This window comes from Vulpes vulpes, chromosome X (genome assembly GCF_048418805.1).
Source record: "Vulpes vulpes isolate BD-2025 chromosome X, VulVul3, whole genome shotgun sequence".
In the NCBI taxonomy this organism is placed as follows: Eukaryota; Metazoa; Chordata; class Mammalia; order Carnivora; family Canidae; genus Vulpes; species Vulpes vulpes.
This window is the reverse complement of record NC_132796.1, coordinates 80,594,244-80,738,422: the sequence shown is the minus strand read 5'-3', so window position 1 is coordinate 80,738,422 and position 144,179 is coordinate 80,594,244. Positions and strand designations below refer to the sequence as shown.

At 42.6% G+C, this 144,179-nt stretch overlaps 1 protein-coding gene across 1 annotated transcript; it reads left to right on the top strand.

Annotated features, from left to right (window-relative positions):
- Positions 1-23,048: 23,048 nt before the first annotated feature.
- On the top strand, positions 23,049-141,893 carry CHRDL1 (chordin like 1). The gene is given in 13 exon segments (XM_026014863.2): positions 23,049-23,303; positions 23,305-23,420; positions 26,926-27,074; positions 56,351-56,463; positions 59,073-59,166; positions 101,044-101,186; positions 102,883-102,976; positions 117,117-117,184; positions 124,326-124,494; positions 127,919-128,113; positions 134,061-134,228; positions 136,259-136,348; positions 139,483-141,893. Coding segments are annotated over 13 exon segments (1,566 nt in total). The 5' UTR covers positions 23,049-23,267; the 3' UTR covers positions 139,614-141,893.
- The last annotated feature ends 2,286 nt before the right edge of the window (positions 141,894-144,179 follow it).

The window sequence follows — 144,179 nt, the reverse complement described above, 5'->3', positions numbered from 1 at the left end:
ACACAAATCGCTGAGCCCCAACTACAGAGATTCTGATTTAATTGATCTGGGCATTGAGATTTTAAAAAGTAAAGCTCCCGCAGGTAATTGTAACGTATGACAAAGCTTGAGAGCCACTGCCTGTGGCTTGATACAATTGTCACAAACTAGTGAACACCTGATGGATGGGGGATGCTAAGAAATTTCTCTCTACCGGATCTTTCCTAATGGCATAAAAACATGTCATTAGTCCATCTTTAAACTGAAAGCCTCTTCTCGACTCCACTTCCCCCCCTATAGCTATGTCTCTGTCTTTTCCTTTTCTCCTTATAAGAAAACTCCTGGAAAGGCTTCTCTGTACTCTAAGTTGCCCACTTTCTTCTTCCTACTCCCTCTCGAACCCACTCTAAGCAAGTGTTGGCTTTCCACCACTTCTCCAAAATTGCTCTTATCAAGGTCACCAGTAACATCCACATGAGTAATCCAAGGATCAATTCTAAGTCCTCAACCCACCTGACCCATCAGCGTACATTTTCACGGCTGATCACTCACTTCCCCTTGAAATAGTTTCTTCACTTGGCTTCTAGGATGCTACACTCACTTCTTCATCCTCTTACCTCTATGGCCACTTGTTCTCGGTCTCCTTTGCTGATTTGTACTTGTCTGCCTATCTTCTAAATGTTGGAGTGTCCGGGGCTCAGTCCTAGTACCTCTTCTATCCACACTCAGTCCTTTAAAATCTCATTCAGTCTTAATACTAATGATATTATATTTAAGGAGGCATTTGAGGGTTTGTGTGTGTGGTTTTTTTTTTTTTTTTAGAGGGAAAGTGCCTGCATACATGCAAGCAGGGTGCGGGAGGGGCAGAGAGAGAGGAAGAGAGAGAATTTTAAACTGGCTTCATGCCCACCACAAAGCCCAACATGGGGGTCCATCCAGAAATCATGACCTGAGCTGAAGTCAAGAGTCAGACACTTAGCTGACTGAGCCACCCAGGCACCCCTAGATGTCTGTTAGGTATTTTAAACATTGACACGTCCAAAACTCAGCTCCTGATCTTCCTGCCCCAAACCTGCTTCTACTGCCATCTTTCCCATTTCAGTAAATGGCAACCTTTTACTCATATGCTAAGATCCGAAACCTTGGAGCTTTACCTTACATCTGGTCTATCAGAAAATTTTGTCGACTCTACCTTCAAAGTTTACTGACAATCTGGCCACTTCTTAGCACTCTGCCACCGTGGCCAAAGTGACCAGCGTTATCTTTCATGGATGATTACAGTAGGGCTTCTAGCTGATATTCTTGCTTCTGCCCTGGCCACCTTAAGTCTACTCTCAAGGTAGCAACTAGAGTGATCATATTAAAATGCAAATTAGATGACACTCCTCTGATCAAAATCCCTTAACAGTTCACCATCTCACTCGGTGTTAAAACCAACAACTCAACTGTGACCTTCAAAGTCCTATATGACCTTGCCCTGTTCCCTCTCTGACCCCCATCTCTTTATTACTCCCCTCCTCAGCCCACCCCTCCAGCCACATTGGTCTCTGCCATTTGCTGACCACACCAGGCACAGTCCCCACCTTAGGGCCTTTGAACTTGCTGTTCCTTCTGCTTGGAACACTTCTCTTCCAGACGTCCACATTGCTCACTTCCTTGGTCCCTTCAAATGTCACCTTCTCAGTGAGGTCATCCTATTCCAGAATTGCAAAGTCCACCCCCACCTTCATCATATACTCTCCCTACTTCCCTCTACTTGATCTAACATAATATATATTACAAGTTAACATGTTAGATATTTTGCTTATTTGTCTTGTTTATTGTCTTTCTTCCCAGTCCCCACTAAAATGTATACTTTGTAAGAGTGATTTTTGTCCTTTCTTTTCTAGTTGTTCCCCAGCTGATGTTCCCCAGAGCCTGCAACAGTGTTTGGCACATAGTTGGTGCCCAATAAATACTTGTGGAAAGGATGAATGAATGAGAGTAGAAGCTAAGTTCTTTATTAATAGCATGTATCATTCCTGGATGAACTATCAAGGCAGTTATCAAAGTGGTTAAAGGCATAGGTGCTGGAGTGTGATAGTCTGCATTTACAAGCTGTATGACTTTGAGCAAGTACTTAACTTGCCGGAGCTTCAGCTTCCTAGAGAGACACAGGCCCCTCAAGTGAGACACATCATTGAAGTGATCAGCTTATCTGCAAAATGGGTCAAAACAGGCTCTGCCTGATTCCATGTATATGAAGTATCTAAGATAGTCAAACTCACAGAAGCAGAGAGTAAAATAGTTGACAAGGGCAGAGGAGGAGGAATCAATGGGGGTAATGTTTCAGTAGTGCAAGATGACTAAGTTCTAGAAATCTGCTGTACAGCATCGTGCCTATAGTTAATAGTATTGCTACTATACACTTAAAAAAAATCTGTTAATGGGAATTGAATGGGGAAAACCAGAGAGGAAGACAAACCATGAGAGACTCTTAACTCTGGGAAATAAACTGAGGGTTGACAAAGGGGAGATGGGTAGGGGGATGGGGTAACTGGGTGACGGGCACTAAGGAGGGCACATGATGTGATGAGACTGGGTGTTATACACAACTGATGAATTATTGAAAACTACATCTGAAACAATTGATGTACTATATGTTGGAAAATTTAATTTAAATAAAAAAATAAAAATAAAAAAGAAGATAGATCTCATGTTAAGGGTTCTTGCCCAATGAATAAAATTTAAATTAAAAAACAAAGACAAAACTAAAAAAAAATTGAAGAGCCCCGTAACTGTGAAATAAATTGATTTCTTAATTAAAACTCCAATTATCACACACAAAACACAGGTTTTGCATGCATGAAGAAACTAAATACTCAAGGAGGTTCAAAACCATTAGGACCATGGGCCTTAACTTCGATGCCAAGTTGAATGAACATCTGTCCTAACTCGAAGTAGATATGCTGACAGAAGCCAATATGTGAAATAGTGAACAATGCAGGAACTTTACCCATGATCTGGATTCAAATCTTAGCTTCATCATTATATGACCTTGACTTAATGATGACTTAGCTCCTTTAAGACTTAATTTCCTCCTCCGTCAGATGGAGATAAATACAGCACTGGCTCATGAGGTTGTGAGGAGTACATGAGATAAAGCATACTTAGCTCAGCATGTGGCACATATTACTATTATAATTATCATTATTTCAAACACCATCATTCATTGATTTGGGCTTTCTAAATTATTTATTATTATTTTTATTTGTTTGTTAAGATTTTATTTACTTATTCATGAGACACACACAGAGGCAGAGACACAGGCAGAGGGAGAAGCAGGCTCCATGCAGGGAGCCCCATGTGAGACTCGAACACGGGACTCCAGGATCACACCCTGGGCCAAAGGCAGGCACTAAACCACTGAGCCACTCAGGGAACCCCTTTATTTGGGGTTTTAAGAAACTTTGAAGCCTAATAAATATTAGATGCTGCATAAATGTTTATTTAACATGTGAATGAATTAGAATCTGAACCAGGTTCATCTGCTTAGTAACCCATACCTACCGCCCAGCCCATCAGCGGATTGTTTTCTTTTACAATTATGGACTGCGATGAAGACCCCAAATGCATCTTTCAGGAGCATCAGGCAAGCGGTGATGATCATTTAATTAGCATTGTTAACATTTATACTTATGCTTCTGAAGCAGCTGGAAAATCAATGAAATCTTTAACATTTCAGGAAAAAAGATAAGACTGAGAAAGTGCAGAAGAGGATCAAATGGGCATTTTTTGGTAATTAGAATATTTTTGATTAAAATGAAATCTATGTGACATCAAATATATGTTGAGAATGGAAGAGGGGTCGCTGGAGTCCATTTTCAGCTGGAATTCCTAGTGTCTCCTCGATGTGTTAATATCCAACTGTATACAAATGCAAAAATTGATGTAAAATTGCTTCTGAGCCTGCCCTCATAATTGTCAAACAACTAATGAAAATGTCACTTCGAAGTCTGCTTGGTTACACAGTTGAAACATGTGGTTGGCTTAATTTTTCACTTCTCACCAGGTTCTTTGGGGGGCAAGCAGACAAAGCCCAAATTTACGGGCTTTTTTTTTTTCATTTTTTATCTGATATCATGAGTTTAAAAGTGGAAATATCTGAGCCCTAATAGGTCACAATCAATTTGTCATTGAAGCACAAAAAACACAGAAAGCGAGAGACATTCTGCAAGAAACCAAGAATGCCAAGCAAGCTTCAGCTTTGAGAATGGTTCTTTTTTTAAAAAATTATTCATTTATTCATGAAAAACACAGAGACAGAGAGAGAGGCAGAGACACAGGCAGAGACGGAAGCAGGCTCCATGCAAGGAGCCCGATGCGGGACTCCATCCTGGGCCTCCAGGACCATGCCCTGGGCGGAAGGCAAGCGCCAAACCTCTGAGCCACCCAGGGATTCCCTGAGAATGGTTCTTGATGGAAAATCAGTTGACTCTGGTTTTAACACAATCACATTCTTATTTTTATTAATAAGGGTACCTTGTATCTGAGTCACTTTTTGTCCACTTTTCCTCAAAGGACATTATCTCATTTGCTCCTCCAAATAACTCCTCAAGATGAATGGAGTAAGTAAAACTCCGTATTCATTTTAGAGATAAGAAAACAGAGGGAGAGAATTGGTTGGTGAATTCCAGGTCACATAGATGTTGAATGATCGTATATAGACTGGAACCCAAATTTCTCCCTGAGGGTCAAAAACTTTCATTATACCACAGCACTTCCTTCTGCCCTCACTGCTTTACACATTTTCCTGAACTCATGAGGTGAGCATCATGGAAAGAAAAAGTTCTGAAAAAACTGTCCAAAATTATTTGAATCTTTTAAAAGCCTCCTAAGGGGTTTCTGGGTAGCTCCATAGGTCAACCTTTAGCTCAGGTCATGATCTTGGGTTCTTGGGATGGAGCCCCACATCAGGCTCCCCGCTCAGCGGGGAGTCTGCTTCTCCCTCTTTGTCTGCTCTCCATTCATGCTCTCTCTCTCTCTCCCTCTCAAATAAATAAATAAAATCTTCTTTAAAAATCTCATTAAATTAAAATGTATTCTTCCCAGCCTTGCATCACCTTCTTTTCCATATTGTCATTTCCTCCAAAACTCATGATGCAACTGCAAAATCTAATAAGGAACTTGCTTTAGGCATTAAGGGCCTTTTCTCACATGTCTCTCTAATTTCATTGGTTCTTCTCATTTAAAGGATAATTCCCTAAATAAAATGTTATTTTCTGGATGGAAGCCTAGGACGGAATAAGGATGTGAGAAAAACGCGAAATCTGAATAAAGTGCATAATTTAGTTAATAGTAATGTACTAGGTGTTAATCTCTTCACTTTGAAAAGTGTGCTAAAGTTATGTGAGATGGTAACATTAGAGGTAACCGGGTGAAGGGTATACGGAAACTCTCTGTATTATTTTTCAACTTTTCTGTAAATATGAAACTTTTCCTAAATGAAAACTATGTTAAAATATAATTGCAAGGTACAGTAAATTTGAAATTCACCTTTAGTATATCTCACTTGGAAAGATATATATATATATATAATCAGTATATATTATATATATATAGATATAGATATAGATATAATTATCAGTACCATATATTTACTTTCCCCTTTACTCTATGTAACTCCCATGTTGGTGGGCAGTGGAGGAGGTGAATCAAGAAAAATATAGTCTCCAGAAATAATTTCAACCTTGATTTCTCCTTTGAAACATCTACCCAGCTTCCAGCAAATGCTTCTTGGAGTTGTAAGCACATGGCATCCATCTGAAGAATAAGCTTTGTATTGACATTGGAAGTTAAAGGAGTAGAAAGCTGCCCACTGACTCATGAAGATAAACAGTGAGTATCACATACCCTCCCACCTGCCAACAAACCGCATGATCTTTTCCCTAAATCAAAGTTCATAAGCCATACACCGATGGATTGAAAGGGGAGGCGATTCTCAAAGCAAACCCCATCTTTAAATAATTTTGTAAACCATATAAACCACCTTCCTTCTTCTTCCAAACACGCTTCACACCCAGAATCTCCAGTAAAATTCTCTATTTCCAGCATGTTGCCTCTAAGTGGCACTTGTCAGTATCATAAAAAGTACTGAGTTGTGACAAAGAAAGGGAAATATGTTAAGAAATCTAGATTGGAATTGCGTTGGCACTAATGGTGCTGTAACTTTAGCAGAGTCCATGTTCTTTAGTAAATGGTGAGATAATCTAAAACATGAGTAGAGGAATACCAATGGTAATGTTGATCCAGGAACCACATTCTTTCTTAAATTTTCCCCACCCCACCTATCCTGTCTTTCAAGCAAAACTATCAGGAGAAAGAAGAAGAGAAAAGAGGCTAAGTGCTATACCATGTTTTTACCATACAGACAATGCCCCTACAAAACAAGTCCTTTGAGATTCTCTTTTTTTTTTAAGATTTATTTATTAGATAGAGAGAGAGAGCATGCGAGCAGGAGAGAGGGGCAGAAGGACAGAGAGAAAGAATCCTCAAGCAGACTCCCCACTGAGCTCGAAGCCCAAACCGGGGCTCTATCCCAGGACCCTGAGATTGTCACTTGAGCCCAAATCAAGAGTTGGCCACTTAACTGACTGAGCCACCCAGGTACCCTTCTGTCTCTCTTTTTTTTAAGTGAAATTATAGGCATATATGTTTATTGTGATTACAGATATACTTAGATTTATTTCTATCACCCTTTTGGGGGACATTTTTTCTTTTCTTTTTTTAAAGTTTTTATTTAAATCCCAGTTAGTTAACATACAAGGTAATATTAGTTTCAGGTGTATGATTTAGTGATTCAACACTTGCATACAACATGTGGTGTTCATCGCGTCAAGTGCCCTCCTTTATCCCCATCACCTATGTAACCCATCCCCCCACCCCTCTAGTGACTATCAGTTCATTCTTTAGAGTTAAGAATCTGTTTCTTGGTCTCTCTCTCTCTCTTTCTCTCTCTCTCTCTCTTTTTCCCCCCTTTGCTCATATGTTTTGTTTCCTAAATGCCACACAGGAGTGAAATCATATGGTATTTGTCTTTCTCTGACTAACTTATTTCACTTAGCATTATATACTCTCTAACTCCATCCATGTCTTTGCAAATGGCAAGATTTCATTCTTTTTATGGCTGAGTAATATTCCATTGTATAGATATACCACATCTTCTTTTTGCATTCATCAGTTAATGGGCAGTTGGCCTGTCTCCATAATTTGGCTATTGTAGATAGTGCTGTTATAAATATTGGGGTGTGTATATCCCTTTTAATTAGTATTTTTGCAGTCTTTGGGTAAAAAGTAGTGCATTTACTAGGTCATAGGATAGTTTTCTATTTTTTTTTAAATTTTTTTTTATTTATTTATGATAGTCACACACAGAGAGAGAGAGAGAGGCAGAGACACAGGCAGAGGGAGAAGCAGGCTCCATGCACCGGGAGCCCGACGTGGGATTCGATCCCGGATCTCCAGGATCGCGCCCTGGGCCAAAGGCAGGCGCTAAACCGCTGCGCCACCCAGGGATCCCTAGTTTTCTATTTTTAACTTTTGGAGGAAACTCCATACTGTTTTCCACAGTGGGTGCACCTGTTTGAATTCAGTAGGGAGCCATCCCCATCCTCCCATCTCCCTTAGACTTCTTTTGATCTTTGAGCGACATGCTTAGGATCTGATTATTTAAAAGTCTTTGAGTTTATATCTGTGTAATTCTTTTTTAGAGAGAGAGAGACAGACAGAGAGTTTAAGCAGAGGGAGGGGAGGAAGGAGAGAGAGACTCCCAAGAAGGCTCCTTACCAGCACAGAGCCAAAGTGAGCTCAATCTCACAACCCTGAGATCACAACCTGAGCTGAAATCAAGAGTCAGACACTTAACCAATTGAGACACCCAGGTGCCCCTTTGAAGTTCTTGATATATTAACCAGTATGTGTTGTCCTTCTAAGCATTTCCTTTTATTCCTTTACCTTTCCCCCATTTAGGCTGATTCATTCAGAATCAGCATCCATTGCCTCAGAGTAGGGACATCAAGTATAAGTAACAGGAGAAAGAAAGAAAAGAGTTAATTGTTGGCTTTTAGAGTTCAAATACCCATCAGCGTGAGCCTGAATGAACAAGCTGTGATATCTTCACAGGGTAGAATACTGTACAGCCATCAAAATGAATGATCTAGAATTATACACAACAATGTTGATAAGGTCAGCAATATGATCCTTGGGGAAAAAATGAAGCCCTGACTTTCATAAGACATGATACCCCTTTAATAAAATTAAAAACAATCATGATTTTAACAATTAATTGTGTAGGATTTACTGATTCAATAAAGCAGTATAAAAAGAAAACAAGAGAATGATAACATGGGACTCAGGATAACAGTTACATCAGATAGGGAGGCAGGGGGAGGGAGGGGTATGATGGGGTGGAACACATGATTAGAGGTAGGTTACTGTAAAACTTCTAACTTTCTAGCTTGTGCTTTGGGTTGTTTTGAGTGTCTATCACAATTATTGGGGATAATAACTAGTTAAATCAAAGGGGGTCACATGTGGACCAATGATGAGGTTGTATCTCAAAACAAGGATTTTGATTAATCCATTTCTTCCAAATGGGGGAGTCAGCAAGGAAACTGGTAGTGAGTCAGCATAGGGAGCCCTGAGTGGAGGTTCTGTGTCTGAAACTTCACTTAAGAGGAGTCCTGAGAGCAGGAGGAACCATCGCCTTCCCAACTAGTTTAGGGAACCCAAGAGAAGACTGATCTTGTGGGTTTAAGAAGGACACAGAAATAAGTACCCACAGCCCAGAGGTATGTGAGATCAGAAGGAATGTCTACAGATGGGCCTGAGGCAGCCCCATTGAATTTCCTGCAGCTTCGAAGGGACAGACATAGAGGAAAATGCTGTGACCCATGAGCAGAAGGATCCTGGATGTCAAAAGAGAGCTGGACATGGAGTACCCTCATGCAGAGAAGGGACAATGCAACAGAGATATGCTTGAATCCACTGCCAAGGACCAGGCAGAAGGTATCATATGCAAGCAGACTCTGGTATCTCCCCCTACTAGACCCCCACTCACATCTCCCCAACTCCATTTGGAGCAAACTCTGGAAGTGCCTTAGAACTTAGATACAACTCAGGAGAAAGGGGAGGTACCCAAAATGGAGGACCAGAAGTGGTGAGGATTGAAAGTTTACCAAGGGCTTGAAGGAAGACTTGATATAGAAATTAGTTTTTTTTTGTGGAAGATATAAGAAAATTTCTTACACAACTGAGCCAGTAGCCTCACATAGGCAACCCCTGCATGTATATACATTGTCCAGTCAATCCCAATGGCTAACTGGGAATATGAGATATGGCAGCAAAGCATACAGATTTCCCTGGCCTTTGTGCCATAACAGACTGTGCAAACTTTGGCAAATCTCTGGGCTCCCACTTCATTTATATAAAATAAGGGTGTGGGTAGAACCTAGGTCAAGCTCTGACCTTGCCAGTAACTCACTGTGTGACCTTGGTCATGTCTTTTCCCTTCTCTGGATCTCTGGTTCCTCATTCGTAATACAAGGGAAATAGATGAAGTCTGCACCTTCCTTTTTAGCTCCAACTATCTATAACTGAACTTTCATGTGGTATTCTTTGGACTTTGAATATACTAGATGCAACTAATATTCTCTGCTTTCACAAACTATTAATGTGAAGGTAATTCTTACTTTCTTCTAAAAAATTTAGAGCCAAATTGGGTTTATAGAGGGTCATTTATCCAGATCTATAGCCTGCCACTCAGGTGGCCAGAAACAGTTGGGATATTAATATTCGACCATGAATAACCGGCAGGATTCCTCCACAGAGCTAAATATAGTCCATTATTTTAATTTTTCTAAATATTATTGGCTTGGCTGTCTCTGCTTGAGAACTGTTTCTAGGGTCATGAATACAATCAGATAGCCTTCTTCTCCTAAAGCAACCTCTAAAAAGGGAAGGTGGGTCTACTTATTTTTTAGGAGTCTGTGTATTATTTTGGCCCCCTGCCTATTTTATTTATTTGCCTGTGAAACACCACGAAGATGGGGAGGTGGATAGAATGAGACATGGTATGCACAGATCTGATGAGCTAGGTATCTGGAGATGGGGAGCCAGGGGATTCACTGTTAGGTGGATGGGGAAAAGGAAGAGAGGCAGTGGTGCATACCAAGCCATGTGTAGACACATGACCTACCATCTTGAATGCATGGATACACAGATGGGTGGGATAGTGAGGGGTTAAGAGCACAGGCCTTCAATTCAGCTAGACATGAACTTGAGTCTTGACTTACTAGCTGTGCAAGCTTCCTGACTCCTAAAAGATAGGATGATAGTAATAGTGCCTGCCTCAGACGGTAGTTCTGAGGCCAACATAAAAGAATGCATGTAATGAGTACCTAATAAATAATAGTGGCTTGATTATTTTAAAAAAGAATTTATTTACTTACTTACTTATATGAGAAAGAGAGAATTAGAGAGTGAGAGAACATGAGTGCGGGTGGGGGAGCAGCAGGCAGAGGGAGAAGCCAACTCACAGCTGAGCAAGGACCCAATGCAGGGCTCCATCCCAGGGTCCCAGGTTCACGACCTGAGCCGTACACAAATGCTTAGCCACTAAGCCACCAGGTGCCCCTGGTGGCCTGATTATTAAGAACAAACAGCAAGTCCACAGAATTACAAAATGAGAAGGGATCCTCAAGACCACTTACCTCAGCCCTTCGATTGTATAGATGAAGAAGCCAACACCCAGAGAAGTAAAGGAACTTGTCTGAGGGCACACAGCTGCCTAATGATAGTGACAGCACCCGGGACCATGGCCTGGCCTCCTAAAGTCTCTTTCTGAGATCTTTCAAATCACAGCATGGACTGATATAACTTGCCAGGATTGCGATGAGGCTCACTTCGCTCTTCTGGTCCAGGACAAAGGCCTGGGTAGATTCTAGTCCGTGGGAACCAGCTGGTCCGCAGGGAAGCTTGAGGACAAAAAAACGGGTCAAGAGCAGCTCCCTCAGCAGCCATGAGCAGCTGCTTCTGTGCCCCCTGGTGCTCGACCCCCGTGGGTCGGCTCTAGTACTAGACGCCTCACTCTCTCCCCAGAGGGTACTGCAGCAATGGAGTCACTTGTGGCTTCAGCACTACCTGGAGGAGTGAAAACAACCTGTGGTTTTTCTCCTGAGAAGTACGTGGTGCTTTGCCCCACCAATAAGTTCCTTCTCACCACCACCAGAAGAAGCAAGAGAGATACCATTTCATGATGTACACAGGGTGATATCCAAAGTAGTTAGTTTCTGGCCCAGCGTGGGCAGCTTGCCACGTGGAGAAGACGCCAGAAGACCCACAAGTGCTGGGCACTGAAAGCTTTCTGCTGTCCCAGCCATTAACCCTCTAGCTGTGAATTGTGTGGAGAGCCCCAGGGTCCCAGGGGAGGGGCAGGAGGTCTAGAGATTGCAGTTGACCCTTGAGGGATCCATGATCTAATGGTGGTACAACTGTACTGGAGCCAACTGCTAACTGTTAGCCTGAGTGTACTCAGGGAGGGCCTTTAGGCCTGTGGCTGACAGAGGGTACCAGCCAGAGCTGGGCCCAGCCCTCTTGAAGCTCATGTGTTAGAAAGTTGTGCCCATGCCAGGGTTCTAAGACAGCTGGGCAGAAGCGTGAAACCCCAATCTGGGAGCAAGTGAGCAGTTGACAGCAATGCATTCATTGTTCCCAAGTCTGAGAAGGCTCCTTGCGGCCACTACCTTGGCCTTCAAAGGCTTCAACTGGGGACACCTGGGTGGCTCAATGTTGAGTGTCCGCCTTTGGCTCAGATTGTGATCCTGGGGTCCTGGGTTAGAGTCCCACATTGGGCTCCCTGCAGGGCACCTGCTTCTCCCTCTGCCTATGTCTCTGCCTCTCTCTGTGTGTCTTTCATAAATAAAAAAAAAAAAGTCTTAAACCAAAAACAAAACAAAGGCTTCAACTGACGAAAGAGTCAGGAGCCTTTAGACACTGTGCTCTAATTTTGAGATGACCTATCTGCAAGGGATTGATCTAGCATTGTTCTGAAGAGAAGCTAAAGGAAAAGATGCTTGCTCTGTAGACACCTATATATATATACATATATATATATGATATATATGTTATGATATATATCTTATATATACTCCGATGAATTTGCCAGGTAGTCACTCTCTTTCTTATCTCCTGTGGTGAGGTGTTCCAGGAAGCTGCAGGAGCACTGGATCTCAAAGTGACTCTGCAAAGGCATATTGAGCCCATGGTTTTTGAAAAAAGTCGAACTTGTCAAATGGGCTGCCTGGAGATGATAATTAAATTAAATTAAATTAATCCCAAGAACTACTATTATAGGATTGGCTGATTACATAGGTAGCTAAGACCCACTAACTACCATTTTCCTTGCTGGACTAAAAAAAAAAAAAAAAAAAAAAAAAAACCACGGCAGTTTTTGTTATGTACGAAGAAGTAGTGAGAGCGGCACAGCCCTGTCCACAGAAGGAGCTCCTCTTTACGTGTAGTGTAAATCGAAGGCTAGGACAGAGGCCCCGAGTGTGCTCTGGCCTGATGGCCTCCCCCCTGAAAGCACCTTGCTGTGCTGTGCCACAATTAATCAAGCTTTCTAGGTTTTAGTTAATTTCAGGACCCCAATAAATTGGTTTGTACTGGCATTAGTCCAGCCCTGCTAATTTCACAGCCGTATGCTCGGAAACGTGTTGCAAGTTTGCACAGGACTTAGCAAGCAGGAAGCCAGAGCAAAAAGCATAAAAGAAACTCTTGTTTGGCTTAAGTTCCATTAATATTGGGGAAAGCTGCACTCTAAGTGACAGAAAACATGGTTGAACACATGGACTTTGTAGCTGGGAGTGGGTTTCTCTGTGTTCTTTATATCCTCCCCAACCCGTCGTGGATTTGAAAACATTAAAATTAAATAAACCCAAACCTTCGCTTGACATTTCTCTTTGTCTGATTGTTCTCAAGTTTTTGTCTCTGATTTCACAAGAGTTCCTTGAGGAATAATCACTGGAGCCCATAATCTAGTAAAAGGTTCATTTGGGTTTAGGCTTTTTATTTTTAAAGATATGATTCTTGAAGATTTTTTTTTCTGATTACAGGCGGCTTTTATGACTGAGAAGTTACCAGGGAAATTCAAAAGCAGCGAGAGCAGGGGTCCCTAAAGGAGAACAGACATTTGGGGCCCCATGTGTGAATTAGCTGCTATGGAGCATAACCCCAACTACCAAGTCTTTCAGGCTTTCAAGAGGCTCAACGATATCTCTGGCATTGCTGGCATTGGGTTCTAGAATGTCCTGCTGCCAGAGAAAAAAACACAGGTTGGAAGGGGCCAATAGGCTGAGTGGATAGGCACCTGGAATATGATTTGACCGGGACTGCTTGAACTTGAAGGAATCTGAGATCAGTTCTACTCTTCCATTTTACAGATGGGAAAACTGAGGCCCACAGGAGGCTGGGATACCACCCATCCAAGGCAGAGACAGGACTAGAGCCAAGAGTCCTAGTTCTCAGTTCAAGGATCAGTCCAGGTTCTGCTGCTGCTTCCCTTGTGTCAAGAACATTGTATTTTCTCCCCTATGAAAAGGGGGGAAAAGACATGGACACTTGGTTATTAGGCCAACGTGAGAGTGGCTGTTTAGATTTTCAGATTGTCTTGGCAAAGCTCTCTGGACGTGCCTATTCCTTGCTAGGTTTTAAAATCATCTAAACACAGAGAACACTGGAGATGAGTGTTCGACACTGTCTACATGATGCCTAAACAGACTGTTGATTCAGTTAAAAAATATTATTCAAGTTACTGGTTTGGCAAATACAATCAACTGGTGGACTGAATCTTTTACTTTTTAACTCCTTGAAAGGCAATATGGGGTAGCAGAAAAAGCCCTTGACTGGCTGTCAGAAAACCTGGCTTCCAGACCGAAGAGAGCCACTTACTCGCCAACCCCCCCGCCCCCCACCCCAGTCCCGGGCCTCAGTTTCTCCCTTTGTAAATTAATTGGATTTGGACTAAGTTCTCTCTAAGATGCCTTAGAATTTTTGTCTTCGAGGGGCCTTTATCTTTTTAAAAATATTTTGTTTATTTATTCATGAGAGATGCAGAGAGGGAGGCAGAGACATAGGCAGAAAGAGAAGCAGGTTCCCGGCAGGGAGCCTGATGCAGGACTCGATCCCGGCACCCCAGGATCACGACTTGAGCCAAAGACAAATGCTGAACCACTGAGCCACCCAGTCATCCCTCGAGGGTCCCATCGTATACAGACTTGGTTATTTTCCAGTATGGTATGGGAAAGGATGATGTCCCTGCCTGTGGTCTTTGCCATCTGTGTGAGGTCAGCAACCCTGTTTCCAGCATGAGCAGAGTTTTCTGGATGTAATTCACAGCCTATTTCCATTTCACTCCCAATATGGCTTCTAAATAAGCAGCTTACTGCTATCCCTGGTCCTCTCCCTTAGTGTCCTTCTAAAGAGAAAGGGGTCCAGGTATTCGGTTGACAGGAAGGAGTCAGCAGTACTGTCAAGAGGGCGTGTACTTTGTCATCTGAACTCATCAGACTAGAGCCAGCCCTTTGTCAGCCCACACTTCCTTCTCAGGTCACCCAGGACCAAACCCCTGTGGGATTTTTAAAAAGAGATGGCGGACAACGAAGTAGTGTTGACTTAATGATGGGTTCCATGTCAGGTGCTGAAGCCAACCCTTTCTGGTTGATTTCTGATGCTCAGCCTATGAACAAGATCTCCTGGCTTATGCCCCTGACCCTCCCCATTTACTTGCTGAAGGTTTTCTGAGTGGATTCAAGCCCATGGTGTTCTGGGGCCAGCTCCCACCAACTTGTGAGAGGCAATTTTGCACATCTCTTACTGATTCCACATTAAGTGACAACCATTAGGAGGTTGAAATTGGCCATGTTAGGAATATTTACATAACAGAAATTGGAAATTGCTACAAATCTGGATTCCCCCCACAAGGAGTCAATTGTTAGACAGTTATCACTATATGGCATGGTTCAAACTCAAATGCTTCCAGGAACCAGAAAGGTCACTTGAATGACTACAGCAGGCCTTCTGGTAATGAGGGGAACACAGTCAGGAGTGATGGGGACTATGACAATTGGTGACCACTCATGCTGTGTAAAAGTAGCAGCCAACTTCTGGCCTATGTTACTGGGCAGAGATGTCAGCCACACCTTGCCATCAATTCCAATTTTTATAAGAGGAACCAGAAATCAAGGTTTTTTTTTTGTGACATCTCTAAATGACAAAAATTAAAGATAGTTTGGAACCAATTCAAATTTCGAATAAAAAAAAATCCCTTTTTGATCCAGGCAAAACCTGCGGGCTGGCTCTCCTCGACCTTTGGGTTAACAGCTTGCCATTTTGGCTTTTGGGACCCTCTGTTTCTTGCTCTTATTCCCTGGGTTACAGCTCTGATGCTGAGTGGTTGGTGTCACAGCATAATAGAAAACAAACTTTCTTCCGCTCCTCGTGAACTGAAAGAATAAGAGGATTTTGGAGCCAAGAATATCCAGGTGGCTTCTTAGGATTCTACTCAGGCCCATGTCCTGTTTTCTAGTTTATGTGCCATGAAGCTGGAGAAAAGGATGTGAGGCCCAAATCTGCACCTAACGTTTTGATATTTTCCCGGCACCAGGAAAATACCTGGTGCTTGTGTGCGAGGAGAGCGTGACTTCCATCTTGGCATCAGCTTCTCTACTGTTGCACTTGAAGGCATGTTGGCACTCTACTCTCCAACTCACTCCCTGCTTAGAATAGGGTGGGAAATTGGGCTAATTATTGGTTTTCTCTTCCTGTTTTTTTTATCCCTACTCTCTTCTAAAGACAGGCAAACTGAAGCTTGAGTAGCTAATAAAGGACGTTCCTGAATGTGGAGTAACTTCTCACATTTGGACTAAGTAGATGGGAGTAGGGAGGGAAAAGTAAGGATGGAAACAACTAATGAGCACCTACTGTATGTCAGGCATCATGCCAGGCACTCCACATGCATCAGGATACTGAATCTCCACAGAAACATTGTTGTCCTCCCCTTTACATATAAAGAAACAGACTCAGAAAAGGTATATGGCTTGGTGGGATTCACATTCAGGTATGCTTGATTCTAAAGCTTTAGTTCTTTTGAGGATATCATGCCACCTCCCCGAGGAGAGCTAGATGCTGTGCTCAAGACAATGAGATAGTTACTTCTGTTAGTTCCCCTGAGAAATACTAGTGGATAGCTCTGCTACTTTGCTTGAGTAAAGACAGATACTCTGGGATGCACCCTGGTGGTTCTAGGAAATTGTGGGAACCTGGGAGGTCCTATAATAAGCTATATCTCAACCAAGGCGATCTAAAGCAATTAAATGCTCTATAGCGATAGAGCTTCTAGAAAGGCAGTTTCTATTCCACCATATGGCATTTTTCTATGTACAGTATAATGCTTAGACACATTATATCTTGTTTGTTTTAATGACATCCCTGGTTAACAAGTTGTACACACCTTTGTAAGACTACTCAGAAATGCAGTTAAACTATGTGAAACCAATCTCTGATCAGAAGTGGGTGTATGTTATGCTCTGTCCATTTGGCTCATTCATAATAATTGTGAGCACCCTACAATTTTGGATGAAGGGATGCACCTCCTTTCAGTTTTTGTATATTTACTACAATCCTGCACACTATGATGAACTTAACCTTGAGTTTTAAAATAAATATATTCCATGAAATTTTCAATAAGCCAAATCTTGCCTTTTTGATGGCCTTTATGATTAAACCTGGAAGTGTGCTCCTTGAGAGTGTTTCACTTCAAATTCTTCCACAAAAATCTTTAAATCACTTAAAAGGAAAATAATTTCCATAAAAACTCTGTCAGACGTAGTACAAAGCACAAACAAAAAAAATACCTTGGGTTCTTTTTGTTGGATACAAGCACAAGTGGAAAATGACAGCTTGACTAAAAAGAATATACCAAACCAAAGCAACATAACTGCTTCTATTAACTCAGTTTCTGAGATTATATAAGCTACTCTCTCTGTTTGCTTCCATAGTTTTCATAGAGTTCTAGGAAACAGAATTGTTTTTACTGGTGCTATCAGTCAGGATTGGCCAAGTTATGCTGCAAAAATAAGCAACCTCCAAATCCCAGAAGCTTAATTCATAAAGTTCCATTTATTACTCACTTCAGATAGCTAAAATGAGTCTGCTGCAGGCTGTATTCATCTTTGTCACTCAGAAACCCAGGCTTTAAACACATGTATTCAGGATTCCTATGGTGGTGGGAAGGGAATGGGGCAAATCATGCAGTGGTTCTTAAAGCTGCCACCCAGAAGTGACACATCACTTTTGTTAAGATTTCAACAGCCAGGGATGCCGGGTGGCTCAGCGGTTGAGCGCCTGCCTCTGGCCCAGGGCGTGATCCTGGGGTTCTGGGATAGAGTCCCACATCAGGCTCCCTGCAGGGAGTCTGCTTCACCCTCTGCCTGTGTCTCTGCCTCTCTCTCTGTGTCTCTCATGAATAAATAAATAAAATATTAAAAAAAAGATTTCAATGGCCAATGCAAATCAGATGGCCATTCTCAACCCCAAATAGGGAAGGGGGGGGTAAATTTCGACCACGAACCCGAAAGGAGAAAAGCTGGAACTCTCAGAAGAACCACACCAATGATCATGAATTCTGTATTCTAGCACTTTTTAGGAATGACAGGCGGGAAGAAAATATAATAAAGAGACAAAAATTTGGTAACAAACAAGAATACATGCAAGTAATAAAGAGGCTCATATTAAAATATAACTGAAAGGCCCTAAAAAGGCTTATAGAGTGAATTGTCAACTTTTAAATATTGAATCGAGGATCTGATTAATACATAGTCAAAGTCGGTCTGTTTTCCTGTATAAAGAAGCAAACCTATACCATAGTACACTCCTCATCAGTCTTTATGGGTCCTGCCATTTTTTGGAAAAGTAATCAAATAACCTGAGTTTTCCAAGTTCAGATAAGACCAGAAGCATTTGAAAGGCTGAAATTTATATTATCAGAACATTGTTCAGTAGGCTTCATTCTGAATACCTCTACTCTCACATTCATTTCTGCCATTTGTGACAACACAGAAAGACCTTGAGTGTACTAAGATAAGTGAAATAAGTCAGATAGAGAAAGACAAATACTCTATGATCTTACTTCTATGTGGAATCTTAAAAAAAAAAAAATCCAAACTCAGAAACAGGGAGTAGAATGGTGGTTGACAGGGATGAGGGGTGGGAGAAACGGGGAGATGTTGGCTAAAGGGTACAAACTTCCAGTTATAAGATGAACAAGTTATGGGCGTGTATTGTACAGCATGGTGACTAGTTAACAAAATTGTACGGTATACTTGAAAATTGCTAAAAGAGCAGCTCTTATATGTTCTTACCACATACCCAAATTGTAATTACATGAGGGGATGGATGTGTCAACTAACATTATGATAATCATTTCAAAATATATAAGTATAGCAAATTATCATGTTGCCTGCCTTAAACTTATACGGTATTATATGTCAATTATATCTCAATAAAGCTGGAAAAAATAAGATGAGTATGAGTTCTGCAATACACAGTATTGTGACACATGACAGTCAATTGGATCAATATATACTAGCAGCAAATACTGGAAACCAAAATCCAAAACACTATAATATTATGTTGTACACCTGAAAATAATGTGACATTGTGTGTCCCCTATACATAAATCAATAAATTTTTTAAAACCACAATAACATTTGCAATTGCTCCAAAGAAAATAAAATATGTAGGTGTGAACCTAACAAAACATGTACAGGATCTATATGCTGGAAACTGCAAGCACTGATGAATGAAATCAAGGAAGACCTAAGAAATGGAGAGACATACTCTGTTCAGGGACTGGAAAGATCAAACACATGAAAAGTTGTTAATTCTCCCCAAGTTCATTTATAAGTATAATGCAATTTTGATCCAAATACAGTCATGTTTTTTATAGACACAGATAAGCTTATTCTAAAATTTATACAGCAAGGTATGGGACCCAGAATAGCTAAAACAATCTTCACAAAAAATAAAATGGGACAAATCACTCTACCTGATATTAAAGCCTCTATGTGACTACGATAATTAAGACCATGTGTTGTTCGTGGAGCTCAGACACATGGATCAATGGAACAGAGTAGAGAAAGTAGAAATAGAGCTGCACAAATATGCCAAACTGATATTTGACTAAGGTGTAAAAACAATTCAATGGCAGGAATATATTTTCCAACAAATTATGCTGGCACAATTAGATATCCATAGGCAAAAAAGCGAACCTTGATCTAAATCTCAAACCTTGTGTAAAAATTAACACAAAATGGATCATAGATTTAAATGTAAAACTTAAAGAGTGGCTGGCTGGCTCAGTCAGAAAAGTATGTGACTCTTGATCTTGTGGTTGTGAGTTCCAGCCCCACGTTGAGTGTAGAGATTAAATGAATAAACTAAGTTACATTTTTTAATTGTAAAACTTAAAGCCAAAACACTTTTAGAAGAAAAATATAGGAGAAGATGTTTGAGATCTAGGGCTGGGCAAAGAGTTCTTAACATCAAAGGACGATTAACAAAAAGAAAAATTAAAAAACAAAACAAAACAAAAAGAAAAATTAATAAATTGACCCTCATCAAAATTAAAACCTTCTGTTCTATGAAAGCCCATGGGAAGAGGATGAGAAGAGAAACTACAGACAGGGAGAAAATATTTGCAAATCCCTTATGTGACAAAGGACTAGTATCTAGAATATATAAAAACTCTCAAAATTCAACTGTGAGAAAACATTCCAATGGAAAAAAAATGTGCAAAATACAATGAGGAAACAGTTCACTGAAGAGGATACACAGATGTCAAATAAATACATGAAAAGATGGGAGATATCATTAGATATTAGGGCAATGTAAAATATAACCACAATGAGCTATCCCTATACACCTATCTGAATGGATAAAATTAAAAATAATGGCAACCATTGGGCCTTTATCCCTGGGAAATGAAAAGTTATGTTCACTCAAAATCTGTAGACATATGTTCGCAGCAGCTTGATTTGTAACTGCCAAAATCTGGAATCAACCCAGTGTCTCGCAATTGATGAATGGTTGAACAAGCTGTGATACATCTGTACCACAGAATATTAATCAGCCATAAAAAGGGAATGAATTATTAATATATGCAACCACTTGGATGGGTCGCCAGAGAATTTTGATGAGTTAAAAAAAAAGCCAATCTCAAAAGGTTACATAGTGCATGATTCCATGTAAAACTCCTAAATGACAAGATTACAGAGTTGGAGAACAGTTTAGTGGTTGGCAGGGAGTTGGATGACAGGGAGAGAAGCTAGGTGGGACTGTGAAAGAGTAACACTGGGAATCTGTGGTGCTGGCATTGTTCAGTATTCTGACTGTGGTGGTGGCCACATGAAGCAATACATGTGATAAAATTTCATATAACTATATACACAGGCAAATGGATGCATGCAAAGCTGATAAAGTTGGAAGAAGGTGGATGAATTGTACCAATATTGTACTACAGCTAAGCATGATGTTACCATTGGGGATGAAGGGTATTCGGGATCCCTCTGAATTATTTCTTACAATTGTAAATCTACAATTATCTCCAAATAAAAAGTTTTAAGGAGTAAGTCATGATCTGTGCTCATTTGATAGGAAAAAATTAGGTATGGAGAAAATCCTCAGTTTAGTTTAAATAAGACCTGGTAGGAAGTATAGGTTTGGACTCACCCAAATTGGAGTTCCCAATTCAGAAATCCAGACAAAGTAATACAAGGACCACCAGCATTTCCAATAATCAAGAACCTTTCAGAAAATTCTGGCAGCTGCCTTATATAGTTTTCAAGTATGTAAGAGATGATAAGCAAAAACTGCCCAGTTGGTAAGAACCATTTGATCACTCTATATTGTTTTAAGCTTTTTAAAAAAAATTTTTAAGCTTTTAAGCCACTAGGTTTTGGGGATGTTTTATTATGTATTAATCAGAATATTACATCAAGCAACGGGGAGTGAGTGAGTGGTTGTAGCCAGATAGATGAGTTCTATTTTATTTTATTAAAGATTTTATTTATTTGACAGAGAGAGAGAACATGAGAGAGCACAAGCAGGGGGAGAGGCAGAGGTAGAGGGAGAAGCACGCTCCCCACTGAGCAGGCAGCCTAAGTGGAGCTCCATCTCAGGACCCTGGGATCATAACCTGAGTCAAAGGCAGACACTTAACCAACTGAACCACCGAGGTGCCCTCAAATAGATGTTTTAAATTTCAGTAAGTCTGCTGATTTTCAATGCTGGGATTATGTTTGTCTCAGGCTGTTTTTCCTGAGACCCATTTTCCTGAATACACAGTCTCTCATCAAGTTGGCAGTGATGATGGGTGTTGGGGAACGTAGATACAAAGGAAATCGAACAACCAGTCCTTGACTTGAAGAACTCACAGTCTTGTGAGACAAAACATCAGCACATTAAATGGCATGAGAAGTTATAAGGCAACAAATCAGCAAGTTCAAACTAATATACTACAGCCCAAAATTGAATGCATGTGGCAATGTATGGCTACTCAAACAGGGGGATGGAGCTAGACATTTTCAACCCTGAAGGCAACACTTTAGAAAGGGCCCCTTTTCCTTTGTTAACACTGAAATAAACATCTCCAGCAATGCAGGGGCTAGCTGAATGATATTAACACTTCCAAAGAAAGAAAAAGGAGGTAATTTCCAAAGACAGTTATTCTTGTTTTAATTTTCCTTTGTTCTGATATGTGATTTGGGGGCAAGCTACAATTTCCCTGAGCATCCATTTCCTCATCTCCAGGCTGGAGTAACAATCAGAGGGTGTGGGATGAAAGTCAGGAAACCTGAGTTGGAATCTCAAATATGTCATTTACCAGCTGCATGACCTTGGATACATCGTCTCCCTCCAGCCGGCTAATTTCCTCATCTATGACATGGAGATATTGAGCTTCATGGTTCAGAAGATCCCCACGGATTCTGACACTGGAGGCCACAGACAGTTCACAGTTGATCGTGAAGGGTTAAAAAGGAATGCTGATGTATATGAGAGTACTATGTAAGCTATAAAAATACATAGATGTTAGAAATATCAGTATGATCCAGTTCTATGAATAATAATAATAATAAAAAGCCCTGTAGTTCTCTTCCAAATTTAGGAGCTTAAAATATAAATGGTACTGTCAATGCAGCGCTTTTTTGGGGGCCCTTAGAGGATTCTGAGAATTCTTTGTAACTGCCACTCATCAAGTAAACACAACTTTGCAGTAGTCTGTCTCAGGCTCACCAAGGCATCTGCAGTGCTATTGTGATTTCAAGGCTGGGTCCTTGGCTCAACTGGAATCCTAGGGACTGCTACAACAGTGGTGGCTGTGGTGGGCTATTCCGAGAGTTTTCTTCAAAACCCTTGACAGTAAAGGCCCTTTTCAGGGAGCACGGGGACCTTCTTTGTGGGAGAAAGCAGATTTCTAAATCGTCCCCTCTCCCTACACACACACACACACACACACACACACACACACATCTCCACTCTGCTTTTAAGGACACCAACACTTTGCCACTTTTCTAGCCCGTAGTGTGGATTCGGGAAGCGCCCCGAAATGATAAGCAGTTTGCTGGGGCATAATCTGCGAGGCCAGCTCATCCTTCGTCCCGCACACCGGCTCAGGACCGGACCACGTGCACCAGAGGGGCCCTGTGCCGGAGGAGAGGGGTTGCGGGCTTCCAGACACGGAGGTCGGAGGGTGGCCGGGGTCTCCAGGGCCCGCGCGAGTGGTGGGGAGCTCCTGGGTGCATTCCAGCGCAGAGGGGGAGGAGGGGCCGGAGAAGAGGTGCGGTCCCTTTAAGACCCCAACGCTGGCTTAGCCAGAGGAGGGGGGTGCAGTGGGGGCGTTGCGTGATGGGAAAGTCGCCGGCTGAGCCTCACACTTTCTCCTGATTTCTTAACTTTTGGGCCTGGGGAGCAGGAATAAAGCGGCCGTGCCGGGGTGGGGACGGGGTGCGGACGGCGGCGGCTGCGTGCCCGCGGACTTCCCGCCTGCGCCCAGGCGGCCGGCCTCTCCGGCCAAGTGGGGAGCGAGCGGCGGGCGGCGGGCAGGCAGGTGGCCCCGGGCCGCCGCCGCGCCCGCGCCTTGGCTCTGCCTCCAGGAGCTCAGCGAGCCGCCGCTCCCTCGTGGTGTGAGGGCGGTGATGTTTTTCCTCCCACCCACTTCTGAGTCCCCCCTCCCCCCCTCGTGCGCACTCTAGCTCTCGCCACAACCTGCAAGCCCCAGACTTCGGAGGAGCGCCCCGGGGAGCTCGGAGCGCGTGCACGCGTGGAAGACGGAGCAGGCCAGTGGCCAGGTCAGTGAGCAGTGCCTGATGCCCGCTCCCCCTGCCTTCCTTTCCATGCTTTGCACAGGTGGGGTGACTTCTGTTGGCCCAAGCCGCCCCTGGACGGTCCTCCCGGGGTGCCCCAACTCGCTCTGGGGTCCAGTTGCTGGCGCCGGGCTGGAGGTGGGCTCTCCGGCTACGGACCCGCGCAGATTAGGGACCCCGGATTCGAACTCATCACTTGCCGCTCCTCGCTGGGCTTACTTATCTTCATGCTCTGGCGCCCAGGGGAAGCCACTTGGGTAGCCACCCATTGGGTTCCGCAGTCCTTTTAGTTACTGCCCGTGTCCGGAGCCTTTTTTTCTGGCTTGCTGAAGTGCCCTGGACCAGCGGGTGATTAATATGTGCTAAAGTTAATGAAACAGGGCGGTCGGGCGAGAGGCTTCTCTGTCCTCTGGGTATGTCTCATTTTCCGGCCCAGACCTCTGGGGTCAGAGCTTGAGACGCTAGGCTCAGGAAGCAAGGGAGTACTGCCAGAGCTTAGGGCCTGGAAAGCCTGCCTTCCAGACCCCCCCTGCTGGCCCTGCCACTAACTCTGTGAGAATGGGCAGTTGAGTTCTCCGGGCTCCAGGGTGCCCATTTTGAAGGTGGAGTTGTTGTGGGGCATAAAATGAAATGATGGATATAGCAAGGTGTTTTGCAAGCCAAATGCAAGGCATTGTTTGTCAATCATAAGCAGCAGTGAAGGCATTGACTCTGAGACACAGACACCCTGGGCTAGATAGGGTTGCATTTTTTGGTGGAAACCCACCACCAGTGAGCTGAGCTTTTCTTGTTGGGTGGTGGAGTGGGGAGAAGATTTCAGCAGACGGACGGGGGCCCGAGACCCCAGGGTCTTCTTGTTTGTCCCAGAGAGAATGCTACCCCAGGGGGCTGTACCACAGGAGACAGTGAATGTGAATTTACAAGGTCAGTCAGGCCTCTCAGGAAGATTAAAGAGACACTGTGGACCAAGAAGAACTGGCTGATGTGCCCATCCCTTAGCCTTCCTTTGGGAATGTCCCTTTGGTTCTCTTCTATCCAGGAGACCTCTTCTAAGAAGGTCTGGACTTCTGACAACTTGATGGCCCGGCAGTCCCAGCCCCGCAAGGAGCCTTTGGTCCCTTTGCTTGATGCAAATGAATTATGTGAATGCTTGTTTCATGGAGGTACCTTAATGGATTACACTTCTTTAGGTTCTGACATGTTTCTTGTTCTCTTGCAAAGCCCCTGCCTCCCCACACTCCTCCCCAGTGTTAGTTGCAGGATTTTGTTTTCTTACTTGCTTTCTTGTGGGGGAGGGGGCCTGGATCCCCCAAAACATGTCGGTGGCTATGTTTCTAAGTAAACTGTAGAAGAGTCAGTGCAAGTTCAATGGCACAACAGCCTGTGTGAAGCAGAGAGTTAATGCAGAAATAACTCCAGTTAACTGGGTCAAAGTATAATTTGAAAAATTAAGGACACTTTGGCTCTTTGCAAGTATAAGAGTCGGCATGTTTGCTGAGCAATGCTTGCTTAGGTTTATTGCTTTCTGCCCAACAAATGTCTTGAAGCACCTCCCTCCCCCAAAAGAAAAAGTTAAAGGGATCAAGAGAAATTGAACGGGGCGGGGTGGGGGGGGGAGTCCTAGGGAGAGAATTCTCCTCAGTTTATATTACTGCACGGAATACAAAGACAGGACTTCAGATCTTGTAAATCAAAAGTGAATATTTATAAAGCGATTCATTTTCTGATGTTCTCCGTCACAGCCTGGGAGGCCACACAGATGACAGGAACGCCAAAAGAGATTAATTGCTCTCTCGTCACCAACTTTTCTATTTGCTCATTACATTAGTTGGGACCCAAGAAAAGCAAAAAAATTCTGAGAGCCGTTTTCTTGCCAGCTTGAGTTATGAAGCAATGCTACTGTTCGCCAAATCGCCCAGCCATTGTACAAGAAAAACAACCCTGTTGGTTCTTGCTTGGGGAGACCCGCAAATTGCAGTTTGAGAACTACTCCCTGAGATCCATATGTGATTGTGATAAATTGGATTTCAGCAGTTAGAAAAATCTTTCTTGTTCGAAGGCTTGGGAGATAAGCTTATTAAATGAGGCTCAGAAAGAGCCTCACTGGGGTGGGAAGCTATGTTAAACTGTTCATGGAAATTATTTGCTTCAAGGGAACCTGGTCACCCTCAGAGGACAGAGACGTTCTGAGTGATTGAAGCTGGATCACAATCTTGGGAAGGAGGTAGAGAAGACACGCGGGTTCCGCAAATCAATCGTGGCATGTGATTCTGTATGATCAGTTTTTCTTTGGCTTTCCAGTTATCCAGACAAGTTAGAAACGTTCGAAGTAGGAGCTATGGCATCTGCATCGCGGCCCAAAGACAGTTCAGTTTTCCAGAATGATCATCTTGCATTTCTGCCAGATCTTTATTCTTAAGATTTAGGTTGGCTCCTCAGAAGATATCAATTCGAGGCACCTGGGAGCGTCTGCCTTCAGCTTAGGTTAGGGATCCTGGGATGCAGCTGTGAGTTGGGCTCCCTGCTCAGCCTGCTTCTTCATCTCCCCCTGCTTTTGCTCTCAAATAAATAAAATCATAAAAAGGGCAATCAGTGTGTTCTCTTCCCATCTGGGGTTAACCCCGAATTAAAACGATCATCTGTTGGAAGGGTGTTGCAGACTCTGAAGTCTATGGAAATGACCTGTGGCGGGACCTGAGCTATAGCAATCTTTCTATGTTCTAAGGCTCAACTAGAAATGCAAATATCAAACTTTTAAGAGTTGTCGCTGTTTTGATGGTCTTTGGCATGGTGGTGGAGTGTGAACACATTGTCTATTTAAATTTGCCTAATGTCTTTTAAAAATGGCCCACTGGAAATTTCCATTTCTCAGTAGATTTCATGTGAGAGCAGTATGTCTGAACCATCAAGGTGTTTAATTGTATCCATTTGCTAATAACATCCATCTTTTCCATCAAAAGTAACCAAACTGCGGATCTTTATAGATCTCATAGAAGACACAGGAGAAACATTGACCAATTTATGCCTCATCCCTGAAGGATAGCAGTAGTCTTGAAGCTGAGATGAGTTAACTTTTCATTTCAGGAAGTATTTGGGTCCCATGCCTATTATTTTTGTCTTGGTTGCCAAAGGAGCCGTTTTGCAAACCTATTTCCCTTTTCTCCCAAAGAAAATCTCTTGAGAAATCAATTCTAATTCTGTTAGAAAGGATGATTTCAATATTCATTTTTATTTTCCTACGACTTGCTTGTAAGGATTTTAGCCTTAGCAGTGGATAGGAATGCATGCTCATCTGCTTGAATTCCCCCCCCCCCAAACTTTGTAAGATAGGAGAGGCAAGTTCTCTTTCTTACACAGAAAAACAGGGCTTACACGTGCATAAATACTCCAGCATATTTTTCCCCCTGACAAGTTAAAAGCATAAGCATTGGTGATCTTCAGTCAGTTTCAGAGGACCTAAGTCTCTTTTTTTTGCTTTTTTTCCCAGCAGCTTGAATACACCGGGCCCTGAAAGTTTTGAGTGGCCTTTTACAGTGGCCAGGATGAGAAAAAAGTGGAAAATGGAAGGCATGAAATACATCTTCTCCTTGTTGCTGTTCTTTCTTTTCCTAGAAGGAAGCAAAACAGAGCAAGTGAAACGTAAGTATCTTGAGTTTGAAAAACAGGATACTTTCTTGTAATTTCTATGAAAATGTGGTTATAATCTGTAGGGATGGTGATTTAGCTCAAATGTGGCCATACCATTATTCTAGGAGGAGAAAGTCAATGTTACTGGTTTATGCACGAGTTGATAAAAGAATAAGAGCTTTGAATCGGGCCAACTCAATTTGGGGCTGTTTTTCTGAATATCATATAGTTTTCATCTCCTAGAACACATGACACATTAGCCTATTTTCCTTTTCCTGTTCTAAACTGTACAAATATCATTCCATTTTACGTAACTCTAGAAATATCTGACAGATGAGCTGGATTTTTTCCCAAATTTCAGACTCTTCAGCAAAGGTTTTTAGTTTATGAAAAAAAAACACAGAAAAGAAAAAAAAAGAAAAAGAAAAAGAAAAAGTCAAGCAGGCTCTGCCTATTCCCTTATGCCACAAAATAAAGAAGGAAAAAAAATCTTCACATGAACTGGATTCAGATGAGAAATCCTTTGAGGAAATTGAGATTCCAGGGACCGTGAACAAATTGGATGCCGTTTATTGAAAGAACGTCCCCGCAAAGCCAGGGAATATTTCTAGAAAGTCAGCGATCCGTGTGATGGGCTAACACATTGGAGAAAGCCGAGTGGCAGCAAGGCCAGGGGGGTGGGGGGGATAATTAAGCCTCCTGGCCGCCACATTTGGGGGATTTATGCGTAATCGTTGACATTGCTGCTCTGGTTAGGAGCTTTCTGCTGAAAGGACGAGCCTCACCTTCTTGGGGCCACTTGCAGCCCTCTCTGGGGGCGGACTCTTGCTCTAAACTGGAAGGAAAAGCGACAGCTCCAGTTCCCGTCTTTGGCTGCATCAAAAGAAGCTCAAAATGGAGCTGGTCCAAGAGGGGCATTCATTCTCTGCTCCACTGAACTTATTCATGAGGAGGAACTGGGAAAATCTTCTTGGTCGGAGCTGAAGCAGCATCTGAAGCCCATCACTTAAACATTTCTCTCCATTATCAACAGAAGTTGAATGTTGCAGGCATGAGGCTTGGCGGCAGGAAAATTGGTGCCGGATTCATACCACCATTAGGTGTCTTTCTGACCCGCAGTGCTTTTCATAGTAATCTCTGTCTTCTGCCTGGGAGAAGGGGTGCTCTTGATGGGGCTCCTATGAATGAGTGACCTATGGTGGTATCTAGAGCAATGGGAAGGAAATTTGGCAGGGCACAGTTATTGGCAAGGAAACCTACATCAGTCTCCCTTCCTCTTTCTCTCTCTTCCTCAAATTGACCTCCTTCTTCTATCAGGAAGCTCTTCTTTGAGAGGCTGTGATAGAAACATTGTCCATCCATTCTCAGCTCTGCTTACAAGCCAGCTGGGCCAAAGATCCTTGCTCTCTTCTGAAGAAACTTCCCTTATGACCTATTTCTGATGGCATCACGGGGAAGCTTGCAACTCTTAGAAGCCATCTCTTCTGGGAAGTCTTCCATATGTATGAAGAACTGAGGAATGCAGTCCATGCAACTTTGAGCTTAACCGACAAACCGAAGAAAAATAGGACTTCAAAAGCATTTACAGGCCCTAAGCTATCACTTTCTAAAGTGTCCTGCTACCTATGAATTTGTCCCAAGCCCTTTTGTTACTCAGTTGGTGTCAGAATAATTATATAGAAGGTGGCCTAGGGCCCCAGTTCTGTTCTAGTGGCTCAAGTTCACAGTCAGACGATGAGGCTAAGGGCATAATTATTCCCTGAATGAACAGCTCATTCCGGGCCACAAAGTGCCATTCTGTGTGGCCACGCCCAAGCTAACTGTCTCGAGGACATGTGCTAAGTTATCTCCACTAAAAGGGAAATCTCAAAGCATATGATGTCTGTATGTTGCCTTGATACACACACATACACACACACAATCATACACACACACAATGCATGCACGGAGATTGTACTGCAGCTCTAACAATGAGACATTAGAAGCAATGGAAATGTCAATCTAGTGGGGAATGGTTACATAAACGATCCATGTAATGTACTACTATGCTACCATTAAAAACATCACATATTACAAATTTGAGAGCCCTGCTAAATGCCGAATTAACTCCTTTTTAAATTTCTTGAATTTTATTTTTTAAAAGATTTTATTTATTTATTAATGAGAGACACAGAGAGAGAGAGGCAGAGACACAGGCAGAGAGAGGGAGAAGCAGGTTCCATACAGGGAGCCCAATGCGGGACTCGATCCCCGGACTCCAGGATCACGCCCTGAGCCGAAGGCAGACACCCAACCTTTGAGCCACCCAGGCGTCTTGTATTTCTTAAATTTTAAAATTAATAGTACTTGTGCAAAATGATCTGAGAGTATCTGGGCTTTATGAAGAATGTGTGTCCCTCAGCTATCAACACACTTTCCAAGGGTAGCCATGACTAATAATTTGCTATGTATTCTTCCAAACTCTTCTCTCTGTGTCATAAAAACACACATACATGTTTGTAGGGTTTTTCCTTTTCCAAAGATGGGGTATGATATGTAGTGTTCTGTAACCTTTTCTTCAGGTACGGTCTAGGACATCCTTCCGTGTCAGAACCTTGCCACATAATGGTGCCATATTCTTTCTCATGCTTGCGTGCTATCTGGTTGTATAAGCATGCCACGGTTTAATTAACCAGTCGCTAGTTGTATATACTGAGGTTGTTTCCCGGCTTTGCTCTCACAACTAAGGCATTGATGAACACCTTAGGGCACTTAGGCCAGTATTTGCGAGGAATTGTTTTGTCAGAGTGGCTGTTTGGTTTTCACCTTGGTAAAGTGCCATCAAATTGTCCTTCAAAAAAAGTTGACGTCAGGTCACACTTCCACTGTCTGTGTATGAGTGTCCTTTTTTAATTCCTTCACCAAAAATTACAATTAATCTTTGTATCTTGGGGCCCATTTAATAGGGGGAATTAGATTTCAGTTTTGCTGTGATACTTTTCCTATTACTAGAGAATCTTTGCATTTAGTTTTCCATCCAATCGTATTTCTTCAGTGAGCAACCTATTTTGCAGTTAGATTGCTTGACTTTAGTGGTTGGGAAAAACTTATTTATTAACATGTTGTTATTTCGAACCTTGTTTAGTGACTTTTGATATTTACTTTAAAAAAAATTTTTTTTTATTTATCCATTAATGAGAGATATGGAGAGAGGCAGAGGCCTAGGCAGAGTGAGAAGCCCAATGTGGGACTTGATCCCTGGACTCCAGGATCATGCCCTGAGCTAAAGGCAGGCATTCAACCACCGAGCCACCCAGGCATCCCAACCTTTGGTATTTAAAATACTATTTTTCCCCTCTGCCGTTTGCTTTAAACTTTAATTTGGATTTTCCCAAATGGAGGTTTTAAGTTTTTGTGTAGTCAGGACGGTTATGTATTTCCATTATGGCTTCTGAATCTCTTCTTATTCCTAGGGAGGTCTTTACCACTTACTCTATTATATTTTTTTTTACTACTGCTTCCATAATGTGGGGTTTTACCCGTAGTTCTCCATTCCATCTGAAATGTATAGCCATCTATGGTGTGCTATGGGGAGCTGACTTTTTTTTTTAATCTGTGGGTGGAAGGTTCATGACTTCTTTTTGCTCATCCTTGTGCTTCTGTTCATTCTGGAATTTCCACAGTTGGCAAGCATGACATTTAAAACATGGATAAAAATCTGCAATAACTCCAGGAAACATAAAAGTGTAAGGGCTGTAAACCCTCACATCTCTCCTTGCTGCCTGATGCCACTGTACACAAGGAAGCCAAGGCTTTTGACTCTTCGTGGGTTGGTTTAAGTATAAGCTTCTGTATCAATTCAGATGCTCTGCAGCCTGCTTGCGCCCTCCTGTCTAGGGCATCAGGGTGGAAGGAGGAGTTGTGCCTTTGGTTAAAGATGCTCACTCAAAAAAAAAAAAAAAGATGCTCACTCCATTGGTATAGAGGAGTCTAAAGAGGTCTGGAGAAAAGGCCATATTTGCAGAAAGCTGTTTCACCAGGAAAGGGAGGGCTGGATGCTGCCACTTGCTAGTGGCTAATTAGCTGTAGTTATGTTGCTCTCTCAGGAGACAAGATGGGTTCAGGAACCCAGAGAATCCTGATCGTTTATTGCAATGGATGACAGAGCCGTGTGCGGCTTATCGAAAAGTCTGTGTCCAGAATCAGCAAGGTTTGAGGTCTGCAGCCAGGGGGAAAAAGTCTTTCTGTAACTGCATTATGCTCTGTTGTTAAAGTTGCAGTCAAAGAGGCCAGGAAGCTCTTTTGAAGTTCAAAGGAGCGGAACATTCAGCGCATAATAACTCATGCAAATATGGGACAAACGAGTTGAAGAGTTTGCCTCTTTTGGCAGTTCTAACGTGGGTAATGAGCGATCAATCAAAGTGAGGTGGAAGAAGTGAGTTGTTGGGAATGTTCAGTGATGTATTTCCAAAGGACCAGCCTGTGCCAGGACTGGCAAAGTTTCTGGAGAGAGGGATTGTCCGTGTTATTTCATGGAGTCCGTTCCTGCTGTATAAGGTGACTTAGCTGGATCTTCCAAGGGACTAGAATCTCACTCATTTTTTCTCTTCAGGAGAAAAGCATCCAACATTCACATTTGGCCGAAAATGGGCCTTTTATATGAACCTACCCAGAGCTTCTCTGTTGTGAAAACCAACCAGAGAGGCTTGAGTTTTCCTCTTCCAGATTCTCGCTTGGAGATTTGAGGTGATTATCGGACAGTAGAAAGAAGCAAGCAAAAGAGTTAGATATCTTTGCCTCTTGGAGGCTCTTGTAGGTGGGAGCAGATGAAAGGGAAAACACCTTAACTTTGGATACCTTAACACTTTGCAAAGTACATTCTTAATTATTCTTTATGTTGGGAGTGCCACCAGGGTGGGGTGTAGAGGCTCTGGAGTCAGCTTAGATCCCAACCCCCAGCTCCATGGCTGGCTTGCTTGCTTGCTTGCTTTTTTTTTTTTTTATTTTTTTGCTCCATGGCTTTCTTATGGGCTTTGAGAATGTTACCTAAGTTCTCCAGCTTTAGTTTCCTTATCAGCACAAGTAGGGGAAATTATAGCTTGACAACCATGAACATGGTCACTAGCAAAATCATTGGTATTGTGTGTGCCAAGTGCCTTGCCACAGGGGCTGGCATGTAGTTAGCCTTAAATGAGCAGTAACCAGTAGAGGAACTCTCTTGCAAGCCAAATGATATTATGCTCTTAATTTTTCAGTAAGAGATTTGAAACCCAGTGAGGTCAAGTGCCTTGATAAAGACAGACAACAAGTCCGAGCCAGGACTAGAACTAAAACCCAGGTCTTCAAAATCAGTGTTGGGTTCACAACCTCACTTTGGTTCTAGCAGGTCTCTAGGGACAGCCAGTTCATTCTCTTGAATAGAAGCCCATTCCTTTGCTTATGGCAGCCCCTTAACACATAACAGATGATCCAAGTGTGTGAAGAGAGAACTTTGTGACCAGAATTCTTGATAGGCAGTATACTATGTGGGAATTATTATTATTATTTTATTTTATTATTTTATTTTATTTTGTTTTATTTTATTTTATTATTTTATATTTTACTATGTGGGAATTAAAAGGGACTGACACAAACGTTATTCAGGAACCTGAATAAGCTAAGCCAAAGCAAATTTGTGAGGAAGGGTAAAAATATGTGCCTTTATGTCCATGCTTCTTAGATTTCCCTGACTTCTCAGTAGGATTGGAATGTCCTCATAGTCTGATGGGAAGAAGTCTGTCCTGACTTTAAAGTCAGGAGACCTGGTCATTTCTGTTGCTTGCTATGTGGTATTGGTTGAGTCATTCAGGCTCTCTGAGCTAAGAATTTTCTACTTATAAGTGAGGGTTCTTGCTTTCTGGACAGCAGAGTAAAAGACACCAGAGTAGGCACTGAGGAAGTGGGGTAAGGGAAGTTGAGGCCCTGCCTTTATGTCCTTGCAGCATACCTGGACTTTTATCATTGTCACGAGGTTATTGCAAAGGGTATTACTCCCGTAAGCTTTATAGGCTGCCTGCTTCTAAAAAAGATTTAGATACAGGTTGTATGTGAAAGAATAGCTGCAAGCTAACAGTTTTAAAGATGACATAAAATAGAGCACATCTGAAGAAAGTAGAAAGTGTAGATGTTTTTAGCACCTGGTTTGGTGTGCTATGGTATTCACACTCTAAATTTGGCTTGTGCTTCCGAAAAGATAAAAAGAGGCAGTTTGGGTTGGCTGGCAAGAGGAAATGACAGTTTTATCTACAGGGACTAGTCCCTACCTCCCACCCACTCAGGCAGTATCAATCATGGGATGTTTGCATAAGGCACGTTTGAGTAGTACAAGGATACCATCAGTAACCTTGGTTTCAGAGAAGAAAGAATGGCCTTTCTTTATTGACTCTGTAAAGGAAGAAGGCAAGTAGTAAATCATAACTCAATAAAAGTCCTTCTGTAAGTGCTAAGGCAGTGTGGTCCAGATCCTTTTAACTTCAGAGGATCTCGACGTAGGCTAGGTTGTCAATTATCAGACACCCTAAGCAAGGGTTATATCAAAATTATTTTTTAATGATTTTAAAACATGCCCAGAAAGAAAGCTAAGTTGCCTCCAAAAGATAATAAAAAAAAATGAAATAGATGCTCGCTGTTAAACAATCAGAAGACAAAAATATAAGAAAACAAAAATCACTGGTAATCTCAGTGTGTAAGGAAAACCATAGCTAATTAGTATATATGCTTCTAGTCTTTTTTTTCATGCTCATTTATACATATTATCATACATACACATCATTTTACAGAAATGAAGCCCTGCTTCAGAATCAGCTTGGTTTATTAAGTCAATTCACAATCTATTCTCTGAAATGCACTTGCAATGGTGATAGATCCTATGTGGTTTGAAGTGAAAGCTGGATTTTCTCGATTATCTGTTGCAGGGCATGCAAAGTTGATCCCGTTGTGAAAAAAGATCAAGAGCACATCTTGAATTCTTGACCATAATGGATAGAAGGCAAGCCTCCTTTAGAGACTTGCGCTGCCACCAAGGTGCTGATAGGAAGGACAACTTGTTCGTCCAAACAAAAGCTTTTATTTTTACCCAAAGTTCTGTGCCAGATGACATGTAAGAGATGATTTTTAGCCAGAAAAATAATCAGGTCACATTTTACCAGTCTAGAAGCCTTTCTGTAAAAGATCTCCACATGGCCTCATCGTGAGGCCTGATAAGAATACCACCAACTCCCAGTTATCCATGCTAATGGCAGGGAAGGGCCTAGAAGAGCCCAGTAAGTTGAGATTTCATGGAAAATCTCAAGTTCTCATCTGAGCCAGTGGTGTGGCCTTGATCACTGTCAGACCTCTTCAAAATATGGACTCTCCTCTTCTCATTGAGTTTGCCCACCTGCTAGTAGAAAATTGAACTAGCCACAAGGCAGATAGTGGAAGGGCTATGATGGGTTTAGGTCGCTCAATATATATTAATTTGAATTAATTGGGGCCAAATGATCTAATAAGTAGGAGTAAGGTAAATAAGGCCAATACAGAGGAATAAGCTGCACGTACAGGACGGAGATTTTGGCTTTTTCCTAGCTTTTCTTTTTCACTAGCTTCCGTAAACCTGGAAATGAAGTCTTAAAGCCATGAGGAAACCTGATAGAGATTTCAATCCCAGAAACCCAATTGCCAGGGAAATAAGAGACTTTTACATCTTTAACGATGCTATGGTGTCTTGCCCTTCCTCTACTCTGCTTCAAGTTTGATGAATAACAGAAGTAGTTATGCTTTTATTTTTTTCTGCCTTATTATAGTCTATAGTAGTCTTTTAAAAAATAATTAAAAAGGAATTGGGTTACTTGATTTGTCCACTTGTGTAAGGAACAGCAAAGATTCATCGCTCATTTCACTGGCTGTATGTGTCATAATAAAATAAATATTATTGCAATACTTGCATGATGATGTGTCTACAGTTATAGCTCTTATCAAAAACTGTTCCTTGGGAACCCTGGGTGGCGCAGCGGTTTGGCGCCTGCCTTTGGCCCAGGGCGCGATCCTGGAGACCCAGGATCGAATCCCACGTCGGGCTCCCGGTGCATGGAGCCTGCTTCTCCCTCTGCCTGTGTCTCTGCCTCTCTCTCTCTCTGTGTGACTATCATAAATAAATAAAAATTAAAAAACAAACAAACAAAAAAACTGTTCCTAAGAATGTTTTCTTGCTTTTAGCCTGGCGATGAAGTTATCAACCTTACGACCTAGCTCTGGGTGCTAGACAGTAACAATTGGGCAAAATATTGATGGCATAGTGGCACATCTCTGTTGTTCACTTTTAATCATCATTATATCTGTTAACCGGGTCCCCTAAAGTAGCAGGGATTGCCACTGCTGATTTGGGCCAGCCACACCATTTGAAAATTAGCTATGATGATGCAGGTTGAAGGTCCATCTCAAATGTTAGTTGCAATTCCTTTGGGACCAAGTTCTACTCACAGATACCATTAATTAGTGGTAAGTCATGCATTCTCCAGCTGGTATCTGTCAGCTACTGGCAAGTGATAAGCTTACTTTTTCTTGCCTGTGTCGTGTAGAAGTTGGCGAGTCATCGTTGTTTTAATAAAATCAGCTCACATGTGCTTCTTGTCCAAAATGATACACTGGGATTTTAGGCGTGGTCGATTATGTGTGCAAGTCATTAAATTCTCCCATGGGCTAACGCCAAAATTTTGTAAAAGTTCAGACTTAGAAGCATGTGTTGAAATTGACTTGACCATAGTTTCTTAAAATTGATAATGGTTCAGCGCACTCATCGAGCAGTCGGCTAGGATTGTGCCAACTGCTCAATCCTAGACACCCATGGTAAAACATGTATTAAAGATTATAATGTTTACTCTCATTATGTGCTTTTAAAAAATCAGTGTTGGTAATTGTAGAAACTTTGTTTAGTAACTCCAGTGGCATTACTGTTCCACTTCCTGTCTGCCTCCACTTCCTGAATTTGCTCCTTTCAATAGTTTGTGGGTTTCTATCTGGGGCATAACTGGACAAATTGCTGAGATAATAGGACCAATGAAAATGATAACGCTAATTCAAAAAGATATACCCACCCCTATGTTTATCACAGCATTATTTACAATAGCCAAGATATGGAAGCAACCCAAGTGTAGATGAATGGATAAAGAAATGTGGGACACACACACAGACACACACAGTGGAATATTACTCATCCATAAAAAAAGAATGAAATCTTGCCAATTGCAACAACATAGTTGAACCTAGAGGGCATTATGCTAAGTGAAATAAATCAGACAAAGATAAATACCATGCCGTTTTACTCATATGTGGACTGTAAAGAACAAAAGCTTGGGTACTATTTTATAGTTTGTGCCTTTATCCCAGTGATAGATACAAAAAATGCATAATAAAGCCTGCCAGCTGTACTGTTTTATACAGTCTGATTATGACTTGACTTTACTGTGGCCAACACCTGATTCTTTAAAAGGTGATCAGAGCTTTTTCAAAGGTCTGGTGGAAGGTTAATTTGAAAAAACATCAGGCAAGAATGTGTAGAAGCCTTTTCCAATTTCTCAAAGTGGGTTACCTGTACCTGACAAGTATGTCGCTGGAAAGGCAGAATCTTCTAGTGGTTGCAGCCTTGGGTCTGAAGCCATACTACTTAGGTTTGAATCCCAGCTCCATGCCCTGACCAGTCACATTAACTTGGGTACATTACCAAATCTCTCTCTTCCTCAGATTCCTTGTCTGTAAAATGAGACTAATAATGGAACCTACCTTATGGAATCGTGGGAATTTAGTGAATTTGTCAATGTGAAACCCTTAGTGAGCCTGGCTTATAGGCAGGTGTTCAGCAAATACTAGTTGCTGTTTTTGCTCCTGCTGTTATGACCCTTCTCATCTGATTCTGTTGTTTAGGGCTGGGTTCCCTGGCTGCTTTTATATTTACCAGCTACCTCTTAGACTTTGAGCCACATTTAGAGCAGGAAAATTCAGATTGATTAGTTTTCACATGTTGTCCAACAACGCTATTCATTTTATTTAATTTCTTAAAGATTTTATTTATTTATTTGCGAGAGAAACAGAGAGAGAGGCAGAGACATAGGCAGAAGAAGCAAGCTCCCTGCAGGGATCCTGATGTGGGACTCAGTCCCAGGACTCCAGGATCACGACCTGAGCCAAAGGCAGACACTTAACCGCTGAGCCACCCAGGTGCCTCCCAGCAACACTCTTTAGAGACTGACTTTGGGGAAAGTGGAATCTGTTGACTGAAATAAGTTATTTTTGATAGATCTATGGATTTCATGAATATACGAGCTCTGGTATATTGAAAGGATCCATTTTAATAATAGTGCCTGTGAAATAACCCACCTTAAAGATATTTTGGAATTGAGATGGCAACTTGCTTATTATATAAAGGATACCCTCCTGTAGCACAAGTGAATACTGTTCCTTTGGAAACAGACTTTCCTGCAAGCTAAAACCTTTCAATAATTTGGATGTGAGTTTTAAAAATATGTATATACACTTGAAACCCACACTTTGATGGCTTGTCTTATTTTAGTGTTTCCCGAGTCTGTCATAGGCCTTGATCTTTTATTTATCCCTTTTTTTTTCTTTCATCTATTAAGGGGTAAATCACCCAACCATACAGACACATAGCAGATAGTGAAAGCTCATCCCCTTTCATATTTTAAATAGGTAGATTTAATGTCAACCTCTGAGGGAGCTAATTCAAGCAAGTACAATAATCTGGAATTAAATGCATAATGCACAAGGTTTCATCTTACTTTGCAATATGGATTTTTTTTCCGGACATCTGTGTCTCTGTGCCTTCCATCTCTACTTCTGTCTCTTGGCTGCAATATGGATTTAAATCAACAAACTAACTTGTAGCTTAGCTCCATTTATGTCTTAGTGGCTGCAGGCCCATACGAGTAGAACTATTTATGCTAAACTACTAATGTCCCTTGAATAACTCCCTTCATGGATTTGCTTCTAAGTGTATACCCATATTCTTTCTGAAGTGTCTAGATAAATTGTATATATGAAATGCAAATCACCTAGGTGTTTGAGAGTGAGATTATAAATTTACTGTAGACAAAGTCACTCGCCTCTCACCCACATGTGGGAGGTAGCAAAAGATGCCTCATTTAGATATTGTTTTGGGAAACTCATGATCACTTCTCATCAGTTGAAGATGCTGGAATTGTTAACATATTTAAAATACTTCCTACTCCATTCTAGAATATTGTGGACCAAGAGTCTTAATTTGTGTCTATACCAAGAAAATTGTATTTCTAAGACTTGGCTAAAAAGCATGCAAGTTCTGCCTAAAAAGTAATTTTGATTTTCTGAGTTCTTCCAGTTAATAAATGGTTTTGAGCAGGACAACTGGGTGGCTCAGTGGTTGAGTGTCTGCCTTTGGCTCAGGGTATCCAGGATAGAGTCCCACATTGGGCTTCCTGCGAGGAACCTGCTTTTCCGTCTGGCTATGTCTCTGCCTTCTCTCTGTGTCTCTCATGAATAAATAAATGAAATCTTTTAAAAATTCTCAAAATATAAATGGATTTGAGCACCTACCCTTAGCTCAGAAATGTAGATTAATATAACAATATTAATAATAATAGTAATATTACAAAAGGGGAAATAAAATACTTATTAAAAATGAATATATATTCAACTTCCTGATAAAGGAAAATACTGGTTCTGTTTTCCAGTACCAAATTGGCAGTTTCACTTTAATTTTGATTAAATTTTTAATGATGATTCTAGTATAGTTAACATATACAATATTATATTAGTTTCAGGTGTGTAATATAGTGATTCAACAAATCTGTACATTACTCAGTGCTCATCATGATAAGTATACTCTTTAATCCCCTTCATCCATTTCACCCATCCCCAAACACACCTCCCCTCTGGTAACCATCAGTTTGTTCTGTATAGTAAGTAAGGGTCTGTTTTTTTGTTCGACTCTCTCTTTTTTCCCTTTTGTTCATTTGTTTTGTTTCCTAAATTTCGCATACCAGTGAAATCACATGGTCTTTGTCTTTCTCTTACTTTGCTTAGCATTATACTCTCTAGCTCCATCCATGTTGTTACACATGGCAAAATTTCATTCTTTGTTCCTTCTGAATAATATTTCATTGTATATGTATACCACAAACTATTGGAACTAAACCAAGTAAAAATTGTCTGCACAGTGAAGGAAACAATCAACAAAACTAAAAGGCAGCCTACTGAATAGGGGAAGACATTGGCAAATGACATATCTGATAAAGGGTTAGTATTCAAAATATATAAAGAACTGATACAACTCAACAGCCAAAAAGCAAATAATCTAATTAAAAGTAGGCAGAAGACATGAACAGATATTTCTCCAGAGAAGACATCCAGATGTCCAGAAAATATATGAAATGATGCTCAACGTCATTTGTCAACAGGGAAATGCAAACCAAAACTACGATAGTACCTCATACCTGTGAGAATGACAAAAATCAAGAACACAAGGAAAAAGTATTGGCAAGAGTGTTAAGAAAAAGGAACCCTCACGTGTTGTTAGTGGAAATGCAAACTGGTGCAGCCACTTGTAGAAAACAATATGGAGGTTCCTCAAAAAAGTTAAAAATAGAACTACCCTATGATCCAGTAATCACACTGAGTATTTACCAAAAAAATATGAAAACACTAATTCAAAGGGATACATGCACTGCATGTTATTTCAGAATTATTTACAATAGCCAAATTATTGAGGCATCCCAAGTACCCAAATTGGCAGAGTTTTATTCAATTAAACCATCCAGTGTTGGGCATTCTCATGTACTGCAAGTGGGAAGGTAAATTAGTATAGCTTTTCTGGAAGGCAGTTTGACAGTACAGGTCAAGAACTTGAATACACTCAAAACCTTTGACTAATCTACTTCTAAGAATTTATATTAAGAAAATAACCAGTGGGATCCCTGGGTGGCGCAGCGGTTTGGCGCCTGCCTTTGGCCCAGGGCGCAATCCTGGAGACCCGGGATCGAATCCCACATCAGGCTCCCAGTGCATGGAGCCTGCTTCTCCCTCTGTCTGTGTCTCTGCCTCTCTCTCTCTCTCTCTCTCTCTCTCTCTCTGTGACTATCATAAATAAATAAAAATTAAAAAAAAAAAGAAAATAACCAGTGTTGCATATAGAACTTTATATTCTAAGATATTTATCATGGAGTTTGTTTTTTAAAAAGAGAATGAGGGGATCCCTGGGTGGCGCAGTGGTTTGGCGCCTGCCTTTGGCCCGGGGCGCGATCCTGGAGACCCGGGATCGAATCCCACGTCGGGCTCCCGGTGCATGGAGCCTGCTTCTCCCTCTGCCTGTGTCTCTGCCTCTCTCTCTCTCTCTCTCTCTCTGTGACTATCATAAAAATAAAAAAAATAAAAATAAAAAAATAAAAAGAGAATGAAACAACCTAATACCCCCAAATAGGGGATTCGTTAATAAATAAATCATGGTTCAATTATGTTGGTGTAGAGTCATGACACTAAGCAGGAAGTATAAGGGAATATTTAATGGCACAAAAATACTCATGTTAGTTTTAGAATATGGCTCACAAAAAATGCATTACTATATGCTGTTAATTTTGCGATAAAACCTTTTTACACAAAATGCACAGAAAATGAGCTTGTGGTTACTGGTCTGAAATGTAAAGGGCTTAGAAGTCATCATTCCCATTGTCACACAAAAAAAGCAGAAGGAACAACTTTTCATAAATCAATTACAACATTGACATCATAGGGCAAACTGCCCTGTTTTTTACTCTAAAATCTGAAAAGCCTGGTGAATGCAATCACCACTGCTGGATCCTAGTAGGAGGAAGGTGAAGGCTGATGTACTAGCTTGAGAGAAAAACTTTTTTGTGAGTTTCATCCAGGTTCTCAGGATGAAGACTGGAGAAGAATTCAGTGCTGCTCCAGACACAGGAGAGAAAAAGTAACCATTCTGAAATAAGCCCAAAGCTCTTAGTTCTCCTTAATTAATGCCTGCCCTCAAGGGAAATGATTTTACTAGAGTTTAACTGATTTGCATTTTGTTGGAGTCTAACCAGCTGGGGAGAAAGGAAATACCCAAGTCTACTAGCCTTCCTGTCTTATCTACACTAGTGGAGGAGAGCGGACATAATCAGCACTTTGGAGGTCACATCTCAGAAGCACAAACCCAGTAAAAGACTGAGAACTGATCATATGATTGTAGAATGTTTCTCCCTCCAACCCCTGCCACAATTTGCCACCACATCGATAGGCCCCTTGTACAGGAGATTATAGCTGAAAGAACTGCACACCTCAGACACTATTTAAGAAAGAGTATCTAGGGAAGCCAAAAACAACAAGAGGGAAACAAACAAGGACATTAGAGCAAGTTTTAGCTCTGATATCACAGCTATGACAAAGAGTAAAAGTACCCTAATTCCTAGCTAGGTTAACATAAAACCTCATGCCAAAGGCTTATTTAACTTAGTTTCTTTTATTCAGTACATCATGTCTGACTTTCAACAAAAAAGCAAAGGCAGGTTAGAAGGCAAAAGACACAGTGTGAAGATAGAAGTCAAGCATCAGAACCAGACTCAATTATAGAATTTACTTTGGAACTATCAGACTGGGAATTTGTAATAACTGAGTAATATGCCTAGGACTCTGATAGTGAAAGTGGATAATATGCAAAAATATATGGAGAATGGAAACAGGGAGATGGAAACACTTAAAAATGAATTAAAAGGAAATGTGAGAAATCCGAAAAGCTGTAGCAGGGGGTGCTTGGGTGGCTCAGTTGATTGAGTGTCCAACTCTTGTTCAGCTCAAGTCATGATCTCAAAGTTGTTAGATCAAGCCTTGTGTCGGGCTCCATACTCAGTGGGGAGTCTGCTTGAGATTCTCTCTCTCCCTCTGCCTCAGCCTCTCCCCTCCTCAGGTAAATAAATCTTTAAAAGAAATGTGGGGGTGCCTGGGTGGCTCAGTCAGTTGGGCAGCTGCCTTTAGATCATATCATGGTCTTAGGGTCCTGAGATGGAACCCCATATTGAGCTCCCTTCTCAGTGAGGAATCTGCTTCTCCCTCTCCCTCTGCCCCTCCCCCTGCTCATGCTCTTTCTCTCAAATAAATCAATAAAAATTAAAAAAAATAAAAAATATGAATGGTCTATACATATCAATTAAAAGAGACTAATGTAGTAGGTAAAAAAAAATAAATCAAGACTCAACTAAATGTTGTCTACAAGAAACCCACCTTAAATATAAAGGTCTATGTAAATTATTTTTTTTTGGTCTATGTAAATTAAAAGTAGAAAGATGGAGAAAGATATAGCATGCTGACACTAATCAAAAGTAAGTGGGAGTAGCTATATTAATTACAGATAAAGTAGGCTTTCAGAGCAAGGAAAATTACATGTATGCACTTAACAGGGCATCAAAGTATGTGTGGCAAAAAACAGAGCTTCAAGGAGAAACAGACAAATCCACTATTATAGTTGGAGATTTTTACATCTCTTTATTAATAATTAACAGATCCAGAAGACAGAAAATCAGTAAGGATATAATTAAACTGAACAGCACCATCAATCAACCAGATATCATTGACCTCTATAGAATATTTCATCCAACAACAGTAGAATACACATTATCCTTAAGCTTATGTGAATCATCCATCAAGATAGACCACATTCATGGGTCATAAAACACACCTTACTACATTAGATATAATAGACGTTATTGTACAAAGTAACCTCTCAGACCACACTGGAACTAAACTAGTACTCAGTAATAGAAAGATAGCTATAAAATCCCCAAATATTTAGAGATTAAATAATACAATTTAAAATAGCATATGGGTTGGGGTGCCTGGGTGGCTCAGTCAGTTGAGTTTCCAACTCTTGCATTCTGCTCAGGCCATGATTTCCTGGTTATGAGATTAAGGCCGAAGTCAGGCTCTGTGCTTATCAAAATTTACAGGATGCAACAAAAGCAGTGCTTAGGGGAAATTTGTAGCATAAAATCAATATATTAGAAAAAGAAAGATGTAATGTAAACAATTTGAGTTTCACCTACCTAGAAAAATAGGAGCAAATCAAATCCAAAGTAAGCAGAGAAAAATAAGTCAAAAAAATTAAAGCAGAAATCAATGAAAATGAAATGAGGAAACAATAGAGAAAAATCAATGAAACCAAAACTGGTTTTTGAAGAGATCCATATAATAAATCTCTAAGCAGGTTAATTAAGAAAAAAGGGAGAAGACAGAAATTACTAATATCAGAAATGAAAGAAAGGCCATCATCACTGTTGACCCATTGACATCAAAAGAATAATCAAGGAATATAATGAACAACTCTGTGTCCACAAATTTGATGATTTAGGAACTATGAACCAATACTTTGGAAGATACAATTCAACAAAACTCACACAAGAAGAAATACTCTGAATAGCTTATATCTATTAAATAAATTGAATCAACAATTTGTAACCTTCCAAAACAAAGTACCAGGCCCAGATGGTGAGCTGATGAAATTGACCAAATATCTAAGGAAGAAATAATCCTGACACTCTTCAGTCTGGTTTAAAAGATAGAAGCAGGAAGAATACCACTTAACACATTCTATGAGGCCAACATTAACCTAATACTCAAACCAGGAAGAGATGTCACAAGAAATGAAAACTACAGGTCAATATCTCTTATGCAAAAATCCTCAGCAAAACATTAGCAAATTGAATCCAACGATGTTTGAAAAATCCACAAGTTATGGAATTTATTTCAAGCATACTAGGCTGTTTCAGCATTCAAAACTCAATTAATGTAACCTATCACATCAACAGGCTAAAGAAGAAAAATCACATGATTATATCAATAGATGAATAAAAGGCATTTGATGAAATCCAGCACTATCCGGCAAACCAGGAATACAGGGAAATTTCTTCAACTTCATAAAGCACATCTATGAAAATAATCTATGACTAACACCACACACAATGGAGAAAAGTTAGGTGCTTTCCCCTTAAGATCAGGAACAAGGCAATGATGTCTCCTTTGACCACTCCAATTCAACATTGTACTTGAAATCCTAGCTAATGCAATAAGATGGGAAATGGAAACAAAGGGTGTAAAGGTTTAGAAGGAAGAAATAAATCTACCTTTGTTTATAGATGAAATGATCATCTATGTAAAAAGTCCTAAGGAATCAATAAAAAACCCTCCTTAATTTAATAAGCAATCATAGTAAAGTTGAAGGATACAAGGTTAATAAGGAAAAGTCAATTGCTTTCCTATATATCAGCAATGAACTATTGGAATTTGTAATTAAAAACACAATGCCATTTACATTAGCACCAAAAAAAAAAATACTTAGGTATAAATCTAGTAAAATGTTTACAAGATCTCTAAGGAAAACGATAAAATTATCAGGAAAGAAATCAAATAAATGGAAAGATATACCATATTCATGGATAGGAAGACCCAATATGGTCAAGATGCCAGTTCTTCCCAAGTTGATATGTAGATTCTATATAATACCAATCACAATCCCAGCAATTTACTTTGTGGAAATAAATGAAGTGATTGTAAAGTTTCAGCGAGAAGGCAAAAGACCCAGAGTTTCCTACACAATATTGAAACACAATGAGTTTGAGGACTGACACTACCCAACTCGTATGTAATAGCCAGAAATATACCCACACAAATATAGTGAACTGATTTCTGACAAAAGGAGCAGTGACATTTCATTGGAAAAAGGGTAATCTTTTCAACAAATGGTACCAGAAGAACTAGATACCCACATGCAAAAAAATGAATGTAGACACCGACCTTAAAACTTTCCCCAAAATCACTTGAAATAGATCAAATGTCTAAATATAAAATACATAAATATAAAACTTCTAAAAGATAACATGTGAGAAAATCTAGGTGACCTTGGGTTTGGTAGTGAGCTTTTAAACACAACACCAGAAGCACACTCCATGACAGAAAAAAATTGATAAATCAGACTTCATTAAAAGTAATAAGTTCTGCTCTGCAAAAAACACTGTTGAGCAAATGGAAATACAAGCCACAGACAGAGGGAAAATACTAGCAACACACGTATCTGGTAGAGGACTTGTGTCTAAAATATGCAAAGAACTCTTAAATCTCACACAAAAAAGAAAAGGAAATGACCAAGCCAATTAATAAATAAATGAAGAGCTAAACAGACACCTCACCAAAGAAGATATACAGGTGGTAAATAAGTATATGGAAAGATGCTCCCCATCATATGTCATTAGGAAATTACAAATTAAGTCACCACACCCATCAGAATGGCTGATACCAGAAATACAGAGAACACCAAAAATACTTGTAAGGATATGGAGCAGCAGGACCTGTCATTCATTGCTGGTGGGAATGTAAAATGGTATAATCACCTTGGAAGACAGTTTCAAAGTTTCCTACAAAGCAAAGCATTGCTTCACTATGTGATCTAGCAGCCATACTCCTAGGCATTATCCAAATGAGTTGAAACCATGTCCACATGAAACGTGTACACATATGTTTATAGCAGCTTTATTCATAGTTTCCAATAATTGGAAGCAACCAGGATGCCCTTCAGTAGGTGAATTGGTAAATAAGCTGTACGCCCATACAACAGAATATTACTCAGTGACAAAATAAATGAGCTGTTAAGTAATGCAAAGACAAGGAGGAACTGTAAATGCATATTTCTAAGTGCAAGAAGCAAGGTTAAAAAGACTTCACATCCTGTGATTCCAACCATATTACATCTTGAAAAGATGAGACTATAAAGACAGTAAAAAAAAAAATCACTGACTTTCAGGTGTTGGGGGGATGGGGGAGATGAACAGACAGAATACAGGGGATATTTAGGGCACTGAAGCTATTCTGTATGATACCATAAAGGTCACTATATATCATCATGCATCTGTCATAACACATACAACTACGCAAAACAAAGTGCATGCTCACATAAAGCACGTGCTTTAGTTAATATATCACTAGCGGTTCATTAATTGTAACAAAGGTACCACTGTCAATGTAAGATGTTAATAACAAGGGAGTTGGGGGTGGGGTCAAGAGAGGCCATATGGAAACCCTCTGTACTTTCTGCTTAATTTTTTTTGTAGACTTCAAACTGGTGTAAGAAATAAAGTCTATTAACTAAAAAAAAAAAAGAAAAAAGAGTAGGAGTGATCTTCTGAAAATGTTAAAAGTGGTGATCTTCTGGTAGTGGAATTAATATGTGATTTCTCATTCCTCTCTATATTTCTTTTGTTTTATTAAGGTATGACTTACATGCAACAAAATTCACCCTTTTTGTAGGGTGCAGTTTTCTGACTTTTGACAGAGGCATTCTGCCAGGTAGGCACCACCATAATCAAGATACAAAAATGGCTCCATCATCCACATTTCCTCTGCGCCCCTTTGTAGTTAAGATTCTTCCCCCCTCCCCGGGCCTAGATAACTATCGATCTGTTTTCTCTCTCTGCAGTTTTGCCTTTTCCAGAATCAAAAGAAGTGGAATCATACCACATGTGGACTTTCAGTCTGGCTTTATTCATTTAGCATAATGCCTTTGAGATTCATCTATGTTTGTGTGCTTCCGGCTTTCATTTCTTTTTATTGCTAATATTCCATTGTGTGGATGTTTATAAATTCATGAGTTGAAGGACATTCTAGTTGCTTTAGGTTTTGTGGATAATGAAAAGAGCCATTCTAAACACATAGGTATACGTTTTTGTGTTAATATATGGTTTTTTTTTCTGTTATGATGATCACTTTCTTGTTGTAGATTTTAACAGGATTTGGGGGGAATTTGCATACAGCTTAGTGACACTGTGTCAACAATATTTCACTAATCAGTTTTTAAAACCTGCATTAGCTGACTAAAGTGCCAGGGTTTTCATGAACTGCATATATGTTTTTATTTCACTCAGAAAAATACCTAGGAGTGACATTGTTGAGTTGTGTAATAAGTAAGTGTTATGTTTAATTTCATAAGAAACTGCCAGCTTGTTTCCAGTGTGGCTTTACAGTTTTGCATTTCCACCAGCAAATATGAGGAGAGTCCCAGTTGTTTCACATCCTCACCAGTACTTAGCATGGTTTAGGTTTTTTGAGTTTAGCCATTCTGATAGGTGGGTGATCGTGGCTTCAAGTTGCATTTCTCTGCTGATTAACTATATGTTTGATATCTGTATATACTCCTTGGTAAAATGCCTTCAAATTGTATTCCCATTTTAAAAATTGGATTGTTTCCTTATCCTTAAGTTTTGAGATTTCTTTACACATTCTAGATAAAAGCCTTTAATTAGAAATATGATTTGCAAATAATTTCTCTCAACCATGGATTTACTTTTTATTCTCTATGCTCTTTTTCTAAAAAGAAGATTTTATTTATTTTAGAGAGAGAGAGAGAGTGTGTGTGTGCACAAACAGGGGTAGGGGCAGAGGGAGAGAGAGAAGCAGATTCCCTGCTGAGCGGGGAGCCACTCAGGGCCCGATACCGGTACCCTAAGATCATGACCTGAGTGGAAGGCAGAGGCTTAACCAGCTGAGCCACCCCGGCGCCTCTCAACACTCTTTCAAAAACAGAAGTTCTTAATTTTAACAAGGTCCTATTTTCTATTTCTTTTATGTATTGTGGTTTTGGTGTCATATCTTAGAAATCTTTGCCTAACCCAATATCACAAAGATAGCCTTCAATAATTTCTTCTAGAAGTTTTATTTATTTTTTTTCTTTAAAGATTTTATTTATTCATGAGAGATACATATAGAGAGAGGCCGAGACACAGGCAGAGGGAGAAGCAGGGTCCCCGAAAGGAGCCCAATGTGGGACTCGATCCCAGACCTTGGGATCACACCCTGAGCCAAAGACAGACACTCAACCACTGAGCCACCCAGACATCCCTCTTCTAAAAGTTTTGAAATATGAAAATTTACATGAAAGTCTATCTATGATCCATCTTGAATTAATTTTTGTATATGGTTTGAGTTACAGATTCATTTTAGTTCATGTTTTGTACATGACTGTCCAAATGTTCCAGCAGCATTTGTTCAAGAAGACTGTTTCTCCGTTGAATGGTCTTTGCACCCTGGTTGAAAATCAATTGAATACATAAGTGTGGGTCTATATTTTGACTTATCATTCTGTTCTGTTGGTATATTTGTCTAACCTTTTGCCAAAAACACATGGCCTTGAAAACTATGATTTTACATTAAGTCTTGAAATCACATCATATATGTACTCCCAAATCTTTCTTGGTCAGAATTGTTTTGGCTATTCTAATTCTTTGCCTTTCGACATGAACTTTTGAATTAGTGTACCAATTTTTACAAAATATCCTGCTAATATTTGGTCTTAGGTTTCCTTGAATCTATAAATCACTGTGGGGGGAATTGACATCTTCACAGTATTGTGACTCCTGATTCACAAACAAGACATACCTATCCATTTTTAAGCCTTCTTTGATTTCTTTTATCATCGTCTTGTAGATTTCTGAGTACAGATCGCGGACACATTTTGTTGGATTAATAAATACCTCAGTGTTTCCATGTTTGGAGGGAGCTATTTCAAGTGGTAATTTTTAAAATTTCAATTTGTTTGTTCTTTATAGAATATATAAATGTGATCGGATTTTTTTCTGTTGGCCTTGTATTCTGTAGTCTTGCTGAATTCTCTTATGATTTATAGCAACTTTTTAATTTATTATTTATTGAAGTTTGATTTGCCAACATACAATATGACATCCAGTGCTCATCCCATCAAGTTCCCTCCTCAGTGCCCATCACCCAGTTACCCCATTGCCCTGCCCGCCTCCCCTTCCTACTTTTCCCACTTATTTTCCCTCCTTGCCCTTATAATCCGTTTTACTATTTCTTATATTCCCCGTATGAGTGAAACCATATGACGATTGTCCTTCTCCGATTGACTTACTTCACTCAGCATAATACCCTCCAGTTCCATCCATGTCGAAACAAATGATGGCTTTTTGTCCTTTCTAATGGTTGAGTAATATTCCATTGTATATATAGACCACATCTTTATCCATTCATCTGTCTAAGGACACCGAGGCTCCTTCCACAGTTTGGCTATTGTGGACATTGCTGCTATAAACATTGGGGTGCAGGTGTCTCGGTTTTTCATTGCATCTGTATCCTTGGGGTAAATCCCCAGCAGGGTAATTGCTGGGTCATAAGATAGTTCTATTTTTAACTCCTTGACAAACCTCCACACAGTTTTCCAGAGTGGCTGTACCACTTCACATTCCCACCAGCAGTGCAAGAGGGTTCCCCTTTCTCCACATCCTCTCCAACATTTGTGGTTTCCTGCCTTGTTAATTTTCCCCATTCTCACTGGTGTGACGTGGTATCTCATTGTGGTTTTGATTTGTATTTCCCTGATGGCCAGTGATGTGAAGCACTTTCTCATGTGCTTATTGGCCATGTGTAGATCTTCTTTGGTGAAATTTCTGTTCATATCTTTTTCCCGTTTCATGATTGGATTGTTTGTTTCTTGGGTATTGAGTTTAATAAGTTCTTTATAGATCTTGGATACTAGCCCTTTATCTGATATGTCGATTTGCAAATATGCTTTCCCATTCTGTAGGTTGTCTTTTAGTTTTGTTGACTGTTTCTTTTGCTGTGCAGAAGCTTTTTATCCTGATTAAGTCCCAGTAGTTCATTTTTCCTTTTGTTTCCCTTGCCTTCATAGATGTATCTTGTAAGAAGTTACTGTGGCCAAGTTCAAAAGAGGTGTTGCCTGTGTTCTCCTCTAGGATTTTGATGTAATATTGTCTCACATTTAGATCTTTCATCCATTTTGAGTTTATCTTTGTGTATGGTGTAACGGAATGGTCCAGTTTCATTCTTCTGCACGTGGCTGTCCAATATTCCCAGCACCATTTATTGAATATTCCCCTGGCTATTCGGGGCCTTTATGATTCCACACAAATCTTTTTTTTCGTATATTTTTTATTGGAGTTTGATTTGCCAACATATAGCATAACACTCAGTTCTCATCCCATCAAGTGCCTCCCTCAGTGCCCGTCACCTAGTCACCTCAACCCCCCGCCCACCTCCCTTTCCACCACCCCTTGTTCGTTTCCCAGAGTTAGGTGTCTCTCATGTTCTGCCACCCTCACTGATATTTCCCACTCATTTTCTCTCCTTTCCTCTTTATTCCATTTCACTATTAGATTCCACACAAATCTTAAGATTATTTGTTCCAACTGTCTGAAGAAAGTACATGGTATTTTGATAGGGATTGCATTGAATGTGTAAATTGCCCTAGGTAGTATAGACATGTCCATGATATGTATTCTTCCAATGCATGAGCACGGAATATTTTTCCATCTCTTTGTGTCTTCCTCAATTTCTTTCAGAAGTGTTCTGTAGTTTGTAGGGTATGGATCCTTTACCTCTTTGGTTAGGTTTATTACTAGGTGCTGTATGGCTTGGGGTGCAATTTTTAAAAATTTTTTTTATCTATTTATTCATGAGACAGAGAGACAGAGACACAAGCAGACTCCACGCAGGGAGCCCGACATGGGACTCGATCCCGGGTCTCCAGGATCAGGTCCTGGGCTGTAGGTGGTGCTAAACCGCTAAGCCACCAGGGCTGCCCTGGGGTGCAATTTTAAATGGGAATGATTCCTTAATTTCTCTTTCTTCAGTCTCATTGTTAGTGTATAGACATGCCACTGATTTCTGTGCATTGATTTTTTATCCTGCCACACTGCCGAATTGCTCTGGGAGTTCTAGCAATCTTGGAGTGGAGTCTTTCAGTTTTCTATGGACAGTATCATGTCATATGCAAAGAGGGAGAATTTGACTTCTTCTTTGCTAATTTGAATGCCTTTTCTTTCTTTTTGTTGCCTGTTTGCTGAGGCTAGGACTTCTAGTACTATGTTGAATACCAGTGGTGAGAGTGGACATCCCTGTCGTGTTCCTGACCTTAGGGGAAAGGCTCTCAGTGTTTCCCCATTGAGAATGATATTTGCTGTGGGCTTTTCATAAATAGCTTTTAGGATGCTGAGGAATGTTCCCTCTATCCCTACACTCTGAAGAGTTTTGATCAGGATTGGATGCTGTATTTTGTCAAATGCTTTCTCTGCATCTATTGAGATGATCATATGGTTCTTGTTTTTTCTCTTGTTGATGTGATCTATCACATTGATTGTTTTACGAGTGTTGAACCAGCCTTGCATCCTAGGGATAAATCCCACTTGGTCATAGTGAATAGTCTTCTTAATGTACTGTCAGATCCTATTGGCTAGTATCTTGTTAACAATTTTTGCATCCATGTTCATCAGGGATATTAGTCTATCATTCTCCTTTTTGGTGGGGTCTGGTTTTGGAGTTAAGGTGATGCTGGCCTCATACAACGAGTTTGGAAGTATTCCATCTCTTTCTATCTTTCCAAACAGCTTTAGTAGAATAGGTATGGTTTCTTCTTTAAATGTTTGATAGAATTCTCCTGAAAAGCCATCTGGCCCTGGACTTTTGTGTCTCAGGAAGTTTTTGATGACTGCTTCAATTTCCTCACTGGTTATTGGCCTATTCAGGTTTTCTATTTCTTCCTGTTCCAGTTTTGGTAATTTGTGGTTTTCAGAAATGCATCCATTTCTTCTAGATTGCTTAATTTGTTGGCAAATAGCTGCTTATAATACATTTTTAAAAATTGTATTTCCTTGGTATTGGTTGTGATCTCTTTCATTTATGATTCTATTAATTTGTCTTTTCTCTTTCTTTTTAATAATGCTGCTAGTGGTTTATTATATTTTATTAATCCTTTCAAAGAACCAACTCCTGGTTTTGTCAATCTGTTCTACAGTTCTTCTGGTCTCTATTTCATTGAGTTCTGCTTGAATCTTTATTATCTCCCTTCTTCTGCCTGGTGTAGATTTTACTTGCTGTTCTTTCTCCAATTCCTTTAGGTGCAAGGTTAGCTTGTGTATTTTTTTTTCCAGTTTTTTGAGGAAGGCTTGTATTGTGATGTATTTCCCTCTTAGGATTGCTTTTGCTGTATCCCAAAGATTTTGAACGGTTGTATCTTCATTTTCATTAGTTTCCATGAATCTTTTTAAATCTCTGATTTCCTGGTTGACCCATTCATCTGTTAGTAGGATTTTCTTGAACCTTCATGTGTTTGAGTTTCTTCCAAATTTCTTCTTGTGATTGAGTTCTAGTTTGAAAGCATTGTGGTCTGAAAATATTCAGGGGACAATCCCAATCTTTTGGTATCGGTTGAGACCTGATTTGTGACCCAGTACAGTGTGTGGTCTGTTCTGGAGAAAGTTCCATGTGCACTAGAGAGGAATGTATAGCAACTCTAAATCTTACTATTTATAGTAACTCTAAATCGATTATTTTGGGATTTTTCTTTGTAGACAGCCATACCATCTAATATTAGATCAGTTTTGTGTTTTATTCTCTAATATGTATGCCTTTTCCTTCTTTTTCTTATCTGATTTCACTGGCTATGCTCTCCAAAGTGGTGGAGCAGGCATCCTTGCATAACTCTCAATCTTAGGGAGAAAGCATTGTCTTTTTCCATTAAATATGATATTAGCTGTAGGTGTTTTGGAAGATGCTTTTATTAGGTTGACAAAGGTCCTTTTCTATTTTGCTGAGAGTTTCTGTCACAGGTTGATGTAGAATTGTTAAATGCTTTTTCAGCATCTATTGTGTTGATCACATGATTTTTCTTCTCCAGATTGGTGATGAATTATGGATGAATTATGTTGCCTGAATTGTGAATGTTGAATTAGCCTTTAATTTTCAGGATAAATACCACTTGCTCATAAAGTATTATCCTTTTTATATGTTGTTGGGTTTAAATTACTGAAGTTTTATTGAAAATGTTTGTATCTATGTTCAGGAGGGATATTGGTCTCTATTTTCCTTCTTTTTTTAAAAAAAAGATTTTATTTATTTATTCGTGAGAGACACAGAGAGAGAGAGGCAGAGACACAGGCAGAGGCAGAAGCAGGCACCCTTCAGGGAGCCTGGTGTGAGACTTGATCCCAGGGCCCCAGGATCACGACCTGAGTGGAAAGTAGATACTCAACCACTGAGCCACCCAGGTGCCCCTCTATTTTCATTCTTGTAATACCTTTAATCTTGTTTTCATGTCAGTGTCATGCTTACATCAGTGACTTAGTTGGGAAGCAATCTCTCCTCTTCATTTTTTCTGAAATATTTGATATAATGATAGAATTCACCACTGGGGGATCCCTGGGTGGCGCAGCGGTTTGGCGCCTGCCTTTGGCCCAGGGCGCGATCCTGGAGACCCGGGATCGAATCCCACATCGGGCTCCCGGTGCATGGAGCCTGCTTCTCCCTCTGCCTGTGTCTCTGCCTCTCTCTCTCTCTGTGTGTGACTATCATAAATAAATTAAAAAAAAAAAAAAAAAAAGAATTCACCACTGAAGCTATCTGGCCTTGGAGTTTTCTTTGTGACAGAGGTTTTTTTTTTTTTTTTTTTTTCTACTAATTCATGTTCTTTAAAAGATATAAGAGGCACTCCTGGGTGGCTTAGTCAGTTAAGCCTCTAACTCTTGATTTCAGCTCAGAACGTGATCTCAGGGTCTGAGATCCACCCCGTGTTTCAGGCTCTACACTCAGTGGGTCTGAGATTCTTTTCCTCCTTCTCTCTCTGCCCCTGCCCCTGCTCATGTGCTGGCTCTCTCTCAGAAATAAATAAATAAATAAATAAATAAATAAATAAATAAATAAATGGAATATTTCTGTTATATAGTTCTTCTAGATTGAGCTTTGGTAATTTGTGTCATTCAATGAATTCATCCGTTTCATCTAAGTTGCTAAACTAAGTGACATAAAGTTATTTGTAATACTCCTTTTTTATGCATTTTAAAAAATGCCCTCTGTTGTCCCTAATATTGAGAATTTGCGTCTTCTCTCTTTTTCTTTGCTTGTGTTGTAAGAAGCTTATCCATTTTATTAATTTTATTATAAAACAGGTTTGGTCTCACAGCTTTTTTTTTTCTGTTGATTTTCTGTCTTCAATTTCACTGGATTATTTTGCTCTAGTTTTTCTGGTTTCTTAAGGTGTTGGTTTGAGACTTTTCTCCTTTTCTAATATAGGTATTTTAGTGATATAAATTTCCCTTTAAGTACTTCTTTAGCCGAACCCCACTGATTTTGATATCCTGTGTTTTTATTTTCACTTAGTACAAACAGTTTTCTAATTTCCCTTTTGATTTTTTCTTCGACCCACAGGCTGTAAGATACCAGTATATTAGAAGTGGTTGTCTCCTGCAGGAATTTATGTCATGTTTTTCATATATATACATTGACGTTATTATTTTATTCTTTTTGGAACTTTGTGAATGTATTCCAGTTTTCTACATTAAGTATGCATCACTTTTCTAAAAAGAAAATAATCAGTTAACATAAAATAATGCTCTGCATTTTGTAGTACTTTATAATTTACAGAGAGTTTCATTTAATCCTGCAATCTCTGCTTGAGAAACAGATAATCTATATTCCACAGATGTGGAAAACTGAGATTGACAGTTTATTTTTTATTTTATATTTTAAAATTTTATTGTTTCTGAGGAGGGAGAGGAGAGGAGAGGGGGGAGTGGCAGAGGAAGAAAGAGAGAGAATATCAAGCAGACTCTGCACTGAGTGCAGACCCTGGCACGGGGCTCAATCTCATGACCCTGAGATAATGACCTGAGCCAAAATCAGGAGTTGGATGCTTAACTGACCAAGACACCCACGCACCCCTATTTTTAACTTTTTTTTGAGATTGACAGTTTCAATAATTTGCTCAATGCCACACAGCTAGAGCTAGTTAAAATGCAAACCCAGATTTTCTAACAGTTCATCATTCTGAAGAAGTTGAAAATCAAGATTTGAAAAGTAAATTGGAATTTATCTTGAGTAGCTGGAAAAAAAAAAAAACAACATTGAGCGTCTTTGAAGCAGTGATTGACCTGAGACAAGGATCTCAGTGTAGTTTTAATCTGCATCTCTCCTTACTAGTGAGGTTGAACATCTTTTATGTTTATTGCCTATTTTCCTTTTTTCTTTCCCCAAATTTTTATTCATGTCCTGGATAAATAGATCATCTTTTTACTGGATTGGTTGGTCCTTAACTTATTAATTTAAATGATCAGAAAAGGTTCCCGATACTAACATTTTATTTGTTGGAAATATCTTCTCCCAATTTCTTGCTTATCTGCCTTTCCTTTATTTTAAGATTTGGATCATCAGAGAAATGGTGTACTGGAGAGTGGGGGAAACTAATGTGTTTGCTACAAGATACAGTCTTGGTTTGCTTTGACCTTGTATGATGGGATGCAGGAGGTAGATGAGGATGGGATGCAAAGGTGAATCATGTGGTTTGGAAATTCATTTACCAGTCATTTGCTAATTGATTATATTTATCAGCCACAGTATGCTAGGCCTGCTAGCAGAGAGTGAAGAATAAATGCTGCCTGCTTTTAAGGAACTTTTACTTTAATGGAGAAATAAGACATGAAAAGTAATGCAAGTAACATAGTATGTGCTCAAGTAACTGTAGCACAAGATAAGCTGTGGCTATGAAAATCTCTGTTCATCAAAGAAGAAGGAGGCATTGCTTTTGAGTAAATTGGGAGTTGCTTATATAAAAAAAAAGTCTGTAAGTTGGAGGAAAGCAAGGACTATGGGTATTTTTGCTCACCATTTTATCCTCAGCAGTCATCAGAGTGCCTGATAATCAGTAAGTGTCCAAATATTGTTTAATGATTTAATGATATTAGCATGCATGGGCAAAGCCATTTACAGGAACTTAACATAATGTTTTTAGTTCATTACTCCTACACCACCTCTGGGCAACTCTGAGAAGGATTGACCAGCATTTCGGATGTTCGCTTGCATTTCAAAAGCAAAGGAGTACAACTTCTTTCAGGAAGGACACATGACAGGCTCCCTTATCCTACTGTTTTAACAGAGCAGTAACCAAGATCTGTGCTTCACTCGGGCAAAGCTGGGTCTGAATCTCCTGTCAGTTACTTACTGGTTATATGACTCTTGATTTCCCTCATCTATGAAATGATACTAACAGTGCTGCCAACCTTACTGGATCATGGTAGGATCAAATAAGCACAGCACTTAAAAGCCTGAGCCCATAGGAGAGCTTCTGTCAATATTCCCTATGCCTCTGCTCCTGATATACACTAAACCAGGTAGAATGTGTGATTGCCTTTGGGTTTAACGACTTTGTCCATGGTGTCTAACAGTCATATTCTCCATCTCCTTCCTTGCAGATTCAGAGACATATTGTGTGTTTCAAGACAAGAAGTACAGAGTGGGTGAGAGATGGCATCCTTACCTGGAACCTTATGGGTTGGTTTATTGTGTGAACTGCATCTGCTCAGAGGTACAGTGCCATACCCAATTTTGCTCCTCATCATGCATTGGGTACTTCCAATGCCCGGGTTGGCTAGGAAGCAGGCATGGTTAAAGCCTAAGAGGAGTTAGGAAGCAGCTTATAAGGAGAAATATACGTCTCCTGACTAATTTTTCCCTTGGTGCCTTTTGGTTGGATTTGTGTGTGTGTGTGGGGGGGGATCTCTGAGTATTTTCTAGGGACGTATATTTATGGTCTCTTAGGCAGATGATGTGGGACGTGGTGGGAGAATGTAGAATAGTTTGATAGTGGGAATGGGGAAACAAAGACCATTGTAGTGCCTGGATCATAAGACAAAATCGTTTTGAGGATCATTTTCAAGGCTGGCCTTTGGAGAAGAGATTAAGACAGATCATACACTGGTTCATTGGGAGAGAGTGTATTCTGTTGTCTCAGCTAGTAGGGGTAATTAGGATCGAGGCTGTGAAACCTTGGCCTGTACCTGCTGATGACTAGAGTTCTCTTGGCTTGGCCTTGGCCTCTGGCCAGTCATGCAGAGGGGCGTTTGGACACCTTAAATGCCATCTTTGCAATAGGCAATGCAGGAAGTCTCATCTTCTTTCCATGGCCTTGACTCAGGACCATAGCTACGGTCCATCTTTCTCAAGAAGCCCCCTACCATCTTACCCTAGGCCAGGGTTTCTCAACCTCTGGACTAGTGACATTCAGGGACAGATCATTCCTTTTTGGTAGTGGGGATGGGGGGTTGTCCCGTACATTGTAGGAAGTTTAGCAGCACACTTGGCCTCTACCCACTAGATGCCAATAGCACTGATCCTGGTTGTGACAACCCAGAATGTTCTGAGACAGGGCCAAAGTGGCTTGGGGATCAAAATGACCCCTGGTGGAAAACCAAGTAGGTAAGGCCTTGAGAATGGAGAACTCTGAGCATATGGAAAGAGTTTTTAGTACTGGCCTCTCACTTGAGACCTTGTGGAATTCCAAACTATAACTCCTCCTTAGTGCCCAGGTAGAACAGAAGCAGTCACTTGCAAGCCAGATTTCTTTTGCCATTTACACAGAATATTGGGCTCTGGAGTAAAGACAGACCATGTTTCCAACTCTGGCTCTGCCACCTGTGAGCCCTGTTACCTCGGACAAGTTACCTAAACTCTCTAAGTTCCCTTCAGCTTCTTTTTCTTCAAAACCCAATTTTGAAGGAGTTTTCATTATCATCACAAGATAATGATACTGTGTATTTCATATGACTGTGGTAAGGATTAAATTCACTAATACAATTCAGCTACTTGAAAATGGGCTTGGTCAGAGTCAACATTTAAGAGATGTCAACTGCTGTCAGTGTCATCATCCTCACTATCATTATGGCTATTATTTTTATTAATTTGTTAACTCTAGAGCAGAATTCAGTTTAAAGCCTTAAGGAGGCATTGGTGTAGGCCCCAGCCAGGAGTGGTTTCTGATGTGCTTTGTTGATTTCACTTGAAGATGATACTACTTGGCTCTGATGAGAGTGGCACATAAGGAGGCTCTGTGGTGTTTCCAAATGCAACAATCCAAAAAACGTGTTCTAGGAAGTCCATGAGAAAAGAAAGAGGTTTAGGGTATGGTAATTCAGATTTGTATAAAAGAAGCCTGCCTCTTTAAATGGCTAGGGTAGGTAGTAAATAGAGCATCTGGAGACAGATTAGCTGCCTGGTATGACATGATTGTGTCAGATTCTTGACCCAACATGTTGGAAATGGACAGCTAACCCTTGGGGGCTGAGCTTTGCTGTCTGCAGGGCTGTGAAAATGTTAATATGATCCCAGGGCCGACAGCTCAAGTGCTAGGCATCTTCTCTTTCCCTATCCTCTTTGTCACCCTCTTCCCCCACAAGCACATGATAGATGCAAGTCACCCTTGTTTGGAATGAATTATGGATGGAAATGCTAATGATAAATTTATTTCCAAAGGTTTCCTTTGATCTAGCAATGGTTGAGAGCTGTCAGAGCTGGGGATCTTGTAATTGTAAATCAGGCAGGGACCCAGTCAGTCACCCTGCCCAGGCATACTAGGTAATCAACCCAATTCCAAACCCTAACCTGTTCTCAGAAAGCTTATGACTGAAATGGAAAATGAGGAGAGAAGGCAGCCCAGCCTGCTGGACCAAGGCAGAGTTATATGGAATCCAGGACTCATGTGCCAGTGATGTCTCCTTGCCCAGGGGTGGCTAGCAGCTCAGAGGACCCACCACTCATTGTCCCTTCCTTCCCATGGCATCAGGCAAGTGATTGTGTAATTAGACTAGGCACCTGTCAATGTGCAGCTGGACCAGGAAATGGTGAAAACACTACATAAGCAGGCCAGGAGGTGCCTGCCACAATTGGTGAGAGGCTTTGATAACTGGAGCAAGAGTGACCCCAGCTTTAGAAAAATATGCCAGTAAACTATCAACCAATCCAGCAGAGGGACTAGTGATGCGAAAAGGGAAGAAAATGCTGATTTCATTCAGCTTCTTGGGAGTGCATCATTCATTGTCTGGGTGAGTCCCTGAATGACTATTTCCCAAACGGGCATGAGCACAGGTGACCTGTGAAAGACCTTAACGTTTTTTTCATGGTTTGCCCCTTCTCTTCCAGAATGGGAATGTACTCTGTAGCCGAGTCAGATGTCCAAGCCTTCATTGCCTGTCCCCCGTGCATATTCCTCATCTGTGCTGCCCACGCTGCCCAGGTAAACTGGATTTCCTCTTTCTTTCCCAGCTGTGGTTCTCCTTCCTCCCACTTCCACCCAACCCACTCCATCTGCCTAATTCCCCAGAACAGAAACTTCCAGACAGAAATTACAATAGGACACTTTTAGGCAGCCTGCGCTGGCCCCTAAATACTGTTTATAGCCCAAGTGGGGCATATTCTAGGCTCTAATAAGTTATTCGTCACCCAGTAACAGATTTTCATTGGGCTTTTAATCATTTGAAGGTGGATGTCAGCTGGGGGAAGGGAATTGTGGCCCAGAGAGTCTGTGCCATAAAGAGCCTCTTCCTGCCATAGGCAGCTGGCACCAGGGGAGTTGTAGCATGGTGGCACGTGTCTTAACTGTGCCATAAAGAGCCTCTTCCTGCCATAGGCAGCTGGCACCAGGGGAGTTGTAGCATGGTGGCACGTGTCTTAAGCAATTAGTACTGGGATTGCATAAATCAAAGGAGCTGAACCAGTAAGGTTTATGATAGTATAAAGCTGCTTGCCCGCTGAATTGTCACCTTCTCCAGACTTCACAGTTATTATGTACACATTGTTAAGAGCAAATCCCAGGGGAAGGCCGGCAGAGACTTTTTCACAAGGCTGTTAGGACATCTACTTTGCTGGTTTGCGGCTAGAGTGTGTGTCTGAGGCAGGGGCTCCCTCAATGACACTTTGTTCACGTCTGACTGGGGCCTGGCTCCCACACCAGAGGCATGCAAGCGTGGAATGATTAAGAGAATGTCTGAGGGCTGGACCATGGCCCTAGGAAAAGCTAAGTGACAGCCTCAGGATCTGGGTAGTAGAAGCCTTATACTCCTGTAAGTTGATCTTGTTTCCCTCTAGGATGAAGATTCTTGAGCTGAAGTCTGTGGGTGGATTTTATGGGGTCAGTGAACCCTTTAAAATTGTTTTGTTTTTGGTGTAACTATGTATACATGTAAATTCCTTTAGAGAAGTTCCATAGCTTTATCGGTATTTGTTAAGGGGGTGTACATGACCCTAAAAACATGAAGAACCACTAGTCTGGGGCATTGGTGGTACTTTTTTAAGTAGTAAGGAACCTCCAGAACTTAGAGAAACGAGAAGTGTCCAGGTAGCAATGATAGGAATGGGGCCAGGAATAAAATTCAGTGAAAATTTGGCTAACATTTCAGTTACAGAAATGGGGGTGTTTATTTTTTTATTTTTTAAGTATTTTATTTATTCATGAGAGACACAGAGAGAGAGGCAAAGATATAGGCAGAAGGAGAAGCAGGCTTCCTGTGGGGAGCCGGTTGCAGGACTTGATCCCAGGACCCCAGAATCATGAGCTGAGCCAAAGGCAGATGCTCAACCACTTGAGCCACCTTGGCATCCCAGGGAATGGAGGTGTTTAATGGAGAAGAAGACCCCAAACCATTTTGGTCACTACCTTTGTGAACTATACTCTCCTGCATCAATAAATACACTCTGCTGAACACAGGGGGTTCTTTTTCCCAGCTGGCAAAAGATCATGCCATGTCACATTTATCATTCTGAATATTGGTGATGATAGTATATGCTTTAAGATGTAAGAGACTGATTTGGCATAAGATCTACCTGAAAGTTGGCTTTTGGAATAAATCCCCAAATAAGGCTTACTATTTTTATATGTGTTTCTTTGTTTCTTCTAATTAAACTGGATTATGGGGATGCCCGGGTGGCTCAGCGGTTGAGCGTCTGCCTTTGGCTCAGGGCATGATCCCAGGCTGGGGATCGAGTCCCACATTGGGCCTCCTGTGAGGAGCCTGCTTCTCCCTCTGCCTTTGTCTCTGCCTCTCTCCTGAATAAATAAATAAAATCTTAAAAAAAATAAACGGGATTATGAAGGAAGGATTTGGTAGATGGGAGTGAAATTTCTGATTAAAAAGGCCAATCTGGAGATTTTTTTCTACCTTTTTTCCCCCATAAGTCGCCAAAAGTGCTCTAATGCCATAGAAATTTATCTAAACTATGAAGATATTGTTCTTTCCTGGGAAGGAAGTGACCCAGATGCGAATCACAGGGTAGAAGAGTGTACAGTGCATTATGGTTATCACCTACCCCAGCTACAGAATAGGAAGCAAATTTTAAGAAAAAGGAAAAGTATAAGCCAGCAGGTTTTCTGAGTGAAGAAGAAAGCGTTAAAGGAATTGAGGTCATAAATAGCAGAAAAAAGAGAGTTGCCTTTAAGAATTAAATAAAGCCAATTTTGTGAACTATAGAAAGGAGGTGTTCATTTTCTTTTCCTTCTTGTCCTTGCAGGTCACGTCCTTGTGAATTCACTTTCCTTCTTGTTAACTCTCTAACCTTTACCAGTTCTTTCTTTGAGCAGTGGTACCAAGGTTCCTTAATCCTTAATATGCAAAAATGTCTTTATTTTGCCCTCATCCTTGAGTGATAATTTGGCTGGGTATAAAATTATAGGTGCATGCTTGTTTTCCCTTAGCATTTTGAAGATACTAACAAATGGTCTGTTGACTTCCTCCATTTGTGGATAAGAAGTCTGCTGTTTGATTGTAGTTCTTTTGTAGGTAACTCATTTTCTCCTTCTTCTAGCTTTTACGGTTTCCTCTTTTTCTTTGGTGTACATGATGAGGTGTACAGACATGTCATTTATTTTTATGCCTGTTCAGTACATAATTTTTTCAGCCAAAGGACACAAATTTCTTTTCAATTTTTACTCACTGGTTTTCTGAAAATTACACCTTACCTTTTTTTTTCTCATTTTCAAAGTTGCCTTTGGCATATATTTTTGCAGCTCATTTAACTTATCCTCTGTGTGTGTCTCTCTCTCTTTTTAAAAAATGTATTTATTTTAGAAAGAGAGAGATCATTGCAGGGAGGGGCAGAGGAAGAGGGAAACTTAAGCAGACTCTGAGCTGAGCATGGGGCTCAATCTTATGACCCTGAGATCATGACCTGAGCTGAAACCAAGCATTGGAAACCTAACTATACCACCAAGATGTCCCTATCCTCTGTGTCTCTTAATGTGTCCTTTATTTTTTTTTTCATCCTGGTACACTCCCCATAATGAAATAATTCTTCAGTTCTGTCCTCCAATTCATGAATTCTTTCTCGAGCCTTTTCATGCCTACTTTTTAGGCAGTCTGGTTCTGTTTGTTCTTTTATTTTCAATAACTGTATTCCCCCCCCCCCCACGTTTTTGGATTACATTTTAAAATATCTACATATTGCTATTTAATAGACCCATGTTAGTATTTCTTGGGATCTTATTTTCTTTATTTCTTAAAGGTATTTAACTATCTAATTAGAGTCCATTTTAGATTGTTTCAATGTGTTTTTTCAGGTGTAAATTCTCACTCTAACTGGGTTTCTTGACTTTCCTGGGTTTCTTTTCTTACTTCCGAGTTTCTCCTTGCTTTCTAAAATCTTTGTTCAAAAGCTCATTGTCTGTGTGTAGAGGGATGGTTTCCCTTGCATATGTCCTTCCTTTCTGGTGGGAAGGTTATTCTAGGCCATGTAGTTCACTTAGCTCTGAATCAGGTCATATATTAGTGTCTTAGCTTGGGCTCCTTCATACCTGGATGGTTTATTTCTACCTCTATTTTCTTTTCTTTTCTTTTTTTAATATTTTATTTATTTATTAATGAGAGAAACGGTGAGGCAGAGACATAGTCAGAGGGAGAAGCAGGCTCCCTTTGGGGAGCCCGATCAGGACTTGATCCCAGGACCCCAGGATCATGACCTGAGCTGAAGGCAGACGCTCAACCACTGAGCCACCCAGGTGCCCCCTATCTCTATTTTCTTATACAGTGCTAGTCCCTGATGATGATCTTAGACTGGGACCTCAGCTCAGCTGCGTACCTTGGGCAAGTAGTCCATTTGAAGGAGCTACTCAGGTGGGAAGAGCTATGTCAGCCCCTGGTTACATGTGAGGAGTGTGTCCCTCATCCCCATCTTTACATGAGAAGCCACTTGGAGGCCATAGTTCTTGCCTGGCCTTCTGGCCCAACTGTCTGTATCCAGTCCCAGGCGCCAGTGGACCATATGATTTTGGCCCTCCGTTCTTTGCTCTGCTTTTCCTTCTGTGTTTTATTCCACAAGGAATCTTCTTTTGTTTCTGAGCATGGTTTTGCAGTTTTATTCATTCATTTTTTTATTTACTCACCCTTTTAATTACTTATTTTTTTATAAAAGTGTAAGTTTTACATTTTATCCTTCACTCTTTGGTGAGAAAAGAGCAGGGCATTCTCTCCTGTGTTCAGCCTGCCATATTGACCTGGAATGCAAACTGGCTATTCTTTCTGTTGAAGATCAAACAAGAGTAAACAGGTTTAAACCTTAAACCATAGCAGAGAAGAGTGGAGTTTGGTAAGAGGATGAACTGTGGGACACAGTAGCTGTTAAATCCTAGTATAAATGTCTAAAGAGAATTTTAGTCTCTGTACAGGCATATTTCTGTAAGGAAAAAGATGCCCACCCATCTGAGATAGAGTTGTCACAATTCTGCTTTGAGACAGGGCAATGGCTGTGATGACTCCTCTGTACTCCTTCCACCCCAGTGGTTATTAGGCATGAGGAAACTCATGCCTTCAGGGCCACAGGAATGTTTGGTCAAAGGAAGGGGCTCCAATTTTCTGTCTTAACCCAAAGGGGAAGGCACCGTGATGAAAATGTCCTCATTTAACAATAGGAGCTTTATAGCCAGAATGATGAGCGAGTCCTGTATTAAAAAGAGAAGACAAGCAAGGAAGCCATATACCCAAGGTTTGGGCTCTACACACTGTCCGACAGCAGCGTGGGCTTCAGGGAGCATTTATATGGACAGAGATGGATTCTGTAGGAGGATCCTGCTGGACATGTCTAGAGCTCATCTTCCACGAAGGAGACAGAGGAACCAGCACCCCCCATTTGTTTCTATGTTTCTCCTGGTTCTTGCTCTCTAAACTCTGTACCCTAGACATTTCCAAGGTTCCCACTTGCATTCGAGGTTGTCTCCTGCAGCTCCTGCTGAACCGTGGGAATCAAAGTTTGCAGACTGCTTTTCCAGAATTCCCAGAGAGAAATCCACACTGATCCCCATTAAGAGAAAATGAAAATTTTTTCATCAGTACTTCCTCAAGTGTCCATGGCAGAGGTCAGGTCTTGGTTACATACAACAGGGTGCTCTACTGAGCCCAAGGAGGCTGGTACTGCATGGAGGTTGGAACATTCTTAATGGAAAAGTCAAGACTGCACAGAAGTCAGAAGGGTCACTAAATCTATCCCAGTCTATAAGCAGGACTCTCTATAGACCCTGATAATGGGAGATTTATAGGAATGAAATTCTATATCTTCTCTTTTGGAGAAGTGGAGTGGTAAAGGGGGAAGGAGAAGAGAAAGATTATGACTTCTTTCATTTTGTTCTTTATATACAATTTTATGAAAAGACTCATAGTGACCAGGAGCCTAAGTCCTGATATTACATAAGATTTTTTTTTAAGTAGGCTCCACTCCCAGCATGGACCCCAACGTGGGGTTCAAACTCACAACCCTGAGATCTAGACCTGAGCTGAAATCAAGAGTAAGAATCTCAGCTGACAGAGCCACCCAGAAACCCCTACCTAAGTTTTTTTTTTAAATGGCCATTCCTAATGAATTTGCCACTCAGAATTCATAAATTTGGGTTCCTTTGGGGGTATTCGGACATTCTTGAGTCATTATAGAGCTGTTTTAAAGTTGCGAAAATATCTGATTTGATCTCTTACCAGCAACCTAATCCACAGCATTCCCTTTTTGCTGGGTGTGAAAAATGTAGTTCTGTGAAATGGTTTTAAGGACAGTGATGGTGTGGTTTTGCCAAGAGAGGCAACCCTCACCACAGACTTTTAAATTCAAGGGAGATTAAAGAAATGACCTCTCCAGTGATGCTTTCTAATCTGTGTGTTTGTGTAAGGAGAATCTGGAAGCCCCATGTCACTTGTCTCCTGACAGTAGTTGGGTTGTGAGCTAGCTGGCAAATATAGGCATTTCTGCTATAATATGATCTATTCATTTCTTAATTTTTAAAAAATATTTTATTTATTTATTCATGAGAGACACAGAAAGAGAGAGAGAGAGGCAGAGACACAGGCAGAGGGAGAAGCAGGCACAGGCTCCATGCAGGGAGCCTGACACGGGACTCGATCTTGGGTCTCCAGGATCACGCCTTGGGCTGAAGACAGGCACTAAACCACTGAGCCACCCGGGCTGCCCGCATTTCTTCATTTTAAAGAAGCTTTTTATAAGTTTTAAATTCCAGTTAGTTAACATGGAGTGTAATATTAGTTTCAGGTGTACAATTTAGTGATTTAACACTTATGTGCAACATCCCATGCTTGTCACAAGCCATCCTTAATCCCCATCACCCATTTAACCAGTCTTCCCACCCACCTCTCGTCTGGTGACTTATCAGTTTGTTCTTTATAGTTAAGGGTCTATTTTCTGGTTTGCCTCTCTTCCCTCATCCCATGTTTGTTTGTTTTGTTTCTTAAATTCCACACGAGTGAAATCATATGGTATTTGTCTTTCTCTGACTTATTTTGCTTAGCATAATACTCTCTAGCTCTATCCACATTGTTGCAATGTACAATATTGCCCTGTGCAACATATAATATAATATATTACATATATATACATATGTGTGTGTGTATCCCCCAAATCTTCTTTATTCATCCATAAGTCAGTGGCCATTTAGGCTCTTTCCATAATTTGGCTATTGTTGATGAGGCTGCTATGAACATCAGGGTGCATGTATCTCTTTGAATTGCATTTTTATAGTATCCTTTTGGGTAAATACCTAGTAGTGCAATTGTTGGATGGTAAGGTAGTTCTATTTTTAACCTTTAAAAAAATATTGTATTTATGTATTTGGGAAAGAGAGAAAGAGACTGAGTGAGAGCACAAGAGCAGGGGGAGGGAGAAGCAGACTCCCTGCTGTGCAGGCAATCCGATGTGGGACTCGATCCCAGGATGCTGTGATCATGACCTGAGCTGAAAAGCAGATGCTTGACCGACTGAACTACCCAGGCACCACTATTTTTAATTTTTTGAGGAACCCCCATACTGTTTTCCAGAGTGGCTGCAATATATGCATTTCTGAAAATCCTCACATTCTGCAAAATCACACACTGAAACGTAACAAGGCTTAAGGAACAAACAAGATTGGAGAAATAACTGGAAATTTATACAACTTTGTAAAGAAGTAGGGAGCCTACTTCTCACTCTCCCTCTGCCTCTCTCCCCATTTGTGCTCTTTTTCACTCAGCACTCAGGGCTGGTGGAGGAAGGGAATATACTGCTTAATTGGCACAGGGTTTCCCTTTGGGGTGGTGAAAATTTTCAGGAACTACATCACTGGTGATAGCTGCACAACATTTTGATTGTTCCTAAGGCCACTGAGTCATATACTCTGAAATCATGTTAGGTCATGCACTCAGGTCATTCAGTGAATGCACTTGCTCTACTCTCTCTCTCTCTCTCAAATAAATAATAAAATCTTTAAAAATGAACTATACTAATAAAAAGCTAGCATGATTTAAGAATGTATCTTAGATATCTAATAAATAAAATAAAATTACATTAAGTGCAGACTTCACCTTTTCAAATGGTGATACACCTCATCTTCTTTTTTAGCGGCACCTGGGTGTCAGTGGTTGAGCATCTGCCTTTGGCTCAGGTCGTGATCCCGGGATCCTGGGATCAAGTCCCGCATCAGGGTCCCTGCAGGGAGCCTGCTTCTCCTTCTGCCTTTGTTTCTGCCTCTCTCTGTGTGTCTCTCATGAGTAAATCAATAAAATCTTTTTAAAAAATAAAATAAGATGGCAACACTAGCTTGATGGAAGAGGGAATCAGGAAGGGTTGAAGCTGCTGAGTTGTAAAGATAGGAGAGAAATGCCCAGAGATCAGAAAGAATCACATTATCAGCACTTATAGAACAGAGCGTATGGCCAAACTCAGCCAAGACAAAGAATGGGGGGTGGGGTGTGAATGGGAATTAGAGAGAGTACTGTATCTTTTCATGGTTTGCCAGTTTCAGTTGAGTTCATGTACGTGGCCTTCAGCTGCTATCCCTCAATAGAGTAATGTACTGGGATAAATAATAATGTGCTGGGAAAAATCATGTATGAACCAATGCAGTTTCTACTTTATACCAATAGTGTTCTCTTATTTACCACTTGAGTTTGGACAAGTTAGGATGACACAAATCTATACCATAGGGGAAATCGCCTCCATAAGATGAGGTAGATATACATCATTTAGCCTTCGACAATTTCCAGTGAGGCTTGCTGGTCACTCGACCACTCTGATTCTGGTTTTTGGCCTTTAATCACTGACCTAACTACACAGTATGTTCCCCTTCTTGTTCTATGACTGTGTCCATGTCTGTGACTTTTACTGTTACAACAATCAAGTAAACAGGCCTGTTTTGCTCTCTCCAGTGGTTAAAAAAAAAAAACAAGGGGGGATTTCTTTAATTTCTGTTGTGGTAAGGTAGTAAGGTACGCATGACCTAACATGATTTCAGAGTATATGACTCAGTGGCCTTAGGAACAATCAAAATGTTGTGCAGCTATCACCAGTGATGTAGTTCCTGAAAATTTTCACCACCCCAAAGGGAAACCCTGTGCCAATTAAGCAGTATATTCCCTTCCTCCACCAGCCCTGAGTAACCACTAATCTGCTTTCTGCTTCTATGGATTTGTCCTTTTCTGGACATTTTATGTAAATAAAATCATGGAGTATGTATGTATCCTTTTGCCTTTGGCTTCTTTCACTCAGCATAATATTTTCAAGATTTATTCATGTCACATGTATCTGCATTTCATTCTTTTTAAGGGCTACATAATATTCCACTGTATGGACATGCCACATTAATTCAGTAGCTCATGGACATTTGGGTTGTTTGCACTTTTTGGCTATTGTGACTAGCGCTGCTTCTGTTAACATTTGTGTGCAGGTTTTTCTGTGGCATGTTTTAAATTATTTGGGGTATCTCCCTAGGAGTCGGATTTCTGTGTCATATGGTAATTATCTTTGTACCTTACCGAGGAATCTTGTCTGATTTTCAGCCACCTCATCTTCTTTTGGTTCATCTCTTTGAGTATCTGTGATGGCCATCTTCATGGCTGCTAAGTGCTGCTGTTGCCATCCTCTGTGTCTGATCTCCATTGCTCTCTCCTGTCTTCTTTTGTTCTTTTCTGAATTCTCTATTCACCTCCCCCTTGGATTTTATTGAAAAGAGTAAATTCCTTTTAAACAGTAAAATAACAGCCAACTATCATACTCTTCTTCCTTTAAGGCAACTACAATAATTATAGTATGCAAGATGATCGTTGGGGGCCATTTCCTTACCTGCAAAAGATTGATGTATTTTCAAAAAACCCTTTTCTGACTCCAGAGCTATCCAAAATCCTCAGGATTTTAAAATATTAGTCTTCAGATAGCAGGAGTTTTACTTTATTATTATTACTGTTGTTGTTAGTTTTCTTATACCAATTGTTGAGAGGTATCCACAGAGATATGCACTGCTAATCACTAGCCCCTCCATGTCTATGCTGCCTGCTCTCTTACATCTTAAACCCTTTCACTGTCTTCCATGCTTTATTTCTATTATCTTTCTCATGCACTCAGTCCTTGAACACTGTGCAGAGTACAAAGTGTTACAGCCTTCTTCAGAAAAGTGGCACCCAGCTTGCCTCCTGCCAAGTGAGGTTATCATTGTCTCTGGTAAACCCTGGGGATTTAGTGGTTTTTGAAAAAGAATGTGGGGATGCCTGGGTGGCTCAGTCAGTTAAGCACTCGGCTCTTGATTTTGGCTTAGGTCATGATCTCAAGGTCGTGAGCTCCAGTCCCATGTCAGACTCTGTGCTTGTTTCAGTCTGCTTCTCTTTCTCCCACTGCTCCTCCCTGTTCTCTCTCTCTCTCTCTCTCTCTCTCTCTCTCTCTCTCCTTCTCTAAGAAGTAAATAACTAGAAAAAGAATTTGATTTCCTGCCAGCATGTTAGAAGCCCCTATGTCATATAAGAACAAGACTTTTCGGATAACTATGCCTTTGCTTCATGGTAGAGTAGAACCCCTCTATTTCAGTGGACATTAAGCAAAGCTTGCCCCAGAGAAAGGTAAAGAAGGTGACACTTTGTTGAGGGATACTGAGAAGCTCCATTTGTCCCAAAGAAATCTTTCATTTGTTTTCTGTATTTAGGAAACCTCCACCATTACAGTCACTCTTCTGGGTTAAAGTTTGTCTCCAGGAGCACAATTTTATGGGATGATAATAGAATCTACTAAGGAAGCATTTATATAGGCAGGTAAACTTGAAAGTTTCTGGGCAAATAAACTTTCTGGATAAGACAAAGTTAAATAGGTAGCTTTTAATGCAGGACTTCTCAGAGCCTTTAATATATTAATATACATTATGAATCTATGAGACAGGTGTATGGGATGCAATCTTTTTCAAACTTATTCAGCTGAGGTTTTTTTGTAAGGCACTTTGAAAGATTAGTGTGCTTTAGTATGTATTTTAAGAACTCTTGGATTATGCCATTCAGTTTCTAGAAGTTGTTTATATAATAGCAATAAGTTATTAGTATATAGAGTATCTTAGTTTGGAGAAGTTCATTAGGGTGTCAGGCCCTTTTAAAACAAGTCCCCAGACTAATGTGGCTCAAACTTTTGTGTGTTTAAGGACTACCTTGGGAGATTTGATAAAATGCACTCTCAGGCCTTACACTAAACATTCTGATTCAGGTGAGCTGCAGTGGGTATTCTGCACTTGAAACAAGCACCTCAGTTAATTCTGATGCAGTTGGACTGGGATGGCACTTAGGTCCCAGGGAAGATCTTGGTAAAGGAGATCAAGAGCGCTGCCTACCGAGAGCGGTGCTGGGCAGGGTCTTGGAGGAGAGGACCCTGTGCACACGCCAAGGGCAACAAAACAGCATAGTTTCTCTGATAATGGGGAGCATAGATACAGCATGACTGCATGACACTTTCCCAGGACCAGCCCTAAAGTGACATGTGCATAGTGTTCCGTCTGGCCAGGCAGCTTTCCCAGAGTTCCCACCTAAAGCCTTCCTCTTCTGCTACTTTCCACATTCAGAGCCTCTAGCCGTCATGTCCAGAAAGAAGGACCCTCCGTGGGGGAGCTCCCTGCTCCTCCCCGCCCATTGTCCGTGACTTGTTGTTGGCAAGAAATGAATGGCATTTCTCGGAATTCGCCCAGGAATTTCTGCTGATAAACAAATGAAACTCTCAAAGGGAAAAGCAATCAACATAGTTTGAAATAAAATCAGTGTTTTCAGCTTAGTCTGTTTTCAACTGCATCTGAATTAAGAGTCACATCTAGGGTATTTTAAGGAAAGGCTTAGTAAAATGCCCTTTAGTGAGGGTTCTTCCTGGTTGCGGGGCTGCCTCTTAAAGCAGGACCTGCTTTCAGAGGAAGCAGAGCAGGTGATTATCGCCTCAATTTCCCATCACCTGTGCCTGTCCGGCCAGCAGGGCGACAGCCCCCATTCTCTTCCCTGTGTCCCTGCCAAGCTGCCTGACCCCTAAAATGCTATCATTATTACGGCTTCGTTGTCTTTATTTTTTAAATATTTTAAAAAAGATACTTGTATTTATTTGGGAGAGAGAGAGAAAGAGAAGGGGGAGAGGCAGAGGGAGAGGGAGAGAGAGAATCTAAAGCAGACTGCACACCCCATTGTGGGGCTCGATCTGTGACTCTGAGATCACGACCTGCACCGAAACCAAGACGCTTAATGGACAGAGCCACCCAGTTTTATCTTCTTAATTCAGGCATTGGTCTATCTTTGAAAGTGATGACTTATCTAGAGAGCAGGAGTTGATGGTAGAACATGGAGATGGATGGGGGGGGATACCCCAGGGCCACTAGCCTGGGTACCCAGAGGAGTTTTGGGGGATGGGGGCTTAAGGGGGAGGCTGGAGAGTCAGGCTCTATGTTTTCCATGCTCTTGTGGGGCACCAAACCTCTCGGTAATATCAAGGATAAATTCTTTATTTGTGGCAGAGGACACAATAGTTTCTAGGATGAGTTGCCAACTCTCAAGTTTTTTACTTTGGGGTTGTTAATTTAAAACCAATATGTTCTAGAAGGAACCAAATATCCTTGCTATCTGTTGCCTAGAGCTAAAAGGTTTCACTCCAGGTTTTGGATGCAAAATCACTATGACCCAAAGGTTTACCAGATTATTTGCAGCCACTAAGATAAATAACAGTCTTTATTAGAATGATTTTCATCTGATTTTTGCGTTTGGAGTTTTACACTGTCAGCTATTCCCTAAAAGTGATTTTAGAAACTGGCAGACATAGGGTGTCAGTTGTTGCAATCTGTTCCAAAATCTACCTCCTCACAGGACTCTTTTTTTGGCCATCAAAATAGGCTATTGTATAAATGTCTTGATGTGTTGTCGCTTATCTTTGCCACATACATGCTAAGACCCAGAGAGTGGGAGGTGGTTCAGCAGTGCGTGTGTGGCTCCTGAAATAGTTTTTTTTCCTAGGGCTATGCTCCCTGAATAGGAGAGAAGCTATGAAGGATATGTACTGTATCTTTAAAGAAAGGAATAAATCAAAGTTGTGGGCAGGACGGGGAAGAAGAAGGTTGGTTGGATTTTTTTTTTTTAAATTGGAGAGAATGGTTAAGACCTCAAACTTGGGAGTAGAGGTTACTTTTAAAACATCAAGATAAGGTACGTGTCCTTGCAAGCTCGATTTTTCTTTCCTTTAGCAAATTCCTGCAGCTTTGATTTGTTTTTTCCCACATTTGCAAAATCATGCCCTCAAAGAATCTAGGGCCAAATCAGAGTCCACAGTCACCATCATATCCTCTGTATGGCATATTCTATTATGACTGATCGGACAGAAATGGGGGTTGAGAAGGAGGGGCAAGGAAATTTGGCTTGCTTTTTTCCTTGCTTTTTCTTTGTTTCCCTTTTTATCTCTTCCCTGCCTCTCTTCCTCCCTTCTTTCCATTCTTCTTTTTAAATGTCTTTTAGTTTTTTATTTTTATTTTTGTTAAAGATTTTATTTATTTATTCATGAGATACACACACACACACACACACACACACAGAGAGAGAGAGAGAGAGAGAGAGGCAGAGACACAGGCAGAGGGAGAAGCAGGCTCCATGCAGGGAGCCTAACGTGGGACTTGATCCTGGTTCTCCAGGATCAGGCCCTGGGCTGAAGGCGGCGCTAAACCGCTGAGCCACTTGGGCTGCCGTCCTAAATGTCTTTTTATTTAATTTTTTTTTCTGTAGCCTGGGTGGCTCAGTCAGCTAAGCGACCGACTCCTGATTTCCACTCAGGTCATGATCTCAGGGTCCTGAGATCAAGCCCCATGTTGGGGTCTACGCTTGGATCAGAGTCCTCTTGGGATTCTCTCTCCCTCTCCCTCAGATCCTGAGATCATGACCTGAGCTGAAATCCAGAGTTGGATGCTTAACTGAATGAGCCACCCAGGTGTCCCTATCATTTTAACCACTTTTAAGTATACAGTTTTGTAGCATAATGTACATTTGTATTGTTATGCAACCATCACCACTATCGATCTCAAGGATGTTTTTCGTCTTCCTGTACTGAAACCCTATTCCCATGAAACAAATCTGCATTTTCCCCTCCCTCAGCCCCTGGCGACCATCTCTTTCCTTTATGTCTCTATGAAGTGGACTGCTGTAGGTACCTCCTGTAAGTGGAATCAAACAGTATATTTCCTCCTGGGACTGCCGCCTTTCACTTAGGGCAATATCATCAAGATGCAGCCTAATTGTGGTGTGTCTGTTTCTTTCCCATTGGGGAAGTGAGCAGAGAAGAAATTTCAGAAGGGGATGGTGGTACAGAGGAACAGCTGAAGTTGGAGACAACCAAGGGCTCCTAGAAGAATCTAGCAAATGTCAATTTTCAGAGCACACTTTTCATAGGCTGAGGAAGACTCCAAAAACCACTCTGTCTTGAGCAGTGACAGCCATGACTGGTGGTAACTGGTGCAAATGACTGTGTGAAGTCCTGGCTTTTGAAAGACATTTTCATTATTAACGTTTCCTGGGGAACTTCAGACCGTGTCATCTATTAGCAGCTGATGACCAGCAGGTCTTGTCATTTTTTGGAGAAATACATAGAGGTAGAATGGTGTCCTTGTTTCTCTTTATCTGGAGAAGTTACATTTCCAAAAGGGCCTCCTCTGAGATTTCTTTCTGAGGGGAAGGACATCTGGGCCATTCAGTATGGTTCGAGGAGAAAGATTATTAAAGGATCAGAGTAGCAAACCTAAGAGGCAATGTTGGAAGAAAAAGATAATTAATGAGCCCCGTGAAAGGAAGATTGAAGAGATTTCAACAATTTTCTGAAAAATAAATGGACCCTCGAGGATGCTGATCAGCTTTCTCCTTCCACCACCAAAGATGGGGAAAGGGAAGAAATGGACTTTAGCACAGTTGACATGGAACAATGGACTTGGGCAGGGCTTAAGGAAGCTGATGCCCCACAGTTTAAAATCTGTGTATAACTTTTCGACTCCCCCAAAAACTTAACGACAAATACCCCACTGTCGACTAGAAGCCTTACTGATAACATGAATAGTCAATGGATACATATTTGTGTGTTACATGTATTATATACTGGATCTTACAATAAAGGAAACTAGAGAAAAAATGTTATTATGAAAATCCTTGTAAGAGGGACTCCTGGTAGGCTCAGTCAGTTAAGCATCCAACTCTTGGTCTCAGCTCAGGCCTTGATCTCAGGGTCATGAGTTCAAACCCCATGTTGTATTCCATTCTGGGTGTAGAGCCTACTTAAAATCATAAGGAAGAGAAAATACATGTATGGTACTGCACCGTATTTACTGGAAAAATAGCCTATAAGTGGACCTCACAGTTTAAAGCCGGGGTTGTTCAAAGGTCAGCTCTACTTCTAGGCATGGATAAGGGGAGCAGGAGTCTTTTAAAAGTCAACATATAACAACTCAAACTTAATGCTGAGTAAAACCCAGACACATGTATATGCACAAGTGCATACAATGCATTTCGAGTAATATGAAGTTCAAAACAGGCAAAATTAAACTATATTGTTTACAGAGGCACATAAATGTGATAAAACTATAATAAACAACAAGGCAATGGTTATCCCAGGCAAGATTGTGGGTCCTTCCAAGGGGAGAGAACAGGCCCCCTAGGGTGTCGGCAATACTGACACATTTTCATTTGTTTTTGGATGGTAATGATTGGAGACAAATGTTGACCTGAAAACCTTTAAATGTTACAGTTAAGCATAGGATTGTGTTTACACATATGGCTGTTTAGGACATGTTATTTTTGTGTAATTGTTTACATTATATTGATCTTTTTGGTGTTTGGTTTGGTTTCCTTTGGTCTGGTCTGGTCTCACCCCCCCCCCCCCCGCTCCCCACTCCCACATGCGCTGATCAGTACCAAAGCCTGGACAAAGGCTGTGCCCTCCGTCCTCCGGGTATGCCTTTGGAATTAATAAGAAGGCATCTGAGGGCATTTGGCCTTTGTCCTCTGAACCGCAGAGCCCAGCAGTATATGGGCTTTTTAGATGAAGCCATCTGGCTCAGGTCTGTATCACTGACCAGAGGGCCCATTTGGCTTTTGGAATCTAGGCAAAATTTGGGAAGAAGAGAAAGCTTTGGTTCTATGGGTTCCACATTCCCTCCCCACATCCCTTGAGGCTGTATTGTGCTATCATATGTTGGGGGGAGGCACAGGGCCAGAAAGGATATGGGGTCTTACCCTGCTTCTTCCCCCCAATTCACTGTGGAACGTGCATAGAGCTGGCTGGCCTCTTTGCGCCTGTTTTCTCAACTTGTAAAATGAGAGTGATAATTCCTCCCTTCCACTAAGGTTCGCATTGGCAGGGAAAACAAAGTTGATGTGGGAAATTGCTTTGAAAAGTATAAAGAGGTGTGTATATAAGCAAGGCAGTATCTGGCAAGGGAAAGAAGGAATTTGAACCCCAAGTCCCCCGATTACATCATTAGTAGGGAATGTGGGCAAAGCCTGAAACTCAGGCATTTTCGTTCTCATAGATCCCAGTGACAGCAGGCCCATAAACAGGCACTGGCCATATGTCTCCAGCCTTAGGGAAAAGTTGTGGGAGGCCTAAAGGTGACAGGTTTAATGAGTGTCATCTCTGCCTTTTTACAAAAGATTTATTTATTTATTTATTAGAGAGCGAGAGTGGGCATGCATTAGCAGGGGGAAGAGCAGAGGGAGAAGGAGAGAGTCCTCAAGCCCCAACATGGGGCTCCATCCTAGTACTCTAAGACCATGACCTAAGGCAAAATCCAAAATCAGCCACTTAACTGACTGAGCCACCCACACGCTGCTCTGCCCTTCCTTTCTATTTCACTCTGAGTTGATATTTAGAGGTGCCCCAAGTGAGCACGCTGCTCAGTAATGCTCATGTTCCCAAAGCCGAGTGAGCACTTAGCAGAGACATGGTAATGCCCAGAATTGCATTGGGAGACAAGGTAGCAATCTTTGGGGTTGCCTTGAAAGCTTGACTGATTTTTTTTTTGTTTTTTGATTTCCTTTTGGCTAGGCCTGCTCCTGCCCCTTGCCTCCAGTCATAAAGAACGTTGAGCAGGATTCTTTGCTCTGCACTGTCAAGTGGTGATTAGGCTGCCATAATCCCGTTAACAGGCCAGGAGTGCTCCAGTCCCTAATGTCTTACAAATTCATGTTCTGGCTGGAGCCTGTCATCCTGCACCTTGTCTAGGCACACAGCATGACCCTGTTGCAGGAGGTCTATCAGACCACCAGGATCAGGCAAAAGAGCTATTGCCATAGTGCTGCCTCCAAACCTGGGCAGATCAGGGCCTCCCTACCTTTCTCCCAGGGCTTTGGAAATGTTGGGGGAACTCTTTTGGTCATCACAGTGATTGGGGAATGTCCTTGACCTTTACTGGGCAGGAACCAGGGATGCTAAATGTTCCACAGGGGGCAGGAACACAGTGCTGTGAAGAAGTGTCCCATCTGAATTCTGGCAGTGACCCTATCGAGAAACACTGGACAGCGGCCTTATTCAGAGAAGCCTAGGGAAGGGAGTCTCCTCCCAACCAGAAGTTGGTGGTTCGTGTCCATTCACTCACTCACTCACTCACTTGTTCGTTCTTCTCACAAATGTTTACTGAGTACAGGCTTTGGGCCAGGTCCCATAAATAGTGCTGAGGGCTCAGTCCGTGCCTCAGAGAGCCCACAGGCTAGTTGGGGAGACAGGCCTAATGAGATGACTAGACATAATGTGATGAGTTCTTCAGTAGAGGTGTGGACAGGGATAGGCAGAGAAGGGAGGAAGGGAAACACTCTTCAAGAACCAGGAGCCAGGCTCTTCAAGAAATCAATACTCAAGCTGAGTTCTAACAGACAAATGGAGCTTTTCCAGGTGGAGGAGGAGGGAGGGGGAGGGCACGTGCAAAGGCAGGATGGGGCCTGGAGTGGGTGTGGGCCGTGAGGGAGGCGGTTTGGAAGGTTCGTTGGCAGGCACCCAGTCTCAAAGGGCCTCGTGTGTCCTACAGTCAGACTTTATTTTGTAGAGCCAGCCTGCTGCAGACATCGGAAATAGATGAAGTTTGTCTGTCATGCCCCCAGACATCTTTTTGCACCTCCTTTCCTGTGTCTCGGTTCCCCCACAGCCTCACACCCATCCCCGCCCCTCAGCTGTCATGCAGTCACTTAGCATCTGAGGAAAGGAAGGCTGGGTGACCCCTACCAGGGGCGTTCAGCCTGCAGCAGCACAAAGGCCCACCCTTCCCCAAAAGAACCCACTACAGATAGAATTCTAGACACCAGGGGGAGCGACTTCTGGGAAGACTTGGAAGCTGAGCCCTGAGGAGATAGTGCAGAGGGGGCTTCCCTTTAGTGGACACACACTCCATGAGAGCCTGAGCGTACTTAAGGTGTGTGTGAGAGCTGGTGAGCTCCTGTGCATGGGAGCAGCTGCGAAGGGGAGGGGCGGGCAGTGATGGTTCCCCACTCAAAGGACCAGTGTGAGGATTCAGTGAATTAATACACTGAACGGGCTTAGCCCCAAGCCAGACCGCAGCCCACCCTCAAACAAATGCAAAAGCTCCTTTTATTATTTTCTTTTTAAAAAAATATTTTATTTATTTATTCATGATAAACACACAGAGAGAGAGGCAGAGACATAGGCAGAGGGAAAAACAGGCTCCTCATGGGGAGCCCAATGCGGGACTCGATCCCAGGACCCCGGGATCACGCCTTGAGCCAAAGGCAGATGCTCCACCACTGAGCCACCCAGGCGTCCCTCCTTTTATTATTTTCGAGGGTGGGGCCTCACAGTTGGGTCTGAGGGAGGCAAGAATGTGCCAGCCAGGAGGGAGATGAGGACTTGATGCAGAGACCTCATGGCAATCTCTGGCTGGTTCTGAGTCTGTGTGTTAGCGGGGCCACGTCATTGCCTCCCCACCAAACAATATGGTGCTTTAGGACACGGCTTATCAGAATGGAAATCTCCAGTGGAGTCAGAGCATTATTCAGTGTATGTTGGGGTTTGCCTTCTTACTCCCCACCCCGCCCCCTTGCAGAGCACATGTAGGTGGGAAGCTGCAGTTTCCCAAACAGTGCAGACTTGCCTCTGCCATCTGCCCCACCACCATGGGAACACCAAGATGGGAGAATCACAGCACCTAAGGCCAGAGCCTGGGAGAGACGCATTAAAAGATATTAACTTGAGAGGGGCTGGATGAGGGAATGAAAGTGTTAGCTAGAGAAGGGAAGCAGCAAAAGGGGGAAGAAAAAAAAAACTGGGACAGGATACATAAAGATCATCCAGCTGCCCCCCAACTGAACTTAGAATGTTTTCTGTGTTCTCTTTAGAAGGCAGCTTGGCTTGTCCAGCATTCAGTGAAAATTTGTTGATTGACACTGCGTTGGGCACAGGTTCAATAGGAGTGTGCCTTCAGCTATTTATTTGATTTTCATACAATTGCACCCTTTGCAGTAAGATCATTCTGATTCTCCTGGCACTCCGGGGGCAGCAAATTTGATTGTGCAAATAGGTCCCTGTAATGACACTGTCCTCCCTGCCCCCCTTCGGAAGAATGGGGCATGAGGTTGCATGACAAAAGTTAAACTCTCCTCTCGCCACCAAGGGAAGCAGAGACTCCTCCTCTGAGTCAGAGGTTTGCCAGAGCGCCCTTGCTCTGCAAGCCTCCCAAGTCAGCCCCCACCCGGCCCCCACCATCCCCGCTCACATGCATGTGACCCTCACAGTCTCACCACCCTCGCACTCACACCCACACCCATCCCATGAGCTAGAGGAACCCTGGGGAGCCCTTGTGCCTGTCTTGCTCTTCTTTTGTTTTGCTTTCCTTCATTTGCTTTGTTTTGATTTGAAATCAGTCTTTGGGATTACATTGGATGATCTTTTTTTCATGTTATTAGTAGTGCTGTGAAGAGAGCATGTAAGGACTTTATCCTCAGTCCTGGCCATGCCTGCTTCTCCCAAATAATAAATACGGCGCTGACTGATCAAACTGGTCCTCGTCAGACTTTGCCCACCATACCTCTTGGAAAAATCACCCGAGGGAGCTCTGAAAGATGCATGTGTTGTTGGATTATCTAGATTATTCACATTTCTATTTAAAAGGGAAGTTTTCATGAGATGACTTCTATTGGCTTTTCTGAAGGCCCTGGGAAAAGATCAAAGGAGAAGAGTCAGTGGAAGAAGTGGTAATGGGGGCCAGAGCACAGCCCCGCCATCTGGGAACATCAGCATTGGTCACAGCTGGACAGCCATGATGAGCCCAGGCCTAGAGGGCATGGAGGGGGAAAGTTGTGTGTTCTCTGGTTAGCTTTGGTGCAGGTTGTCTCAACAGGTGCTGCCCAATGGAACTTTTTGCAACAATGGAACTCTCCTATATTCACACTGTCCAATATGGCAGCCACTAGCTCATATGGCTCTTGGGCTTTTGAAATGTGACTACTGTGATTAAGGAACTGCATTTAAAATTTATTTAATGTCAGTAATTTTGAACATACACAGATACACGTAATTAGCGCCTACCATTGTGGATAGCATGGCTCGGTATCATTCGTTGGATACTTTCCTGTTGCATTGAATTTAATTTTGTCTCTTCCAACCCGTCTCCTTAGTGTCTTGCAATTAGACTGTAAACTTCTTGAGGACAGGAATGATATATCCTACAACCACAGAAAATCATGTCTTAAAGGGATTTTTTTTTTGTCCATTTCTCTCCCTCACATTTTTGTGAACTGGGGAGATGGAGGAAGACTCTACAATTAGCCTGAAACCACAGGGCGCATTACAAGTAGCTAAGCCTGGAGCCCAGGTCTCCCAGCCACCTAGACTGTGCTTCTGCCACATCTCTCTCGCGGATGAGTTTCAAAAATAGTAAATACCCTCTTCCTTCTCTTCACGGTTTATGACTGAGATTAATGTCCTGATATTTGGAAATAATTTGGATCCCAAGTCTGTCTTTATCTCCTCATGAGCCAAGGCACAATGTAGGCTCTGGACAAATCGAATGTTCGTGGAACGGATTAATTCGCTAAGTCCTTTCTGGTGTCTCTTCTTTTTTAGGTTATATTTTCCAAGAAAATGGGGAGCCCAATGTGGGACTCGATCCCAAGACCCCGGGATCACGCCTTGAGCCAAAGGCAGATGCTCCATCACTGAGCCACCCAGGCGTCCCCCCTTTTATTATTTTCGAGGGTGAGGCCTCACAGTTGGGTCTGAGGGAGGCAAGAATGTGCCAGCCAGGAGGGAGATGGGGACTTGATGCAGAAACCTCATGGCAATCTCTGGCTGGTTCTGAGTCTGGGTTAGCACAGACTGTCTCATTCAGGGTGTTTGAGTCGGCTGGCACTCATGCTGTCTTAGCCTGGGGAGGCAGGGGCTCTGCTCTGTGGACGTGGCTGTGGCCCGGGCAGGTACTCACGTATAAACTAGAGAACCTCCGGAAGCTGCCTGGCAGGCTGATGAAAATGTTGTAGCGCTTTGTGCCCTAAGGACCTATCTGCATTTCGAATTCTCTAGAATTGATGGTAACCAGGAACAGCAAGCATAACTCTCTCCCTTCTCCACTTTTCTCCGGCAAAACATAATCACCTAGGACAAAGGTACCACAGGCAGGGCATAGGAGCCAGAGCTTACTAGTCACCCTGGAAATTGAGAGGAAACACCTGATCCACAGTGCTCACTTGAAAACCAACTGCTACAAGAGCCAAATCAACTCATAGGTCCAAGTAAAGTATGCATTTTCATCTTTCTTTTCCTCTCTCCATTTCCTACCCCGGGCCTTTGTCCCCACCCCAGAGCCAAGCAACAGTAACTCACAAATAGCTGAATTGAAGCAAAACCTGTTAACAGCCACTGAAGGCTGAGTTTTAGCCAAGCAGCTGGCTCCTCCAGGCGGCCCTGCCAAAAGCCAGGCTGAAGCAAGGAAGCAAATGGCCTGCATCCCATCTGCAGTGGAATGGCCAGCTCGTTTGTTGGTACCACCTAATGAAGGAGCGATCTGGTTCTGAGATAGAAGGCTTCCAGGGACCCACCCAGTCCTAAAATCTTAAGCCCAAGTATAGTCATTGGATGCCAAGGACACTGGAGAAAATCTTTGGAACATGTAGTACACCAAGCCAATTGGAGTGCCTGCTAAGCCAGTCCAGGATTCCTAGCATTCCAGCCACGCCATATACACCCCCACCCCCAGAGGGCAGCCAGTGGCCACAGCGGAGGTTAAGGTCCATCCAGCAGGCTGAGACCCTCATGGGACCCTCCGAGAGTCTGCTCCCTTGCTTAGGGTCTGCCTGCTTGCTTTATGCTGAGTTCGGGGAGGTGGACAAACTGTACCACCCAGTTTAGCCTAAGAATCTCATTTGCCATGGAATCTCTAGGCAGTGAATCATTTCGAGCAAGTACTTAAGCAACTTTCCACTGAGTCATCCTGAGAACTGTCAGGTTCACTAATCCTGACATATACGGTGTATATCCTTTGTTCAGATTCTGTCCCCATCCTGATAATGGGAGAGAGGGGTTGGTAAACAACAGAGCTTTAAAGATGTACTTTATTGGAACTCACTTGTAGCAGAGCTCCCTTTGCCTATCTCTGAAAAGGCCTGAAGCACTAATTAAAATCCTGCTGGTGCCGACTCTTGATTGGTGTGTGCCCTTTCTTGGCTACATGGCTACCAAGAGTGTGTACTCTTTACTCTGGTGGAAGCATGTGTTGGATTTCTTTTCCAGACACTCCATGGATCTCTTTTCACTTGGCTTCTTCTAGACCAGGGGTCAGTACTTTTCTTTTTGCTGTAAAGGTCCAGAGAGTAAATATTCTAGGTGTTGCAGGCCATACAATCTCTGTTACAAAGACTCTTCCACTGTAGTGTTGAAGCAGCCATAGACAAGATGTAAACAAACGATCATGTCTGTGTCCCAGTAAAACTTTATTTACAAAAACAAACTGCAGGTCAAATTTGGCCCATGACTGCTCTTCTAGACATAATGTACTGATTCAAATTAGCTGGCAGGACCTGTTTTCAGCTGCTACTGTGTTTATGAGTATCTCTTTGGGGAAGAGATGTAAAAATTGTGGGAGTATTTTTCATCTTTCCCATTTTGAATGTGAAAGCCCATTCTTCATTAAATGTTGGATACCCTATAATAATCCGAATAGGCTAAATTATGATTCAGTCACTACTTACAAATCTCAGTGGCTTCAAACAAAGATTTATTCCTTACTCATGCTGCCTGTACTCCTCAGACTGGCACATGTCTTTCTCATGCAGGGACCCTGGCATTGGGACAATACTTATTCCTTAAAATGCTATATTGACCAGCCATGAAAATAAAGCCAGGCCTTCGAGCTGGGTCCTCCATGCCATTGGATCCAAGGATTGATTATTGCTGGGCAGCAAGCCTGAGAACAGTTGGACATCTCATGCCTCTGGGTTTGATTTCACTTTGGTTTGCTTTTAATGGGAATTTGAATCATAGGGGAAGTTCTAAGCATATTGATTCTAGGCAATTCCTGCCCTTAGAGCTATGGAGGGCAGTTGTCCAAATGGAAGCAAGAGGTCAAAATGAATGGTGGAAAGTGATGTTAATGCAATGTTACAGGCTACAGAGAAATTTATGGCCCATGATTTTGGAGGAGGGAACATATTTGTGGGGACAAAGGAATAAGCTAATTGCTCCTAATGTCTCAGTGACTCAACACCATGGATGGGGGGCTCTGTTCCTTGTAGTCACTCAGGGATCCAGGCCCTGTCCAGGATGGTGGCTTCACCATCCTCTGGGGCCTTGGCGTCCTCCATGCACATGGCCCTCAGTTTAGGGAAAAGAAAGGAGGGTTGTGAATTAGGTTTTGCCAGTCAGGCTTCTGATACATGTATATCACTTCTCACCACACTCCATTGACCTGATTGCATTCCTATAGCCCCACCCAATTGCACACAAGACTTTGAAATGCGGTGTAGCTGGGTGTTGGGGTGGGGGTGAGGTAGAGAGGAGGAAAGTGGGTTTAAGGACCACACACCATTGTGTATATTACTGAATAGCTGCCTTTAGCAAGTGTGACTTTTCCTAGTAAGAGCTTCAGCTTCTGAGTGTCCAACTGAAGTTTTTACTTACATCCTTTCAATCCTTCAATATTGAAATGTTTGCCACTCACAGAGCATCGTAGGCTTTGGTGAAGTAAGAGTCTAGTCTTGCCTTCAGAGAACTTGCATTATAAATAAATATAAAGGCAATCCCCGCCCCCGCCCCCACCCCCGCCAAATCTCACATTTTGCATTGTACTTCACATGGCCTCAACTCGTAGGTAAAAGCAGTTATATTCTTGCTGGTACAGAGGCTTGGAATGTGTGTCCTAGGGGCAGAAAAGTAAAAAAATAAGATGACATTCAGTGAAATGATGATCAGTGACCATGGGCAACTCCTTCTGAATCCTAGACTGTTCACAAATCATTCTAAGAAACTAAAAGGCAGGCATTAAAAGGAGAACTTTTTGCCCTGGCTACCAGGGTACTCAGTCAATAATTATATTAACTCTATAGGTTGGTATTTATTTTTTTAAAAAGATGTTTTATATTTATTTGAGAAAGAGAGTGAGCAAGAGGAAAAGCATGAACAGGGGAAGGGGCAGAGAAAGAGAGAGAAGCAGACTCCCCACTGAGCAGGGAGCCTAATGCATGACTAGATCCCAGGAGTCTGAGATCACAACCTGAGCCGAAGGCAGACACTTCACTTACTGAGCCACGCAGGTGCCCCTGGTTGGTATTTCTTACAACTACTTCTTCCTTCATGATTTTTCAATTTACTTTGTAATTATTTCATGGTATTTGCCTTTTCTTGTAGGAATAAAGAGGGAAAAGGTCTTTTTTTTTTTGTTTTATTTAATGCTGAGTTGAAGATTAATATTTGTGAAAGAGATTTTTTGGTATGTATTGTGGCTTCTGTGCAGTTGATTTTACATGGTGTAGTTTTGGAGAAGAACCTCATGTTGAAGAAAGTCTCAACTCTCTAAACCAAAGGGGTGTATCGCTACTCTGAGGGCAGCTAGAGCTTCTGTGACTAGCCCATAGCTGTTGGTCAGAATGGAGAAAGCCCTTTCAAGTTCCTTTTCTCTGTAGCTTTATGTTGAATATTTATGGGTCAGATCATTTGTTTTTATTATTTCCTCTACTCCAGAGTTTCTCAACCTCTTTGGGAGCCAGGGAATTCTTTCTGGTCAGTTGCTGTCCTGTGCACTGAAGGATGGTTAGTGGCATATCTGACCTTTACCTGCTAGATGCCAGTAGCATCGCACCCTCCTCTACTTGCAATGATAAAAAAAAATATGCCTCCAGACATTGCCAAATGTCCTCTGGGGGAAGCATTGCCCTCAGTTGAGAACCATTGCTTTAGTCTGAAAATATTTATGATCTTGCATAGATACCCTCACATCCCCTCAGGATCCCAGTCTTTAATTCAATGTATTTTGCCATTTCTCATAGAGATGGCAGTTGGAGACAGAGGTTAGGGGTGGCAGGGAACAAAGTTCTAAGATTGCCTGCATTTCTACTCCCATGGGGCAGAGGATGAGGCAATATGGAAGAAACATCACGTGTGTATGTCCAGAACTGGGAATTAAAAAAAGGCCTTCTCAATACTCATGAACCTGTAAAAAGCTGACTCCATTTCTAGGGTATTGTCAAAAGTTTGGAAGAAGATGAGCTCTAGAATCTGAAGCCCTAAAGCAGTACCTCTCAAACTTTCATATGCCCATTAATCACTAGGACCCTTGTTGAACTGCACATGCTGAGTTGGTAGGTCTGGTTGGGGGTCCAAGATTCTGCATTTCTAACTGGCTCTCAAGTTGACACTAACACTGCTGGTCCCCTACCACACTTTGAGTAGAGGGTATGTGGTCCCGGAGAAGTGGAGCTGGCTGATTGATTCAATTTTCTGGCTCTGTAGAGGGAATGGTTCTGTTCCAGATTGTCATTGGCCCAGTAACTAAGAAGGTAATCTGCAATTTTTAAACATTCCTTCCTTCTTTTATAAAAATACTTTATTCATTTATTCATGAGACACACACACACACACAGAGAAAGAGAGAGAGAGAGGCAGAGAGAGAGAGAGAGAGAGAGAGAGAGAGGCAGAGACACAGCAGAGGGAGAAGCAGGCTCCATGCAGGGAGCCTGATGTGGGACTCGATTTCAGGTCTCCAGGATCACGCCCTGGGCTGAAGGTGGCACTTAACCGCTGAGCCACCCAGGCTGCCCACATTCCCTTCTTTCTACCCCTCTTAAGAAACCACAGACCTAGGACGCCTGGGTGGCTCAGCAGTTGAGCGTCTGCCTCTGGCTCCAGGCATGATCCCAGGGTCCTGGGATCAAGTCCTGAATGGGGTTCCCTGCAGGAAGCCTGCTTCTCCCTCTGCCTGTCTCTGCCTCTCTCTGTGTGTCGCTCATGAATAAATAAATAAAATCTTAAAAAAAAAAAGGAAAGAAAGCACAGCCCTAGGTTATAGCCTCCCCTACCCACTTTCGCACACTCACCCTAACCATTTGGGGCTCATAGGAAGTGAGGTGATCATGTGCTTCCTTTCGATCCCTGTATCTTTTTAGACCACCTCTGTGAGAGAGAGACAGAGACAGAGACAGAGACAGAGACAGAGAAAGCACAAGTGAGGCAGGAGGTTCTTTTCAGAGTGGGGAACTTAGGAAAAGCAGTTCAGACAGGATTTTGTGTGAGTGGCTATGTTAACCAAGCTGTGCTTTCAAATAATGCAGTGTTGATCTTGACAGCAATAGAGTGTAGCTCTACTTCCAGGACCAGACACCACCGTGGTTCTTGTTCTGGCTCACTTCCTTGCTTTAGTGTCCTCCCCTGAGGAGGGAGATAATGATGACCCCTACCTCCTGGGGTGGCTCGGGAGAACAGAGCTAAAGCCTATGACATACACATACTGTGCTGAACAGGGCCTGCTCAGCAGAAGCATGAGTCAGTAAATCCCAGTTGCTAATGATACTGATGCTGTCTCTGTAATTATCAGAACCTGGGCTGTCAGATCTGTTTCTGCCTCTGGAGTATCTGTGCAGACCATGCTCCCACAGGTGACATCTGGCATTATGCTCAGTGTTTCCCAGTTTGAACTGGGCCAGTGTGTGAACTTTGAAACCACTCCTGCCAGAGACCCTAGTCCTTTTGAGAATGAAGAGACCCCCCCCACACACACACACCCTGCTTTTGAGAATGACTGGCCTAGAGCAATGATTGAATCTTGTATTAGATTTCCAGTCCTGGTAAATCCAAAAATGGCAGCACACCTTATCTACCTGCTTAATCTCTGGCCCCTGCAACCACTGCTGCCCATAATCATTTCACTTGGAAGTGGGGAGAAGGGCCATCCTGTGAGCATCAGGCTGCTGAAAGAAGAGTCCCAGTTTCAGGAAATCAATATTTTTTTTACTATTCATGCCTCCATTTCCTGAGGGATAGTCGCAGTCCCATGGCAATCAGTGGTAGGATTCTTTTGAATCCACATTCCCTAACCCAACTTGCTTTTCATTCTCTGTAATGTATGCTCTTACCTGTGTTACCCTTTGCCCAGCAGGGACTTCGGCTTCCATACTTAAAGGTTCTCCTATCATGGGAAACACGATATTTGTTGGTATCCATATTCTATGCTCACAGTATCCCTTTTGGCGGGTTAAAGGATATCCGAAGTCCATGAGAAGGCAGAGGAACTGCCTCTTTTGGTCTCCGGGAAGAAGTGGACTGACTTTTCCTAACAGCACTTGGACTGGGGCAGCAGCCTGGAACCTTTGTCTGCCATCGCCTTCGATCAGCCTCTACCAGTGGCCTCCAGGGACCACTTTCTGAAGCCTGCCACTAACACTTTTCCAAACACAACAAAACGCTGTGTTGGGGGATATGTTTTCTCAATTAATCCTTAAGTCCTGAATGCCTCTTTTCTTCCTTGAGTATGTAATGTGGTAACAATGGGTTCTTTCTCTAGCCTCCTGACAGATCCTGCCTCCCACCCCACGGCTTCTCGTCCAGTCATCTTAGACCAGCCTCTCCGAAATATTCATCTCACCAAATAACTTCATTGCTGAAATCATTTCACTGGCTTCTCCTCCTCTGCAGGAAAAATCCAAACTCCTGGGCTGGACTTCTTTCCTCCCTACAGCCTGATGTCACTGGGCCGCTGTTGTTGCGAGTGCCAAACTGTATGGTTCAAGTTAACAATGTTTTATGGGGGATGTTTTCTCTTGTTTTACAGGGCTGGCTAATGAGACAAAGAAAAGAAGGGAAAGGAGAAAGAAAAGGTTCAGGAAATGCCCACAGCTACCTAGGGATAGAAACACGTTAGGTCTTAGTAGAAGCTCGAGTGATTGAGGGTGGAAACAGGGTCCTGAATTCAGTAGTGTCTAGTGTCCACGAGATGGCAGATATCCAGATCCTCAAGGTATCTAGTTAGGAGTCATATTCCTAATATCCAGGGATGTTCATAGCTATCACATCAATGGGAAAAAAAGTGCAGTGGTTTAGTAAAATTAGTCAGGGGAAATGCAGGATTTTAGTTAAACAGGACTATTTACTATGGGACTTTGGATATCCGTTAACCCGCCGAAAGGGATATTGTGAGCATAGAACATGGATCTTTTCCCAACTTTAGTTGAAGCACAGCATTTTGTTTGAACAAGGCATCTTGTGGACTAGGAGTGCTCTGCCTAGCGGACTTGGGAAATGCTGGTGTAGGCAATACAAAGGAATGCTTGACTACACTCCCCACTGTCTCAGCCAGATGCCTTGCATTGTTTCTGTAAATGCTGCTTGAGGGTAGTGACTAATTTGTCCATTTCAAAGGGTCGTTGACCTTCAAAAAAAAAAAAAAAGGCCAAGTTCCCAAAGGATTAGAACTGAGTAATAGAACTCATTCTTTATTTAGGGGAGAAGGGGAATGACAGTGAGTGACACATGTTACTACAAAACCTGTCTATTAACAATCAGGTGTTATGCAGAATACTTGATTTCGCATTCCCATTTCAACTACAAATGCATTTGTTATTACACCATTGGGTAATTAGAAAATTTTAAAAACCCATTGTGTAGTAGTTTAGGAATGAGAGAATTGGTGCCACTGCAGAAGGGGATTCTTGTTGTTGGGCTGCATAATACAAGTTCGGATGGAGACTTGGGATTCTGAACTTGGCCCATGAAAACAGAAGGATTTGTTTTATCTTTTCCCCAGCTGTTGGACTGGATTTTAGTGGGCTTCCCTAGCCCTCACGTTTTGTAGCTCCGGGTAAAATTAAGTTTGAGTCCTTGCTTTGGCACTAAATTAACAGAGCCCTCTTGGCAACTCTGGCCTCACCTGCACCTGTCAAGAGAGGGAGGCCATTTCCAGTTTCCTCTTGGAGATATACACAGGAAACTCTAGAAGGCTTATGTGACCAGAGTGGAATGGTCCATGAGCTGAATAATGGAGCTGATGATAAAGCTATTCAATAAAGTGGAAGAAGACATTTTGACAGAACGGAACATAGAGGTTCCCTCTAAAGACTGGATTATGGGAAGTTTTCGCCAGTGCACAGAAAGCTGAAAATGAGCATGAGGGATCCTGGAACCCTAGAACATAGACTGAATTGCCAGCAAAATCCCCATGGTGCTAAGGTGAAACCCACAAGCTCTTCACTTTATATTAAACGAGTGGAGGCACCTCTTTGGGTTCATGGAACATTTTGAGAAGCTGGACCCTCTTCTCAGAAGAATGCACCTACCCTCATGCACTCAAAATTCTGTAACTCACTTCAGAATCCCTTTCAAGAGTCATGCTTCTAGCACCCCAGCTCTCTGGAACTTCAGTGAAGAGCAACCTTGCCCCTGGTTGTGCACATAACTCTTCATGGAATTAATAATAAACTCTCAACGTTTGAGCTTGTATTACTATGTGAATGTTTCTTCCTCTGCTCCAGTGCTAGAGCCAGCAGAAGATGGAGAAGTCAAGACATAAGCCTTGCCTCCTTTACACTTATGGGTTCCTTAGAAAACAGTACACTTGTCATCAGGTGTTAGACTGGACAAACAGACCATTAGAGCTGCCACAGGAAATCAGAGCATGTGGGATGGACAGTGAGGGCTGGATAAAATATGAGTAAGCAAAGGATAGTCTGTGGGAGTGGTTGGGTCAAGCATGAGCCAAGGCAGACTTGCCAAGGAGCACAGTGAGGCCAAGGACCCGCTGGTCTGAAGTGGAACATTCTTTAGCCAAGGGATGTCTCTTTGAGGTGTGCTTCATTACCCTGGCTGGGCCATGCCACGAAGGTGCTCCCCACCTAGAGCTTCAAGCCTTGGATGCTTGCCCACAGGCAGGCGACTGACACCACAAGGCTAGAATGGGCATCTGAAAGGCAGCAGGTCACAAACTGAGGGGACTATTTTGAGTTGGCAGAACCATCATGAGATGTAGTAAGCTCTGGATCCTGGACCTCTGGAGCAGACTCAGTGATCATTCTCCTTCTACCTTTGGATGAAGTGCACTTGGTAAGCCGGAGATAATCATAATCAATGGGCTCTGTTGGGTATAGCTTCTTTGTTCCCAGAGCCTTTTCCAAAACTGGGATCTTGGGCATTCTCACCACATCCCCGTGAAGTAGAATCAAATGAAATGATGGTGCCTGACCGATACTTACTACCTGCTTGCAAACACAGAACATTCTTTAGAAACCGAAGCACAGAGATGCAGACTGACAGAGCAAATCGGTGGCACAACCCAATCCCCATCCCCAGATCTAGTGCTGGGGCTGCCAACAGCGCTTGTCTGCAGAGAGACGGTCTTTTCTCTGGCTCAGACTCTCTCCTCAAGCCATCCTTCCCGGCATCTGTCTGACAAGAGGGCATATCCAGGCAGGGTCAGCTACTGACTGCCAACAGCTGAAACATTAAGGGAAGTGGGATGAAAAACAGTCCACAGATGGGTTCCGGGTGAGGAGGGAAGAAGCAGGATTATACCAGGGTGTGAGCTTTCAGCACTTTCTTGCACTCTGCACTCCAGCTGGACGGGCAGATGACTGTTTTCTCTCACTCAGCACCTTCTTGCTTTGGGACAGAGTGTTGTGTCTGTCTGTGGAACTGCAGAGTGATCTGAACCTGCTGCAGGAATTTCCTGGCCCAGGTCCCCACCAGGGAGTTAGGCTGGGGTGCGAGTTGGGAGGCCACGAGTCTTGTGGAAGGTGTGGGCCTGAACACAGTCTGGAAGATTCCGAGCAGGAAAATACTCCCTTGCCATCAGCCCCCTCTTTCAGCTCAGCTGTCTGGCAGACCTACCCCATCTCCCAAGTGGGGGTACCCCGTGGCATGGCCACAGAACACCAGATAAAACTATGACTTGGGATTGACCACCCCACCCTACCTTACCTCCCACCCCTTTGTGGGTTCTCCTTTCCTTTTTCATCTACCTTTCCTTCTTTGCCTGCCTCCCTATCACCTTACACAGCACCTTCATTTTGCCCAGGCCTGCCCCACTCTGATACTCAGCCCCTGTGTCTGCATTTTAGGATGTTGAAGTTGTTTAGTTTAATTGGTAACAGTTTTATTGAGATATAATTCACATATCATTTACTCTTTTGAAGTGTGCCATTTATTTGGATTTAGTGCCATCACAAGATACTACCGCCATCACCACTGGCCACTTCCAGAATATTTTCCTCAACCTCAAAAGAAGCCTCATAGCCACTGGCAGTCACTCCAGCTCTCCTCCCCACAGGTCCTGGCATCTGCTGATCTACTGTCTGCCTCTATGGATTTGTCGATTCTGGACATTTCATACAAATAGAATCATAACATTATGTGACCTTTTGTGTCTGGCTTTCTTCCTTAGCCTAATGTTTTCAAGGTGGATCTAGGCTAACTGAATAATATTGCTACTATGTGGATATACCACCTTTTGTTTATCCTTTAATCCATTGATGGACACTTGGTCCATAATGGACCTTTTGGCCATTATGAATCATGCCGCTCTGAAGATGCGTGTACCGCATCTGTTTGAATCCCTGCTTTGACTTCTCTGGGTACATGCCCCACAGTGGAATTACTGGTTCATATGGTAACTCTGTATTTACCTTGGACGAACTGCCAGACTGTTTTCCAAAGCAGCTGTACCATTTTACATTTTTACACTCCCACCAGCAGTGGAGGAGGGTTCCATTTTCTCTACATCCTCGCCAACACTTGGTGTTACTGACTTTTTTATTATAGCCATCCTAGGTGGGTACAAAGTGGTCCCACACTGTGGTTTTTTCTCCCCTACACCAATGCCCTGCTCTTTATTGGGGGACTCTTTTCCAGTCTTTGGGACTCACTAGTGTGAATTTATTAAACCTCTGGGAAAGGTAAAGCCCCTAACTAATGTTGGAACCTGGGGCTATGCCAGGCACTCTGGCAGAGCAGAAGAAGAGAGTTTAGGGACAGAGTGGACTTGCCACCTTTGGAAGCTCTATTGTAGCAGGAACAGTCTGCCCTAGCAGTCAGCTGAGAACAAAGGCATAAAAGGATTCTTGGTGAATGTGATGGCTCAGATGTGACTTTCTAGTCACCACTCAGAATCTGGCAATTTTTAAGTTCTACGGAGCAGTGGAATACATTTGTTTCAGCGTGGTCTGCTAGAACAAAAATACCATAGATTGAGTGGCTTCAACAACAAATATTTATTTCTCACAGTTCTGGTGGCTGGGAAGTCCAAGATCAAAGTGTCAGCAAATATTGTGTCTGGTGAGACTCCACCTCTTGGCTTGCAGACAACCACCTTCATGTGTTTCCTCACATGCTGAGAACAGAGATCATTTTCCCCCTGTCTCTTCTGATAAGGGTACTAATCCCATTCATGAGAGCTGTGCTGTCTTCACCTAATCACCTTCCAAAGGTTCCATCTCCCTTTTTTCTTTTTCACATTTTTATTTAAATTCGAGCTAGTTAACATACAGTGTAGTATTAGCTTCAGGTGTACGATATAGTGATTCAACACTTCCACGTGACACCTGGTTGCTCATCACAACAAGGGCCCCTTTTAATCCCCATCACAAATTCCCCCCATCCCCCCACCCACCTCCCCTCTGGTGATCATCAGTGTGTTCTCTAGAGTTGAGTCTGTTTCTTGGTTTGCTTCTCTCACTCTTTTTCCCCCCTATGCTCATTTGTTTTGTTTCTTAAATTCCACATAGGAGTGAGATCATATAGTATTGGTCTTTCTCTGACTAACTTATTTCATTTAGCATTGTATTTTCATGTTGTTGCAAATGGCAAGCTTTTGTTCATTTTTATAGCTGAGTTATATTCCGTTGTACACATGTACCATTTCTTCTTTTTTTAAATGATTTTATTTATTTATTCATGAGAGACACAGGGAGAGAGAGATAGAGAGAGTCAGAGACACAGGCGGAGTTTGGAGAAGCAGGCTCCATGCAGGGAGCCTAACGTGGGACTCCATCCTGGGTCTTTAGGATTAGGCCCTGGGCTGAAGGCAGCGCTAAACCGCTGAGCCACCTGGGCTGCCCCCACTTCTTCTTTATCCATTCATCAGTTGATGGACATTGGGGCTCTTTCCATAATTTAGCTATTGTTGATAATGCTGTTAGAAACATCAGGGTGCATGTGTCCCTTTGAATCAGTATTTTTGTAGCCTTTGGGTAATACCTAGTAGTGCAATTGGTAGGGTAGTTCTATTTTTAACTTTTTGAGGAACTTCCATACAGTTTCCCAGAGTGACTGTACCAGTTTGTATTCCCACCAACAGCACATTCCCCTCTCTCCACATCTTTGCCAACACCTGTTGTTTCCTGTGTTGTTCATTTTAACCATTCTGACAGGTGTGAGGTGATTATCTGTTCATAGTTTTGATTTGTATTTCCCTGATAAATGATGTTGAGCATCTTTTCATGCATCTGTTATCCATCTATATGTCTTCTTTTTAAAAATTTTTATTTATTTATTTATTTATTTATTTATTTATTTATGAGAGAGAATGCACATGAGCAGGGGGAGGGGCAGAGGGAGAGGGAGAAGCAGGCTCCCCGATGAGTAAGGAGCCCAATATGGGGCTTGATCCCGGGACTCTTGGATCATGACCTGAGCCGAAGGCAGACACTTAACCAACTGAGCCACCCAGGCAACTCTGTCTTCTTTTTTTAAAAGATTTTATTTATTTATTTATTTATTTATTTATTTATTTATTTATTTATTTATGAGAGAGATGGGGTGGGGAGAATGCAAGCAGGAAAAGGGGCAGAGGGAGAGAGAATCCCAAGCAGACTCTATGCTGAGAATGGAGCCTAATTGGGGGCTCAATCTAACGACCCTAGCATCATGGTCTGAGTCGAAATCAAGAGTCACATGCTTAACTGACTGAGCCATGCAGGCACCCCAACCATCTGTAAGTCTTCTTTGGAAAAATGTCTATTCATGTCTTCCACAAAGGCCCCACCTCCTAATAGCATCTCATTGGAGATTAGTTTTTTAATATATGAATTCGTGGGGGAGAGAGGACACAAACTCAGGTGTACTGCAGGCACTATAAAGATTAGGCAGGCCCACATCTCTTCCCTCACCAGCCTACTTTCTACCTTCCAGAAGTTCTGTCATTTATAGCTAATAGTAACACAATGTTAGTAACAGCAGTTACTAAGCATTAATATGTACCCAGTAGTATGGCAAGCACATTATTATGCATCTCAAATTGTTGGTTCCTCACAACAGCCTATGAGGTAGGTCCTGTTATCTGCTCCATTTTTTGGGTGGGGGAACTGAGGCTCAGTAGTGTAAAGTGATTTGCTCAGCTAATAATGGTAACTAATTAATAGTGGAGCTGGAATTTGGACCCGAATGGGAAACTCTTCTCTCTCTTCTCAGTTGGACAGATCTTAGAGGCTGTATTTTCAGTAATCTCCTCCACATAAGCCCTAAATTCTGGAAAGTTCCACACCCCTTGCCTCTTGCTCTACAGCTTCATTATGGTTAAAGCATCAAAGGCCCCTGTAACAATTTAATTATCTAGAAAAATAACCTGTTTGCAAACATTGTCTTCCATTGGTACCTGGGTATGAATGGAGATGAATCCCAAGCCTCCCTACCAGGACCTCAGTGTGGTGGGCCAGAGAGTTCAGCTTTTATGGAGGAGGACAGTTTGGGAAAGATCTGGAAGTCTTATGCACTGAAAGGAAGAAATCTAAATGGTAGGAATCCCTGATGTGGCTGCTGCACCCTTCTGAAGCAGTACCCTTGCTCTTAGTGAGCATCCCAAAGAAAAAAAGATGTGGGCTCATCTGAGCCCACATGGCCTCAGAGGCTGAGCACTGTTCCTTTTTGGAAGTGGGCTATAGGCGGCCACTGTTCAGGATACATTTATTCTGCAGGATTTTTTGCATCCTTGCTTTATGCAGCACCCAGCTGTCCCACTGCAGCTGCGCTCCTTGGAGGAGCCTAAGTGGTTTCCCACGAGCACCCTCAGGCGTCCGCTTTCTTGCTGTCCGGCCAAGACCTAAAAGTGGCCGGAATTTGCATTCTTTAAAACAGTTTGTTTTAGAAAGCAGAAAGCTTTAGAAAGCTCCCACTTTCTGCGGAGGTGTTGAATGGTGTCAGGAAGAAAGAACCATCTCACTGTGGTCGGACTGGGGATAGAGTTCTAACTAGGGTCTGTTCCATGAGTGGAGTAGAGCTGTGACCAGCTTTGTAGGATTGATTTTCTATTGTTGGAAAGGACCTGAAATAGTCACCTAGTCTAGCCTTTGGCCTTCAAGTAGAATTTTTTTCCTCCAACAGAAACTCTTCAAACTGAATTTTGAGAATTTTTTTCCAACCGAAACTCTTCATACAATTTTAGAATGAGAAATACAGTTAAGAATTGCCTTCTAGTGTCTAACCTAAAATTGTTCACGATGCAGGTGACATTTCTTCCCGTTGCCATAGTTCGGCAGTTTGCAGTAATCTGACCTCTCTTCCAACCTTAACCCATACGAGTTATCTAAACATGTTATTATTTAACATCTTTTAATGCCAGCCCCTCCAACAAGAGTAGGATTTTCCTTGAAATCAGGGACATGTCTTATTTACCTCTGTAGCTCTAACCTAGCATGGTGCCAACTATTATCAAGATACAGTCGAGGACCTGTTTGTTCTAGGTATAGTCAGAGACCCCCATAAGTAGAAGTTGAATGAAGAAGGGAAAAAAAGTAAAATAGTCTCTTAACTGTCTTTATTCCCAGAGTACCAAGGTACACATAAGCACAAAGCAAACAACATTTAATTTTTAAAGATTTTTTTAAAAATCTATTCATTCACGAGAAACACAGAGAGGCAGAGACAGAGGCAGAGGGAGAAGCAGGCTCCCTGCAGGGAGCCTGATGTGGACTTGATCCCAGGACCCCGGGATCACACCCCTAGCCAAAGGCAGATGCTCAGCCACTGAGCCACCCTGGTGCCCCCAATGCCATTTAATTAACTGCCCAGTTATCCATGGAAACAAGGAAATCCCTCTATGTTTTTCAGGTTTAATAGCATTCCTCTGTGGGCCTTCTTTCTATACCATTTACTGTGCACTGTTGTTACATACCAGATACTTGGGGGCTTTTTCAAATAAATGATCTCTAAACCTCACAGCCATGGAAGGTAGATGACATAGTCACTTTGAAGATGAGGAAACCAAGATGCAAAGAGATTAAGTAGCCTTCCCAAGGTCACTGCTCAAAGAAAGGCCAAAACTGGGATTTGTACCTAATGTTCACAGACCTCAGAGACCAGGCTCAATTCTGTTTGTTTGCATCAATGTGAGACAGGGCTGAAAACACTGCCTATAAGCAGCTCCCTATCTCAGGACTTCGTTCCTTGACCCTTTGGCCTTTTCCTTTTCGGGTTTCTGAGATCTAGGGTCAAAATCTTTGGACTGTACAGTTGTGTGTGTGTGTGTGTGTGTGTGTGTGTGTGTGTGTATCTCATCATAATTAAATTACTCCAAGCCTTCTGTCTTCATCTCTAAATTCCCCTCTGCCACACCTCCAGCATGGTCTGCAGATGTGCTGGGATCACACCAATAGAATGACAGAGAACCAGACTGGAAACATTAGCACCAGGCTAAGCCATCAAGAGTAAAGTAGGAACCCAAGTAACAGTAGCAATGGGCAAGAGAAGGGAGGGACTTGGAGTCCAGGAGATTGGCAACTGATCCCTGGGAGCTCTGGGGAGGTTTCCATTTCTCTCATAAACACTGGGAGTTGATTGGTCTCCTGACATGCAAGCAGCCTTTCTGACTTGCCAAGAAGTGGCCCACCAAGAAAATAGAAATTTGAGGGTAGGGGGAGCAACCAGCATGAGGACATTGGGTTCTGGAGGGTGGGAAGGAGGCCAGTGCCAGGAGGGGAGAGAATGGTGTACCAAAGGAAGTGGATTGGACCACAGACTTCTTGGTAGGATTTGCCTGTTTCTCTGAAGAGAAAAAAAAGAAAGCAAACTTGTGGCAAAGTTATTCGTACTGAGATGTTCTTGACAATGTATAACCTCTCACAGAAATACTAGGATTATAAAACCTGACGGCAGAAAGGCAACCTTTTACCCCAAAGGAGTAGACTTGTAGGGATGGCATTTTAGGCACCAGTGAGATCAAAGAAAGAGATATTTAGGCTAGGAGAGCATTTTTCTGAGCCCCCCTCCAGAAGTCATGGTTCTGTTGCATATAAGACCATCCCTAATGTGGGGAGGGCTGGAAGAACAGCTTCTTTTCTAGGCACAACTATAGTCTACACAGCTTCGTGCTTGTCGGCTACCCCATGATCCTCCTCAGAATAGCATTCCTCTGAGGGGCCATGAGACCAGCTCTGCTTTGGACTATTTTTTTTCTGCCAGTTTCTGGCCAGGAACACTGAATGTGTTCCCAGGACCGTTGGTTTAGAAGCCCAGTCACCTTGGAAAATCTAGGAAGGGAGAGGGCAGAGAACCAGGTGGCCTTCTAAAGATGCAAGAGGAGATTTGAATCCCATGTCCCATTTTTTTATGCTACAACTACCCATTTTCATTTGATAAAACTGCAGATTACAAGTCACTTCTCCCACTTATTTATTTCTGAGACTGTGCACCCTTTACTTCACGTTATAAATTCGGAATGTAAGGACCCTGCTGTTCCACTGTACTATGAAGCTAGCATTTGCATCCATGCCCTAAATAAACTAATTTATTATGATGATGAGTTTTGATTTTTATGGTTTTTAACCATGAAGTTTGGGGGTGGCTTTTTCCCCATATATATATTTATTTACATATTAAGATAAATATATATATTTAAAATAAATGTATTTATAACATATAAATATAAATAAATATATTTTTTAATTCTAGTATAAGTAACATACAGTGCTGTGTGAAGTTCAGATGTACAATATGGTGATTCAATACCTCCATACATCTCATTCTTAGAAAGAAAAATGGAGGCCAAGAGGGGTGAAGTGGCTTGTGCAATGTTATGGAGAGTACCCCAAGCTGGCATTTCTGACTCAGTGATCCTACCTCCCAGTTTAAAAAAAATATTTTCTTTAGTAGAAATTGGTGTGCAACATCCTGCTTTGATATATATATATATGACTACTACAGCCACGTTAATTAGCATCATCTCTTCACATAGTAACCATTTACCCTGTGGTGAGAACACTTGACATCTGCTCTCTGAGCAAATGTCCGGTATACAACCTAGTATGATTAATTACAGTCATCATGCTCTCTATCCATTAGATCTCTAGGCATAATTCATCTTACGGAACCTCAACTTTGTGCCCTTTCACCAACATCACCCCATTGCCCCCGCCCCTGAGCCCAGGTAACCACCGTTCTACTCAGTGCTCCTATAGATTTGACGGGTTTTTACATTTCACAAAAAGTGAGGCCATACAAGTTTTTTTTTTCTTTCTGTATCTGGCTCATTTCACTTAGCGTGTTCATCCATGTTGTTGCAAGTTGGGGAAATGTCTTTTTTTGGGTCAAATACTATTCCATTGTATATGTACGTGTGCCACAGTTGCTTTATCCGTTCGTTGACTGACAGGATGTTTCCATACCTTGGCTATTGTGAATAATGCTGTAAAGAGCATGGAATGCAAGTAACATGGGAGCCCAGATCTCTTCCAGGTACAGATTTCATTTCCTTTCCACACGCCAGTATTAACACCCACTCTGTAAAAAGAGCACAAATTGTGAGATGGGAAAACTCTATTTTTGAGTCGGCTTTCCTGTTAAATAGCTAGGTGTTGTGGGCGGAATCTTTTTGGATGTCAGTAGCCTCGTTTCCGTAATTCTCCCATCACTCCATTAAGGCTATTAAAAGAATGAAATAAGAATAAGTGGAAAGATATTTAGATAAATTTGTCGTGTAAAACAAGCAGTAAGCATGTTTATAATCGTTTTTTTTTTCTTTGATTCTCTTTTGTCTTTTTCTCTTTTGCTTCCTCCTCCATCTCCCGTTGAGCTGATTAATAGATTCAATGCTAGGCAACTCTGAAGACCCTTGCAAGAAAGACTCTCAAGGAAAAAAAAAAAAAAACCTCACCCTGCAGTTGCTTCCCCATTGACCTTTTAGCAGCAGACTCAATTTGAAAGAAAATCAATCCACATTATTTTGAAGCAAAATAATTCCAACCTTCTTTTTCCTTTTTTGGCATTCCAAAGATCTGTCAACTCCTGTAAGAGTCATGGTAGATATTCTTTTGTAGGTCATCCCAGTTTTCTTTCACCACAAAATACTGAGATTTGGTATAATTAGAGCCCAGGGGGGTGAAGGGGCTGGCCTCTGTCCTTTCTCCAGTGAGTTTCACTCCTGTCTACCAGCTGCAGCTCTCTGGTTGCGTGTATTTGTGGGCAGGAGCAGGGGCTTAGGGTCAAATGGTATGAGTTAAACATTCTCTAGGAGCTAAGGTTTCTTCTTTCTTTTTTCTTTTTTGAAAGATTTATTTTACAGGGAGCATGTAAGCAGGGGGAGGGGCGGGGGGAGGGAGAGAGAATCTCAGACTCCTGCTGAGTGTGGAACCTTAGTTGGGGCTCAATCCCTGGATCTTGAGATCATAACCTGAGCCAAAATGAAAAGAGTTGGATGCTTAAGCAACAGAGCCATCCAGGTGTCCCTAAGGCTTCTTCTTGTTAAGGTACTACTTTTGTATCCTGTACAGAGTCGTTAATAAGTAGTGAGTTACTCAGAAATTGCAGCCAGATCAATTTATAAAGCAAAGTGTAGAGTTCAGTTAGTTATGCAAATTGCTGAAGCCAAAGTAAGTGTAATAGCAGTTTTCTGGTTAATGTAGGCCAAAACATTGTAGAGAGACAACATAGCCTTCCTGTTCCATTGGTTTTGGTTTTAAAATTAAATGGTCCCTTCCTTGTTACAGGTTTGATGTGATTGACACCGCCCTTGGTGTAGTGGTAAGGTTGGAAGATTCTAAAATCAGTCCGACATCAGTTCAAATTTTGGTGCTACCACTTGCAAATTGTGTGACCTGGAGCAAGTCAGTTAATTTCTTAAGCTTTACTTTCCCTGTCAGCAAAATGGGCATAATCATGTCCATTTTAGAATATTATTGGTAAAAGCCAATGTGAGCATGTATGGAAAAGCACTCACCACTGTGCCTTGCATATTAATTAGGGCTCAGTAAATGTTAGCTATTATTTTATTATTATTATTACTATTACCATTAGCCTTTATCATTTTCACCTACATCCTAAGGAAAATTTCTTTTTTTTAAGATTTTATTTATTTATTCATGAGAGACACACAGAGAGAGGCAGAGACATAGGCGAGGGAGAAGCAGGCTCCTTGCAGTGAGCCCAATATGGGATTTGATCCCCGGATCCTGGGATTACGTTGAGTCAAAGGCAGACGCTCAACCACTGAGCCACCCAGGAGTCCCTCTAAGAAGAATTTTATTCTGTTTTTTCAAAGGGTGAAAGATTTATTCGATCTGAAGGGATAACAGAGTATCATTCTGTTTTTTTAAACAGTTGTATTTATACTGAGGTATAATTAACCCATAAGATGAACTCATTTGCGTTATACTTTTGACTCATAGGAAGGAAGGGATGACAGTCTAATGTCTAAGCCTTCCCCTAGTGAAACACACAACTACCCTGATTTCTCTTCTTCCACTGTTCTACAGAGGGCACTTTCCAAGCCCTATTTAGTTCTATTGTTAATTTGTACATCAGTGATGAGTTTAATCTGGGGGCTTGTTCATTGTTGGGTGTGTGTATGCACGAGTGCGTGAGTATGTACACACAGGCACATACACCATGCATTTTAAGGAAGCCCGGTAAAAAGAGTTCTTGAGACCATTCACTTAGAGCCAAGTCCCCAGGTGCATTGGTACATTGACTTTTTGCTACATGGCCACCCTGCACTAAATGCCACAGAGAAAAGAGACCTGTAAGGTAGAGTCCTGGTCCTTAAAAAGCAATACATCTGCATGTATACAGAGGTTGACAGAAAAAAGGTGGAGTTTAGGGTCATCACATACTACATCTGGGACTTCAGAGAAGTCAACCTCAAGTGAAAAATGAAGTTAAGCCTTACTTGATTGATAGGGTTGTTATGAGGCTCCCTGGTAATAATTTATATGAAATCTCTTAAATTTTTTGCTAGGTGACTATAATTCACAAATGGGAGTTAAAGTAACATTCAGGTGCCGGTTTGTGCACTTTGGAAATGACATGTCTTTCAAGGTCCAGATTATGGGCTGGAGCTATGCGGGGATGCTTCCTAGAGGAAAAGGAACTTTTCCCAAGCCTTTAAAATCAGGACTGCAGTAGGTGGAAAAGAGTGGGAGGAGGGGGGTGATCTTGGTGGTGGTATTTAAAATAAGCAAAGACTCTCTGTCAACTATATATTAAAAAAAAAAAAAAAAAAGCAAGGACTCCAGAGGCCGGAATAAGCATACAAACACATGCCAAGTGATACAAAACATGGGAGGAGGTAAGGTTACCAAGGTAGTTGTAATAGATGATTCTTCTTCTGAAAGAACTCCCTCCTTCCAGCCAAGTTAACACGTTATTCGCCTGGTCTCTTAGCTCAGTGCGGGCAGGGGTCTTGTCCTTCTCCGATTTCTCTCTAGCGCCCATCACAGAACCTGGCACATAGTAAGCATTCAATAAACCCTCAACAAATGAAAGAATAGATGGATGGTCATGTCCCTTGCCATTCTTGTCTGGTTGCTTTCATATTATCTAAAGTCAGCAGCCACTGAATCGGGGGTTATCTTGAACTCCCTCTATGTGGTATAGCCCCCTCTGCTGTTGGGATTTATGAAATTCTCTGCAGTGATGCCTATACTCGGTGTGGTTTTTCTCCGCTCTGTCCCAGAAGACTCCCTACCCCCAGCGAACAATAAGGTGACCAGCAAGTCCTGTGAATACAACGGGACTACTTACCAACATGGTGAGCTGTTCGTGGCTGAAGGGCTCTTTCAGAACCGGCAACCCAATCAGTGTACGCAGTGCAGCTGTTCGGTAAGACCCAGTGTCTTCTCATTCCTGCTGGCCCCTACCCCAATACCAGAGCTTCTCCAGTGCTTACACCTCTGCTTTGAGCCTACACAGTGAGTTGTTTGAAAGGAAGACAAATTGCATTTATTTTTTTAAAAGATTTATTTATTTGAGAGAGAGCATGAGTGTGTGCACAAGTAGGGGGAGGGGCAGAGAGAATCTCAAGCAGACTCCCTGCTGAGCGTGGAGCCCCACATGGGGCTCAATCTGACAAGCCATGAGATGACGACCTGAGCTGAAACCAAGAGTTAGACACTCAACCAACTGAGCCACCCAGGTGTCCCAAGACGAATTGCATTGAAATCCTCAGCCTCCCTGTTAATCTAGACTCCCTGAATTTCACAAACCCTGAACAACCCTGACCTCTGTTAAAGAAATCAGACCCTAAAAAAAAAAAAAAAAAAAAAAAGAAATCAGACCCTGTCATATCCTGGTCTTAAAGCTTTAGGACTGTTTAAATGGATAGACATGACCTGATGGTCTTGGTCTGCCATCCTTTTAACAATAGTCACCCCAGCAAAGCCTTCATCAGAGGGACTCAATTATTCGAAGCTTTGGGGATGCTGTGGCTAGAAAAGCCATTGGCACCATCGAAGGCCACTCAGTCCAATTCACAAGAAAATGGGGGATCTTTTGGTTCCCATCTCTGATGTCTTCTCCCAGCCAGTTTGCTCTGGATAACTTGCAGTGAGAACGCTCTCAGCGAAACATGATTGTTCCTGTGATATCACTTGTCAGAAGAACCGTATATACCTTAGGAATAAGGTGTACTGATTATATCTTCATGGAATTGTGCAGTTCAAAGAATGTAATAGGTAGGACCAGAAAATGGAATAAAATGGTTGTTTCAACTGAAGTGTGAAGCAATGAAGTTAGAATTAGGATTTTTTTTTTTCTGTAAAGGCATTAAACACTGGATTGCCAAGGAAAGTTCTAGAATCCCTTCCCTTGGGGACTTACAGTAAAAATATGGTATCTTGGTGGTTTGGGAGAATTTGTTTGTGGCCTTGCCCTCCTAATGACTTTTCAGGGAGCCTCCTAGCCCCAGAATGATATGCTTATAAGAACAAGTTTTAAGGAAGGATGTTTGGAACATAGAACTTTAGGGAGTGGAAACTATGTCAAGACAGACATAATAGCAGGTAAATTTGATCCTCTCCCTTGCCTGGTGCTGAACTGGGGAATCCATTCACATCGTCTTGTGTAGTTTTGTATTACCCCAGACAGCCAGTCTCCCTGGTTTGGAGTGTTATAAAAGATGGCTGTCATACAAATCTGCATTCCCTGGAATCCCAATATCCAGCTGGGGTGTGATGTGGACCAGGGAATACAGTGAACAGAGAAGACAGGAGCAAGACCATATTTTGGGGTTTGGCAGGCCAGTGGCAGCCCTAACACTGACTGCTTTGTACCATCTTAGATCAGGATGTCCAACAAGGATTGCCAATTCTTTGGTAACATAGTCTCTGATGTGGAGAAATAGTAAACAGAAAAAAAAATAAAGCATCATAACATTTAGGAAGCTCTAGAACTAACTATGGGAGAGTTCTGGGAATGGGTGGCATGTTTTGGATTCCTACTCATCCCAGGTCCTGAGCTAAGAAGACTTTATGCTTCTACCCAGATCCTTCTGACCTTAAATTCTGTTTCTCCTTGGCAGGAGGGGAATGTGTACTGTGGTCTCAAGACTTGTCCCAAGTTAACCTGTGCATTCCCAGTCTCTGTTCCGGATTCCTGCTGCCGGGTATGCAGAGGTATGTGTCCCATATCACAAGACATAGGGGTGCTGCCATCCTGGATAGCTGTCCAATGTCATAAGAAAGGGAATTTTTTGTGGAAACGTTAGGTTTTAGCTGGGTGGAGAGGAGGGCAATCCATTCAAAAAAGGGAGGAAAGAAACACTGATTTTAAGGGCCACCACCTGAAAGAAACTGCCCTAGCATGTGGCAGAAGAATAAGAGTGAGTGTCATCTACTGAGAAAGTGAGTGCCTGTATCTTTTCTCCCTTGATCACTTTTAGCTGGGCCTCTGTGTTATTGAATTGTGAAACATAGGCCATTTCCATGAATAGCCTTAACAGGAAGAATGGGCCTTGCAGAGCCCTGATGTGACCATTTTGAAGACTCTGCAGGGAAAATCTAGGTATATTCTTTAAAGCCCCACAGTCAAATGGTGACAAACTCAGTAAAAGCAAAATGGAAGGCAGAAGGTGTCATCTTCTTAGATTATAGCCAAAATGGCATCATTGTTCTCAAGCCAGTGTTTTTTTGTTTGGTTTCCATTTCTTTGATAATGACGCCATTTCTATCCTCTCAGATCGAGCGTAATCACCTTTAATTTCTCCTTTATTGCCTCTTCTCAAATTATTAAATCTTCAGCTGTCTTCTCTATCCCTTTCCTTTCTGGCTTTCCCTCTAGCAGTATTCTGATTTTGTCTTCTTTCCTTCCACCCAATCGACATATTTATTGAGCATCTACTGTAAGCTCAGCCCAGTGCTAGAAGCTAGATACTTATCGGTAAGTAGAGTAACCTACAGGGCACTGCTAGACTCTAAGGCATCTTTATGCAAATTACAAAGAGAATTATTTTTTACTTAAGATACTTTACTGCCATTTTCCAGAAAGTCCTTGTTAATGCACCCCTTCTGTGCAGCACATTTATGCAGTACATACCCTCTACAACCAGATGTGGCATACATAGCAGCAAAAACCCATTCTTCACTCTTGTGGAACTCACATTCTACCAGAGAAGACAAATGATAAACAAATAAATAAAGATTGAAACAGTGTACTTACATTTTTCTTCTCTGGACTGTAGTAATTGTAGTCCACACTGGCTGGAGATGAGGCTGAAGAAGTGAGCGGGGGTCAGACCATGCAGGACCTTCAAGGCCATGGGATGGAGTTTGCATTTCAGTTTCTAAATACCTTGGGAAGCCACTGGAAGGTTGTGAGCAGGGCATGACATGAACCAGTTGATGTCTTAAAAGATCTCATTGGCTGTTGTATCCATACTAGATTGGAGGGAGGCTACAAAGCAAGGGGAGAGCCCAGGAAGAAGGCGAGTGTAGTAGCCTGTCTCGTGTGAAAGGGCAGGTGTCTGGTTTGGGGACACAGTACAAACTAGTGGTTCACACTGGAGCCTCTGGAACCAGCTGCCTCGGCTCTGAGCCCAGTCTTGCTACTTTCCAGCTGGATCATGAGCAGTGCATTCAGCCTTTCTAACAATCTCTAAAGGGAGGATAATGTTGGTACTTACTTCCAAATGCCTGTGAGGTGTAAATGAGATCTTGCAGGAAAAGGACCATTTAGAATATACATCAATCCCCTGCCTCATACAGTGAAGGCCTCTCACACTGTAGCTTCAACTTACCTTTCTAGCCCATATTCTTCCATTCCCGCACCTTAGGTTCTTCTCTCAGTGTTCCTGTGCTGTCTTATCTTTGTGCTTTCACTACCCGCCCCCCCCCCACCAGCAAGATTTCTCCAACATTAGTGTGCTTCAGAATCACCTGGAGAACTTTCAGATACTCAGACAACAATTGCAAGATTGTGATTCAATGGCTTTGGGGTGGGGTCCCGGCATGTACATGTGGGCAGGCCCCATTGTCCACTTGGAGGCAGGTGGCCCGTAGACTCTGCTTTAAGAACCTATTCCTAAGACCATGTAGATGACTGGAGGCAGCCCTAACAATGGTTCATATTTGGGTTTAGTGCACTTAAACTGAGCACATTAAAAATCTGAAAACTGAAAGCAGTAGAAAAGTAACAAATGTCATTCTGACTGGCCGGAGGATCTAATTCCAACTATATGGCAACTGACTTTGGGATGAATGAGTCACAGCCATTTCATGATAGGGAACTAGGAGGTCAAGGGAACAAAATGGATGCCTAGGTACAAACTGACATGTACAGCAAGATCTTGGAGGAGGGAAACTTGCCTTTTTTCTGGAAAATCCTTTTCCTTTCATCTCTGCCTATGGAAATCCTACAAGTTTCCCAAGACGTAGCTCAGGTACAACCTCCTCAGATTCCGATGCAGGCAATCCTCTGGCCACATCTCGATAAATACTAGACAGAAGGCCTTTCTCTCTCCTCTGCCTTCCCCCTGCCATCCTTAATTTCTCCATCCTGAATTCCCACTTATCCAAAGGCCAGCCCAACTGCCACTTCCTCCATGAAGCATTTTTTTTAATCTATAAGTGAGTAAACCATCTTCCTTTCTGAGACTCCACAGCACTTCCTGGGTGCTTCTCTAGTAGCATTTATCACTTCATTACCTTTTGTTTTTTATTATGTGTGCCCATGTCCTATCCTCCCTATCAATTATGAGCTTCTTTTTAAAGATTTTACTTATTTATTTATGACAAACAGAGAAAGAGAGGCAGAGACCTAGGCAGAGAGAGAAGCAGGCACCCTGAGAGGAGCCCGACGTGGGACTCGATACCAGGACCCCAGGATCATGACCTGAGCCAAAGGCAGATGCTCAACCACTGAGCCACCCAGGTGTCCCCAGTTATGAGCTTCTTAGAACAAAAGCTATTTCTGGTTCATCTTCTTCCCCCTGCCCCCCTGCACTGCTCTAGGTACAAAGTAGGTGCTCTTTGAATGAATGCACACTAGCTTGGAAGTACTGCCAGAAAGTGATAGTTTGAATTAGATGCACCTGACATACGATATTATTGCTGTGTTTTCTGCCTCTGAATTACTGACAGGCTGTGGTAGGGGTGGTAATGGCTGTACATTGATTCATGGTCGGTAAGAAATCATTTGGTGTCATTTCTGATGACCAGGTACTTTTCCAACCCCATCACACTTCAGGAAATGACCTCGTTCTGAGTATCAGTTTATGCTCATCCCTTTTCTTATGCCCTTTCTAGTGGTCCTCACAAGTCAGCGTGGATTTCATGACAGCCTCATTTGGTTTGCCTTGTATCTTTCTATGACGCTTTCTCACAGTGAGGGTGTACATCCATACAGCTATGACATTTAAGCCAGAAAAGATGAGCATTTTGTTCCTCATCTCCCTACCTATCTTTGCCCCCACCTTAATTTGAGTCTGCTCCAAAGGGAAGAGAATCCGCACAGAGTACACGTGCTTGCTCACATCACCAGCTAGTTGCTATAATCCACTTGTCAGATTGAGATTATATTGTTTGAAGCAAAGGAAACCGTGAGAAATCTAAACTGAAGAACAATGAATAAAAGAAAGGCAGCTGCCAAAAGACATACTATTGCTCCTGAGAAAAGGCGTGGTGCCACGGACATAGGCTCTGAAGCCAGAAGGACGCAGATTTGATGTAACTGAGCTTCCGCCTACTAGTGATACCTCTGGCAAGCTGCTTACCTACATGGAACCTCATTTTTTTTTTCAGCTCTGAAAATGGAGCTTATAATACCTAACACCTATGGAAAGGTAAAAATTAACCAAGGTGATGTAGAGAGCTAGGAAAGTCTTTTTCTTTTCCTTTTTAATTTAAAGATTTTATTTATTCATGAGAGACACAGAGAGAGAGAGGCAGAGACATGGGCAGAGGGAGAAGCAAGCTCCCTGTGGGGAGCCCAATACGGGACTCAATCCCAGGAGTCCTGGGATCATGACCTGAGCCGAAGGCACACATTTCAAACACTAAGCCACCTCAGCTTCCCTAAGAGAAATTCTGATACAGAGTTATTGCTTCATATGAAATAATTATTATATTTCACACAATATTATTATATTTATTGGCCGGAGTTAAGTATGATTGCACCCTCTCCTCTATGTCTGATAGTCTTGCCTTTTTCTTTACTTAATATCCACACACAGAACTTAATTTCTCATCCCTCTTGTGGTAACAGATCCTGGGGCTCACCATCTTCTCAGCGATTCTCTTGTCACAATTTAAATTTCCTTTCTTTTATCATGTCCTCAAAAGCAATGCATAAAAGCGAGCTGTGACGGATCCTGTGTTGTCCCTTCATACACTTGACAATTCCCGAAGTTCTTTCTCCACCATCTCTCCTCCAGCCTAAATAAACCCTTCTCTTTCATCTTTCCCTATGAAGACTAAATCCCACACTTTCATAAAATTGATGCTTTTCTCTCTGCCTCAAATTTCTTTCCATCTTTCAGTTGCATATAATGTGATTGAATCTCCTTTGAAGTGCTAATGTTGGAAGCACCTTATTTTTTTTTTTCCTGCTGAGATGGTGTTTTTACAAAGGTATATCTTGCATAAGCGTATTACTCATACAGCTGGGAATGCAGACACACTTCTCCCCTATGCTGACCACCCTAATTGCAGACAAATACTGCAGAAGAAATACCCTTTTAAGTGCTGAACTCACAAACGTTAATATAAAGGGCCCTATTTGAACAGGTTCTTTCTCTGCGCTGTCACCCAACACAGGTGTGCGCTCTCTTCCTGGGTCACACGGCAGTATTAGCCACAGACTGGATCTCAACCCCAGCTCCAGGGCTTTCGACTGTCCCTGAGGCTAGGAGTCAGGAGAGCATTGGCATGTCATTGCTGGCACTTCAACAAACCTCATCTGGACTGGAAATGGAGTGCAAACAGCCACTGGAACCTTTAGAGAAACTTGATCAGAACAAAAATCTCATACGACTACCACATTCTGGGCAGGCAGGCCTCAAACCTATACCCATTCCCAGCTTCCCTCTCCCACTTATCATTTCTGCTTCCTGTCTCCTGCCTATCTTGCCAAAGCAAAGGGGAAGGCTCTGTACTTGGACTCTAGACAAGAGAGAGGTTTGGTGTTGTTGACTGTATCGAGAGGCATACTCGACAGAGTACGTATGTGGCACTTACTATGTGCCAGGCAGTGGTGTAAGCACATATGTGTGTAATACCTCATTTAATCCTCATTACAGGGATGCCTGGGTGGCTCAGTGGTTGAGCATCTGTCTTTGGCTCAGGGTGTGATCCCAGGGTCCTGGGATCGAGTCTCACATCAGGCTCCCCGCAGGGAGCCTGCTTCTCTCTCTGCCTATGTCTCTGCCTCTCTCTGTGTGTCTCTCATGAATACATAAATAAAATCTTACTCTGTGTGTCTCTCATGAATAAATAAATAAAATCTTTTTTTAAAGTTAGGGCATAGCAATGGCAGTCTTACACTCCCAGGATCTCACCAGGGAGTGGAACTGGCCACCTGATGCTGTAGGAGCGTCTATAACGGTCCTTCCTCTGTTTTATGTGTGCATAATACCCTAGTCCAGGCTTTTCTTCTTACAGAAATACTTGATCCTGTTGGTCAGTGCCTACCATATCTTACCACATTATACAGTGTCAGTTCTTCAGATGGTTTTAAAAGGTGCTTTATAAAGCAATCTTCCCCTTCTTTAACCTACTACTCATCCTCATTCCTCTGACGCCAACATGCACACCTTATACTCTGGGCTGGCTGTTCCCTTTGTCCTAAAATATGCTCTGTTCCTTCCCACTTTTGTCGCCTGCTATGTGCCTCTCTTAGCTCTCACTCCCCACAAGCTTAGAATAGCTTTCCTCCTCTCTCCTACAGATTACGATCCTAACCCATCTTTCAAGAGCCCAGCTCGTGTCCCACCCTTTCTAAAGAGCCCCACCTGATAACTCTAGTCCTCCTTGAGCTCCTTGGACCACACTTGGGGCTTAGTCTGGCTTGTAGAGTCCAGTATTTAAAACATTTTCTTGTATTGTTCATCATTTCATTGGTCTCAGCTCCTTACCTGGGGAAGGGCCACCCTTTTCCTCTGTTTACCCTAGCATAGAATTACGCATATCTTGTGGTGGATATATTAAAAAGAAAGAGCTACAGCTATGAAAATCTCTTTTTCTCCAATTTATTTTTTTTATTTTAATAAATTAATTTTTATTGGTGTTTAATTTACCAACATACAGAATAACACCCAGTGCTCATCCCGTCAAGTGTCCCCCTCAGTGCCCGTCACCCATTCCCCCCACCCCCTTCCCTCCTTCCCTTCCACCACCCCTAGTTCGTTTCCCAGAGTTAGGAGTCTTTATGTTCTGTCTCCCTTCCTGATATTTCCCACACATTTCTTCTCCCTTCCTTTATATTCCCTTTCACTATTATTTATATTCCCCAAATGAATGAGAACATACACTGTATGAAAATCTCTTGACAGCATTCTAAGTGAGTCCTAGGTAGGGAGGCCAGAGAGATGACTGAACTTACAACTTAATCAATCCAAGCTCATTTATCCAATACATTTCCAAAGAGCCAAAGGAGAAAATTGAATCTTGCTTTATGAAATTGGAACTATTTCTACAAACTTCCACAAGTGACCAAAAACCAGAAGCAACTGTCTAAAAGCAATTTGTCAGTATTCAAGACAGCTACCATTTTACCTAAGGCTTTTTATTTCTCTTTCAAAAACAAAAACAAAAACAAGCAGCAAAATTACACGTGAGGTGCCGTCTTGGCTGGAACCCAGAGGTCTTGAGGGAAGTGGTGAGCAAGGTAGTTCATTTTTGTAATAATGTCAAAAAAATCTCCCCAAGTTTTCAAACTTCTCAAAATCAAACAGAACTGGGGAAAATAACAGCAACTCCAAATATAGATCCTCGTGTATTGGCCTAGCATCGTTTTGGGTTTTGTCCACATTTTCTGCAGAAACACCACCATCACCAGGTCATGATGAGGAAGAAGACATCATTAATGAGACACACTGCTCAAAAAAGATAAAAATGAATTCAGTCATTTATGGTTTTTGAGTTGCTGTGCTCTAACTGAAACTTCAAAATGTGCTGAAACACTCTGACCTCTTCAGTGACAGAAGAGTCTGACAACCATTAATAAGCCCTGTTCTCAGGTGAACCATTCATGTTCATGAAGATGGGGACCATCTGACAGCCCACCCTTGGCCTTCCTCTTTCCTTCTAAATCTCCACTGGAAGCTTCCTTTTTCCATGGAAACTTTCCAGCTTGTTTTTGTTCTCTCTCCGGCCCTTGTGCTCAGATTTCATGTTCAGGTACTTACTGACACTCCCAGGACTCTCACTCCTCTCTGGTCATTGTGTTCCTACTTGGGATGTCTCTTATGTCTAGAATGTTTCTTTTGTATTTTAAAGATTTTATTTTTATTTTATTAGAATGAGAGAGAGAGAGAGAGAGAACAAGCAGGGGAGAGAGAGAGAAGCAGACTCCCCACCGAACAGGGAGCCCAGGATCCCAGGATCATGGCCTGAGCCAAAGGCAGACACTTCACCGACTGAGCCACCCAGGTGCCACTTAGAATGTTTCTTCTTAGACAGAAAGCCCTTCAGACGGTGGATGAGACAGCATTAACATTGACTTTCATTCTGAGCTTAACAAATGAATAACACCGATTCCTAATTGGCCATGTCGAATAAACACCCCCATCCTGCTCTGGGATTGAGGGGTTTCTCATATGTATAGGGATCTGGTTCTATAATAAAAATAAGGAATTTCCAGTGAAGTATTTCAGAGCAAGTACTTCTTCACAGATTAAAGCTACTCTTCCTTCAGCCCTGTCCTTCTGACTGCTTCAAGGGATGCCATGACTGCCCAGAAACACACCACCACATGTGTGCATTATTCTCATTGGAATAATCTTCGTGAGCCTAGACCCCAGTATTTCTAGAAATTGGTCTGATTTGTTGACTGACAGCATGAACAAGAAAATGAAATGTGAGCAAGACAAGCAGTGTCAGGCAGGGGGAGTCATATTTGAATATTATCTATGTTACAACAAAGTCCAAGTCTCTTGTAGCCAAGGCAAAGTGGACAGTGAATACCACTTATTCAAGCAAATCACTAGAATGACTACATCCACTTACCCCTTAGATTTAGTCATGAAAACCAGCCCCATGTCCCCTACTCCCACCAGACATCCCAGTCCTCTTTGGATAAGGCCGGGGAGCTAATGCAGTATTTGTGAATTGAAGGACTTTTAAATGGACTGCTCCAGGTTGACCAGCAGTAAACATTGATAGATCTCTGAGCTTCCCTTCTCCATCTATCTGCTTGTTATTTTCCCTGTATGGATGTGGTATCATAGGACTCTCTTTATTTGGGTCCTTGGACTGTTATCACTCTGCTTTATGACTACAAGATTGCACTCTCTCCCAATGAAGCAGGTATCTGCCCTCTTCAGCCTCATCTTAAGTCAAGAGAGAATAAGGGATGGCATTAAAACTCAAATGCCTCTTTGACAAAGATGACAATTAGGAGAGGACTAGCATAATTATGAGAGAATCTAAGCCAGTTGAGAAGGAATGGGGCTAAAAGAATCTCTGTGGCCTTTTTTCTTTCTTTTTTTCTTTTCCTGCATCCAGGATCCTGGCTTTCAAAATGGAATGAACAAGGGGTAGTGGAAGGGGAGGTGGGCGGGAGGATGGGGTGACTGGGTGACGGGCACTGAGGGGGGCACTTGGCGGGATGAGCACTGGGTGTTATGATATGTGTTGGCAAATTGAACTCCAATAAAAAATAAAATAAAAATGAAATAAATAAAAAAGAAAGGGAAAAATATCTATACAAAAAAATCGAAATGGAATGATTTTAAAATGAGATAATTTCCTTTCTATGAGCAGGCATAAATGTTTTTCTTATTCTTGGGCTTCATTTTTTGTTTAATCTAGAGCCTTTCCTTGTTAGATACTTCAAATGCTCACGGGAGTTCTTAAGTTGGGTTTTCCCCATGGGTAAGCTACTCTTGAGGGGAAGGAGGGAAGAAGAGGAGGGAAAGGATGGGAGGAATAGGAAGAATAACACTTGCTGTGCCAGACACTGCTCTGAGCTCTTTGCTCACACTAATCCATTTCATCCCCCACTACTCTCTGGGCTGGATTTGATTGTCTCCATTTTAGCCATAAGGAAGCTGACACTCAGAGAGGTTCATCACTTGCCCAGAGTCACACGGGTGAAAAGGGGCAGAGCCAGGACTTGGACCCAGGTAGTCTGGCTGGCGTGGGTGGTTCTCTTAGCCGTGACTGCTATGTTGCCTCTCAACTTGGAGATGTGGAGCAACTTTGAGGACTCTGAACTCTGAGGCTACTGGGAGGAACAGACTTTGTGACAACTTTGCTCCCCGGGGCTGGACATGGTAATTCTTCCAGCCAAGTTATTGGGATGAGACTCAAAGGCCCCATTTCTAAGTATCAACTTGGATCTGCAAAACCACAATGCCATTGGAAGAGCAGACTGTGGGTTGTGGGTACCATCTAGCTAATAACTTCTCTGTGCCCTCTCCCATAATTCCGTCTCACAAGCACACGCAACTTTCACAATGCCCTTTTTAAAAAGTATGTATTTCTGATTTTTCTGGATAAATGCTTTTGTATTCTTCAGATTTGGCTTGCTCCTCTTGGCAGGATTCCCCCTTGTCTGTGCCTTTGTGTGTCTCAAGCAGATATTGTGTTTAAAATGCTAAGAGCTTGTATTGACAGCCCAAACAATAAAGTGCTTTGACAGTGAAGTATTTTCTAGAAAACATGACTGTCTACAAAATACTGGAGGGCTTCCTGTGGTACTGTATATCGTTGTTAGCTCCAAGGTCTAACAACAGTGGAGAATCCTTGTGACCCGGGTTCTTTAAAGCTTCACTTAAATTTCAGCATGCTTGCTCCCTCTCAACAGAATTTGTAGAATTAGATGTTTGGCAGAGGCCCCTGAGTCATCTGCTTCCACTCTCTCATCTCCAGCTTGGGTATTATCTGCTGGCCATCAAGTGGCTCACCCCAGAACCTGGCACGTAGTAGGTGGAGATGTCATGATCGATCACTTTCTTCCTCTCCGCCCTCTTCCGGTTTCCCCTCACAAAAGCCCTTTAATAATTTGCCCTGGTTCTGCTGATTTTGACATGTTGCTCTGAAAGTACAGAGATCCCTTTCCCTTGTCACAGAGATCACCATACAGCCCCCACCCAGTCTCGGGGATTCATTTCATTTCCATGTGCCTTATGATTAGAGCGACTACATATCTTATCATCCAAACCAAGACACTTTTGAAAGGGAGAGGGCTCAGTAATTATGCCTGTAGAAAAAGAGGCATGAAACTGGGTTGTCTCAGATCCATCAGGACCTATAGGCACGCTCTTTATGATGTGTGTGGTTCAGAAATGGCCACATGCTGGCGTAGTTTTGCTTTCTGAGGCTTATCTTCATGGGTATCTAATAATCTCATTGTACACTTAGTCCTTTTGAGAGGACAGGGTTTACTTCTGTGACCTACTCAAGCTAACCAGAGATTAATGGAAGCCACGGGAGTTATAAACAGTCCGAATTGTAGCCCAGCTCTTGACTGTATTTCAAATGCTTGTTCTCCATTTCTCCCATTACCAGAAAGCCAAGCCATTTTAGCTCTATAGGGTACCACTCAGATTATAATTGAGGTTTGAATAAACAACACATGTGGCTTTTAAGGTTAAATGAATATTGTTTGACATACAGTACACTAGAGTTGTTTTTCATTTTGGTTTTAAAAATTGGTTAAAATTACATCTTGTTGCTTCTCAGAATTAACTAGAATCCATCTGTCTCCATTAGAATCACTGGGGGGTTTTTTGTTTGTTTTAAGTAAAGCCTTGGCTGAAAAAAGAAGCTCCCTCTCACTCAAGATAATTTACCAGTGAATAGGATGGGGGAGGGAGGAGGGAAAGGAACAGGTTTTAGAGTATTGGTGCTTGCTTTTTTCTTTTATGCATTTTGTCTCTTAGATATATCTAAAGTGTAGTATCTAAAGTAGTAAATGGATAACTATTATCATCTCTCCAGACAGATTTGGCCCAAGTCTAAGAGAATCACTCACAGCTGAACAAAATGTGAACGTCTGAGAAGATTCTTCCAATTTAACTATGGTTCAAATTATATCGAATGACTCCTCACTTATAGAACATTCCAACTTAGAGAATGCCATTTTGATGATGTCAAAAGCTCAAAAGCAACCAAAATAGTAGTCATTCCTACTTGAGATCTATACAGAAGTAATGACTCCAGTAGTTTTTAATGAGGTGAAAGGATTCCAATTGAGGCACACATGCCTGTCTGCAAATGCTTAGGTGTTGCAACACGTTGGTGTTACAGGATATTAATAGTCCACTCCCATGCTTGATCCCGACTTGCCTCCTCATTGTCTTGCTATCTTACCTATCGGCTCACTTAACAGAGACTACTTGCTTCGAGATTCTGCCTGGACGCTAAGTATTTCAAGACACTATCTAAAAGCCCTTTGAAGACTCTAGAGTCTAAATGCAATAAATTGACCTTCTCAGAAGGTCATGCTAAGTAAACATTGCATGCCAGTACCAACCATTAAATCTACATTTGCAAAGGGCATTTGGGGAAGAGAGCTCTTCTCTCATTTTTCTTTTTTTTTATTTTTTAAAGATTTTATTTATTCATGAGAGACAGAGAGAGAGGCAGAGACACAGGCAGAGGGAGAAGCAGGCTCCATGCAGGGAGCCCGATGTGGGACTCGATCCCGAGTCTCCAGGATCATGCCCTGGGCTGAAGGCAGGCACTAAACTACTGAGCCACCCAGGGATCCCCTCATTTTTCTTTTAAAATTTGTTCTCTTTGGGCTACTTAGATTAGGAAACATATCCTATAGCTTTGACATTCTGTTCTGCCATTTGCTCATGAATCTCTTCTGGTTTCCAGTCTTCTCTCCGGTCCCACATTTTCATCTGGCTCACGACAAAGCTTAGACCTGCCACTGCCAGTGAAAACACAATGAGTACATTTAAGTTCATCCCACCTTACTGTCAAGGGCAGTTCCATTTCCCAGCTGGCCATACTTGCAACCCTTAGCATCCTTTTATGTAAAAAAAAATTTTTTAAGATTGAATTATTTATTTGAGAGTGAGATCATGAGAGCAGCAGGGAGGGGCTGAGGGAAAAGGAAAGGGAGAATCCTCAAGCAGACTCCCCGACGGACATGGGGCCTGATCCCAGGACCCCAAGATCACGACCTGAACCGAAATCAAGAGTGGGCTGCTTAACTGATGGAGCCCCCCAGGTGCCCTCCAATCCTAACATCCTTTTATACTGTTTTTTCCCTTACCACCATTCTCTGTCAGCAAATATCCCCAAGGGATCTTATCATTTCCTTTTTATCTGGAGTAGTCTGGTTTGTCCCTCTTTCATTGTTTCATTGTTTTCGAGATTCTCGGGACCTGTCACATGTTAGTACAACAGCCTCTTGGTTGGCCTCCCAAGATTCCACTTACTCCCCAGCTAAGTGACACTCAATTGCCAGGCAAAGCTGCCACAAGTCACCTCTTTCTTTTACTGTAGGAACTCTACATAAAAATCAGTAACAGGATAAAATGTGAATTCTTTAGCCTCTTTCTGAAGTCTACACAGCAATTATTTACTACCCTTACTTAAGACTCCCTCCCCTCTTCCCCCTGTTCCCCTTTCCCTCTTCCTTTCTTCCTCTCCACCATCTCTCTTGTTTCACATCTGAACTTTCTACTACAGCCACAGCCACATCCTGTTGGCTGTTTCCAGCATGTTCCTTACTGTTTCAAAGCTCTGCTCCTTGCAGTTACTTATGTTAAATCATATCACCATGATGCCTACTTCTAAAAACAAGACTGATTATTTTGGGAAGCTTTCCATGATTCTGTCTTACTGATCACTTACTCCTTCAATCTCTCCCAAGCACCTCTTGACGAATCCTAATTTTTTCCCCATGAGATGATCTTTAAATCATGAAGGGCTAAGTCATAACTTTGTTATATGTCACTGCCAGATAATATTGCTTTCAAAGGAATTTCGAGGTCTTTGGCACATCCTAAAAGCCAATGATATTATCTAATTTTCCCTCACAGGACTACCACATCCTTGAACCAGTAACATGTTACTATCTCCATGTGGGCTTTGAAAGCTCGAGGGATAAATTCAAACAGAAAATCCATAAATGCTGATACTTTTTGGTATTTCCTGTTACCCTGCCAAATACATGGTTGAATTGATACTGAGTGTAAGACCAAGCTCTTCCCAGTGACTTGGTTGGTCATAGATAACATGAGGTAAAATCCTTGGAAATTGTCCTGTGGTTGCTGATCTTTAATCAGTAGAGGAATATCACTGTCTGTAGTGTGTTGTTCTCAAGACTAAAAGTCGGATCTTCCTCCTCAAACCAGTTACTCTGGCAGTGAGGCAATTATAAGTAGTTCACTGTTCAAAGAATGGACATACAAACCAGGGGGAAGTGATCTCAGGCAAAAAAAGAGGAGTAAATCTTGGATATCTGTTATGTAAATATTCCAGCCACCACAAGTCTTACCTTAACTTTCAGACCAGGGCCTAACTTTCCAGAGACATAATGGTGATTTTAACAAATTATAACAGCCCAAATCCTCGAATCTCTTATTTTGTAAGGGTAGTTTAAACACAGGTTAAATATGACCTGCAAAATACTTAACTGTCACTGGATAAGATAAGCAAAAATGAGGCTGACAGCTCTATTACAGTGGAAAGTGATTATTTTGTCTTTTGTTTCCCAAATTTTGTGCAATGTGAATCGATCGGCTCTTTTGAAAAGTGGCAGCTTTCTTCAGAGTTGTTTTGAAAAATGAGGCAGGCCCAGAGAGGAATCTTTCAGGGTCACTTTATGAAGGAGAGCCATTTTTTTTTGAGAGAGAGAGAGAGAAGGGGGGGCAGAGAGAATCTTAAGCAGGCTCTGCACCCATCACAGAGCCCAATACAGGGCTCGATCTCATGACCCTGAGATCATGACATGAGCCGAAATCGAGTCCAACGCCCAACCAGCCGAGCCCCCCAGCACACAGAAGGATAGCCATCTTAACAACAGTTAAAATGTCTGGAGAAATTTGGGATCATAGAATCAAAAATGTTGCTAGGTCACAAGGGTGACGGTTTTCCCTTCTATGTTTGTATGACTCTTTCTTTATTTTGCAATAAACAGGGGATGGAGAATTGTCGTGGGAACATTCTGATGGTGATATCTTCCGGCAACCTGCCAACAGAGAAGCAGTAAGTGTGAATAGCTCAAATAATTCAACACCCCGCAGCACCAGGCCAAACTTTTCTCCTTCCATGGCTGTTATCCTAGGAACTCCATAAAAAGGCCCATTTATAACACCATTTCTCTTTCCCTTGCCTTAGAAAATTAAATGATATTATCACCAATCTCAAAACATGTAAGTCCACTGTATATTTGGTAACTAGGGCCAGGACACGGGCACAAAAAAAATCACAGCCCCAGCACTAAGTACCCCTTATCTAGATTGGAAGTTGATAGCCTTTTGGGCTAGCTTGCCAAATCTTTGCCTTCTGGATGGAAGGCAGGTCACTGCCTCTGTCCTCAATAGTCCTTAACAGAGGAGCTTCTATGGGATTATAAGGTGGATCTGTCCATTCTTTAGGCAGAGGTACTGTGGACATGTCTCCATAAAGCCTCTCCTAAGCCTTAGGCTCTCAGTCATACAGCAGCAAGAGAAAAAAAGGTAGCAGCTACACACTCCTTCCCCACCCTGCAATATCCCATTTCTATGTTCAGTGTATAGCAACAGCATCTCTTGTTCCTGTGTATTTCAAAGTAATTGGCAAAATGCAATCCCTCTCTCCAAAACATATGTCTAAGTACAGCAATACCTTGAACTTCTTAAAATCTGAAAAGGAGATGTTCCAATTCAAAGAATCTCATCATACTGATGGATTATAAAAATACACAAAATGTATGAAGGCATTCATGGTACATAAATGGGTATTGATTGAACCCCTATACAAAAAAGTATACAGGGCATTCAGTGCAACATTATTTTTATAAGAGCAAAGCCAGTGGAAGGAACCCAAACGTAAGTAATAGGGGCTTGGTTGAACACACCCAATCTGTGGGACATGGTGCTGTTGTTAAGTAGAATGCAAGATATCAAAAGTGTACTCAAGTGGAGGGATCCCCAAGATAAAGATTTTATTTATTTATTTAAAAGACACACAGAGAGAGGCAGAGACATAGACAGAGGGAGAAGCAGGCTCCTCAGAGGGAGCCTGATGCAGGACTCGATCCCAGGACCCTGGGATCATGCCCTGAGCCAAAGGCAGATACTCAACCACTGAGCCACCCAGGTGTCCTGATCCCCAAGATATATTATGTAAACAAACCAAGGTGCAGGGTGCAACTCATACTGTCATTTCCTGTGTGCCTGCACAAATTGAATGCATATGAAAAGATCTGGAAGGTCAGATACCAATAGGTTATGAGTGATAATCTCAGAGAGGTAGAAGCAGCAGGGGGAAAGGGAGAGCGTGATTTTTTTCTTTATCTCTTCTGTATCATTGGATGTTTTTCAATGAGCATCAATTTGTTGTGCAGTATATAACGTTTAAATGATTGTTTAGGGATCCCTGGGTGGCGCAGCGGTTTGGCGCCTGCCTTTGGCCCAGGGCGCGATCCTGGAGACCCGGGATCGAATCCCACATCAGGCTCCCAGCGCATGGAGCCTGCTTCTCCCTCTGCCTGTGTCTCTGCCTCTCTCTTTCTCTCTGTATGACTATCATAAATAAATAAAATTAAAAAAAATTAAAAAAAAATGATTGTTTAAAACCTGTGGAATTAGTTCTCAACAAGCATTGTATAGAAGGCCAGAGTCTAGGGAATTATATGGCAAGCCTGAGGATGGGGAGGGGGGCAGGTGTGAGGAAAGTGTTGATAGGAATGTAATAAAATAGCCAGTCTAAACATCCCGGCGTTGCTTAGTCCATGTGTCCTGGTTGTCTCATGTGCCACTTCTGACCTGCATATACCCAGCTCACCAGCACACCCTCAGCAGGGAGTTGAAATGATGTCTGCTTTATTCTCTGCTCCTACTATTTTCTAGACCTTGCTGTTTCTGAATGAGTGTGGAAGGATTGTGGGTTGGGGGAATGTGAAGAACAATACTCTGGATATCTCAAAAAAAAAAAAAAAAGCAGCATTCCTGCAAGAGAGAATGGGCTTCCCAGTTTCCCAGTGATTCTGGATCCTCAGGATGGGTGAAACAGGAGATGGAGATGAAGGAGGGCATTTGTGATCATTGTGATGAGCTCTGGGCGTTGTAGGGAAGTGTTGAATCACTATATTGTACACCTGAAACTCATATTGGGCTGAAAGTTCACTAACTGGAACTTAAAAAAAAGTTTAAAAAATTTAAAAAGATTTTCTCCACCTAGCTCTATCTGCTAAGCGTTGAGGCCAGGTTGGTGGTCCTGCTGATAAGGCCTTAATTTGCCTTTCTTCCTGAATTCATTTTATGCTGCCTCCAGCTCCACCCTTGTCTTGCAGTCTTGTCTGTCCTTCTTCCGAAACTGCCAGTGATGGGACTGAGCTTAATCCCATACTTCCTGTAGCAGAAAGAGGTCAGGTATAGAATGCAGGGCCTTGAAATATTGATTTTCAAAGGAGTTTGAGACCTATCTTTAGAAACAAACATTGGGGCCCGGTAGAACAAAATGTCCAGATGGTTCCACTTTATTATAAATAAATATTTTCCTTTGTTCTAAAAGGGGGTAGATACTGTGGGATATGATTTGAATAATAAAGAGCATCTGTAGTACTAGAAAAATACGTACCTGGCACACAGTAGGCCCCCCAAAAATTTATTTTGAATGAATGGGTATGGAAGGCAGGGTGAAATGTATGTGAGGGGCTTTTCATGAATGTGAATGCACAGAAATTTGTCCCAAATCAGAGAGAGAGCCTTCTAACTTGTTGCTGGCTCTTGACCAGCCGAAAATTAGAAGGTAGGAGAACCCATTCTGAATATCCTTTGCAGGCCTAATGCTCTCTATGGGATCAAGAAATGCAGCGCTGGGACACCTGGGTGACTCAGTGGTTGAGCAGCTGCTTTTGGCTCAGGAGCCTGCTTCTCCCTCTGCCTATGACTCTGCCTCTCTCTGTGTCTCTCATAAATAAAATCTTAAAAAATTAAAAAAAAATTTAATGCAGCACTAACAGCACATTGCCAATTCAGTAGACTGTCACTTTAATAGACCATTCATATTTACAGGAAACCATCAAAAACCTTAGTTTGACAGAAACACAGAGGATTGCTTTATTTTGCCAAGTGGGCTGAAAACCATCAGTTTACCAAGTTTTATGAAGTCCACAGGAAGGAGAACCCGTCACCAGTGGCTCAATTACAACTCTTTTGTAAAAACCTGAAGTGGTTTCTGTTTGGTTTCTGGATCATAATTTCATATGCACTGGTCCTAATACCATGGGTGTGTGTGTGTGTGTGTGCATGTGTTTCTGTGTGTGTTACAGGGAGGGAGAAGTAGACACAGGTCATAAAGCCAAAACATGAAAGCAAGCCGAATTTTGTTTTGGACAAAGGCCAAACTCTGACTTTGCCCCCAATAGATTACTCAGAGATTTACCATTAGAAAAAGGAAAGATTTAGCGATAGAAACAATATGAAACAGATAGAAATCCATGTCTCACTCACATTGTCAGAACAATGGTTTGGGAAGGAAACTGGCCCAAGGGTCTCTCAGGTGGGGATGGTCCTAGAGTGCCAGTGATGAAGATATAATGTGCTCATGGCTGTGTGAATCATGACACATTCTGAAGACATTTTTAAAGAGTTACTTATTTATGACAGACAGCACAGGGTGGGGGTTGCAGGGGCAGAGGGAGAGGGAGAAGCAGACTCTCTGCTGAGCAGGAAGCCCAAAGCAGGGCTCGATCACAGGACCCTGGGATCATGACTTGAGCCTGAGCTGAAGGCAGACTCATAATCTACTGAGCCACCTGGATGCCCCGAAGACCTTTTTTTAAAATTAAACTTTTTATTTTATGGTAACTTTAGATTCATAGCCCTGAAGTCCCTTTGAAGGCTTTTCCTGAACTGTCCTATTTTCCTATCTCTGCCAATAAAACCCTCCCATCTTAGACCTAGGACAAGTAAGGAAAAAGTTCCTGGGGAACTTTCTATAATGGGATTTTCCACCACCAGAAAAGAAGTGTGTGAGAACTACTTCAAAACCCTGAGATAGAGGTACCTGGCTGGTTGGTAGAGCTCAGTCAGTGGAGCATGTGGCTCTTGATCTCTGGGTTGTGAGTTTGAGCCTCGTGTTGGGTATAGAAATTACTTCAATCAATCAATCAGTCAGTCAATCAATCTTTTAAAAAAATGCCTGAGAGAGTTACCAGCACTGAAGTCAGGAAATCAAATAATACCAAAATATTGAACAGAATAAAACAAAGCATAGGTATATGGCCATTTCTACCTTGACCTGCTCTCTCAAAGCCAGATCTTCACAGCTGTGTTTGAAGATAAGCTCCAGTTTCACTTAGAACTCCAAGGCCTTAATGTCTTTTTTCTCCCTTGCATTAAGTTACAAGGTCAGAATGGTCAGAATGGTAAGCCTCTTTCATTCCTTTGTTTAGGGGAGCAACTCTAAAAGAGCCATTACCCTTAAATCAAAAACCCCCACCCCCAGGTTGTGAACACTGTATTTTATTTTTTATTTTTTATTTTTTTCTTTCTTTTTTTTTTAATTAATTTTTATTGGTGTTCAATTTACCAACATACAGAAAAACACCCAGTGCTCATCCCGTCAAGTGTCCACCTCAGTGCCCGTCACCCATTCCCCTCCAACACCCGCCCTCCTCGCCCCTTCCACCACCCCTAGTTCGTTTCCCCGAGTTAGGAGTCTTTATGTTCTGAACACTGTATTTTAGCAGACTTTTTTCTTTTTAAGATTTATTGATTTATTTGGGTGGGAGAGGGCAGGGACAGCAGGAGAGAATCTCAAGCAGACTCCCCACTGAGCACAGAGACCGACATGGGGCTCAATCTCACAACCCCGAGTTCATGATCAGAGCTGAAACCAAGAGTTGGATACTTTATCCGACTACACCCACAGGCGCCTCTCTCTTAGCAGACTTTGATATTTTCTTCGGAGAAGCTTTTAGCCAACCATCTGCAGGCCGCTGAGCTTGACCACAACATTCCCTCTCCCACTTTCTCTTTCCTTTCTTCCTGTCTTCTCCCCCAATCTCACTCTCCTGCCATCTCCAAAATCTCAATCTTCACTGTCACCCTGAATAAAAAACCCCACTCCTCTCTGGCCTCGGTTTCCCCATCTGTAAAATAAAAGACTTGAATAGGGGGATGTTCTGGAGAGCTAATCAAAATCTTTAAGGTTTTTTGTGTTGTGTTTCTTGTGGTGTTTTTTTTTTAATTTGTTTTGTTTTGTTTCTTGGTTTTGAATTTTTTTTTTTTTCTGCCCTTACCCAATGTCCAGGGTCTGAGTGCCTGGTACCGAAGAACAGCTTTTCACTTTGTTTTCACCCTCATGAATCAGAGAACTTCTTGTACTTGCAGCTCATTTTGGGTCAGCGACCTTTTCTCTCTCAAGTTCTAGCCCCGGTGAACTCCCTTCCTTCAGCATCATTGGTAGGACACCCACTAGCCAAACTGTCCTCTCTGTGTTCCTTTGGCAAAACTTTGCTAAACTCCAGAAAGGACAGAACAATCTGTAACGGTCTTGGTGGAATGTGAGTGAAAAAGACACATGAGCCATTGTGGGAATGAAAAATATTTGCACTAAGAATCCCATCTGTGTACATGATAATCAATTGATGCAAATTCTTATTTGTGTGAGATTTCATAGCAATGCACCAGCATGGACTCTTCCTAGATTGACAGAATTATGTTCTCTTTCTCTTATGCCAGCTCCTGTTCTCTCCCCCCTTCTCCCACCAGTGCCTCCCTCCACAAGAGAGTAATAATAATTCCCAAAGCTACATTTGCGACATGTGTGTCTATGGGACATAACTGTAATACATGTTTTCTGGGATGGTGGGGTCAGAGGATCTTATAACTACCTTCTCAAGGCCCCTTGCCATTTCTAACACTGAATATAAGCATCTTTCTAATTGCCTGTGGAAGATTTTTAGTGGGTCTCCTGTCCCACTAGTGTTACCCCTAACACTTGCCCCTAAAACAAAATGTTATATGGTTTTTTGCTTGAGGGTCCAGTCTTCATCCATTCCATCCTCCTCTCCCTTCATGCTCCCTTAGCTCCTGGGAAAGGGGTGGGTAGCAGAATAGTGGGCTCATCATGTGTTGAACCCTCGCTAAGAGAGCAATGGTTGCATCATTTGGACTATAAGATTTTCAGCTTTCATTAGGGACCATGGCATTCATTCAGCAAGTGTTTAATGAGCCCCTTCTAAATGCTGGACACTGTTTGGGGCCCTGGAGATATAGCAGTGAGCAAAACAAAGTTCTCACCTCTGGCTCACATCCTGGTACTGTCATATACCGTCAATTCTACAACATGTCTAGGGTATCTCTACTCTGCCATGTAATCTCATGCCATTGGCTGCATTTAGTGTCAGTGCATCTAATCTGGACTATCCTAGGGTCCCATCTCTTCCTCCTGCTCAGTTTACCCTATACATGATCCGGAATCAATGCTTGGAAACACAATTCTGAGGATTTCCCTACCTTAAAAAAAATCCCATAAAGGCTCCCACACCATCACCTCTGTTGCCTACCACATAAAGTCTTCACCCCTTCGCCTGTCATGTAAAGTCCTCCCTGATCTGGCTGCAGCCCATGTTTTGGAATGTTATCCTTCAACTGTTCCCTTTTATGGACTCTATGTTCTCTGCTACACCTTCTCAACTTGGAATCACTGCCTGGAATATTCCTCACCAGCTCTGCCTGCAAAAAGTCTGTCCAGCCTTCATGGTCCAGGTCACAAACCGTCCCCAACCAGTTCTCTTTCTCTTCCTACTTTGCACAGCAATTCCTACTTCTGTGGCCTGTGTCCCATTCTGCCCTTGTGTTGCAGGCTGCTACTTTAATTCTTACGTATGAGATTCTCGGGAGCGGGAAGGACATTTTATTGACCGTTCTTTGGCTCTTTGCTCCCTCTGAGGTTTGTCTATGAAGCTAGCCCAGTCTTCGGCAAGAAGAGAGGGAAATCTCAGTCCGTTCTCAAGGCTGCTCTTATTTCACATCCCTGTGTTGCTACCAGTGTGGGTGGATGTGTAGTTCATTTAAGATCAGAGCTAAGCTCATTGCTAGAAGTCATCAGATGGACTCTAGCTGTGTATAAGTCTATTCCTGCCTTCCCTCTGGCAGATTTGGGGAGCTGAATGTGCCCTGTCATTTTACAGAGACATTCTTACCACCGTTCCCACTACGACCCTCCACCAAGCCGACAGGCTGGAGGTCTGCCCCGCTTTCCTGGGGCCAGAAGTCACCGAGGAGCTCTTATGGATTCCCAGCAAGCGTCGGGCACCATTGTGCAGATTGTCATCAACAACAAACACAAGCATGGCCAAGGTAAGGAGCATGCTCCTTTTGTACCACATCCACAGCAGTTCTACCACAGCGCACCCCCTCCCCTGCCCTGTATTTGGAGGGCTGGACCTGGAAAGGGCCTTGTCTCCCATGCATATCAGAAAGTTACACAAGCATCAATTACCATCAAGTTTCAAAGCGAGTCTGTCTTTATTTAGGACAAAAGGCAAAAAAGCAGGGAACTAATGCAGTGCCCAGCGTTTTCTCAGTTGCCCTAGGGGGTCGCAGGGCACTGGGGGAAAGTGTGTTGGATTGGATTGGCTGGTTAATAGAATGAGAGGTTGGTTGTTTTTCCAGTTGGGCACTTGATATTCACAGATACTCAGTGCCAGACACTTCTGAAGCTCTTAACCCTGTGCCTTAGAAGCAGTAATTCTCATACCTCTCTGTGCCCAGGATTCTCCCCCAGCCTCTTGCTCATGAGACATATTCTGGGCCCTAGGCTCAGAGATTCTAATTCATATGAGGAGATTGTCGTTAGAAATGAGTAATCCAGTAAGAAATCCAGAAACATCCTGGCCAAGCACCAGGAGAACTGACATTAGGTTAACAGGGACACGCAGCCCACTCAGCCGACCAGGTGGCTGCAGCAGGCACCCACACACGTCCGTGGCCCAGACCTTCCTGAGCCTAGTTCCCCAGTCTCCACTTCCACCCCAGTAGTGGGGGTAGGGGGAGGAGAAATTCAATCAAACAATTGACTGCTTCTTACTTTTTTAGGCTCTTTAGAGCAAGAGCTCAGCTGGTTCCTTTTTATGAAACCACAAACATGTTTTGTTTCCTTTAAAGGAGAAACAAATCAAAGCTGGTTCTCTGAACGGGTTAAAAGTAATAAATTATTAAACCAAATGATTGAATAACACGGGTGAAAACCAATCCGTTACAAAGAACCCCTACTATAAATCTCAACAAAGCTGGTCAAACCAAAGCTAGTTGATCACATCTGTTACGAGTTAGATGTAAATTTCAGATTACAGATAAAAAACATTGAATCGCTTTGGAAACTAACAGGCTTAAAAGAAGAACATGCAAAATAAAACTCTTAATAAAAAATGGTGATGTATTAGAAGAATTGGAAGTATTTATTATCGATCTGGGTTTGATTTGAAGTGTATTATTTTTAAATTCTGAGGCATTCTGATACAAATTTATGAAATGCGGAGGAGTAGGAGGTAAAGATGCAGTTTGATTTTCAATCCTAAATTGCCTCCAGTAGATTCCATTTGCCCTGAAAGTATTTCAAAGCCTTAAAAAAAAAAACCTGTGGGCAAATGGACTTTGAAAATCCTAAATCCCATAATTTCCAGAGGCCTCTTCATTTCAGGCAAAGGCTCATCCCTTGATTTTCTGTGTGTCCTACCAAAGGCCCAGCTGGTTTACATTTTTTTATTGCTCTCATTGATTTGGATGCATTGGTTCTTTCCTGACCTATTATAGGTTACTGGAGAATCACTTGCCCCCACTCCCAACCCTCAGTGCCCCAGCTGGATGATTCAAAACCATCTCGAGAGTTTGTTGGTGGGGAGAAGCCATCCTTTCCCACTAGAGCATTGACCTCCCACTCTTAAATCTCAGAGTGTAGGCTCTCACCCAGTCTATATTGTTTCCTTAGCCCAAATGTTTAGAGGAGAGTGATCCTGGCTATATAACACCGGAGGTCCTACCTGCCCTTCTCCGTAGCTTTCGTGTTAACAGACATGCTCCACTGAGACATATCTGCTTGGTCCCTTGCTTGAGTCAAAGAGAAGTAATAGGACTCTGCCATTTTGAACTTGACCCCTGCCTAAATTTGCTTGAAGCAGACTAGGTACCCACTTGGTCACATGGTCTAGAAGGGAGTGTCACTATCTTTGGAGGAGAGAGAAGGGGTAGGGGCAGGAGAGAGAACACATCTGGCCTGTCTTGTCACGTGATTCCATCCATGGCCCTGAGCCTCAAAGTCCACGTGTCAAGTCCCTGTTCTAGCTCCCTGTATGGTTGGGAGCTTCACTGGTTTAGGTTCTTGGTTCTTGGAAATCTTTGCATGGATTGACCTGTGAGAGTGCCTAGTACTCTAGCAGTACTTGCAAAGGACAGGAAAAGGCAGCCGACATCATCCATATTTCCAAATGGGACCCAGTGGACTTGATGAGAAAGAACTAGCCCAATGATTCATCATTCTGAGGCCATTGTCTCACAGCCAGATCAGTTCCTAGAAACGCCCCAAGTGGGGCTGTTTCTCCCACCCTAGCCCTGCCTTAAGTGATACAACCCACCCTAGAGACATTGTTGATCAGGATGCTGACAGGTCTCCCTGGGTATGATGAGGTGATGGGAATAATGAGAAACACACCCAGTCCCAGCCATGGCTTAAAATCTCCAGAATGTCTCAGCACTTTCAAAAAGGGAGAGAACTTATTCTCAGCCCTCCCCATTTGCAGCCCAATATAGTTCTTATCCTGGAGCCTAGCCCCATGCCTTACAGTGGGAGCTGGATATGTTTTGGTTAGTTTGCATTGGCAGATGTTCCTATGGCCCCTTCCCTTCATAGGCCTCTTTGCCTGCAGCTCTTAGGATACTTGCTCTCGCAAGGCCCCTTAGAAAACATGGCACCAGTGACTTCACCTCCCACCCAACGAATGTGAGACCACCAAAGTCTACCTGTAGGACAGGTAGTGATTCACTGTAGTGGAATCTATAGCCACTGAGGTGGGCAACAGAGGATATTGCCTGGAGATTAGAGGCATGAAAGGCTCCTTCATGATCCTTTCCCTCTTGATCCCATTTTAGTGCCTTCCTTCCCATGCCAGACAGAAGGCCATCTCCATTAACTCCATATCCATCTGTGTTGGTGGATCAGATTCTCATAACATTTGATATTTTGAAAGGATTTGCTTCAGGATCTGCAAATACTGGCCCTTTGGGAAGAGCAATAGTTTCTGCAACTGGCCTCCCTGGCAGCCAATATCTCTGGGAAATTTTTATACCAAGAAGCATATCCACTTGGGCCATACAGATCTTTTATGAAATTGCAGGTATTGACACTACATTCTACTAGAGGTTCCTTTGCAGATAACCAGGGCAGATGGAACTCTGTTTTCATGCATTGTTTCACTCCTCCACTTTCAGAGCATTTAGTGACTGCTCACCATGTGCTGGGCACTTGTGAGCACCCAGAGGCTGCTCCTGAAGGACCTGAATGGTTGCTAATGATAAAACAGGAACTGAGCTGGGTTTTTTTGTTTTGTGGGGAGGTTGTTTTTGTGTTTGTTTTTGGTTACAGAGGCTGATCTGTAAACATACATCCACAGCCATGAAAAGGACAAAGGATACTTGATGTCTTGAGGGGTTCAGGGCTTACATTCTGAGCACAGGGGCCCGTCTCAGCTCCCCAGCCCTTAATTTCCAGTCCTATGTTCTCTTCCAGTGTGTGTTTCCAATGGAAAGACCTACTCCCACGGCGAGTCCTGGCACCCAAACCTCCGGGCATTTGGCATTGTGGAGTGTGTGCTGTGCACTTGTAATGTCACCAAGCAAGAGTGTAAGAAAATCCACTGCCCCAATCGATACCCCTGCAAGTATCCTCAAAAAATAGATGGAAAATGCTGCAAGGTGTGTCCAGGTAAAAAGGCAAAAGGTGCGTTGGTTGGAAGCCCTGCCTTTGGTTGACTGAGATCCCCACAGAGTCCTTCTCAGTATTCATTAAGCATCAGAAACCTAATCAACCTGACACATCATCTCAATGTTACTAGTTCTAACAATGAACTTCATTCCCCCCCTCTTTTGAAGGGCTGATAAGATTGTTGCTTAGAAGAAATTTACTACTCAGAAATAGACCGGGAGGGGTGCCTATGTCTGCTAAACGTTTGGCCCCATGTAGCCCTAAGCGCCAGACTTAAGCCTGGCTTTTCTAAATTGCAGAGAAATTGGGTTATGAGGATTATACAGAAGAGCAGTAGCACCTGACATTGATGTCACTATCTAACTGATCAAGCACAATCACATCCGTGACCCTTTTGAGACAGGATGGGAGGCAGGTGAGGTAGAGTGGAAGGAGAGTGGGTTCTGGGCCTGAGTGAAGTTGTTGTGTGACCTTGGAAATGTGACAGATCTGCTCTGGCCTCCATCAGCTTTTCCTTAAAATGGTATGCTTAGAACAATTAATCTCCAAGCACCTGTCCTAACGCTACAGTTTTATAATGATACTATTATTGCTCTATAAAAGTTAAAACTGAAGCATATTGAGTGACCTGCCCTGAGTCCACAAATCGATAATAAAAATCAAGGTTTGGATGTCAGGTCACCTACAGCCCATTGTCTTTTCCAGGACAGTAGAAGATATGAACTGATAACAAAAAAAGCAAGTGGATTAAATAGTGGTTTTAACGCATACGATATAGATAAAAACATAGTCTGTAGTGTTGGAGTTGACAGCATAGGGAATTGGTGATCCATCATTCTAATCCTGGCTCTGCCACTGGTTTCCTGTGTGATGTAGAAAAAGTCACTGCACCTCTCTGAGCTTCAATTTCCTTATCTGCAAAATGAGAGGGTTAGAATGGATGATTTCTTAGGGTCTTTCCAGCTCCCAGCATTCTAGGAGTGAATGAATTCCATGTACATGAATTAATCTATCATTTATTATGCCTACCTGCATTTTTGTAAACACAGGTGAAAAACCAAAAACTTTTTCAAGGTAGGCAGAGAACTAAATCGTATATTCCTTCAACTTAGGCAATTCCTTATGATCAGCAGGCCAACATGAACTTAGTCAATGCATATTTTTTTGAGCATCTTCATGTAGGCCAGTCATTCCCAAACTTGTATGCACATTGGAACCCCCAGGAAAGCTTCTAAAAATACCTGTGTCCCATTCCCAGAGATTATGATTTCATTGATTTCAGGTGTGGGCTGGGAGGGAGCCCTTTGAAAACATCCCCAGGTGATCCTAATGTGCAGACAGGTTTGGGAAGTTCTGACATAGGTAGTTTATGGCCTTGCTCAAGATTTGGTTTGTGTACCAGAAGAACTTGGAAGCTAGTGAGAAATGCAGACTCAGGTCTCACCCCAAACCGACTGCACCAGAAATCAGCATTTTAACAAGATCCCCCAGTTGATCCCCATGCACGTTAAAGTATGAGATCTATTTGTGGCACAAACAAAATCTTTCTTAGTGGAATGGCCCTCATCTTCCACAGTAAACAGTGGGTAAGATGTAGATAGGGAAGACAGGACCTATCTGATCTGGAGTAGAGAATTGGGGCATTAGATCTGATGAGGAACTATACTCATTAGGGGTAGGGAGAGAGTACAGTCTGAGCATGATACAGACATGAGGGCTACCAAGCCACAGTAACCTATCACGACCTCCAAGTGTGCAATCTTACTGGATCCTCAAACCTTTTAGTGCCCCTTAGGAGTAATTCCACCAACACAGTTTTCTCTTTGGTCAAGAGTGGAACATCTACAGTCATATAAGTAATACAGCATGATAATTTCAGACAAAAGCTAATCATTATCTAAACTACCACAGGGAAGGTAAATCCTTCCCACTATACAGTACTGCAATTTCGACCTCAGACCTTCAGACCAAATCCCATTTCATCGTATGCTTAGGCCTTTAGGGATGCGGGTGATTCAAACAAGAAGTGAACACATCAACTGAATATAGAAAAAGAATTGTTAAATAAATACTGTGCTGTATACTACGACCAGCAAAAATCATTGTAGGCCAAGATTTAATTGCATGGAAAGATGTTTGTGACATATCTGATAAGTACAAAGAGCATGCTACAAAACAATATTATGATTCCACTTGCGTTAAAAAAGCAAGCCTGTATAATACACTTAGACAAAAAAGGCTGGAAGGGCATATCACAGACTGTTAACAGTAGCTGTCTTTGGATGATTAAAGTTCTCATTTTCTTCTTTTGGTTTATCCATATTTTCCAAAATTTTCGACAATGTCTATTACCTTTGTAGGTAGAAGAATAAGTTATTATTTAAAAAACTGCCCTTCAGAATCCCAGTCCACAATATGTCAAAGAGTCTGGTTGACCCAACCTTTCTCTCTAGAAGAGCTACTTTCCCACCCTGCTCAGGGGGTAGAGATAGATACAGGACTTAGAGAGCAACATGGAAAGTGAGAATCTCTGTCCCATTCTGTGTGCCTGTCTCTCAGTGAGCAAGGCAGGAGTATCGGCAAACTGAGTGACACCTGATAGTCACATTGCCTAATGGAGTCATTATCCACAGATGCCAGGGCACCTGCTCCAGCTACTCAGAAACCTCGGAGCATTAGGGAACATGCATTCACTTGTGCCTTCAATCTGAAAATACATATTATGTGCCTACTATCTGCAAGTAGAGAGAGAGATGAACAAGCCAGACAAAGGCCCTTTGCCAGCCTGATCCTTACATCCTATAGGGAAAAGAAAGACAACACAAACAAGGTGATTTTACATTGTGATGGGTACTGTGAAAAAGACCAAGCAGGATCAGGTAACAGTAAATGGGGGTGGGTGGTGACAATGAATGGCACTTTCTTTTAAAAAAAAATATTTATTTATTTGAGAGAGAGACAGTGAGCCAGCACAGGTGGGGGAGAAGCAGAGGGAGAGGGAAAAGCAGACTCCCTGCGGAACAGGGAGCCCGACATGGGGCTTGATCCCAGGACCCCTAGATCACGCCCAACCAACTGAGCCACCCAGATGTCCCTGAATGGCACTTTCAAAAGAATGGTCAGGTGAGGCTTCTCTGAAGAAGGGATACTTGACTGAAGTCCCGAGCAGTATAAGCAACGAGAAAGGGAAAGATCACAACATCACCAGCCTCTTAGAAAACAACACATGACAGAGAAAAGGGGACAAAGGGTGAAGAGGGAGGAAGATAGATGGAAAAAAGAACAGTAAAGTCAGTTATTTGTGTTGAGAAGGGAAAAGAGAGAAATAGAATTCACTGATGACCCATCCAAAAGCTTCATTATAACAAATGATCACAAGCTCCTCCAGTCACAAGCAAAGGCCAAAATAAAGGATGTGAGGTTTTTTCTCTTTTGCCCTTGCTCTGGTAGAGGCCAGCCTGGCATTGCACAGCAGTGGTCACCTACAGTGTTGTGTAGGACTTCTACTCCTTGAAGGCTCTCCAACTTCTCTCCCGCCCTCACTACACCTCCCTGATGTCTGGAATACCCAAAATTACACACTTCTTTTGGTTTATAGCAGAAAACACCTCTTTGAGACTTAAAAGTTACCTAGGTGGGGATAATACATCGCCAGTCCTCTCCACTTCCATAAGGAAATGCTTTCTCAGTTTCTTAGTTCTGGAGTGCTCGGGATACAAGCATTCTTCAGGGAAGCGGAAATGGATGGAAATGACTTGAGACATAGCAGGCTTCCTTGGAAGGAAATGAAACGAGGTGAACATGAAGCAATTAGAAAACACATTGAAGTGAAGGGTGTGGAATGAGGAGGATGTTGCCCACTGGGTAGCTTGAAAGACACATTTGGTTTACTCAATATTTTCAAATGCCAACTAAGGTTGAGTCACTGATGGGGTTTCTTGTTTGTAGAGCCCTTCTCCTGAACAAACTAAGCTCTTGGTGGGGTGTGTAAGATGACTCTTCAGGACACTGGGAGAATTTTCAGTACATTATGGGTATTTACAGTGCCATCAAGGATATCACTTAGCAGTTATAGCTGTAGCCAATATTAAGCTGGTGCAAAACTTTTTTTTAAGGTTTTATTTATTTGAGAGAGAGCACATGAGCGCGGGGAAGGAGCAGAGGGAGAGGGACAAGCAGACTCCATGCTGAACGCAGAGCCTGACGCCGGGCTCTATCCCATGACCCTGAGATCAAGACCTGAGCCAAAATCAAGAGTCGGATGCTCAACCGACTGAGCCACCTAGGCACCCCATGGTGTAAAAAAATTAAAAACTGAATGCAGCTCTCATTCTTTGTTATGATAGTCACACACAGAGAGAGAGAGAGGGGCAGAGACACAGGCAGAGGGAGAGAAGCAGGCTGCATGCACCAGGAGCCCTACGTGGGATTTGATCCTGGGTTTCCAGGATCACGCCCTGGGCCAAAGGCAAGCGCTAAACCGCTGCGCCACCCAGGGATCCCCTCAGCTCTCATTCTAAGTGTGATACATACATAGAGGTCCCTGTATACCCAGAGACCCACTTCTCCCACGTTATGAAAAGTGCCAGCACACATCCCTTAATTACCTAATACATCAAAAAAGGCTGGCCCATTGAGCAATTAAATAATTAAAAATGACAAAAGGAGAAAGGAAGCTTGGCTCTAAGATGACCTGCAAACGGAGTAGTCCAACTTGGAATCATCAAGAGAAGACTGATTTTGTCCTAAACACTGCCAGAATACTGGTGAGGGTGGGAAAGCTAATCAGGTCAGTGAGAGATGCACGATAGCAATTTGATTCCAGCGTCTGGTTCAAATGCATCCAATTGGCTATTAACAAGTCTCCCTAATTGAAGTCACAGATCCAAAGCGCCCAGCTCTCAGTGGTTTCCTCAGATAATCTTACAGGTGACTTCTGCACATACTCAAAGTTTTCAGGCTGTCCATGGCTTCTCTTTGTTGTTCTGACTTGAGTATACTTTAAAGACACAGCTGAAGAGGGTGCTGACCATGAAGCCAGCAAGGAAATTGAACTCATGGATAATCCAACTAGGAGAGAAACTTTTTATTTTTGGTTGGGGGCTGAGGAAAGAGGAGGGTGGAGCAGAATGGGAAGGATGAGGGGGCTGGTATCTTTATGCCTGGAAGCTGAAATACAGCAGTTTAGTTTATACTTTAAATGATCCATAGTTGAGGGATTTGACCAGTCTTTGTGCGTGTGTGTGTGTGTGTGTGTGTCCCAACCATTCATTTGGCATAGCATACATATGACTAATCTGACATCTAGGTTTTGGCACTGGTGTTGATCTGGTATTATCTTTCCCCTTACAAACAAATCAAAGAGCATTCACAAATGTCAAGCCAATTTGAATAGATCCTTTGGGCAAGTATATGCACATAAATGAGTGTCATTTTTTCTAAGTATACCTAAGTGATGTCAGGGAAGTTAACCAAAGCGCTCTGTCAGCCCATTCCCTGGGTCTCTGTTGGTAACACCGAGCTAAACAGACCATGACCTGGACCCAGCATGGAAAATCCTATATACCCTGAAATGCCTAAGAGATTTGTACCTGGCCACATTCTTCCTCCTCATGAAGGCCTACTCCTCTGTGGCGGGCAGGGGAGCAGTGGCAGGGGGTGGATCCAGTACACTTTGTGGGTCAGTGTTCTGCCGAGCTCTGGATTCTGTCACCATATGGCCTTAAATGGAAGGTCATGTGTTCCTTTGTGATTTGGTGGCTGTTACAGGGTGGCCTAAACTGAGCCAAGGAAATATAGGTGGGATTTCTATCCCCGTGAGAAGGCTCTTGTTGACTGTCCACGTTTGACAAGTGCCAGGTGTTCTGAACAACGAGATACCTGAATGCAGATGTTTGCTTCTAGTTTTGGAAGCCATTGTGAACCTCTGCTTGCTTCCTGATTTCAGAAGACCTTCCAGGCCAAAACTTTGACAGCAAGGGCTACTTTTGTGGAGAAGAAACGATGCCTGTGTATGAGTCTGTGTTCATGGAGGATGGGGAGATCACCAGAAAAATAGCCCTGGAGACAGAGAGACCACCTCAGGTAGAGGTCCACGTTTGGACCATTCGAAAAGGTGAGCAAGACAATATTAATTCCTTGTCATTTTTTGTAAGGGGTTGGAGGAACAGGAAAAGAGGGGAAGACTTACCTTGATTTTTGCTTCAAACTATTCTTCTGTTTGGCTCAGTTCTCCTGATTGCTCAGAAACTAACACATGACTAACACGTTTGTGATTATGACCTTTCGTTTCAACTAGGACCTGTCCAAAAAGTAAAGTATCGACCCTTAGGGTTTATTGTCTTTCTCATACCAACAAAGGCTGGAGGAGTCTTCCTCCTCTCGGAGTGCACATCGGAATCTTCTGGGAGAGGTTTTTGTAAATACCAAATGCCTGAGCCCTATCCCCAGAGATGCCAATTGATCGGCCAGGAATGGGGCCTTGGCATAAGCATTTGTTCATAAGGCTCCACAGGTGATTCTAATGTGTAGCTAAGATCACAACCTACCAGACTATAGCCTACCATTCTTTCCGACACGAAGCTCAACCAACACGTAAATCCATTCATGTGGTGCGAGGCTAATCTCTCAAAGCATGCTGTGTTCTCTGGAGTAAGACACATTGAAAACATCATCCCCACCCTCAAGAAGATTTAGTCTCACCAAAGGGACAATCCCAGTCTTTATGTCCCTCCAATTCCTTTTCTGCTTACTCAGCTGACTGCCATAGCAAGCTCTTCAAACCATCCCACAGATATGAGGCTAGTGTTGATCTAGTCTGGTCAAGTTTTCTAGAAATCTAAGAGGTAAGATTTCAGTTGGGAAATAAAGCACATCCTTTTTCTCCTGGCTCCTGCATAAGGCTTGAGAGTGCTCAAACTTTACTGTGCTTCGAAATCATACAAGGGAGCTGGTTTACAACATGTTCACCTGGCCCCATCCAAGAGCTGTGAATTCAGTAGGCCTTGGGTAGTGCCCCAACATGTCACAAACAGCCAGTGATTCTAATTCAGGTGGCACCTGGACCATACTTTGAGCAACAACTGCTCGAGTGTTAGTAGGGCTTCTTTGGCTCCCTTTCCCCAACTTTTCTTACCTAAAAGAGCGAGTTCCTCCACACCCCTTAAAAATATGCTAGAATGCACCTGTGTTTCTCATCCGTGTTTATTTTTGCTCTATACCTAGGAATGTTGGTTTTCTGTCTCTGATTCCCTAGCTCCTCTGTAACTGGTCACCTAGGACTAAGCCCTCTTCTGTTGGCTTCCCTAGCAATGGACCTGGTATTTTTTGCTTCACATCGCTCACCTCCTTGAAGCATGCGGGTGTCTTTCAGCTTGCTAGCATAGCACCTAGATGACCTCTTGTTCAGTGTTTGGCTAGCAGAAAAAAATCCAGGCTTCAGTTATGTTGCCCTCTCTAGACATGAGGATGAAGTAGGCTGGTAGCTTGTTGCTCCTTAACTGCAAGGCCATTTTTCCAGCTTGTGTGTTACGCCGATAAAAGCTTTTCAGGCAAAGTTGAGACCGGGTGCCCTCCCCGCCCCCTTATTTTAACTTTCCCCATTTTCTGTAAGGGAACACTGAAGGAGCTGTGAATATTTCCCAAAGGGAAATACGCTTTTCGGTAAATTTGGGAACAGGGATGGCTTCTCCATTTACACAAACAACCTGTCTGCAGTTCCACTGCTGGCTCTCACTGCTGGCCAGAAGGGCAGCCCAGTGGTTGGCAAGAACATCATCTACCTGGACTTGGGGTGAGGGCAGAATTTCCAATCCTGCCTTTGGCTCTAGAAGCTCCCACCAGCACCCATGCTCGATTCTGTGTGGCTCTTCCCAGGAGGGGGATCCCATGGTCAGCAACACTATCTTCCATATCTCTATCCTCCGGAGAACCAGAGGGGGAGGCCAATGAGCCAAGGAAACAGATGGAGTCAATTATAACCCTGGAGTCATCCAAGTTCCTGGTTAAGCACATTACACAGCCTAGCTCGATGCTCCTAAGCCCCTGTAATGAGATGATATGCTCAACCCAAGCAGAAAAAGGGGGGGGGGGTGGTTCCAGTTAGAGAGGGCCTGACCACCTGCCGCACTTTTCACTTGGCCCCAGGCATCCTCCAGCACTTCCATATTGAGAAGATCTCCAAAAGGATGTTTGAGGAACTCCATCACTTCAAGCTGGTGACCAGAACAACCCTGAGTAAGTGGTACCTGCCTTTCTTTACTCCTCCCCAGAAAACGCCTCCAGCCTTTGATGTAGTGTAGCCCTAAAGAAAGTCCCTTTGCCTTCTCCATTAATGTTCTCTCTCTTCTCTGGAGGACCCAGCAGCAGAGGGGGTGCCTGAACGTGAACTGAAAAGCTTAGACCTGAGGAATACAAATCCAGATGCAGTCTGAGCATAAGCTACCTCGAGTCAAGGTTCCCCTGATTATCTTTAATGAAAACTGTTAACCCTAGAGTCTCAAAAGGATCAGAGAAAGTTCACAGGATTCCTGGGTTGGTAACATTTGTAGAGACTTCACATCCAGAAGGCTACATCCTTCTGTGGTGGGGATAAGAGACAGAGAGAAGTTGAACGCATCCCAATTCGTCAAAGCTCTGGTCAACTCTTTGGAACTGCCTCCTGAGCGGTCATGTTTCTCTAAAAGCATCTGGCCACTCAAGCATACATGCAGGGCTCCCTCTTTCTACACAGGATGCAGCCTAAGGACTAGATACTTCTAGGCCCTGGGGGGTGGGGAGCACTTGTGAAGGAATACAAGGCCCAGAATTTCTATCCACAGGGATTGCCAGTGGGCAAGAAAGAACACGAAGATGCCTTCTCTATGAATCAATCTAGGTCGGAAGAGTTAAATACCTAAGCACTCAGAGGAAATCTGCAAGGAACAATGAGATGAGAGCCAGGTGGGCTTAGGCAAGGAAGGCTTCCTGGAGGAGGTATATTTTGAAAGAGAAGGGTGTGATAGGGCAACAGGTCAGGGCATCCATTCAGGGAGAGGGAGCAACTTAACTCAGGAGCAAACAAATGTGGGAGTGGGTGGCCCTGGAAGAAACTGGAGAGACGTTCATGTAGAAGGCAAGTGGCATTGATAGTTGATACAGACTTACAAATGGCCTCATAATATGAAAATGGTGCTTTGGAAAGAAGTCTCTTGGCTATCATATAGATTTAATACAAATTTACTTTGGTGAAGCCATATTCCAAAGAGCCCAGTATGCCATGCTGAGAAGTTCAGCTTGCTTTCCAGACCAGAGAACCCCAAGGTAGTGTTTTAAGCAAGTGCAGGATGCATGCAGATCTGTTTTTTTTTAGAAAGGAGTCCCGCTGTGCAGAGTGAAAAGTGAACTCCCATGGTGAGTAGCTGGTGGTACTCTGAATTAGGAAGCTCTTATACCATTAAAAAAGAAAAAGAAAAAAAAAAGGAAAAAAAAAAAAGAAAGAAAAAAAAAAGAAAAAGAACTGAGCACTGGGTGTTTTTCTGTATGTTGGTAAATTGAACACCAATAAAAATTAATTTATAAAAAAAAAGAAAAAGCTCTTAACACTGTATTAGGTCAGTGAGACAGGGAACAGAGGTCACTATGAGGGACAACTCTGGGGCTAAATCATCAGGATCATTACAAAGAGAGAAAGGAGTTTGGAATGACTCCAGGAATAACAACTTTACAGACCTGGTGAATAGTGGTAATTAGCTAATGGGAAACTGGAGAATAAGCAGGTACTGGTGGGGGGGGGAATGCGTTTCACTCGGAACATGTTTAGATGAAAATACTTAAAGGCCATCTGAGCAGAATTTATCCTATGGGCAGCTGAAAATAGGGTTGATGAGGTCACTTGTTTATTCTGTAGGGGACAGAAGACCATAAACTGAATGGGAGGAGAATCCAAATGAGGTGGGGGTGGGGGTTGGGAGTCCTTACATGTGAGTAAGGAATAAAGGGGTCAGAATCTAGGATTTGGTACCAATGATGTGACTTTTGAAATTACCAAGTAATTTCACAGAACACGTTTTTGTTTGTCCCATGAGCAAGGCACTGTGCTGGGCACCAGGAGGGAAGGCGGCTCAAAAGATGATTGAAATAAATTCTCTGTCCATAATAGAATTTGGGGTATATAACGAATGTAGATGGCGTGTACCTCCACCTGTGTGCAGCTGAAGGAAGTGGGGAATGAGATGATCCTGTGGGGTCACCTAGGGACAAAGCAAAATAAGCCTGATCCTTCCTCCCATGTAGCTATCAGATCCTGACACACAGCAGGGCTTCCGTGGAAGCCAGTGCCTTGTTCAACCCTTCTTTCCTGTTGAGTTGGAGAGAACAGAGAAAAGTGAAGGATCCCAGGAAGAAGGGAAGGAGCAGAGGAATTGAGTCTGTAAGGGAAGAGGGTCATGATCTCCTGTGGCCTGGGAAAGAAAAGAGGTTCGAAATAGGTTCTGGATTAAGAGGAGCTCGCTGACCTTGGACCAGGAGCTCCCCAGCTTGTAACACCATGAGAGCAGAAATAAAAAGACCACAGAGGATATCCAGGGTGGGCAGTTTGTTACAAAGATTATTTGCCGTGGCAAGATGACAGCAGGACCTTGCCACCCAAGACCTTGCCACCCAAGGATCAGGAAAGTCAGAAAAGGGATGGTCCAGAAGAGAGAGGATCTAGAGTAGTTTCCAATGCTCAGCACAGGGTGTGCACTCCAAAATGTTTGCTCAACTAGCATGACGGAATGGGGAAGAGGCAAGTTGGTAAGGACATGCTGGATGCATAGACACATCCATGGAGGAAGAGGAGAAAACAGGGAATGGAAGAGAGAGCCACTGGGGGGAGGAGTGAAGTGAGAGGTGCAAAAGGGGTTGTAAAGACAGCATCTGAGCATGGAGGAAAACAGGTGGACAGTTTTTAGCCAGGGGTGGCACAAATAGAGAAAAGAGTGGTAAATAATCAGGTCCCCTAAACTAGTATCTGGCCCCAAAAAAGTAAGCAGAGCCTCAGTAACACGCAGGTACTGCTTTATTTGACCTGAGGCCAAATCAGCTACCTAAATAGCTAATGACCTGATAGAGGAGCATTTTGCAAATGCTAAACATACTGGAAAAATTCCAAGAATACTATTTCGGTTCAACTTGTGAGGAAGTTATGTATTATTCGTGGCGTTCTTAAAAATACTGAGTGTTGAACACTCCTCGGCCTGTTGTCCGTATCTGTTCCCCAAAAAGTGTTTTGGGGGCTGTTCTGCTTGAAACCACATGACATTTGCAAGGATGGGGTAGATTGGTTACACTCCTCATTGGCTCTGCTCTCTCCTCTTTCATCTCTGGGCTGCTTTGTGTTTGCTTTGTAGGCCAGTGGAAGATATTCACCGAAGGAGAAGCTCAGATCAGCCAGATGTGTTCAAGTCGTGTGTGCAGAACAGAGCTTGAAGATTTGGTCAAGGTTTTGTACCTGGAGAGGTCTGAAAAAGGCCACTGTTAAACGAGACAGATGGTGTTGGAGAGGGTGAAGCAAAAAAACTGAAGCTGCAGCTGGACTGCGGGCTTATTTTGCTTAAGTCACCAGTGCCCTAAAACCCCAAACTCAAATGCAGTTCATTATCCACGCCATGCACAGTATAACTTGCTCCTTTATGTGGAGTGGTGTGTCAGTCCTTAAACATCTCCTCCAAAGAGACTAGAAGAGTCTCGAATTATTTGTGGGAGGAAGCAGGATAGAACACCACAGCACTGCTCTAGTTTCTGGGAGAATCACATTTCTTTACAGGTTAAAGAGTAAACAAAACCCTAGGGTTTCTATCTAGAAAGTCACTCCAGTGAAAGAAAAAGACAAGAATTTGCTTAGTAGGATTTGTGTAGTACAGAGAAAATATGTGTATGAAATTATACTCTTCGACTTTTAGGATGTCTTGTGTTTTTAAGAAAAAAATAATTCCCCCTCCACATCCACCCAGAGACGCATGCATACGTGCACACTCACGCACACATGCACGCACACACACACACATACACCAGACACTAAACTGCAACCTTCCTTCTGAGGCAAAGCCAGCACAGGCTCTCCCCTCCTTGCCTGGCTCCCAGGTAGCTTGGAAGTTGTGGGTACCCAGGAGGAGAAAGAAGGAATTGTGAGCAAAAGGCTCTGCCCTTGGGTCAGTGGTGTGGTTGCCACCATCACCAACTATGGTGGCAAGGTGAAGAATAAGAACACCATCTCATGGCCACATTCACTTTGAAGCCCTAAATAACTTTTCCCTAGTGCTACACTTCTCTTTTTTCCCTGAGCCCGTGAGGCCCCCATAAAGAAGTTAGAACTGGGATAGAATCTTCTGAAACTGAGTCCACACAAGACAAAATAAATGTTGAAGAAAATGGTGGCTCAGGGTCCACAAGGTAACCTTCTGTGTTTTCAAGTCCATAGAAATCACCGACGAATAGCTCAATATTCATTCATTTTCTTGATGCCAGAGTCTGTAGTCCAAAACTTTAGGTTAAATGATTACATTCTAGAATCTCCTTAAAAGGGCAGGGTTCCTTCTTCTCCAGTTACAGGAGTTCATTTTGACTTTGCAAAAGGGCTCAGTCCCCCACAAGCTTCTGATTATTGGCTCTTCAGTTAGAAGAATTATTGCTCATTAGGGGAGGTGGACATTCTGGTTAGGATCTTTGTTCTAAACTTTAATACCATTCTCATCTCATCCACCAAGCAGGGGTTTGAATCATGAATCCTAGGGAAGGCTGCTCCAAAAATGTCAATTTGCAGCTGGATACCAGAGTGGAACTTATCCATTCTGAGGCCTGGCTTTTAGAAATCATTTTTGTGGCAAAACTCTAAACTCCACCTGGCTCTCAAGTGGGCCTTCTAGATTCATCCCTTCTGAGAGGCACGAATGAACTCTAATGAGTACTCAGAAGTATTAAGGAAGCAGACATCCCATATTCCCACTCCATGACTGCAGGAAAGAGGAACAGTGTTTTCCTTACTGTAGTTGACACCAAGAGGGAAAAATGCAGAGGTCTTTATGGCAACCTGGCATAAAGGAATCTGTTCTCATAAGAGACGGGGGTGCCTCATGGCCAGGCCTTCAGGAGACAAGCCTCTTACCAACCTTTCCTACATAGTCTCTGTGGGAAAGGGAGGGAGGACACCCAGGGCTGAGAGGCCACAGAGCATTATTGCAGAGGCTGCTTAGTAGCTGCTGCCTCCCTCCCAGAGGTGGCAGTATTTCCATAGTGTGGAAACAAGTGACTGGATCCCGAAGCAAAGTGGTGATTTCCCCTTCTGGATGACTCACCCCAAAGCCTTCCCACCCAGGTGTTCTCTGAAATCTCAACCATAAGGGAACACCCAGAGAGCTTCCCTAGATAGACTTCTGCCCCCAGGGGCTGGGACACACCTTTACAAAGTACTGTGGGAAGCAGGAGCTGGGGAGCTGTACTAGGCCAACGGAGAAACCTTCCAGCGTTTGGTGTAGGCAGTAGGACAGTAGGGAGAAGAGGCCGAGCCACCTGTAGCTAGGAAAGGAATGGATGTGGTTCTTCTTGTATTTATTTGTATCATAAACACTTGGAACAATAAAGACCATAAGCACAATTTAGCAGTCGTAGCCATTTTCTAGTTAACTCGTGTAAACCAGAGTAACATAACAGTATTAGCCTTTCGCTCTTCTCACAGGACAGGTACCTAAATAGGGTACTTATTTATGTAGTCGCTGTATTTCTGGATTTTTAAATTAATAAAAAAGTTAATTTTGAAAAATCATCTGCAGGAATGCCATGTGAGTGATTGTCTCTCTGGCTTGGTATTGACCTTGGACTGGGTAGCAAGTGATGGGTGGGCCTGACCGTTTTGCACGCAGCTCGACACCCTCTCTCTCCCACTGTAGCATCCTCTGGTAAGAGTGAGGACTCTGGGGTCAGCACGCCAGCAGTTTTAATCCCAGCTCTGGGGGCGCCTGGGTGGCTTAGTGGCTCAGGTCATGATCCCGGGGTCCTGGGATCGAGTCCCGAATCAGGCTCCCCCCGGGGAGCCTGCTTCTCCCTGTACCTATGTCTCTGCCTTTCTCTATGTGTCTCTCATGGATAAATAGGGGTGGTGGAAGGGGAGGAGGGCGGGTGTTGGAGGGGAATGGGTGACGGGCACTGAGGCGGACACTTGACGGGATGAGCACTGGGTGTTTTTCTGTATGTTGGTAAATTGAACACCAATAAAAATTAATTTAAAAAAAATAAAAAAATAAAATCTTTTTAAAAAATTAAAAATCTCAACTTTGTGCTTCCCAGCCATGTCAGTCTCCCCGTCTATAAAATGGGGATAATTATAGTACTATCTTTCGCCTGCAATTGCATGGTGAGGCTTAGTTTAGCCAGAGCACATCCAGTGAGTAGCCTATGTTCATTTATGACCGTGGATGAGTTCAAGAAGGGCATCGCATTGAAAATGGCCATTGATTTCTGGCATCCCCTTTAGGCAAAGACATTTAAGGGACTGGGGACAGAAAGCCACTGACTTGGGTTTCAGGAGGGCCTCAGTTTCAGTCTGCTGCTCCGTAGCAGAATTGTATAGGGAGCAGGTTAAGAGTTTTGCCATCTATGTTGATCCAAAGTTCCCTCAAACCCCTAATACCGATTATATGTGTGCTATCACAGAAACCAAGAGCACTAAAATGTCAGATAATGGGACAGAAAAGTGTGCACTGGTGTGAGCCAACACAGAAGTCACTGGTGGTGACATGTTGGGGGACTGATGGGGGCAGAAACCAGAAGTGAGTGGGGAGATGAGGAATTGGAGACAGAAGTTAGAGCCACTCTTTGGAGAAGCTTCATTACAGAGAGTAGAGAGATTACATGGAAGAAGTAGCTGGAGGATTATGGGGTCAAAGGAAAGTTTTTGGGTTTTCTTTTTAGTTTTTATTTTATTTTAAAGATTTTATTTATTTATTCATGAGAGACAGAGAGAGAGAGGCAAAGACACAGGCAGAGGGAGAAGCAGGCTCCATGCAGGTCCCCAATGTGGGACTCGATCCCAAACCCTGGGATCACTCCCTGAGTCAAAGGCAGATGCTCAACCGCTGAGCCACCCAGGCTTCTCTCGTTTTTGTTTTAAAGACTTATGTATTTATTTCAGAGAGAGGGAGGGAGTGTGCGTGTGTGCAAGCAGGGGGAGGGGCAGAGAAAGGGGATAAGCAGACTCGCCCCTGAGCAGGGAGCCCAAGGCAGGGCTGTATCCCACAACCCTGAGATCAGGACCTGAGTGGAAACCAAGAGTCAGATGCTTAAACGACTGAGCCACCCAGGCACCCCTGGAAAGTTTTTGTTTTAAATACGGGAGATACTTGACCATGTCTGAGCACTGAAGGGTGGGACCCTATAGAAAGAGAAAGATGAAAGGTAACAGGGAAAGGAGTATACCCTGGTGTGGGTGGGAGGTACATGAGAAGCCATTTCCCCGTGCTGAGCCTCGAAGCCCCCAATTCTTGACCTACAACCTGGACCGAATTTTGGCCAGTGGTTGCCAACCCCTTACTGTGCATTAGCTGTTACTCTTCATCTCTGTTAGCTTGTCCTGCCCCACCCTTATACCCAGCAGAGTTTCTTCTAGAATGAAAGGCTCTAGATCCTACCATTACCTGACCTCCAGTGGGATAACCACATAGAACTCATACAAGACACTCTGGCTCCCTCTGGCACTCTGCTCTCTTTCCATTATCACCCACATTCCAAATTTCACTGAGCCCTAGCAATTTGGTCTCCTAGATGTGGCCCATGTTTGCTGCTGTTTGCACATCTCTCCTTCTGCAGGATCTTTTTCTTTGTAGTCTCCACTTCCAGGTGATTCCCAGGAAGTCCCAAAGGTCATCTCATGTAGGCTCAAGGACCAGTCCTGCCTACGACCACGTGGTACCCACCCTTTCCATTCCCTTCTTCCTCTGGCCTCCCTCTGTGATGGGTACTGCTGGAGAACATGGCCACCAAATGCTTCCATCACCACCCATCTTCTGACACTCACCACCATTGCCCGCTGTGACATGGCAGGCAGGGGCTCCTT